Here is a 144,179-nt window from a genome sequence, read left to right on the forward strand (position 1 = left end):
GTAGATAGTACACACTGCTGCGACTGAGCTTTGGTGGGAAGGGACTGGATGCTTATGGATGCAGCGTTAATCAAGCGGGGGCTGCTTTGTCCTGGTTATGATAGATACAGTGAGATAAGGAGATGAAAAGAGAGAGATAGAGGAGAGGCAGGTTTAGAGATAAAGAGAAAGTGAGACAGATAGAGATACAAGGATAGGCAGATGGATTATTATAGAAGCAGAGAGAGAGGAAGATATATATGTGTATATCTTTCCCTTTTTATCTAAGAGAGAGGGGGACTGAGGATGTATAAGTACTGAGAGAGAGATATAGACAGAGAAAGATGAACAGATGGACACAATGACAAGTTTTGGTCGACAGAAATGCTGGGATAAACAGAGAGAGACACATATGAAGAGAGAGACAGGAACTGAGAGTTAGGAAGACTGGTGTAGCAAGTGAGTGAGAGGGATGGACAGAGAGAGAGGAAAGCAATGAGAGGGGAAAAAAGGCAAGAGGCTGCAGAGAAAGAAAATGCATACAAACCTGAGACAGAAATGAGGAGGGCGAGAGCAGTGAGGCAGAGAGAGAGAGAGAGATGAGGCATGTGGGGATGGTGAAGAGTATATATAAATGCAGCGGGGTGACTTAGAAAGGGCCGAGAGTGTCCATTAGTTTGCTACATTTCTAAAAGAATCCCTGACAAAGGACTATCCCACGATCGAAATCCAACCCCTTCCTTCGCTCACAGTTACTGGCAGGGACCAGTAGTTGCTGAACCATGGGGCTGCTCTCTCGCTCTCTCTATAATGAGAGAACTGGTGGTCATCATACCCCAGGCAAAGGCAAGAGTTGAGGAGGAGAGTTGCTGTTACCCAGTTGAATCTGGGCTGCTCGTTCCAAAGTGAGCTAATCTGAAACCCCCCCCCCACCACACCCTCCACCCCCGACCTTGGCATCCTGCTCATGGCCTTCGAAGAGTGTGGCAGGGAAGGATGGAGCCAGGTCGAACAGTCGGACGTGCTGAGGGAATGGGAGCCGAAATGGAGAAGAGCAAGATGGTATTTGATGCCAGATGGCAAGGAGGGTGTTTGGGTGTAGCGTTTTAGGCTGGGGGAGGGTGGCCAGGTAAGAAATCTGAGGATTTCCAACATTGTAGAGTCCGCTAAAACAAGCCCTGAGCCATCACCGCTGAAAGAGTGCAACTCTCCCTGATGAGAATGACTCTCAAAACTCAAACTGAGGCCCCATCCAGAGGAAACGCTAATAATTCTACATAAACACTGAAAACGTGATCGGACTTTATTGCCAACCGCTTCATGCCCCAGCTGCGTTTTGTTTTGAACTTTGCAGTTGGACTGGGCCGATGGCCTCTGCATCAGCTCCGATACCCCATTCTGAACTCTCTGTCTTTGGCCCCTGCATGCTGTAAGGGGGGTACGAGGTTCTTCAGCTGCTCTGCTGAGGACAGGCTGGGTTTCTGGGTGGTTTTGAGCCAAGGGTCAGGCTCGGATGCCCCAGACAGCTCCGTGCAGGCCTCGCCCTCCGAGCTCGAGTCACTGATGTCGGTCACTTCCAGGTCAGAGTCCGTCTCTGCCTTGACCCAGGGGACCCCTCCATCGCTGGCCCTGGGTGTCCCCCTCTCCTCAGGCCCTTCCTTTCCCGGCGGCAGCCCGGGACCCTGGGGAGAGGCCGAGGGGCCAGGCCGAAGGGCCTGGGTGGCGGGGTAGGAAGGATGGCCCTTCGGCCCAAGGCACAGCCGGGAGTAGGCCGAGCCGAGCTGAGCTGTGCTCCGGTCGCCAGAGTCAGCGGGGGGCAGCAGGGAGATCTGGGTGGGGAGGTGAGCCAGGCCACTGGACAGTGAGCCTGGGTAGTAGTGTGGGGGGTACAGGGCCGAGACCTTGGAGGCTGGCAGGCTGAAGGTGGGTGAAGAGTACGAAGGCAGGGGCCACGGGTACTCGGAGAAGTGGCTGTTCCTCGCGTAGGCTCCCATCATCGCTGGAGGCTTGGAGTAATAAGGAGGCCCTGCAAGAGGAATCAAGCACAGAGTGTGAAGGCTGGTCTCTACCCTATATCTCTACCTCACTCCTGTATCGCTCCCACATGCTCACTCTGACACTGTTTCCCCCCCAACATCCTCACCCTGGCCCTGTATCATCCCCATATCCTTACCCTGACCCCATTTCATCCCCAAGTCCTCACCCTGGTCCTGTATCTCCCATATCCTCACACTCATCCTGTATACCGCCATATACCCACCCTGACCCCGTATTATCCCAATATCCTCACCCTGATCCTGTATACCCCCCCGACATCATCACCCTGATCCTATGTCATTCCCATATCCTCACCCTGACCCCATTTCATATCCATGTCCTCACCCTGGCCCTGTATCACCCACATCCTCACCCTGATCCTGTCTACCTCCATATCCTCACCCTGACCCCGTACCATCCCCATATCCTCACCCTGGTCCTGTATCGCCCACATCCTCACCCTGATCCTGTAACACCACCCACGTCCTCACCCTGATCCTGTATCACCCCCACATCCTCACCCTGACCCTGTAACAACCCCACATCCTCACCCTGATCCTGTATCACCCACATCCTCGCCCTGACCCTGTAACACCACCCACATCCTCACCCTGATCCTGTATCGCCCCCACATCCTCACTCTGATCCTGTATCCCCCACATCTCCAGCCTGACACTGTAACGTCACCCACATCCTCACCCTGATCCTGTATGACCCCACACCCTCACCCTGGTCCTGGAACACCCCCACATCCTCACCCTGACCCTGTATCCCCCCCACATCCCCACCCTGACCCTTTATCCCACCCCCACACCCCCACCCTGACCCTGTATCACCCTCCACATCCTCACCCTGACCCTGTATCCCCCCCCACATCCCCACCCTGACCCTGAATCACCCCCCACATCCCCACCCTGACCCTGTATCTGCCCCACCCACGTCCCCACCCTGACCCTGTATCCCCCCCGCAACCCCTCCCTGACCCTGTATCCCCCCCACACCCCCACCCTGACCCTATATGAATGGGACGGAACCCTTCAGTGAGACAGTAAAGCTCACAGCGGAGCTTTGTTCAGACCTCGAATCTGTAAGAGGGCAGAATTTGCTTAAGGGGCTGAATGGCGTACTTTTGCTCCTGTTTTGTAATTATTCTGCTCGCCTCAGTCATGCCTGTATCTGTTACACTCTCCTCTCACTAGGTACATAGCTCCCTGAAAGTGGCGTCTAATGTGGACGAGGGTGTTGAAAAAGGCATTTTGCAGACTTGTTTTCATTGGGCACAGCACTGAGTACGGGATGTGGGGTGTGACATTAACATCCTCCATAACATCAATGAGGCTTCTTTTGGAGTATTGTGGTCACCTGGCTACAGGAAAGATATTGTTAAATTGGAGAGGGTGTGGAAAATATTTACAGTGATTTTACTGGGTATGGAGAGTTTGAGTTATGAGGAGAGGCTGGGACTTTTCTCGACTGGAGCATCAGAGACTGAGGGGTGACCTTACAGAGGATTATAAAATCATGAGGATGCATGGATAGGGTGAATAGACAAGGCCTTTTCCCCCCAGGGTGGGGGAGTTCAAAGGTAGACTGACACGGTGACTCAGTGCTTAGCACTGCTGCCTCACAGCACCAGGGGCACTGGTTCGATACCACCCTCGGGCAACCCTCCGTGTTTGCACATTCTCCCCGCATCTGTATGGGTTTGCTCCCACAGTCCAAAGATGTGAGGGGTAGGTAGGTTGGCCATGCTGAATTACCCCCAGCGTGCAGGCTCGGTGGATTAGCCGTGGGGGGAGAGGTGAATGTAGAGATATGGTGGTGGTGGTTCTGGATGGGATGCTGTTGGGAGAATTGGTGTGATTCCATGAGCTCAATTGGATTCGAGCGGGCACAGGTTTAAGGGGAAAGATTTAAAAGGGACCTGAGGGCCAACGTTTTCACAGAGAGGGTGGCACGTGTGTGGAATGGGCTGCCAGAGATAGTTAGACACAGGTACAGTTACAACAGTTGAAAGATATTTGGATAGTTACATGAATAGGAAAGGTTTAAAGGGAGATAGTAGGAACTGCAGATGCTGGAGAATCTGAGATAACAAGGTGTGGAGCTGAGTGAACACAGCAGGCCAGGCAGCGTCAGAGGAGCAGGAAAGCTGACGTTCGGGCCTAGAACCTTCTTCAGAAATCTGAATTTTCAGAAATTTCTGAAGAAGAAGGGTCTAGGCCCAAAACGTCAGCTTTCCAGCTCCTCTGACGCTGCCTGGCCTGCTGTGTTCATCCAGCTCCACACTTTGTTATCTAAGGTTTAGAGGTATATGGGTCGAACACAGTCAAACAGAACTAGTTTAGTGTGGAAAACTTTGGTCAGCATGGACAGGTTGAGCCGAAGGGTCTGTTTTTGTGCTGTATGACTGTATGACCTCCTCCTCTGGGCCTCCTTTTCTCAACCGTTTCCCACCCGCAACCCCTGACACCTGCCTCCGCAATCCTACTCTGCCTCCCTTACCCTGAAAGCTGACTCACCCGAACTGAAGAAAGCGAGGCCAGCCTCGATCCGGAGTTTCTCGGCGTCCGCGGTGGGAATGGGACGCTCGAACACCGGGTTCCTCAGGTCCCGACCCCCCGGCTCTGGAAGTCTGGGAGGAGTTAACAAACTCTGGATCGTCTTCAAGAGAAAAGCAAAACAGAAATCAATTCTGACTCCAGCATCTGCAGTTCTTATACACACAGGTAGGGAGTTAACAAGGTGTGGAGCTGGATGAACACAGCAGGCCAGGCAGCATCAGAGGAGCTGGAAAGCTGATGTTTCAGGCCTAGACCCTTCTTCAGAAATGGGGGAGGGGTAGGCGGCTCTGAAATAAATAGAGAGAGGGGGAGGCAGTGATAGAAGGTGGATAGAGGAGTAGTCAGGTAGAGAAAAGACAGACAGGTCACGGAGCCGTGGACGAGCTGGGCTGGTTTTGGGATGAGGTTGTGGGTGGGGAGATTTTGAAGGTTGTGAAGTCCACATTGAGACCATTGGTCCAGACCGGAATTGTCAGCTTTCCTGCTCCTCTGATGCTGTCTGGCCTGCTGTGTTCATCCAGCTCTACACTTTGGATCTAATCCCGTGCTGTCCCTACCCTGGGTGTGTATGTGTTGAGATAACAGAGGAAAGCGCCCTCTACACTGTCCCCAATCAAACAGTTCCAGGACAGGGAGTTGTTCTGGACAGGGAGTTAGTTTGGGAATACAGTGGGTGACGGGGTTGACAGTACTTGGTCAGATTTAGGATAAAGTGTAGTAGAGGTGAGAATGATCTCCAGTTTACAGAGGTACCCTGTTGGAGACAATTATTACACGGCTCTCCCAGGGTGTGCCTGAAAGTTACAATGACGGGAGCAAAGGTGAATCTGAGTCTAAGGTTGATTGTAAAGATGAGTGGGTGTGAGTGTGATAGTGAGTGTGGGAGCGAGTATGTGTATGAGTGTGCAGGTGATTGTTGGGTGGGCGGTAGTGTGGGGGTGAAGGTGCATGAGAGAGTGAGTGTGCATGTGAGGGTGAGTGAGTATGTCTGGCTGAGGGTGTGTGATGGGGAAGAGTAGTTTGAGGGTGAGTGAGTGAATGTGATGGCGAATGTGATGGTGTGAGTGGGATGGTGTGAGTGTGGGGGTGATTGTGAGGTTAAAAGTGGGCCTCAAAGTGAGTGTGATAGTTAGCATGAGGGTGAGGGTGAATGTGGGGGTGAGGGTGAGTGAGTGTGAGGGTGAGGATGAGTGTCAATGTGAGTGTGAGAGTGAGGGTGAGTGGGGCTGTCGCTGTCACTGCCTTACCTCGGGGGTGACAGGTGTGCACTCCTGGCTGTGACTGTTAGTGAATGGGTTGGAGGTGAGCAGTAACTGAGAGTGTCCCATTTCCAGCAGTGGGTAGTTCACAAGAATCACTTTGCTGAAGTTGAATTTGTAGGTGAACCGCTTTCCCTTGGTCTTATGCAGGATTCGCTTGTTGTAGTAATATCTGAAAAATATCAAAAACACACAGGATGCTACTGGGAGACACTGACAACCCAGATTAGCACAGGGACAGCAAGAGTAGCACAGGCACTCCCGGAGTGAATCAGGGATTCCCAGAGTGAGGCAGTGGCCACTCAGCGTGATATAGAGACCTCCCAGTCTGATACAGTGATCCCCACAGTGAACTCCCAGAGTTATAGTGAGAGCTCCTAAAATAATATAGTGATCTCTAGCGTGATACAGAGACTTCACAGAGAGATACAGTTACCTCCAACTGATATACAGTGACCTGCCAGAGTGATACAGTGACCTGTCAGTCATATAGTGACCTCGTAGTGCAACAGTGACCTGCTGGAGCAATACAGTGACCTGCCAGAGTGATAGTCACATCCCAGAATGATACAGTGATCCCTAGTGTGATACAGTGAACTCCCAGTGTGATAACGTGACCACCTAAAATGATACAGTGTGACACAGAGACCTTCCAGCGTGATGCAGTGATCCTTAGAGTGATACAGTGACCTCCCAGAGTGATAGTGACCGCCCAGAGTGATTAAGTGACCCCCCCCAGTGAGATACAGTGATCACTGAGAGTGATATAGTGACCTCCCAGTGTGATACAGTAACATTCCTGAGTGATAGTGGCCTCCTAGTGTGACACAGGAAGATCCCAAAGTGATACAGTGATGTGCCAGAGTGATACAGTGATGTCCCAGCGTGATACAGTGACCTCCCAGAGTGATTCTTAGTGTGATACAGTGACCGCCCAGTGTGATAAAGTGACCTGCCAGAGTGATACAGTGATCACCCAGAGCAATACAGTGACCTCCCAGAGCGATACAGTGATCTGCCAGAGAGATACACTGATGTCCCAGAGAAATGCAGAGAATGACCCACTTACCTGAGGGCCCGGCTCAGCTTGTCGTAGTTCATGTGAGGCTTGCATTTGCGGACCCCCCAGAGCTTCGCCACCTCATCAGGATCCTTGATGACAAACTCGCCGTAGTCCCCCTGCCAGGCGATGACATTGTGATATTCCTCCTTCTGAAGCAACTCCAAGATAAAGTGCCAGAGCTGGATCTGGCGGGATCCGGGGCTCGATTCCGGCTTGTAGGCCCAATCTGGGAAGGCAAACCCTGGGGAGAATACAGTAAAGAGAAGGGCAGTGCAGTTAGAGTGGGGTTCAACTTAGCAGAATCAGCTGTGCAGCTCCAAATGGGCAATTTACACTGAATCGTTCCCAATGGACCTGAACTGAAACCATTCTGAAAGAGTTAACATTGATGTTTCAATCAAGGTTAATGTATGGTGTCTCTCAATCTTATACCTGAATTACCATCTCTAAATCTTGATAGTGTTCATAATTATACCTGACAAGTCCATGTAATTTATATCTACTTGCGACAGCCTTCGAAAGAGATGTGTTCTGTGCAGACAGGTGTTACCATGGTGGCAACGGGATGCCTGTATCAGAAGCAGTGAGTAAACAGTTCTTTGCTCCCTGAGTGTTTGTCATTAATGAGGCAAGAGAAGCATGATTGGGTGGAGTCAGGCTCACACAGACCCAGCTTTGCTTTCAGTCAGAGTGGGGAGTTGGCTGTTGAAGCTGATAGATGCAGCTGCCTCTCTCTCTCTGCTGCAGTGAAATAGATTGTTCCCTCCTTCTGCTCGATTGTTTCATTGGTTGTTCCTTTCTCCTGGACTAGAGAGGAGATAGTGTGTGAGAAAAATCTGTTTTGCTGAATTTGCCTTTGGCAAGGGTGTGTTTATGGAAAGCTGTTGCACTGGAACAGTTGATACGAATAATATATTATTTTACTTAAGTATCTCAATAGAGTTAAAGTTCGGTCAATTGGTTATTTGTTTGCTTATATTTTAACTGTGTTGTAGGGAATGTGTGTTTTGCTGAAAGCCTAGAGGTGGGCCAATGGAATCACATCTGGAATGTAGCATCTTGCACTTGCCTTTAGGTAAAATAAGCCAGTAGGGTCGAGGCTATCTCATAGAATCATAGAATAGAATCATAGAATCCCGACAGTGTGGAAGCAGGCCCTTTGGCCCAACAAGTCCATGCTAAGTCTTGGAGCATCCCATCCAGACCCATCCCCTTATAACCCACCTAATCTACATCTCCCTTGTAATATTTTGAGGGGCTTCAGCCTGGTCCATAGCATCTTGACATCATGCAGTAATATTACTGCTTTTTGTAAAGTCACGTATTTCCTGCTGTTATGGTGCGAATAATTTGTCCTTTATTTCTGTTAATGAAGTAGACCCTTCAACCCAATGTGGAATTCAGGGATTGGGCACTGCACTCTAACCCCACCAGAGGTCACCAGTAGTCAGCAGAGCAATGGGCAACATGGTGATCAGCAATGGAGAATCTCTGTGTAAATACCTCAGCCACCCAGAGCCCAGTACAACACAGGAGACTGAGAATATAGAAGGCATGGTTAGTAAGTTTGTGGATGACACCAAAACTGGTGGCATTGTAGACAGTGAAGAAGGTTTTCTAAGATTGCAAAGGGATCTTGGTCAAATGGGTTAATGGACTCGAAAAAATGGCAGATGCAGTTCAGTCTGGATAAATGCAAGGTGTTGCATTTTGGAACAATAAACAATGGCAGGACCTATATAGTTAACAATAGGGTCTTGGGTCATGTTGTAGAAAAGAGGGACCTAAGGGTCCAAGTACATAATTCTCTGAAGTTTGTGTCGCAGGTAGACAGAGTAATTGAACAGGCATTTAAGCACACTGGTCTTTATTGCTTGGTGTTTGAGTTGGAAAGTCACGTACAGGACATTGGTGAGACATTCTGGAGTATTGTGTTCAGTTCAGGTCCCTCAGTTACAGGAAGGATATTATTAAACTGGAGAGGGTTCAGAAGAGATTTACCGCAAATTACTGCAGATGCTGGAATCAGTACTGAAAACAAAAAAAAATGCTGGAGATTACGATGGATCATGCAGCATCCAGGAATAGAGAGCAAGCTAACGTTTTCAATCTAGGCGACTCTTCATCAGGGCTGAAGTGATGCTGCTGGGAATGGAAGGTTTGAGTAATAAGGAGAGGCTGGGACTTTTTCACTGGAGCATAAGAGATTGAGAAGTGACCTGATAAAGGTTTATAAAATCATGATGGATTATAGGCTTAATTGTATGTTTCTTTTTCCTAGTCTTCCTCAACACTAGGGGGCACGTTGTTAAGGTGAGAGGAGAGAGATTTTAAAAATTACATGAGGGACAATTTTTTTTACACAGGAGATTGTTCACGTGTGGAATGAACTTCATAAGGAAGCAGAAGATGCCGGTATGGTTACAATATTTTGTATAGGTACATGAATAGGAAAGACTTACAGGGATATGGGTCAGGAGCAGGGCTAGTTGAGGTTGGGATTATGTTTGGTATGGACTGGTTGGACCAAAGGGTCTGATTCCATGCTGTATGACTCTATGAGACTGCTATACAGCAAGTCAGGTCATTTTAGACTATAGTAGTGCAGCACTGTTTTAATCTCTCCGCGGTCACAAACTAATCGCACAATATTTCTCCTGCTGAGTTGATCAAACTCTGGTTAGATCATGGAACACTGAACAAGTCAGAATTAAAGGCTGTATTTCAGGGTCCTTTAGAGAAATGGATGGATCAATGAAGCAGAGAGAATCACTGTCTGTTTGGAGAAGCTGGGGTCAGAAACATAGAAGACAAACAGGGCTGGAAGAACACAGCAAGCCGGGCAGCATCTGGAGGAAAGGAGCAGTCAATGTTTTAGGTACTACCCTTCTTCAGGACTCGAGGCATAGAAAACCAGAGTAGGAGCAGGCCATTCGGCCTCTTGAGCCTATACTACCATTCAATATGATCATGGCTGATCATGCAATCTCAGTATCCCAATCCCACTTTCTCTCCATACCCCTTGATCCATTGAGCCGCAAGGGCCATGACCAGCTGCCTCTTGAATAAATCTAACAGAATGGGCCCAACAGCTTCCTATAAGAGAGAATTCCACAGGCTCATAACTCACTGAGTGAAGAAATTCTTCCTCATCTCAGTCCTGAGTGGCTTACCCCTTATTTTTAGACTGTGACCCCTGGTTCTAGACTTCCCCAATGTTGAGAACATTCTTTCTACGTCTAGCCTGTCCAGTCCCATCAGGATTTTACATGCTTCCATGACATTCATCCCTCATTCTTCTAAATTCCAGTGAGTACAAGCCCAGTCGTTCCAGTCTTTCCCCATACGTCAGTCCTGCCATCCCGGGAATCAGTCTGGTGAACTTTTGCTAGACCCCCTCAATGGCAAAAATGTCCTTCCTCAGAATAGGAGATCAAACCTGCACACAATTATCAAGGTGTGGCCGCACCTAGGCCCTGTATAGCTTCATTATGACATCCCTACTCCGATAGTCAAATCGTCTCTTTATGAAAGCCAGCATGCCATTAGATTTCCTCAATGCCTGTTGCATCTGCCTGCCAACCTTCAGTGACTGCTACACTGTGACACCCAGGTCTCATTGCACCTCACCTTTAACAGAGTTAATGCTTTGGGTTCATTTCTCAAGAAGGGTGACTGGGCCCAAAACAGTAATCCTGCTTTCTCTCTCCACAGATGCTGCCAGACATGTTGAGTTCCACCAACATTTCCTGTTTTTGTTGCAGATTTGCAGCATTCGCAGTTCTTTGTTCTGTTTTAGTGGAAAAGAGAGTTTGAGCTGAAGTCAACACTTTTTATCCAAAAACAATGAAACACACCATAAGGGCCAGTTGGGAAGAGGTACAGATCTCATTTCTTTGCTTTACACCGTTACGAAAATGGTCACACGTTGGAGGTGGAATTTTGCCTACAATTACTTGAGGTGATAATATAGTAGTGATATTAGTGACCCAGGCTGATGTTCTGGGCATATGAGCAGCCATGGCAGATGGTTTAAATTGATGTCAAAAATGTCTAGAATTAAAAGCTAATGATCAGCATTAAATCAATGCCAATGATAGTAAAAACGCTGTCTGAATCACTAATGTCCTTTAGAGAAAGAAATCTACAATCTTTATCTGGTGTGACTTGCATGTTATGAATACATTCGGCAAAATAGGTTCCTTTCAAATGCCCATGGAAATAGCTTAGAAAACCACACCTTTTTTTCAAACTGCTAGAAAGCCTAAATAAAAACGAATGAAACAGGGCAAAAAAAAAACTGTATAAGACATGCCTGCAGGAGTTCCTCAGGGTAGTGCCCTAGGCCCAACCATCTTCAGCTGCTTCATCAATGACCTCCCCTCCATCGTAAAGTCAGAAGTGGGGATGTTCACTGATGATTTCACAATGTTCAGCACCATTTGTGACTCCTCAGATACTGAAGCAATCCATGTCCAAATGCAACGAGATCTGGACAATATCCAGGCTTGAGCTGACAAGTGACATTCGCACCACACAAATGCCAGGCTATGACCATCACCAGTAAGAGACAATCTAACCCCCTGAATTCAATGGTGTTACCATCACTGAATCCTCCACTATCAACATCCTGGGGGTTACTGTTGACCAGAAACTCAACTGGACTCACCACATAAACAGAGCAGTTACAAGAGCAGGTCAGAGGCTAGGAATACTGCAGCAAGTAACTCACCTCCTGACTCTCTAAATCCTATCTCTCATCTATGATGCACAAGGCAGGAGTGTGATGGAATATACCCCACTTGCCCTGGATGGGGGCAGCTCCAACAACACTCAAGAAGCTCAAAACCATCCTGCTTGATTGGCACCACATCCAGAAACATCCACTCCCTCCACCACTGACGCTCAGTAGCAGCAGTGTGTACTATCTACAAGCTGCACTGCAGAAATTCACCAAAGATTCTCAGACAGCACCTTCCAAACCCACGACCACTTCCATCTAGAAGGACAAGGGCAGCAGATACCTGGGAACATCACCTCCTGCAAGCTCCCCTTGAAGCCACTCACCATCCTGACTTGGAAATATATCACTGTGCCAGCCAGCATTGCCCACGTCCCGCAAACAAACTTATAAAAGCTAGCATTGGGCTAGGCACTGGAAACAGCAACACTGCACTGTTGACTCTGCGAAGTCCTCATTACTGACATTTAGGGGTTAGTGCCAACATTGGGAGAGCTGTCTCACAGACTAAGCAGCAGCCTGGTTTAATCATACTCACAGAATCACACCTTACAGAAAATGTCCCAGACATCACCCTCACCAGCCCTGGATAGGTCCTGTCCCACCAGCAGGACAGACCCAGCAGAGGTGGTGGAATACTGGGATACAGTTGGGAGGAGATGCCCTGGGAGTCAGGGAGCTGTACAGCACAGAAACAGATCCTTCAGTCCAACTCATCCATGCTGACCAGATAAGCTAAATTAATCTAGCCCAGTATTTGGCCCGTATCCCTTTAAATCCTTCCTATTCACGTACCCATCCTGATGCATTTTACATGTTATAATTGTACCAGCCTCCACCACTTCCTCTGGCAGCTCGTTCCACACACGCCCCACCCTCTGTGTGGAAAAAAAGGTGCCCCTTAGGTCCCTTTTAAATCTTTCTCCTCTCTCCTTAAACGTATGCCCTCCAGCTTTGGACTTCCCCACCCTGGGATAAAGACCTTGCCTATTTATCTTATTCATGCCCCTCATGATTTTATAAACCTCTATCAGGTCACCCCTCAGGCTCTGAAAAATAGTCCCAGTATATTCAGCCTTTGCCTGTAGCTCAAAGTCCCCAACCTAGAAACATCCTTGTAAATATTTTCTGAAACTTTTCAAGTTTCACAACATCCTTCCCGTAGCAGGGAGACCAGATTTGAACACAATATTCCAAAAGTGGCCCTCACCAATATCTTGTACAGCCCCAACATGACCCTCCCAACTCCCAGACTCAATGCACTGACCAATAAAGGCGAGCACACCGAATACCTTCCTCACTGCCCTGTCTACCCGCAGCTCCACTTTCAAGGAACTATGAACCTGCACGCCAAGGTCTCTTTGTTCAGCAACTCCCCCCAGGACCTTACCATTAAGTGTATAAGTCCTGCCCTGATTTGCCTTTCAAAAATGCAACACCTTAGAAGACATGGTGGCTCAGTGGTTAGCACTGCAGCCTCACAGCACCAGGGACCCGGGTTCGATTCCAGCCTCGGGCGATTGTCTGTGTGGAGTTTGCACATTCTCCCCATGTCTGCGTGGGTTTCCTCCGGGTACTCCGGTTTCCTCCCACAGTCCAAAGATGTGCAGGTTAGGTGGATTGGCTATGCTAAATTGCCCATAGTGTTCAGGAGTGTGTGGGTGTAGGGGGATGGGTCTGGGTGGGATGCTTCATGGGGCAGTGTGGACTTGTTGGGCCGAAGGGCCTGTTTCCACACTCTAGGTAATCTAATCTAAACCTCACATTTATCTAAATTAAACTCCATCTGCCACTCCTTGGCCCATTAGCCCTTCTGGTCAAGGTCCCACTGCGTTCTGAGGTAACCTTCTTTGCCGTCCACTACATCTCCAATGTGATGTGAGCCCTCACAAGTAACCTCATGGCTCCAGGTTAAACACGGACAATGGAACCTCCTGCTGACAACCACATACCGTCCTCCACCAGCTGGTGAACCAGCATTCCTCCACGTCGAACAACACGTAGAGGAGGCACTGAGGATGGCAAGAGCACACAATGTACTCTGGGTGGGGATTTCAATGTCCACTACCAACAGCGGCTTGACAGCAGTACTACAGATCAAGCTGGTTGGGTCCTAAAGGACATAGCTCCCAGACCGGGTGTGCAGCAGATGGTGAGGGAACGAACAAGTGGGAAAAAATATGCCTGACCTCATCCTTACTAATCTGCCAACTGCATTTGCATCTGTCCATGACAGTATTGGTAAGAGTGACCATCGCACAGTCCTGGTGGAGACAAAATCCTGCCTTCACATCGAGGATACCTTCCATTATTTTTTGTCATGCTATCGCCATGCTAAATAGGGCAGGTTTCGTACAGTTCTGGAAAACTTACTTTTCTTTATTCTTTCATAGGATGCGGGCAAAACCAGCATTTGTTGCCCATGCCCCCATCATGTTTGAACTGAACAACATAACAGGGCCATAAATGGTAACTCAAGACTGGTCATCCAGCAGGTGCTATGGGCCATCAACAGCATTAGAATTGTACACAACTTGCTACCTCATGGACTGGCAATATCCTCTACTCTACTGTGACAAGCAGATTAATGGAGAGTGCAAGAGGGCATGCCAGGAGAAGCACCAGGCATACCTAAAAACGAGGTGAATTTGCACCACATGACGCCTTCTGTGTCAAACAGTGAAAACAGCAAGTGATAGACAGAGCTAAGCGATCCCATGACCAACGGATCAAATCTAAGATCTGCAGTCCTGCCACATCCAGTTGCGAATGATGGTGGATGATTAAACAGCAACGTAGATATCTCCATCCTCAGAGATGGAAGAGCCCAGCGCTTCAGTGCAAAAGATAAGGCTGAAGCTTTCGCAGCAATCTTCAGCGAGAAGTGCCTATTGGATGATTCATCTCAGCCTCCTCCAGTGGTCTCAAGCATCACGGCTACCAGTCTTCAGCCAATTCCCACTCCACGTGACATCAAGAAACAGTTGGAGACATTGGATATTGCAAAGGCTATTGTTGGTTATAACAATAGTACTGAGAACCTGTGCTCCAGAACCTTCACACACCCTAATCCAAGCTGTCCCAGTACAACTATAACTCCAGCATCTAGTGGTAATGTGAAAAATTGCCCGGGTATGTCCTGTACGCAAAAGGCAGGACAAAACCAACCCTGCCCATTACTGCCCCATCAGTCTCCTCTCGATCATCAATTTGTCATCAACAGTGATATCAAGCAGCACCTGCTCAGACATAACCTGCTCAGTGACGCCCAGTTTGGGTTCCACCAGAGTCACTCAGCTCCTGACCTCATTACAGCCTTGGTTCAAGCACGGACAGAAGAGCTGAATTCCAGAGGGTGAGGTGAGAGTGACAGACCTTGATATCAAGGCTGCATTCGACCGAGTGTGGCATCAAGAAATCCCAGCAAAGTTGGGGTAAATGGGTATCAAGAGGCAAACTCTCCACTGGTTGGAATCATACCCGGCACACAGGAAGATGGTTATGGTTATTGGAGGTCAATCATCTCAGCTGCAGGGCATCTCTGCAGGAGTTCCTCATGTTAGTGTCTGAGGCCAAATCATGATCAGCTATTTCATCAATGACCTTCCCTCCATCATAAGGCCAGAGGTGGGGATGCTCGTTGATGATTGCACAATGTTCAGCACCATTCATAAATGAATCTGTCAATGTTTATATAAAGCATGACCTCGACTATTTGCAGGCTTGAGCTGAAAATTAGCAAGTGCCATTCCCACAGCAGTGAGCCAAGAGTCCAAACTCACAGGATAAAGTTGGAATGACCTGTCACACTCGAACTGATTTCCAGTTGACAGGATTGAGGCACCAAAAGGCATATATATAGTTGATAAGTTGTTCGTGTCAGACTCGTGTTCAAACTACAGTCAGTTAATAATCCTGAAATTTGCCTCTGCCAGGTGAAATTTTTACAGCTGGCTCCACTTTCAGGTTTCCTATTAATTTTCAGGAGGGTCTGAAATTTGACTTGTCTGGCTTGAACACTATACACATAGTATATTGGAAAACTACAGTCTCATGGTTATCACTAGGAACCTTCAGCACAAACTGTCTTCCAAGCCAAGTTAGCTTGCAACTAAAATCCTTCCCTTTTCTCTCTTAAAAGCTTTGCTTGCCTACACTCCTCAAAGTCATTTGAATTATTTCAAAAGTCAGTAAATGAAAAAAAAACTTGACTTTACAATTTAAAGAAGTCACAGATTAAACATTCTTCAACACAGGAACTCTCCAAATCTCTTGTGGGCTCCTTCATTTTGTTATTTTAATGGACTATGTTTTTCCAAAGTCTGGTATACACACTGTCATTGACATCGCTACAGATCTTATTTGAGAAATCCAGAGTCACACTTAGAGGTATTCTCCTAGCTACTTCAATGTGATATTTACTTGGTGTCATCAAATTGTACATATCCTGGGAGTATTCTGGAGAAGGTACTCTCTCTCCGAGAGCTGTCCATCAGGACTGAGGGTAACTTTCTGGCACCATGACAAGGCCAGTGCATAGCTTGCAGACTGTCCCATGCAGGACACTTGGAGCTTAACTGTTAATAACACTGGCTGCAGGTTCTGTGGCAGAAAATGTGCCTCATCAATATAATCCATCCATTCTACACACATCATTACAGTAATTGCCAAGAACAAGAATATTATCACCCACTGTTTTAGTCTTTCTTATTGCCACTTGTACAGACAACGTGTTCAGTTTGTGATAATCATCGTTGCAATCAATTTTACACAATGTGCAATAGAAGTCAATATTTGAGTCACTTTTATTGTAACTGATAACAGACACTGGACATTGTTATACATACTGTTCTAGTCACTGTTAAAAACCACTGTCATAGGTATTGAAATAACACTGACATAGGCACTGCTAAAGAGACAAAAATATATACTGTTATAAACACTGCTATAGATGCTGCTATAGACAACGTAATCAACCCAGACATACAAACTGACATAGACACCGACACAGATACTAATAGACACCGTTAAAGATACTATGAAGGTCACTGATATAGTGACTATTACAGATACTGTTATAGTTGCTGATACAGATAGTGTTATAGTTCGTCATATAGATATTGTTATGGATATTGCTGTTGTCACTGATATAAAAAATGACATAGACATTGATATAGACACTGTCACAGATACTGTTAGGGTCAGTAATATAGTCACTGATATAGAAAATGATATAGACGCTGATACATGCGTTAAAATAGACAGAGTTGTAGAGATTGTTACAGACACCATTATAGTCCCTAATATTGTCACTGATATAGACACTAACAGTCAATGTTATAAACACTGAAATTTGTTATGGAGACTAACATAATCGCCAAAATAGACACCACTATGTGATAGACACCGCTATATAGACATAGATAAAGAAGTAAAGCGGCTGATATAGAGACAGCGTCATAGACACTGATACAGACACTGTTGTAGAAACTTTCACAGGCATTGTTTTAGTCATAGTTATAGACAATACCGTAGGCACTAATGTAGATATTAATGTAGTCACTGATATAAATGCTGTTATAGATAGTGATATCGTCTGTAATAATGTCTATTACATGGACTATGTTATATAGAAATAGATAGAGGCAGAGTTATAGACATTGTTACAGTTACTGTTATAAGCACAGTTACAGACAATGTTACACACATTGTTATAGCCACTGATATAGATAGTGACATACGCACTGCTATACTCACTGATCTAGACACTGCTATATTCACTGGTATAGATATTGACAAAGACATTGATATAGAAAATGATATAGACACTGTTACAGATACTGTTAGAGTCTGTGCTATAGGTACTGATATAGACATGGATACAGGCACTCTTACAGTGTCTGATATAGACATTGTAACAGAAACTGTTACATTCACTATCAATGACAATTATATTGACAAATAAAACAGACTTTTGACAGCACCATTAGACATTGTTGCATATTGTTATAGTCACTGATACTGCTACAAACATTGCTACAGTCAATGCTACAGACACTGAAGTAGAGGCTAATATATTCGCTGTCATTGACACTGATATCAACACTGTTGCAGATACTGTTATGGTGACTGTTACAAACACTGCAATAGATGCTATTCGTCACTGATATAGATATTATTATAGTCAATGTTACATCACTGATATAGAAAATAATATAAACACTGTTACAGATACTTTACGGTCACAGTAACAGCCATTCATAGACAGAGAAAATGTTACAGAAACTTCTGTCATGACTGTTATAGTCATTGTTATAGAAGTTGCTCTAGTCACTGATATAGACAGTGTTATAGACACTTATAGACAGAGTTACAGTCACTGTTACAGCAATTGCTTTAGTGAATGTTAGAGGTGATGTTAGAGACACTGAAATAGAAACTGATACATTCACTGTAATAGACACTGATATAGTAACTAATATCGACTCTATCACACGTACTGTTAGAATCATTCTCATACACTCTGTAACAGACAATATTACAGGAACAATATCTTCACTGTTCTAGACATTATTAGAGACAATGTTTCAAGACAACATCAGCCACAATAATATAAAACCATCTCAAGGCAACCTCGGCAAGACGTGTCAGATCTTCAACACGGAATGACCATCACACGTGGGAAAGTGTGCATGGCTGGTACTCATGTGACTCAGCCAACATTGTCTATCTGATATGCTGCAGAGAAGGATGCCCTGAGGCATGGCATATTGGCAACACCATGTAGACGCTACAACAACAGGTGAATGGACACCATGTAACAATCACCACATTCTCTCACACACTCACACACACACACACACACACACACACACACACACACACACACAAACATGCATACACACTCAGACAAAAATACAGACACGCACAAATGCACAGATACAAACACACACACTCACAAACACCCATATACACAAACAGAGGCATGTGCACACGCATAAAAACACACACAAACACATACACACACACACACACACACACACACACACACACACACACACACACACACACACACAAACAAAAACACAGACACAAACACACACACAAACACACGCAAACACACACACAAATACAGACACAGACATAAACACACACACACCCAAAGGCACACAAACAAAAACACAGACACACACAAATGCACAGACACACACACACACAACACATGCAAACACACACTCACAAACACACACACACATGCACGCACGCACACACAACACATGCAAACACACACACACAAACACACGTGCACACAGTCACAAACACAAACACACATATACACAAATACACACGCGCACACACAAGCACGCACACACACATGCACACACACACGCATATGAATCCTCCTCTCCTTTACACGCACTGTCACTCTCTTATACACACACAGGCATGCACACAGATTCTAAACAAGGCCTTACACCTAACTTGCATTGTATGACCTAATATGTCACCCCTTCTTTACACTGATGAAACCTTTACTCCTCTCAGGACAGAAATTTGAAAGCAGTTTGTGGATTTACACGTATGTATTAATCAATTAAAACCAACAGCATTTTAGGTTTGTTTAATACATCCTCACGAATGATGTGGCCCTTTGATCTGTTACTTATAAATTCTGTGCCTGATATGCCTCTCTCATTAACACCTGAAGAAGGAGTGAAGATCTGAAAGCTTGCGTCCTCAGGTAAATCTGTTGGACTATAACCTGGTATAGTGTGATTTCTGACCTTGTCCAGCCCAGTCCAACTCTGGCACCTCCACATTAAAGTTGCAAACACTGTTAGAGTCAGTGTTACAGTCAGTCTTCTAGTCACTGCTTTAGTGACTGATATAGCAGGTTATAGTCATGCATATAGACACTGTCATAGCCACTAATGCAGAGAATGAAATAGACACTATTATAGTCATTGTTACAGTCAGCTGTTATAGGTACTGTTATACACACTGATATGGACATTGAATAGACATTGTTGTAGGGACTGTTGTGAATAGTTTTATAGTAATTGCTATTGTCACTGATATAGTCACTGTTCTTGACAATGTTAAACACTGTTACGGTCACTTTTATAGTGACTATTATAAATAATGTATTTGACAATGTAATGAATATTGTTATTTCACTGTCAAAGTCACTCGTAGCCAATGATATAGGCAATCTTATAGACACTGCTGTAGACAATGATATAGAGACTGTTTCAGAAACTGTTACATACTGTTATAGACACTGATATAGTCATTGCTATGCACACTGAAAAAGTCACTGATATAGATGTTGTTATTGGCAGGGTTATAGATAATATCATAGACAGTGTATATAGACAGATATAGAACACTATCTATATCAGCAAGTATAACAGCATTTATAACAGTGTCTATATCTATGTTTATGTAAATTGTCTATGACATTATCTATATCAGCAAGTATAACAGCATTTATAACAATGTCATAGACAATTTACATAAACATAGATATAGACACTGTTATAAATGTTGTTATACTTGTTGATACAGACACTAGTATAGATACTGTTATACTCATTGATACAGTCACTGACAGTGGCACTGAGATAGAAAATTACATAAGCTGTTATAGATAATGACGTTGAAATAGATACTTAGAGACTTTTGTAGACATCATTAAAATCACTGATACAGATAATGTTTCAGATATTGTTACATACTGTTATTGTCATTGATACAAACACTAATACATTCAATGTTACAGAGAATGGTATATTCAGTGTTACGAACATTGATATAGAGACTGAAATAGATGCTGTTACAGTCTCTGTAATACGCATTGTTATAGTCACTGATGCAGTCCTTGACATGGTCCCTGTCATAGACACCTTACAGTCACTGTTATAGCAACTGCTTTATTGACTGATACAGGATGTGTTATAATCGCAAATGTAGACACTTATAGAAACTGTTATAGTCTCTGGTACAGTCATTAATATAGTTAATGTTATACACACTAAAACATTCATAGTTATGGACACTAAAATAGTCATTGATGCAGATGTTGTTATGGACACCTGTATCCATACTGTCATAGGCCCTGTTATATATTTGTAGATATAGACAATGTTATAGTCACTAACATAGACAGTGTTGCCGTGACTCATATGGCATTGTTTTCGACAATGTTACAGATACTGTCATAGTCAATGTTGTAGGTATTATTAAGATACTAATACAGACAGTGTTATAGGTGAAGTTACAGCCACTGTTACAATCACAGTTACACTTGTTGTTATAGACAAACTGTCAGAGACTTTATTATAACCACTGTTACAGAAAATGTTATTTTCACTGCTCGAGTCACTATTATCTGTTACAGTGACTGATATAGAAGGTGTTATAGCTGCATATATCAACACTGTAATAGACACATTTATAGTTACTGAGATAGAAATGACATAGACACTGACACAGACTCTGTTATAGACATTGTTAGACTGTCATAGTCACTGAGATAGACAATGATATAGTTACAGATACTGTTATGCACACTGATACGGGCATTGAAATAGATGCTGTCATGAAGGCTATTGTAGACACCATTATAGTCACTCCTATAGATGCTGAAATTGTTTACGTTTATGCTATTATTGTTACTGATACAAATACTGTAATAGACAGTACAATAGGTAGTATTATAGTTTTATATAGTTATAAACTCTGTCATGGTCACTAATACAGATACTAACATAGGTATGGCTGTAGACATGTGTAATACTGTTACAGACTTTGAAGCAGACACATATATAGTGACAGATCATAGAATCCCTACAGGGTGGAAACAGGCCATTCAACCCATCAAGTCCATACTGCCCCTCTGAAGAGCTTCCCACCCAGAGCCCATGTCTAACTGCCTAACCTAACTATCCCTGGGCACTATGGGCAATTGAGCATAGTCAGTTCACCTATCCCACCCATCTTTGGACTGTGGGAGGAAACCGGAGCACCTGGAGGGAACCCACACAGAATGTGCAAACTCCACATAGACAGTCGCCTGAAGGTGGAATCGAACCTGGGTCCCTGGCGCTGTGAAGCAGCAGTGCTAACCACTGAGCCACCGTGCCACCCCTGTCACATGCTGTTATTGTCTCTGATACAGACACTGATTGAAACACTGTAATAAACAATGTTACAGAGAGTGATACAGACAGTGTTGCAGCCACTGCTCATGATGATGTTATTGTCACTGATATAGACTCTGTTAAAGATACTTTTACAGACACAGTTATAGTCACTGTCGTAGACACATCTATAGAGGCTTTATAGTCACTGATACAGAGACAGGTATAGACACAGTTATTCCTGATACAGACACTGAAATAGAAAATGATACAGACATTAATATAGACATTGGTACATGAAACTGTTATGATCATTGTTATAGACATAGACATTGGCACTGATATATTCACTGTGGAGGACAATGATCTAGTCACTGATACAGCTGCTGTAGTGGACCCTGTTATAGATATTGTCGTAGACATTGTTATATATGCAGAGATAAAGGGAGTGTCATTGTTACTGCTGTAGACAGCATTATTGTCAATGACATAGTCACTGTTTTAGGCGGTGATACAGACAGCATTACAGACATTATAGATACTGATAGAGAAATGACATAGACACTGACACAGACTCTGTTATAGACATTGTTAGACTGTCATAGTCACTGATATAGACAATGATATAGTCACCGTTGTAGACACTGTTACAGACATTTATGTGCACACTGTTAATCATCATTATCCAGGCACTGTTATAGTCACTGATATAGACACAGATATTGATATGGACACATAAATACTGTTACAATTAATTCAGTAGACACAGTTATAAACATTGATACAGACACTGTTCCAGACAATGTTATTTATACTGTTTAATCACTGTTTTGGACACTATTATAATCATTGATATAGGTCCTGTTTTAGCTGCTGATGTGGACGTTGAAACAGGCACTGTGACAGAAGCCATGACAGTCACTGATATAGCCATTGTTATAGTCAGTAGTGTGTTATAAATGGATGTAGAAAATGATATAGTCACTGTTGAAGGCACTGTCATAGATACTGTTACAGTCACTGATATAGGCGCTGCTAAATTTACTGATATAGACTGGCTGAATGCCAGTGAAAATGTAATGGCTAAACTTCAGGTCAAGGAGGATATTCCCCCTATTCAGCAGCGACATATACATGCTGGAAAACAGTTGAGACTGAGAGGTGGTGCCAAAAAGTGAAAGAAGTCTTACTGCACACCAAAGCAAAACCAGCAGAAGAGGAAGAAGATCAAGCTTGCTGTTCGTAAATATTACAAGCCAATGGGCATGGAAAAGTTGCTCGCCTGAGAAATGAATATCCTTCTGTAGAGTGTGGTGCAGGTGCCTTCATGGTCAGTCACTTCAATGGACAATACTGTGGCAAATCCTGTCTGACGTACCACTACAACAAGAATTAAGATGCGTAATTACACAGATGTAATAAACTATAGAAAATGATATAAGCACTGATATAGAAACTGTTACAGGTGCATTTAAAGTCACTATTATAGATTATAATATAGACATTGAAATCAATGCTGTTGTAGAGAATGCTGTGTAGACATCATTATATTCACTGAGAAAGAAACTGATATGGTCACTGTTTTATCTCTGTTACATACTATTATTGCCTCTGATATAGACACTGATTGAAACATTGTAATAGACAATGTTACAGAGAGTGGTTTAGCTACTGTTAAAACCACTGCTACAGACAATGAGATACATACTGTTTTAGACGCTGTAGCAGACATTGATGTAGTCACCGATATAGACACAATTTTAGGCACTGTTAGAGACTGATATAGTGACAGATACAAACACTGATTCATTCACTGCTATAGTTACTGACACAGACAATGTTACAGACACTGTTATAGACTCAGTAATAGTCACTGACATAGATAATGTTATAGTTGCTGATGTAGACACTGTTACAACCATTGTTACAGGCAAAATTACAGACAGTTTTATAGACATTGTAGTATGGTCACTCTTGTAGACAGTGCTACAGTCATTGTTATAAACACTGTTATATTCACTGGTATAGACAGCACTGTAGACACTTACAGTCACTGTGACAGTTGCACTTATGGACAACGCCATAGTGACTGATATAGAAAGTGTCAAAGTTGTTGATATAGAAACTGTTATGGGCACTGTTACAAACAAAGGTATCGAAAATGATGTTGTCACTGATGTATAAACTAAACCATAGAATCTGTACAGTGTGGAAGCAGGCCATCTGGCCCAGCGAGTCCACACCGACTCTCTGAAGAGTATCCTATCCAGATCCGTCTTATCCCTCTAACCTCACATTTCCCTCAGCTAACCCACCTAACCTACATATCGCTGAACACTATAAGCAATTCAACATGGCTGATCCACCCTAACATACGCATCTTTGGACTGTGGGAGGAAACCAGAACATCTGGAGGAAACCCACATAGACATGGGGTGAAGGTACAAATTTCACACATGAGGCTGGAATCAAACCTGGATCTCTTGCTCTGTACTGCAGCAGTGCTAACTACTGAACCATTATTACAGTCACTGCTACAGACACTGTTATAACCACTAATACAGGCACTGTTAGTTAGGCTTAAGTATTGACACTGCAATTGTTAATGATATAGACAGTATAATAATCGCTGATATTGACAATGTTATAGACGTTAATACTGACACAGTTGTAGATACTGTTACAGGCACCATTAAAGTCATTGATCCAGACACTGATATAGTTACTGATAAGGACATTGTTTTAGACACTGATATGCAATGTTACAGCCACTGATATAGAAAATGATACAGGCACTAAAAAGCCTATACTATAGATACTGTTATAGTCAATAACATAGGCATTGTTATGGACACGGTTAAAGATACTTTCATAGGCACTGTCCTGTAGACATAGAATCATAGAATCCCAACAGCATGGCAACAGGCCCTTTGGCCCAAGTGGTCCACACTGACACTCCAAAGGGCATCCCACCCAGACTCATCCTCCTATCCAATCCACTGCATTCCCCAAGGCCAACCCACGTAGCCTGCACACCCCTGAACACTATGTACAATTTAGCATGGCCAATCCACCCTAACCTGCATGTCTCTGGACACGGATATAGACAGTGCTACAGTCGCTCATATAGACACAGTTATAAATGCTAGAACATACAACGTTACAGAAGTTAGTGTTGTCACTGTGACAGATGCTGTAGTTCTCACTGTTATAGACAGTTGGTTGCTGATATGGACACTCTTACAGTCACTTGCATACACTGTGCGACAGACAATGCTACAGACACTATTATAGTCACTGTTATCATCACTGTTGAAGTCACTGTTATGGGCAATTCTACAGTCACAGATATAGTCATGGTATAGATCTGTTACAGTCAATAAACTAGACACTGATTCACTTGTGTAGATATTGTTACAGACATTGATATCGACATGTAAAGATACTGCCACAGACATTGTAATTGATATGGCTACTATTGTACACACTGCTGTAGCCAGTTATGTCAGTGATATAGACGAAGCATTAGACACTGCTTTACTCACTAATATAGACGCTATAATAGACCATCATCGTTATTGACAGTCCCTTGCAGATGAGGACAACATTCATCCACTCTCAGGGTGAGGCCCTATTTGTACAGACCAATGTGGCTACGCAGGCTCTGTTACACTTGGGGCAGAAAGTGGTCACATGAATGGGTGGGGCACTGGTGCAGCAATGCGCTCCTTTTGCTGCAATAATTATTACAGACAATGTTATTATCACATGCATTGTCACTGATTTAGATGCTGTTACAATTACAGATATGGTCACTGAGATTGTCACTGATTTAGATGCTGTTACAACTACTGTTATAGTCACTGAAATTGTCGCTGATTTAGACACAGTTACAAATACTGTTATAGACACTGATATTGGTCCTGATTTAGACTATGTTACAACTACTATAAAGTAACTGACATTGTCACTGATTTCGGCACTGTTATAGTCACTAATGTTGACATTGATTTAGATACTGTCACAACTACTGTTATAGTCACAGACATTGTCACTGATTAAGACACTGTTACAACTATTGTAATAGTCACTGACATTGTTACTGACTTAGACACGGTTACAATTACTGTTATAGTCACTGACATTGGAAATGATTAAGACACTGTTACAATGACTGTTATAGTAACTGAAATTGTCTGTGTTTTAGACACTGTTGTTGTCACTGACATTGTCACTGATTTAGACTCTGTTATAGTCACTGCCGTTGTCGCTGATTTAGACACTTTTACAATTACAGTTATAGTCACTGAAATTGGTCCTGATTTAGAATGTGTCACAACTACTGTTATAGTCACTGACATTGTCGCTGATTTAGTTACTGTTGCTGCTACTGTTATAGTCGCTGGTATATACACTAATAAAGACATTGATTTAGACACTATGGACCCGTTATAAAATTAATGAAAAGACACTGATATAGTCACTGTTTTAGAAAATGAAATTTACACTGATACCTTCACTATTATGGACATGGCTATAGTCACTGATATATATACGGTCTGGACCCTGCTATAGATCTCTAATAGACACAGATATAGTCACTGATATGGACAGTGTTTTATTTGATTATATAGATATTGTTATAGTTACTGATTTAGATACTGATGTATACACTGATATGAATACACTGACATAGACTGAAATGACACTGATATAGATGCTATTATGGATACTGTTATAGATACTAAAATAATCGCTGATATACACACTATCACAGCAGTGATATAAATATTGTTATGGAAACTGTTAAAGACACCATTATAGACAGTGTAAAGGTCACTGATGCAGCCTGTATTAGATATTCCTATTGCACTGATTTAGTTATTGATATAGACAGTGTTACAGACACTGATATAGACTTAAATAGACACCGCTACTGTCAAAACATCTACACTGTTATAGTCACTAATGTGTATACTGATGTATATTCTATAGAATAATATATAGACTGTCATATTTACTGACACCGATGATGTGTGGTCAATGCAGCAATCACTGATGTAGACAGTGCTGAATACGCTGCTGTAGTCAATGTTGCAAGCAATATTACAATTTTACAGACACTGATACCATCAGTGTTATTATCACTGTTGAAGACACTGTCATATTGTTATCATCACTGATATTGTCAGTGATTTACTCACTGATATAGTTATTGATACAGATATTGTCACCGACACAGCTACAGACACTGTTATAGACATTGATAGAGAGACTGTTGTAGTCACTGTTACAGACTGCCATCACCACTGATCTGGACACTGTTCATATCACTGTTAAAGTCACTGTTATAATCAATGACATAAATAATGTTATAGACAATGTAGCAGATACTGTTATAGGCACTGATACTGTTGGAGACATTGATTTGGACACTATTGCAATGACTATTATACTCAAAGATGTAAATACTGATATCGATACAGTTTTGTCACTGTCGTAAACACTGTTATCGTCACTATTACAAAACGTTGTATAGAAACTGATGTAGATACTGTTTTATGCACTGCTACAAACACTGATGTATTCACTGTTATACAGACACTGGCGCAGATATTGCAATAGGTATTTTTATAGATAGTGATGCAGACACTGTTGTAGATGCTGTTATAGACACAATTATGCACAATGTTACAGTCACTGATGTAGATACTGTTACAAACATCACTAAAAATGTTGTTACAGTCACTAATAGGTGCTATTACAGACTTTAAAATACGAACATAGAAACTGATATTAATAGTGTTAAAGGCTACTATAAACACTGATAAAGACAATGTTTTATAGACTGTAGTCACTGATATTCATTGATAGAGACACTATTATAGCTACTGATAGAGATACTGCCATAGTTATTGTCACTGATAATGTCACTGTTTTAGTCAATATAGATGCTATTGAAGATACTGTTGTAAACATTAAAATTGCTACTGATACAGACACATTTTTAGGTACTGTTTTAGACACTGGCACAGATAGTATTATAGTGACTGATATGGATATTGACACAGGTATTGTTATAGACGCTGTTGACACTGCTATAATCAGTGATGGAAATATTGCTGTAGACACTGTTATAGTTGCCATTATAGACAATGTTACAGTCACTGATATAGACATTGCTATGGGCACTGTTACAGACAGTGTTGTAGTCACCAATAGGCGCTGTTACAAACACTAGCATAAGACTATTATGGTCACTGTAAAAGACACTGATATAGGAATTTGTATAGACAATGTTGTGGACAGCATTACAGTCAGAGATGTGGACACTGTTATAGATACTGTTATAGACACAGATATAGGCATTGTTTCTGTCACTGATATAAACAGTGTTATAGTCATGGATATGGTTACTGACATAGTTATTAATACTGACTCTGCAATAGACACTGTTATAATCACTGATAGATGTTTTACACACTGCTATAGACACAGATGTAGTCACTGTTATATTCACTGATACAGACACTGACAGAAAATGTTAAATACTATTATAGTTGCTTTACAGTCAATGTTCTTGTCACTGGTATCAACACAGCTATAGTCACTATGGATACAGTAAAGACATTTATATACACAGATATAGAGTGTGTAACAGTCACTCACATAAACAGTGTTACAATTATGGATATGGCCACTGGTATAGACTCTGTCATGTACACCACGATAATGACTGATAGATGCTGTTTCAGCCATTATTACACAATTAAATAATGACACTGTAGATGTTGTTACTGAAACTGCCAGACAGCGCTACGGAAACTGCTTTAGACAATAATACAGATACTGTAAGAGATACAGATATAAATGCCAATATAGACACTTTTATAGACACAATATAAATTCTATTAAAGTGCTGTTTTTAGTCAAGTTATAACCACTGATATAGACACCATTACAAACACTGCTGCAGTCACTGTTTTAGTAACTAATGTGGACACTGTTATAGTCACTGCTACACATATTAACAAAGATACTGTTAAAGATATTGTTGTAGACCATGTTATATGTACTTTTATAGATAATATACCTAATGCTGATAGAGTAACTCCTATAAACACTGATTATAGATACTGTTATAGATATGGCTATTAATATCATAACAGTGACTGCTATAGACAATGTTAAATACACTTTTATAGGTATTGTTCCAATCACTGTTAAAAACACTGTTCTAGTTAGTGTTATAGACAATGTTAGAAGCACTGTTATAGTCACTGTGATAGACAATGTTATAGATATTATCACAATGACTGTAATGCATGCTGTTACAGCTACTGTTATAGACACTGATATAGATACGGTTATAATGAGTAAGAGTTGCTGATGTGAACACTGATGGGGTTCCTGATGCTGATATAGAGACTGATTAAGACACTGATATAGACACTGTTATAGACTCTGAAACAGACAATGTTAAAGACATTATTATCCTTACTGTTCTAGTCATTGTTATATATACTGTTCTAGTTACTGTTATAGACACTGTTATAGAGACAGAGATAGAAACTGTTCTAATTTCTGATACAGATAATGTTTTGACACTGATATCATCATTTTTATATTGTTATAGACACTGTTATAGATACAGGCACTTTTACAGACACCGTTATCAATACTGTTATAGTCACTGTTATAAAAATTGTTCTAATAACTGATACATTCACTGGAATAGACACTGTTATAATCACTGCTATAGATACTGTTATAGAGACTGTTACATTCGCTGATACAGACAATGTTACAGGCACTGTTGTAGGTACTATTGCAGACACTGTGCCACGTACTGTTAGAGATAATGTTATGGAGACTGTGCTAGAAACTACTCTGACTTCTGATACAGGTATTTTTATTAATGTTCTTTTGGCCACTGATATAATCACTATCAGAAATATGATATAATTACTTATACAGTCACTATTGATACAGACATTGATACAGAGACTCATATCGACTATTTTATAGATATATTTACAGATCCTGTTCCAGTCTGAATAAGCAGTGTCATAGTCACTGGTATAGACATTGATATAAGCACTGACATGGACACTATTATAGATACTGTAGATGTCATTATCATAGTCACTATTATAGATATTGTTATAGAAACTGAAATAGCCAATTGCCAATGATATCATCACTGTTATAGTTACTATTATAGATAATCTAATAGATATCATTACAGGTAATATTATAGCCTCTTCAAGAGACATTGTTATAATAATTAATAATGACATTGTTATACAGACTGTTTTAGATACTGATAAAACACTGTTACAGACACTGGCATATTCACTATTATAGTTATTGTTATGGACAATGTTTCACACTGCTTTAGGCACTCATTAATAATCTTATGACTACTGATATAGGCACAGATATTGACACTCTTATAGACACTGTTCAGATAATATTATAGTCAATGATATAGATCCTGTGGTAGACAATGTTATAGTCACTGATATAAATGATGTAGTAGACTCTAATAGAAACTATTATGGACACTGTCATAGCTAATGTTAAAGACACTGTTATTGATATGGTGAGAGTTTCTTTCAGCAAGACACTTTCATAGACATCGTTACGGAGTCTGTAATAAACATTTTTGTAGAGATTGTGATAAACACTGTTATCATTACTGCTATGGGTATCATCTTTTAGATGATAATACATACACTGTTATAGATGCTGAAAGAGACATTGTTATAACACTGACATAAACATTGTTATAGACATTTTAAAATACACTATTATAGTCATTGACATAGATGCAATCATAGACAATGATATAGAGACTGTTACAGATAACACTATAGATATAGTTGTAGACAGTGACAGAGACAATATTACAGTCCTGGTTTGTACACTGTCATAGTTATTACAGATACTGTTATGGGCACAAATATAGAGACTGTCTTAGTCACAGATATAGAGACTGTTATAGTCAATGTGAAAGAAATTGTTATAGATATGTTAGTGACAATGACATAGATGTTGTTTTAGACACTGTTAGAGGTATTGTTATAGTCACTATTATGCACACTTTTATAAACTGTGTTACAGTGCTAGACACTGATGTAGTTTCTGATATCAACACCCTGAGAGGCAGGTGTAGTAACTGATGTAGTAGAACCCGATAAAAACACTGTTACAGTTATTGATACCAACACTGTTATTGATGTTGCACAGTCATTAACTCTGATACAGACATTGCTTTATTCTGTGATAGCCATTGTGTTAGATACTGAAATAGTTATGGACATCAACACAGTTACAAACACTGAACTAGGTGCACTTATAGGCACAGTTAGAGACACTGTTGTCAAAACTGTCATTATCACTCTTATAGAACCTGAAACAGACACTATGAAGTTTCTAAAGAAGGGTCCCGACCTAAAACGTCAACTTTCCTGCTCATCTGATGCTGCCTGTCCTGCTGTGTTCCTCCAGCCCCACACTGTTATCCCTGAGCCCAGCATCTGCAGTTTTTGCTATCTCATACTATGAAGTTAACTGGTTTTGGCACTGCCATAGTCACTAATGTAGACACTGGTATAGACACTTATACAATCACTCATTTTGACACTGTTGAATCACTGATATACTCACAGTTATAGATAATGTTATTTTGCTGCCTGCTTTGGACGCTGATATAGATAGTGCTACAGTCAGTGACACAGACACTGAGATAGCTACTGTTGTAGACCCTGTAACAGACTATATTATAGTCACTGCTACAGAAATGTTACAAACATCGTGATAGAGACTATTAAAGTCATGAGCATAGCTGCTATCATAATCTCTGTTATTGATACTGATAGAGATACCGTTGTACTCCCTGACATTGTTGTGGACACTTTCATAGACACAGTCTAGACTCTAATCAAGAAACAGTTAAAGACACTGAAATAAAGACTTTTATCAACACTTTTACAGACATTGAGAGAGAAACTATTAGAGTCACTGACACAGACACTGGTATAACACCATTTCAATCACTGGTTTAGGGACTGTTATGGACAGTGCTCCAGACACGTTTGCAGTCACTGTTGTAGACACTCACAAAATAATGTGATAGGCTTCATTACAGGCACTGATGTAGAAACTTATGTAGAGACTGTTATAGACACTGTTATATGCACTCATATAAATGCTGCTGCAGTCACTCAGATATCATTATAAAAACTTTTATAGATACTATTGTAGGCACAGATCTTGTCCCTGTAATCAACACTGATATAATCACTGACATGGGCACTGCTATAGAGACTGATAGAGACAGTGTTATAGATAATGTTACTGTCTCTATTATCAATACTGATATAGGCACTATTATAGTCATTTATATAGACACTTATAAACTCTGATGTAGCCACTTCCATGGTCACTGCTTTGTCACAATTACAACAAACAACAGAGCAGTTCAGGAGCAGGTCCTTCAGCCCATCAAGACTGCGTTGACACATGTTGGCTTTGTAAATCAAAGCTTTTGTGTCTCTATGCAGCGCATGTCTGTTTATTCCTTGCATATCCATCTGTTAAGATGCTTCTTAAACATTGCTCTTGTATTTGCCTTTACCACCTCGGCTGGTAGTGTATTCCAGGCACTTACCATTCACTGTGTAAAAACCTCGCCTTGCAAATATTTGAACTTACCCCCTTTTACTTTAACTTAGGTCCCCTAGTAATTGACATTTCTACCCTGGGGTATTCATTCTATCCATGTCTCTCATAATTGCGTAAACTTCCATCAGGTCACCCTTCATCGGATCTCTCCCCATCACTAATAGCATCCTGGTAAACCATTTCTGTACCCTCTCCAAAGCCTCCACACCTTTCTGGCAGTGTGGTGAACAGAGTATTCCAAATTTGGCCGAACTAAAGTTCTATACAGCTGGAACATGACTTGAATACTGTATGTCCTGACCAATGAAGTCAAGCATGCCATATGTTTTCTTCACCACCTTTATCCACATATTTCCACTGTCAGGGAACTGTGGACCTATACACCTAGCTCCTTCTGTATGTTCATGTTTCTAAGGGCTGTGGCACGTATTGTATACCTTTCTCCTGCAGTTGGCCTTCAAAAATGTATCACTGTGAAAAATGTCCACTTGTCATTTCTCTGCCCAACTCTCTTGTGTATCTGTATCCTCTGGTAATCCTCCTCACTATCCGCAGCTCCTCCAATATTCGTTTTATCCACAAACTTACTAATCAGGCCACATACAATATCCTCCAAATCATTTATATATGTGTATCAGAAACACCAGGGATCTCAACACTAATCCTTGTGGAACACCACTGGTTATAAACAATCTTATAGACACTGCCATTGATACTGATATAGACAATGTTACAGACACTGTTATAGGCAATATTATAGACGCAGTTATAACCATTGATGTAGACAGTATTATAAATTCACTTACAGTCACTGATAAAGACACAATCATAAACGCTGATACAGATACAGTTAAAGACACAAATAAAGATGTTTATAGATACTGTTACAGACAATTTAGGCCCTCTGACATAGACATTGTTACAGACACTGTCATAGTCACTGTTACGGTCAGTGTTACAGGTACATCTGTAGTCACTGTTATGAGCAATATTATAATTATTGTTTAACAGCATCTGTTAAAGATATGGTAATAAAAACTCTCATAGGTACTATTATAGCCACACTTCTTTGCACTCTTATCGTTACTGTTTTAGTTACAGTTGCAGACACTGCGTTAATCATTGACATAGACCCTGCCATAGAGACTGATGGATACACTGTTACAAACACTGTTTTAGTCTCTTTTACAGACACTGATATTTACACTATTGTTCTAGACACTGTCATATACACTGCTAATTCACTGATGCAGACACTGCTATGGACACTATTAATGTCACTGTTATAGATAGTGTTAGAGACGCTGTTACAGTCACTGATGTAGAAACTGCCATGAACACATATTCACTATGAAAGACACTGCAATCAATGCTGATACAGACAATGTTATAGAATATAAACTGATACCAACACTGTTGTAGACCCCGTATAGTCAATACTACAGACCTGTTGTAGACACTGATAGAGACACTGTGTTATACTGCGATAGTCATTTTTGCTGCAGACTGAATTATGAGCAGAAATCAACACTGTTATATACACTGAAATAGGTGCTGTTAGAGACATAGTTACGTTCACTGATACAGACACCGTTTTAGATATTGTTAATATTGTTAAGATACTGTTACAGAAACCATTTGGTAATTATAGTTGTAGACACTGTCATATACATTGTTATAGTCTCTGTGATAATCTCTAATGTAGTTACTAACATGAAAATGCCATAGAAACTCTTTGAAAAAAGTTATAAATACTGTCATATACTGTGTGAGACATTGGAATAGTAACCGATAACAACAATGTTACAGATACGCCTCAAGACACCATCATGGACAGGATTGTCAACCCTATTATAGTCTCTGTAATCAACACTGCTTCAGTCATTGACACTGATATAATCAACGATATAAACACGATCGGTGACAATGTTATTGACATTGTTATAGTCACTGCTGTAGACTGCCAGACATTGATAGTCACAGATAGCTACACTGGTATAGTTATTGATATAGACATTGATGTAAACAATGTCACAGAGACTAATATAGGTACTGTTACAGACACAGCTGTAGACACTGCTACAGTCAACTATCACAGACACTGAGATAGATACTATGAAAGTCTGGTTTGGACATTGATTTGGACAGTGATACAGATTGATGTAGACACAGTTAAACACAATGAAATAAAGACTTTTATTGACATTGTAACAGACACTGATAGAGATAATGTTAGAGTCACTAACATAAACACTCTTATAGTCACTATTCTAATTGTTATATTAGGCATTGTTACTGTTATACACACTGTTATAGTCACAATCATGGATGGTGTTAGAGGCACATTTGTATTCACTTGATAGGCACTGCTACATACACTGTCATAGACAATGTTGTAGAGACTGTTATAATCACTGTCATGGGTAATGTTATTGAATGAGTTATATTAATTGATACAGACACTTTAGAATCACAGTTGCGTTCACTGATATGGTCATTGTTATCAATACTGATATAGATGCCATATAGTCACTTGTATAGACACTGTTGTAGAAAGTGATTTAGACACCATTCCATGCTAGATAGTGACTGATCCAGACATAGAAATAGCGACAGACATGAACATTGTTATGGTGAAATAGGTACTGTTATAGACGCTGATATAAACTGATAGACAAAGTTAGAGACACTGTTCTTGTCACTGTGACTGAAGCTGTGAATCAAGTTGTGAAGGGGTCAGCTATAAACACAATCACACACTGTGCTAGATACTGAGTTAGATACTGATCTCAATATTGTTACAGACATTGAAATAGAAACTGTGATAGATTCGGTTAAATTCACAGAAATAGATGCTGCTATAGATCCAAAAATATTAACTGAAATAGACACTGTTATAGAAAGAGTTACAGACACTGATACAGGCACTGATACAGAAACAGTTAGAGTCACTGATATAAGCACTGTTATAGAAACAGTTGTCGTCACTGATGGAGGCACAGTGTAGAAACAGTGACAGTCACTGATATAAGGAGTGTTATCGAAACAGTCATAGTCACTGATATCGGCACTGTTATAGAAACAGTTATCGTCATTGATGTAGGCACTGTTATAGAAACAGATATAGTCACTGATATAGACACTGTTATAGAAACAGTTATAGTCACTGATATCGGCACTGTTATAGAAACAGTTATCGTCATTGATGTAGGCACTGTTACAGAAACAGTTATAGTCACTGATATAGGCACTGTTACAGAAATAGATATAGTCACTGATATAGACACTGTTATAGAAACAGTGAAAGTCACTGATATAGACACTGTTATAGAAACAGTTATAGTCACTGATATAGACACTGTTATAGAAACAGTTATAGTCACTGATATAGACACTGTTATAGAAACAGTTATAGTCACTGATATAGACACTGTTATAGAAACAGTTGGAGACACTGATACAAACACTGTTATAGAAAAAGTTACAGTCGCTGATATAAGCTCCGATATCGAAACAGTTATAGTGACCGTTGTAGGCACTGTTATAGAAATAGTTATAGTCACTGATATAGGCACTGTTATTGAAACAGTTATAGTCACTGATATAGACACTGTTATAGAAACAGTTATAGTCAGTGATAGAGACACTGTTATCGAAACAGTTATAGTCACTGATATAGACACTGTTATAGAAACAGTTATAGTCACTGATATAGACACTGATATAGAAACAGTTATAGTCACTGATATAGACACTGTTATAGAAACAGTTATAGTCACTGATATAGACACTGTTATAGAAACAGTTATAGTCACTGATATAGACACTGTTACAGAAACAGTTATAGTCACTGATATAGACACTGTTACAGAAACAGTTATAGTCACTGATATAGGCACTGTTAGAGAAACAGTTATAGTCACTGACATAGACACTGTTATAGAAACAGTTATAGTCACTGATATAGACACTGTTATAGAAACAGTTACAGTCACTGATATAGACACTGTTATAGAAACAGTTATAGTCACTGATATAGACACTGTTATAGAAACAGTTACAGTCACTGATATAGACAGTGTTATAGAAACAGTTATAGTCACTGATATAGACACTGTTATAGAAACAGTTATAGTCACTGATATAGAAACAGGTATAGTCACTGATATAGACACTGTTATAGAAACAGTTATAGTCACTGATATAGACACTGTTATAGAAACAGTTATAGTCACTGATTTAGACACTGTTATAGAAACAGTTATAGTCACTGATATAGACACTGTGAGAGAAACAGTTATAGTCACTGATATAGACACTGTTATAGAAACAGTCATAGTCACTGATATAGACACTGTTAAAGAAACAGTTATAGTCACTGATATAGACACTGTTATAGAAACAGTTATAGTCACTGATATAGACACTGTTATAGAAACAGTTATAGTCACTGATAGAGACATTGTTATAGAAACAGTTGTAGTCACTGATATAGACACTGTTACAGAAACAGGTATAGTCACTGATATAGACACTGTTATAGAAACAGTTATAGTCACTGACATAGACACTGTTATAGAAACAGTTCTAGTCACTGATATAGACACTGTTATAGAAACAGTTGTAGTCACTGTTAGAGACACTGTTGTAGAAACAGTTACAGTCACTGATATAGACACTGTTATAGAAACAGTTACAATCACTGATATAGACACTGTTATAGAAACAGTTATAGTCACTGATATAGACACTGTCATAGAAACAGTTATAGTCACTGATATAGACACTGTTATAGAAACAGTTATAGTCACTGATATAGACACTGTTATAGAAACAGTTATAGTCACTGATATAGACACTGTGAGAGAAACAGTTATAGTCACTGATATAGACACTGTTATAGAAACAGTTACAGTCACTGATAGAGGCACTGTTACAGAAACAGTTATAGTCACTGATATAGACACTGTTATAGAAACAGTTATAGTCACTGATATAGACACTGTTATAGAAACAGTTATAGTCACTGATATAGACACTGTTATAGAAACAGTTATAGTCACTGATATAGACACTGTTATAGAAACAGTTATAGTCACTGATATAGACACTGTTATAGAAACAGTTATAGTCACTGATAGAGACACTGTTATAGAAACAGTTATAGTCACTGATATAGACACTGTTATAGAAACAGTTATAGTCACTGATATAGACACTGTTATAGAAATAGTTATAGTCACTGATATAGACACTGTTATAGAAACAGTTACAGTCTCTGATATAGACACTGTTATAGAAACGGTTACAGTCACTGATATAGACACTGTTACAGAAACAGTTATAGTCACTGATATAGACACTGTTATAGAAACAGTTATAGTCACTGATATAGACACTGTTATAGAAACAGTTATAGTCACTGATATAGACACTGTTATAGAAACAGTTATAGTCACTGATATAGACACTGTTATAGAAACAGTTATAGTCACTGATATAGACACTGTTATAGAAACAGTTATAGTCACTGATATAGACACTGTTATAGAAACAGTTATAGTCACTGATAGAGACACTGTTATAGAAACAGTTATAGTCACTGATATAGACACTGTTATAGAAACAGTTATAGTCACTGATATAGACACTGTTATAGAAACCGTTATAGTCACTGATAGAGACACTGTTATTGAAAAAGTTATAGTCAATGATATAGACACTGTTATAGAAACAGTTACAGTCACTGATATAGACACTGTTATAGAAACAGTTACAGTCACTGATATAGACACTGTTATAGAAACAGTTATAGTCACTGATATAGACACTGTTATAGAAACAGTTACATTCACTGATATAGACACTGTTATAGAAACAGTTACAGTCACTGATATAGAGAGTGTTATAGAAACAGTTATAGTCACTGATATAGACACTGTTATAGAAACAGTTATAGTCACTGATATAGACACTGTTATAGAAACAGTTATAGTCACTGATATAGACACTGTTATAGAAACAGTTACATTCACTGATATAGACACTGTTATAGAAACAGTTACAGTCACTGATATAGAGAGTGTTATAGAAACAGTTATAGTCACTGATATAGACACTGTTATAGAAACAGTTATAGTCACTGATATAGGCACTGTTATAGAAACAGGTATAGTCACTGATATAGACACTGTTATAGAAACTGTTATAGTCACTGATATAGACACTGTTATAGAAACAGTTATAGTCACTGATATAGACACTGTTATAGAAACAGTTATAGTCACTGATAGAGACACTGTGAGAGAAACAGTTATAATCACTGATATAGACACTGTGAGAGAAACAGTTATAGTCACTGATATCGACACTGTTACAGAAACAGTTATAGTCACTGATATAGACACTGTTATAGAAACAGTTATAGTCACTGATATAGACACAGATTTCGAAACAGTTATAGTCACTGATATAGACACTGTTATAGAAACAGTTATAGTCACTGATAGAGACACTGTTATAGAAACAGTTATAGTCACTGATGTAGACACTGTTACTGAAACAGTTATAGACACTGTTACAGAAACAGTTATAGTCACTGATATAGACACTGTTATAGAAACAGTTATAGTCACTGATATAGACACTGTTATAGAAACAGTTATAGTCACTGATATAGACTCTGTTACAGAAACAGTTATAGTCACTGATAGAGACACTGTTATAGAAACAGTTATAGTCACTGATATAGACACTGTTATAGAAACAGTTATAGTCACTGATATAGACACTGTTATAGAAACAGTTATAGTCACTGATATAGACACTGTTATAGAAACAGTTATAGTCACTGATTTCGACACTGTTATAGAAATAGTTATAGTCACTGATATAGACACTGTTATAGAAACAGTTACAGTCACTGATATAGACACTGTTATAGAAACAGTTATAGTCACTGATATAGACACTGTTATAGAAACAGTTATAGTCACTAATATAACCACTGGTAGAGAAACAGTTACAGTCACTGATATATACAGTGTTATAGAAACAGTTATAGTCACTGATATAGACACTGTTATAGAAACAGTTATAGTCACTGATATAGGCACTGTTATACAAACAGGTATAGTCACTGATATAGACACTGTTATAGAAACAGTTGTAGTCACTGATATAGACACTGTTACAGAAACAGTTATAGTCACTGATATAGACACTGTGAGAGAAACAGTTATAGTCACTGATATAGACACTGTTATAGAAACAGTTATAGTCACTGATATAGACACTGTGAGAGAAACAGTTATAGTCACTGATATAGACACTGTTATAGAAACAGTTATAGTCACTGATATAGACACTGTTACAGAAACAGTTATAGTCACTGATATAGACACTGTTATAGAAACAGTTATAGTCACTGATATAGACACTGTTACAGAAACAGTTATAGTCACTGATATAGACACTGTTATAGAAACAGTTATAGTCACTGATATAGACCCTGTTACAGAAACAGTTATAGTCACTGATAGAGACACTGTTATAGAAACAGTTATAGTCACTGATTTAGACACTGTTATAGAAACAGTTCTAGTCACTGATATAGACACTGTTATAGAAACAGTTATAGTCACTGATATAGACACTGTTATAGAAACAGTTATAGTCGCTGATATAGACACTGATATAGAAACAGTTATAGTCACTGATAGAGACACTGTTATTGAAAAAGTTATAGTCACTGATATAGACACTGTTATAGAAACAGTTATAGTCACTGAGAGAGACACTGTTATAGAAATAGTTATAGTCACTGATATAGACACTGTTATAGAAACAGTTACAGTCTCTGATATAGACACTGTTATAGAAACAGTTACAGTCACTGATATAGACACTGTTACAGAAACAGTTATAGTCACTGATAGAGGCACTGTTATAGAAACAGTTATAGTCACTGATATAGACACTGTGAGAGAAACAGTTATAGTCACTGATATAGACACTGTTATAGAAACAGTTATAGTCACTGATATAGACACTGTTATAGAAACAGTTATAGTCACTGATAGAGACACTGTTATTGAAAAAGTTATAGTCACTGATATAGACACTGTTATAGAAACAGTTATAGTCACTGATATAGACACTGTTATAGAAATAGTTATAGTCACTGATATAGACACTGTTATAGAAACAGTTATAGTCACTGATATAGACACTGTTATAGAAACAGTTATAGTCACTGATATAGACACTGTTATAGAAACAGTTACATTCACTGATATAGACACTGTTATAGAAACAGTTACAGTCACTGATATAGAGAGTGTTATAGAAACAGTTATAGTCACTGATATAGACACTGTTATAGAAACAGTTATAGTCACTGATATAGGCACTGTTATAGAAACAGGTATAGTCACTGATATAGACACTGTTATAGAAACTGTTATAGTCACTGATATAGACACTGTTATAGAAACAGTTATAGTCACTGATATAGACACTGTTATAGAAACAGTTATAGTCACTGATAGAGACACTGTGAGAGAAACAGTTATAATCACTGATATAGACACTGTGAGAGAAACAGTTATAGTCACTGATATCGACACTGTTACAGAAACAGTTATAGTCACTGATATAGACACTGTTATAGAAACAGTTATAGTCACTGATATAGACACAGATTTCGAAACAGTTATAGTCACTGATATAGACACTGTTATAGAAACAGTTATAGTCACTGATAGAGACACTGTTATAGAAACAGTTATAGTCACTGATGTAGACACTGTTACTGAAACAGTTATAGACACTGTTACAGAAACAGTTATAGTCACTGATATAGACACTGTTATAGAAACAGTTATAGTCACTGATATAGACACTGTTATAGAAACAGTTATAGTCACTGATATAGACTCTGTTACAGAAACAGTTATAGTCACTGATAGAGACACTGTTATAGAAACAGTTATAGTCACTGATATAGACACTGTTATAGAAACAGTTATAGTCACTGATATAGACACTGTTATAGAAACAGTTATAGTCACTGATATAGACACTGTTATAGAAACAGTTATAGTCACTGATTTCGACACTGTTATAGAAATAGTTATAGTCACTGATATAGACACTGTTATAGAAACAGTTACAGTCACTGATATAGACACTGTTATAGAAACAGTTATAGTCACTGATATAGACACTGTTATAGAAACAGTTATAGTCACTAATATAACCACTGGTAGAGAAACAGTTACAGTCACTGATATATACAGTGTTATAGAAACAGATATAGTCACTGATATAGACACTGTTATAGAAACAGTTATAGTCACTGATATAGGCACTGTTATACAAACAGGTATAGTCACTGATATAGACACTGTTATAGAAACAGTTGTAGTCACTGATATAGACACTGTTACAGAAACAGTTATAGTCACTGATATAGACACTGTGAGAGAAACAGTTATAGTCACTGATATAGACACTGTTATAGAAACAGTTATAGTCACTGATATAGACACTGTGAGAGAAACAGTTATAGTCACTGATATAGACACTGTTATAGAAACAGTTATAGTCACTGATATAGACACTGTTACAGAAACAGTTATAGTCACTGATATAGACACTGTTATAGAAACAGTTATAGTCACTGATATAGACACTGTTACAGAAACAGTTATAGTCACTGATATAGACACTGTTATAGAAACAGTTATAGTCACTGATATAGACACTGTTATAGAAACAGTTATAGTCACTGATATAGACACTGTTACAGAAACAGTTATAGTCACTGATAGAGACACTGTTATAGAAACAGTTATAGTCACTGATTTAGACACTGTTATAGAAACAGTTCTAGTCACTGATATAGACACTGTTATAGAAACAGTTATAGTCACTGATATAGACACTGTTATAGAAACAGTTATAGTCGCTGATATAGACACTGATATAGAAACAGTTATAGTCACTGATAGAGACACTGTTATTGAAAAAGTTATAGTCACTGATATAGACACTGTTATAGAAACAGTTATAGTCACTGAGAGAGACACTGTTATAGAAATAGTTATAGTCACTGATATAGACACTGTTATAGAAACAGTTACAGTCTCTGATATAGACACTGTTATAGAAACAGTTACAGTCACTGATATAGACACTGTTACAGAAACAGTTATAGTCACTGATAGAGGCACTGTTATAGAAACAGTTATAGTCACTGATATAGACACTGTGAGAGAAACAGTTATAGTCACTGATATAGACACTGTTATAGAAACAGTTATAGTCACTGATATAGACACTGTTATAGAAACAGTTATAGTCACTGATAGAGACACTGTTATTGAAAAAGTTATAGTCACTGATATAGACACTGTTATAGAAACAGTTATAGTCACTGATATAGACACTGTTATAGAAATAGTTATAGTCACTGATATAGACACTGTTATAGAAACAGTTACAGTCTCTGATATAGACACTGTTATAGAAACAGTTACAGTCACTGATATAGACACTGTCACAGAAACAGTTATAGTCACTGATATAGACACTGTTATAGAAACAGTTATAGTCACTGATATAGACACTGTAATAGAAACAGTTGTAGTCACTGATATAGACACTGTTATAGAAACAGTTATAGTCACTGATATAGACACTGTTATAGAAACAGTTATAGTCACTGATATAGGCACTGTTATAGAAACAGGTATAGTCACTGATATAGACACTGTTATAGAAACAGTTATAGTCACTGATAGAGACACTGTTCTAGAAACAGTTATAGTCACTGATATAGACACTGTTATAGAAACAGTTATAGTCACTGATATGGACACTGTTATAGAAACAGTTATAGTCACTGATATAGACACTGTTATAGAAACAGTTATAGTCACTGATAGAGACACTGTTATTGAAAAAGTTATAGTCACTGATATAGACACTGTTATATAAACAGTTACAGTCACTGATATAGACACTGTTATAGAAACAGTTACAGTCACTGATATAGACACTGTTATAGAAACAGTTATAGTCACTGATACAGACACTGTTATAGAAACAGTTACATTCACTGATATAGACACTGTTATAGAAACAGTTACAGTCACTGATATAGAGAGTGTTATAGAAACAGTTATAGTCACTGATATAGACACTGTTATAGAAACAGTTATAGTCACTGATATAGGCACTGTTATAGAAACAGGTATAGTCACTGATATAGACACTGTTATAGAAACAGTTATAGTCACTGATATAGACACTGTTATAGAAACAGTTATAGTCACTGATATAGGCACTGTTATAGAAACAGGTATAGTCACTGATATAGACACTGTTATAGAAACAGTTATGGTCACTGATATAGACACTGTTATAGAAACAGTTATAGTCACTGATATAGACACTGTTATAGAAACAGTTCCAGTCACTGATAGAGACACTGTGAGAGAAACAGTTATAATCACTGATATAGACACTGTGAGAGAAACAGTTATAGTCACTGATATCGACACTGTTACAGAAACAGTTATAGTCACTGATATAGACACTGTTATAGAAACAGTTATAGTCACTGATATAGACACTGATTTCGAAACAGTTATAGTCACTGATATAGACACTGTTATAGAAACAGTTATAGACACTGATAGAGACACTGTTATAGAAACAGTTATAGTCACTGATGTAGGCACTGTTACAGAAACAGTTATAGACACTGTTACAGAAACAGTTATAGTCACTGATATAGACACTGTTATAGAAACAGTTATAGTCACTGATATAGACACTGTTATAGAAACAGTTATAGTCACTGATATAGACTCTGTTACAGAAACAGTTATAGTCACTGATAGAGACACTGTTATAGAAACAGTTATAGTCACTGATATAGACACTGTTATAGAAACAGTTATAGTCACTGATATAGACACTGTTATAGAAACAGTTATAGTCACTGATATAGACACTGTTATAGAAACAGTTATAGTCACTGAAATAGACACTGTTATAGAAACAGTTATAGTCACTGATTTCGACACTGTTATAGAAATAGTTATAGTCACTGATATAGACACTGTTATAGAAACAGTTACAGTCACTGATATAGACACTGTTATAGAAACAGTTATAGTCACTGATATAGACACTGTTATAGAAACAGTTATAGTCACTGATATAACCACTGGTAGAGAAACAGTTACAGTCACTGATATATACAGTGTTATAGAAACAGTTATAGTCACTGATATAGACACTGTTATAGAAACAGTTATAGTCACTGATATAGGCACTGTTATACAAACAGGAATAGTGACTGATATAGACACTGTTACAGAAACAGTTGTAGTCACTGATATAGACACTGTTACAGAAACAGTTATAGTCACTGATATAGACACTGTGAGAGAAACAGTTATAGTCACTGATATAGACACTGTTATAGAAACAGTTACAGTCACTGATATATACAGTGTTATAGAAACAGTTATAGTCACTGATATAGACACTGTTATAGAAACAGTTATAGTCACTGATATAGGCACTGATATACAAACAGGTATAGTCACTGATATAGACACTGTTATAGAAACAGTTATAGTCACTGATATAGACACTGTTACAGAAACAGTTATAGTCACTGATATAGACACTGTTATAGAAACAGTTATAGTCACTGATATAGACACTGATATAGAAACAGTTATAGTCACTGATAGAGACACTGTTATTGAAAAAGTTATAGTCACTGATATAGACACTGTTATAGAAACAGTTATAGTCACTGAGAGAGACACTGTTATAGAAATAGTTATAGTCACTGATATAGACACTGTTATAGAAACAGTTACAGTCTCTGATATAGACACTGTTATAGAAACAGTTACAGTCACTGATATAGACACTGTTACAGAAACAGTTATAGTCACTGATAGAGGCACTGTTATAGAAACAGTTATAGTCACTGATATAGACACTGTGAGAGAAACAGTTATAGTCACTGATATAGACACTGTTATAGAAACAGTTATAGTCACTGATATAGACACTGTTATAGAAACAGTTATAGTCACTGATAGAGACACTGTTATTGAAAAAGTTATAGTCACTGATATAGACACTGTTATAGAAACAGTTATAGTCACTGATATAGACACTGTTATAGAAATAGTTATAGTCACTGATATAGACACTGTTATAGAAACAGTTACAGTCTCTGATATAGACACTGTTATAGAAACAGTTACAGTCACTGATATAGACACTGTTACAGAAACAGTTATAGTCACTGATATAGACACTGTTATAGAAACAGTTATAGTCACTGATATAGACACTGTTATAGAAACAGTTGTAGTCACTGATATAGACACTGTTATAGAAACAGTTATAGTCACTGATATAGACACTGTTATAGAAACAGTTATAGTCACTGATATAGGCACTGTTATAGAAACAGGTATAGTCACTGATATAGACACTGTTATAGAAACAGTTATAGTCACTGATATAGACACTGTTATAGAAACAGTTATAGTCACTGATATAGACACTGTTATAGAAACAGTTATAGTCACTGATATGGACACTGTTATAGAAACAGTTATAGTCACTGATATAGACACTGTTATAGAAACAGTTATAGTCACTGATAGAGACACTGTTATTGAAAAAGTTATAGTCACTGATATAGACACTGTTATAGAAACAGTTACAGTCACTGATATAGACACTGTTATAGAAACAGTTACAGTCACTGATATAGACACTGTTATAGAAACAGTTATAGTCACTGATACAGACACTGTTATAGAAACAGTTACATTCACTGATATAGACACTGTTATAGAAACAGTTACAGTCACTGATATAGAGAGTGTTATAGAAACAGTTATAGTCACTGATACAGACACTGTTATAGAAACAGTTATAGTCACTGATATAGGCACTGTTATAGAAACAGGTATAGTCACTGATATAGACACTGTTATAGAAACAGTTATAGTCACTGATATAGACACTGTTATAGAAACAGTTATAGTCACTGATATAGGCACTGTTATAGAAACAGGTATAGTCACTGATATAGACACTGTTATAGAAACAGTTATGGTCACTGATATAGACACTGTTATAGAAACAGTTATAGTCACTGATATAGACACTGTAATAGAAACAGTTCCAGTCACTGATAGAGACACTGTGAGAGAAACAGTTATAATCACTGATATAGACACTGTGAGAGAAACAGTTATAGTCACTGATATCGACACTGTTACAGAAACAGTTATAGTCACTGATATAGACACTGTTATAGAAACAGTTATAGTCACTGATATAGACACTGATTTCGAAACAGTTATAGTCACTGATATAGACACTGTTATAGAAACAGTTATAGACACTGATAGAGACACTGTTATAGAAACAGTTATAGTCACTGATGTAGGCACTGTTACAGAAACAGTTATAGACACTGTTACAGAAACAGTTATAGTCACTGATATAGACACTGTTATAGAAACAGTTATAGTCACTGATATAGACACTGTTATAGAAACAGTTATAGTCACTGATATAGACTCTGTTACAGAAACAGTTATAGTCACTGATAGAGACACTGTTATAGAAACAGTTATAGTCACTGATATAGACACTGTTATAGAAACAGTTATAGTCACTGATATAGACACTGTTATAGAAACAGTTATAGTCACTGATATAGACACTGTTATAGAAACAGTTATCGTCACTGAAATAGACACTGTTATAGAAACAGTTATAGTCACTGATTTCGACACTGTTATAGAAATAGTTATAGTCACTGATATAGACACTGTTATAGAAACAGTTACAGTCACTGATATATACAGTGTTATAGAAACAGTTATAGTCACTGATATAGACACTGTTATAGAAACAGTTATAGTCACTGATATAGGCACTGATATACAAACAGGTATAGTCACTGATATAGACACTGTTATAGAAACAGTTATAGTCACTGATATAGACACTGTTACAGAAACAGTTATAGTCACTGATATAGACACTGTTATAGAAACAGTTATAGTCACTGATATAGACACTGATATAGAAACAGTTATAGTCACTGATAGAGACACTGTTATTGAAAAAGTTATAGTCACTGATATAGACACTGTTATAGAAACAGTTATAGTCACTGAGAGAGACACTGTTATAGAAATAGTTATAGTCACTGATATAGACACTGTTATAGAAACAGTTACAGTCTCTGATATAGACACTGTTATAGAAACAGTTACAGTCACTGATATAGACACTGTTACAGAAACAGTTATAGTCACTGATAGAGGCACTGTTATAGAAACAGTTATAGTCACTGATATAGACACTGTGAGAGAAACAGTTATAGTCACTGATATAGACACTGTTATAGAAACAGTTATAGTCACTGATATAGACACTGTTATAGAAACAGTTATAGTCACTGATAGAGACACTGTTATTGAAAAAGTTATAGTCACTGATATAGACACTGTTATAGAAACAGTTATAGTCACTGATATAGACACTGTTATAGAAATAGTTATAGTCACTGATATAGACACTGTTATAGAAACAGTTACAGTCTCTGATATAGACACTGTTATAGAAACAGTTACAGTCACTGATATAGACACTGTTACAGAAACAGTTATAGTCACTGATATAGACACTGTTATAGAAACAGTTATAGTCACTGATATAGACACTGTTATAGAAACAGTTGTAGTCACTGATATAGACACTGTTATAGAAACAGTTATAGTCACTGATATAGACACTGTTATAGAAACAGTTATAGTCACTGATATAGGCACTGTTATAGAAACAGGTATAGTCACTGATATAGACACTGTTATAGAAACAGTTATAGTCACTGATATAGACACTGTTATAGAAACAGTTATAGTCACTGATATAGACACTGTTATAGAAACAGTTATAGTCACTGATATGGACACTGTTATAGAAACAGTTATAGTCACTGATATAGACACTGTTATAGAAACAGTTATAGTCACTGATAGAGACACTGTTATTGAAAAAGTTATAGTCACTGATATAGACACTGTTATAGAAACAGTTACAGTCACTGATATAGACACTGTTATAGAAACAGTTACAGTCACTGATATAGACACTGTTATAGAAACAGTTATAGTCACTGATACAGACACTGTTATAGAAACAGTTACATTCACTGATATAGACACTGTTATAGAAACAGTTACAGTCACTGATATAGAGAGTGTTATAGAAACAGTTATAGTCACTGATACAGACACTGTTATAGAAACAGTTATAGTCACTGATATAGGCACTGTTATAGAAACAGGTATAGTCACTGATATAGACACTGTTATAGAAACAGTTATAGTCACTGATATAGACACTGTTATAGAAACAGTTATAGTCACTGATATAGGCACTGTTATAGAAACAGGTATAGTCACTGATATAGACACTGTTATAGAAACAGTTATGGTCACTGATATAGACACTGTTATAGAAACAGTTATAGTCACTGATATAGACACTGTAATAGAAACAGTTCCAGTCACTGATAGAGACACTGTGAGAGAAACAGTTATAATCACTGATATAGACACTGTGAGAGAAACAGTTATAGTCACTGATATCGACACTGTTACAGAAACAGTTATAGTCACTGATATAGACACTGTTATAGAAACAGTTATAGTCACTGATATAGACACTGATTTCGAAACAGTTATAGTCACTGATATAGACACTGTTATAGAAACAGTTATAGACACTGATAGAGACACTGTTATAGAAACAGTTATAGTCACTGATGTAGGCACTGTTACAGAAACAGTTATAGACACTGTTACAGAAACAGTTATAGTCACTGATATAGACACTGTTATAGAAACAGTTATAGTCACTGATATAGACACTGTTATAGAAACAGTTATAGTCACTGATATAGACTCTGTTACAGAAACAGTTATAGTCACTGATAGAGACACTGTTATAGAAACAGTTATAGTCACTGATATAGACACTGTTATAGAAACAGTTATAGTCACTGATATAGACACTGTTATAGAAACAGTTATAGTCACTGATATAGACACTGTTATAGAAACAGTTATCGTCACTGAAATAGACACTGTTATAGAAACAGTTATAGTCACTGATTTCGACACTGTTATAGAAATAGTTATAGTCACTGATATAGACACTGTTATAGAAACAGTTACAGTCACTGATATAGACACTGTTATAGAAACAGTTATAGTCACTGATATAGACACTGTTATAGAAACAGTTATAGTCACTGATATAACCACTGGTAGAGAAACAGTTACAGTCACTGATATATACAGTGTTATAGAAACAGTTATAGTCACTGATATAGACACTGTTATAGAAACAGTTATAGTCACTGATATAGGCACTGTTATACAAACAGGTATAGTCACTGATATAGACACTGTTATAGAAACAGTTGTAGTCACTGATATAGACACTGTTACAGAAACAGTTATAGTCACTGATATAGACACTGTGAGAGAAACAGTTATAGTCACTGATATAGACACTGTTATAGAAACAGTTACAGTCACTGATATATACAGTGTTATAGAAACAGTTATAGTCACTGATATAGACACTGTTATAGAAACAGTTATAGTCACTGATATAGGCACTGTTATACAAACAGGTATAGTCACTGATATAGACACTGTTATAGAAACAGTTATAGTCACTGATATAGACACTGTTACAGAAACAGTTATAGTCACTGATATAGACACTGTTATAGAAACAGTTATAGTCACTGTTATAGACACTGTTACAGAAACAGTTATAGTCACTGATATAGACACTGTTACAGAAACAGTTATAGTCACTGATATAGGCACTGTTATAGAAACAGTTATAGTCACTGATATAGACACTGTTATAGAAACAGTTATAGTCACTGATATAGACACTGTTATAGAAACAGTTACAGTCACTGATATAGACACTGTTATAGAAACAGTTATAGTCACTGATATAGACACTGTTATAGAAACAGTTACAGTCACTGATATAGACACTGTTATAGAAACAGTTACAGTCACTGATATAGACAGTGTTATAGAAACAGTTATAGTCACTGATATAGACACTGTTATAGAAACAGTTATAGTCACTGATATAGAAACAGGTATAGTCACTGATATAGACACTGTTATAGAAACAGTTATAGTCACTGATATAGACACTGTTATAGAAACAGTTATAGTCACTGATTTAGACACTGTTATAGAAACAGTTATAGTCACTGATATAGACACTGTGAGAGAAACAGTTATAGTCACTGATATAGACACTGTTATAGAAACAGTCATAGTCACTGATATAGACACTGTTACAGAAACAGTTATAGTCACTGATATAGACACTGTTATAGAAACAGTTATAGTCACTGATATAGACACTGTTATAGAAACAGTTATAGTCACTGATAGAGACATTGTTATAGAAACAGTTGTAGTCACTGATATAGACACTGTTACAGAAACAGTTATAGTCACTGATATAGACACTGTGAGAGAAACAGTTATAGTCACTGATATAGACACTGTTATAGAAACAGTTATAGTCACTGATATAGACACTGTTATAGAAACAGTTATAGTCACTGATATAGACACTGTTATAGAAACAGTTATAGTCACTGATATAGGCACTGTTATAGAAACAGGTATAGTCACTGATATAGACACTGTTATAGAAACAGTTATAGTCACTGATATAGACACTGTTATAGAAACAGTTATAGTCACTGATATAGACACTGTTACAGAAACAGTTATAGTCACTTATAGAGACACTGTTATAGAAACAGTTATAGTCACTGATATAGACACTGTTATAGAAACAGTTATAGTCACTGATATAGACACTGTTACAGAAACAGTTATAGTCACTGATAGAGACACTGTTATAGAAACAGTTATAGTCACTGATTTAGACACTGTTATAGAAACAGTTATAGTCACTGATATAGACACTGATATAGAAACAGTTATAGTCACTGATAGAGGCACTGTTATAGAAACAGTTATAGTCACTGATATAGACACTGTTACAGAAACAGTTATAGTCACTGACATAGACACTGTTACAGAAACAGTTATAGTCACTGATATAGACACTGTTATAGAAACAGTTATAGTCACTGAGAGAGACACTGTTATAGAAACAGTTATAGTCACTGATATAGACACTGTTATAGAAACAGTTATAGTCACTGATATAGACACTGTTATAGAAACAGTTATAGTGACTGATATAGACACTATTATTGAAAAAGTTATAGTCACTGATATAGACACTGTTATAGAAACAGTTATAGTCACTGATATAGGCACTGTTATAGAAACAGTTATAGTCACTGATATAGACACTGTTATAGAAACAGTTATAGTCACTGATATAGGCACTGTTATAGAAACAGTTATAGTCACTGATATAGACACTGTCATAGAAACAGTTATAGTCACTGATATAGACACTGTTATAGAAATAGTTATAGTCACTGATATAGACACTGTTATAGAAACAGTTACAGTCTCTGATATAGACACTGTTATAGAAACAGTTACAGTCACTGATATAGACACTGTTACAGAAACAGTTATAGTCACTGATATAGACACTGTTATAGAAACAGTTATAGTCACTGATATAGACACTGTTATAGAAACAGTTATAGTCACTGATATAGACACTGTTATAGAAACAGTTATAGTCACTGATAGAGACACTGTTATAGAAACAGTTATAGTCACTGATATAGACACTGTTATAGAAACAGTTATAGTCACTGATATAGACACTGTTATAGAAACAGTTATAGTCACTGATATAGACACTGTTATAGAAACAGTTATAGTCACTGATAGAGACACTGTTATTGAAAAAGTTATAGTCACTGATATAGACACTGTTATAGAAACAGTTATAGTCACTGATATAGACACTGTTATAGAAATAGTTATAGTCACTGATATAGACACTTTTATAGAAACAGTTATAGTCACTGATATAGACACTGTTATAGAAACAGTTACAGTCACTGATATAGACACTGTTATAGAAACAGTTATAGTCACTGATATAGACACTGTTATAGAAACAGTTACATTCACTGATATAGACACTGTTATAGAAACAGTTACAGTCACTGATATAGAGAGTGTTATAGAAACAGTTATAGTCACTGATATAGACACTGTTATAGAAACAGTTATAGTCACTGATATAGGCACTGTTACAGAAACAGGTATAGTCACTGATATAGACACTGATATAGAAACAGTTATAGTCACTGATAGAGGCACTGTTATAGAAACAGTTATAGTCACTGATATAGACACTGTTACAGAAACAGTTATAGTCACTGACATAGACACTGTTACAGAAACAGTTATAGTCACTGATATAGACACTGTTATAGAAACAGTTATAGTCACTGAGAGAGACACTGTTATAGAAACAGTTATAGTCACTGATATAGACACTGTTATAGAAACAGTTATAGTCACTGATATAGACACTGTTATAGAAACAGTTATAGTGACTGATATAGACACTATTATTGAAAAAGTTATAGTCACTGATATAGACACTGTTATAGAAACAGTTATAGTCACTGATATAGGCACTGTTATAGAAACAGTTATAGTCACTGATATAGACACTGTTATAGAAACAGTTATAGTCACTGATATAGGCACTGTTATAGAAACAGTTATAGTCACTGATATAGACACTGTCATAGAAACAGTTATAGTCACTGATATAGACACTGTTATAGAAACAGTTATAGTCACTGATATAGACACTGTTATAGAAACAGTTACAGTCTCTGATATAGACACTGTTATAGAAACAGTTACAGTCACTGATATAGACACTGTTACAGAAACAGTTATAGTCACTGATATAGACACTGTTATAGAAACAGTTATAGTCACTGATATAGACACTGTTATAGAAACAGTTATAGTCACTGATATAGACACTGTTATAGAAACAGTTATAGTCACTGATAGAGACACTGTTATAGAAACAGTTATAGTCACTGATATAGACACTGTTATAGAAACAGTTATAGTCACTGATATAGACACTGTTATAGAAACAGTTATAGTCACTGATATAGACACTGTTATAGAAACAGTTATAGTCACTGATAGAGACACTGTTATTGAAAAAGTTATAGTCACTGATATAGACACTGTTATAGAAACAGTTATAGTCACTGATATAGACACTGTTATAGAAATAGTTATAGTCACTGATATAGACACTGTTATAGAAACAGTGAAAGTCACTGATATAGACACTGTTATAGAAACAGTTACAGTCACTGATATAGACACTGTTATAGAAACAGTTATAGTCACTGATATAGACACTGTTATAGAAACAGTTACATTCACTGATATAGACACTGTTATAGAAACAGTTACAGTCACTGATATAGAGAGTGTTATAGAAACAGTTATAGTCACTGATATAGACACTGTTATAGAAACAGTTATAGTCACTGATATAGGCACTGTTATAGAAACAGGTATAGTCACTGATATAGACACTGTTATAGAAACAGTTATAGTCACTGATATAGACACTGTTATAGAAACAGTTATAGTCACTGATATCGACACTGTTATAGAAACAGTTATAGTCACTGATATAGACACTGTGAGAGAAACAGTTATAATCACTGATATAGACACTGTGAGAGAAACAGTTATAGTCACTGATATCGACACTGTTACAGAAACAGTTATAGTCACTGATATAGACACTGTTATAGAAACAGTTATAGTCACTGATATAGACACTGATATAGAAACAGTTATAGTCACTGATATAGACACTGTTATAGAAACAGTTATAGTCACTGATATAGACACTGTTATAGAAACAGTTATAGTCACTGATATAGACACTGTTATAGAAACAGTTATAGTCACTGATGTAGACACTGTTACAGAAACAGTTATAGTCACTGATATAGACACTGTTAAAGAAACAGTTATAGTCACTGATATAGACACTGTTATAGAAACAGTTATAGTCACTGATATAGACACTGTTATAGAAACAGTTATAGTCACTGATATAGACACTGTTATAGAAACAGTTATAGTCACTGATATAGACTCTGTTACAGAAACAGTTATAATCACTGATAGAGATACTGTTATAGAAACAGTTATAGTCACTGATATAGACACTGTTATAGAAACAGTTATAGTCACTGATATAGACACTGTTATAGAAACAGTTATAGTCACTGATATAGACACTGTTATAGAAACAGCTATAGTCACTGATATAGACACTGTTATAGAAACAGTTATAGTCACTGATATAGACACTGTTATAGAAACAGTTATAGTCACTGATATAGACACTGTTATTGAAACAGTTATAGTCACTGATATAGACACTGTTATAGAAACAGTTATAGTCACTGATTTCGACACTGTTATAGAAACAGTTATAGTCACTGATATAGACACTGTTATAGAAACAGTTACAGTCACTGATATAGACACTGTTATAGAAACAGTTATAGTCACTGATATAGACACTGTTATAGAAACAGTTACAGTCACTGATATAGACACTGTTATAGAAACAGTTACAGTCACTGATATATACAGTGTTATAGAAACAGTTATAGTCACTGATATAGACACTGTTATAGAAACAGTTATAGTCACTGATATAGGCACTGTTATACAAACAGGTATAGTCACTGATATAGACACTGTTACAGAAACAGTTACAGTCACTGATATAGACACTGTTATAGAAACAGTTATAGTCACTGATATAGACACTGTTATAAAAACAGTTATAGACACTGATATAGACAGTGTTATAGAAACAGTTATAGTCACTGATATAGACACTGTTATAGAAACAGTTATAGTCACTGATATAGACACTGTTGTAGAAACAGTTATAGTCACTGATATAGACACTGTTATAGAAACAGTTATAGTCAATGATAGAGACACTGTTCTAGAAACAGTTATAGTCACTGCTTTAGACACTGTTATAGAAACAGTTATAGTCACTGATATAGACACTGTTACAGAAACAGTTATAGTCACTGATATAGACACTGTTATAGAAACAGTTACAGTCAGTGATGCAGGCACTGTTATAGAAAGAGTTATAGCCACTGATATAGACACTGTTATAGAAACAGTTATAGTCACTGATATAGACACTGTTATAGAAACAGTTATAGTCACTGATAGAGACACTGTTATAGAAACAGTTATAGTCACTGATATAGGGACAGTTATAGAAACAGTTATAGTCACTGATATAGACACTGTTATAGAAAAAGTTATAGTCACTGATATAGACACTGTTATAGAAACAGTTATTGTCACTGATATAGGCACTGTTATAGAAACAGTTATAGTCACTGATATAGGGACTGTTATAGAAACAGTTATAGACACTGATATAGACACTGTTATAGAAACAGTTATATTCACTGATACAGGCACTGTTATAGAAACAGTTATAGTCACTGATATAGACACTGTTATAGAAACAGTTATAGTCACTGATATAGACACTTTTATAGAAACAGTTATATTCACTGATACAGGCACTGTTATAGAAACAGTTATAGTCACTGATGTAGACACTGTTACAGAAACAGTTACAGTCTCTGATATAGACACTGTTATAGAAACAGTTATAGTCACTGATACAGGCACTGTTATAGAAACAGTTATAGTCACTGATATAGACACTGTCATAGAAACAGTTATAGTCACTGATATAGACACTGTTATAGAAACAGTTATAGTCACTGATATAGACACTGTCATAGAAACAGTTATAGTCACTGATATAGACACTGTTATAGAAACAGTTATAGTCACTGATATAGACACTGTTTTCGAAACAGTTATAGTCACTGATAGAGACACTGTTATAGAAACAGTTATAGTCACTGATACAGACACTGTTACAGAAACAGTTATAGTCACTGATATTGACACTGTTATAGAAACAGTTATAGCAAATGATATAGACACTGTTATAGAAACAGTTATGGTCACTGATATAGACACTGTTATAGAAACAGTTATCGTCACTGATATAAGCACTGCAATAGAAACAGTTATAGTCACTGATATAGACACTGTTATAGAAACAGTTATAGTCACTGATATAGACACTGTTATATAAACAATTTTAGTCACTGATATAGACACTGTTATAGAAACAGTTATAGTCACTGATATAGACACTGTTCTAGAAACAGTTACAGTCACTGATATAGACACTGTTATAGAAACAGTTATAGTCACTGATATAGGCACTGTTATAGAAACAGTTATAGTCACTGATATAGGGACTGTTATAGAAACAGTTATAGTCACTGATATAGACACTGTTATAGAAACAGTTACAGTCACTGATATAGACACTGTTATAGAAACAGTTATAGTCACTGATATAGACACTGTTATAGAAACAGTTATCGTCACTGATATAAGCACTGTTATAGAAACAGTTATAGTCACTGATATAGACACTGTTACAGAAACAGTTATAGTCACTGATATAGACACTGTTATAGAAACAGTTATAGTCACTGTTACAGGCAGTGATATAGAAACAGTTATAGCCACTGATATAGACACTGTTATAGAAACAGTTATAGTCACTGATATAGACACTGTTATAGAAACAGTTATCGTCACTGATATAAGCACTGTTATACAAACAGTTATAGTCACTGATACAGGCACTGTTATAGAAACAGTTATAGCCACTGATATAGACACTGTTATAGAAACAGTTATAGTCACTGATATAGACACTGTTATAGAAACAGTTATAGTCACTGATATAGACACTGTTACAGAAACAGTTGTAGTCACTGATATAGACACTGTTATAGAAACAGTTATAGTCACTGATATAGACACTGTTATAGAAACAGTTATAGTCACTGATATAGACACTGATATAGAAACAGTTATAGTCACTGATATAGGCACTGTTATAGAAACAGTTATAGTCACTGATATAGACACTGTTATAGAAACAGTTATAGTCACTGATATAGACACTGTTATAGAAACAGTTATAGTCACTGATATAGACACTGTTATAGAAACAGTTACAGTCACTGAGAGAGACACTGTTCTAGAAACAGTTATAGTCACTGATAGAGACACTGTTATAGAAACAGTTAAATTCACTGATATAGACACTGTTACAGAAACAGTTTTAGTCACTGATATAGACACTGTTATAGAAACAGTTACAGTCACTGATACAGGCACTGTTATAGAAACAGTTATAGCCACTGATATAGACACTGTTATAGAAACAGTTATAGTCACTGATATAGACACTGTTATAGAAACAGTTATAGTCACTGATAGAGACACTGTTATAGAAACAGTTATAGTCACTGATTTTGACACTGTTATAGAAACCGTTATCGTCACTGATATAAGCACTGTTATAGAAACAGTTATAGTCACTGTTATAGACACTGTTACAGAAACAGTTATAGTCACTGATATAGACACTGTTATAGAAACAGTTATAGTCACTGTTACAGGCACTGATATATAAACAGTTATAGCCACTGATATAGACACTGTTGTAGAAACAGTTATAGTCACTGATATAGACACTGTTATAGAAACAGTTATCGTCACTGATATAAGCACTGTTATACAAACAGTTATAGTCACTGATACAGGCACTGTTATAGAAACAGTTATAGTCACTCATATAGACACTGTTACAGAAACAGTTATAGTCACTGATATAGACACTGTTATAGAAACAGTTATAGTCACTGATATAGACACTGTTATAGAAACAGTTATAGTCACTGATATAGACACTGTTATAGAAACAGTTATAGTCACTGATATAGGCACTGTTATAGAAACAGTTATAGTCACTGATATAGACACTGTTATAGAAACAGTTATAGTCACTGATATAGACAGTGTTATAGAAACAGTTATAGTCACTGATATAGACACTGTTACAGAAACAGTTACAGTCACTGATATAGGGACTGTTATAGAAACAGTTATAGTCACTGATATAGACACTGATATAGAAACAGTTATAGTCACTGATATAGGCACTGCTATAGAAACAGTTATAGTCACTGATATAGACACAGTTATAGAAACAGTTATAGTCACTGATATAGACACTGTTGTAGAAACAGTTATAGTCACTGATATAGACACTGTTATAGAAACAGTTATAGTCAATGATAGAGACACTGTTCTAGAAACAGTTATAGTCACTGATATAGACACTGTTATAGAAACAGTTATAGTCACTGATATAGACACTGTTATAGAAACAGTTATAGTCACTGATATAGACACTGTTACAGAAACAGTTATAGACACTGTTACAGAAACAGTTATAGTCACTGATATAGACACTGTTATAGAAACAGTTACAGTCACTGATACAGGCACTGTTATAGAAACAGTTATAGTCACTGATATAGACACTGTTATAGAAACAGTTATAGTCACTGATATAGACACTGTTATAGAAACAGTTATAGTCACTGATATAGACACTGTGATAGAAAGAGTTATAGCCACTGATATAGACACTGTTATAGAAACAGTTATAGTCACTGATATAGACACTGTTATAGAAACAGTTATAGTCACTGATAGAGACACTGTTATAGAAACAGTTATAGTCACTGATATAGGGACTGTTATAGAAACAGTTATAGTCACTGATATAGACACTGTTATAGAAAAAGTTATAGTCACTGATATAGACACTGTTATTGAAACAGTTATTGTCACTGATATAGGCACTGTTATAGAAACAGTTATAGTCACTGATATAGGGACTGTTATAGAAACAGTTATAGTCACTGATACAGGCACTGTTATAGAAACAGTTATAGTCACTGATATAGACACTGTTATAGAAACAGTTATAGTCACTGATATAGACACTGTTATAGAAACAGTTATAGTCTCTGTTACAGGCACTGATATAGAAACAGTTATAGCCACTGATATAGACACTGTTATAGAAACAGTTATAGTCACTGATATAGACACTGTTATAGAAACAGTTATCGTCACTGATATAAGCACTGTTATACAAACAGTTATAGTCACTGATACAGGCACTGTTATAGAAACAGTTATAGTCACTCATATAGACACTGTTACAGAAACAGGTATAGTCACTGATATAGACACTGTTATAGAAACAGTTGTAGTCACTGATATCGACACTGTTATAGAAACAGTTATAGTCACTGATATAGACACTGTTATAGAAACAGTTATAGTCACTGATATAGGCACTGTTATAGAAACAGTTATAGTCACTGATATAGACACTGTTATAGAAACAGTTATAGTCACTGATATAGACAGTGTTATAGAAACAGTTATAGTCACTGATATAGACACTGTTACAGAAACAGTTACAGTTACTGATATAGGGACTGTTATAGAAACAGTTATAGTCACTGAGATAGACACTGTTATAGAAACAGTTATAGTCACTGATATAGACACTGATATAGAAACAGTTATAGTCACTGATATAGGCACTGTTATAGAAACAGTTATAGTCACTGATATAGACACAGTTATAGAAACAGTTATAGTCACTGATATAGACACTGTTGTAGAAACAGTTTTAGTCACTGATATAGACACTGTTATAGAAACAGTTATAGTCAATGATAGAGACACTGTTCTAGAAACAGTTATAGTCACTGATATAGACACTGTTATAGAAACAGTTATAGTCACTGATATAGACACTGTTATAGAAACAGTTATAGTCACTGATATAGACACTGTTACAGAAACAGTTATAGTCACTGATATAGACACTGTTATAGAAACAGTTACAGTCACTGATACAGGCACTGTGATAGAAAGAGTTATAGCCACTGATATAGCCACTGTTATAGAAACAGTTATAGTCACTGATATAGACACTGTTATAGAAACAGTTATAGTCACTGATAGAGACACTGTTATAGAAACAGTTCTCGTCACTGATACAGGGACTGTTATAGAAACAGTTATAGTCACTGATATAGACACTGTTATAGAAACAGTTATTGTCACTGATATAGGCACTGTTATAGAAACAGTTATAGTCACTGATATAGGGACTGTTATAGAAACAGTTATAGTCACTGATATAGACACTGTGAAAGAAACAGTTATAGTCACTGATATAGACACTGTTCTAGAAACAGTTATAGTCACTGATATCGACACTGTTATAGAAACAGTTATAGTCACTGATATAGACACTGTTATAGAAACAGTTATAGCCACTGAGAGAGACACTGTTATAGAAACAGTTATAGTCACTGATATAGACACTGTTATAGAAACAGTTATAGTCACTGATAGAGACACTGTTATAGAAACAGTTATAGTCACTGATTTAGACACTGTTATAGAAATAGTTATCGTCACTGATATAAGCACTGTTATAGAAACAGTTATAGTCACTGATATAGACACTGTTACAGAAACAGTTATAGTCACTGATATAGACACTGTTATAGAAACAGTTATAGTCACTGTTACAGGCACTGATATAGAAACAGTTATAGCCACTGATATAGACACTGTCATAGAAACAGTTATAGTCAGTGATATAGACACTGTTATAGAAACAGTTATCGTCACTGATATAAGCACTGTTATACAAACAGTTATAGTCACTGCTACAGGCACTGTTATAGAAACAGTTATAGCCACTGATATAGACACTGTTATAGAAACAGTTATAGTCACTGATATAGACACTGTTATAGAAACAGTTATAGTCACTGATATAGACACTGTTATAGAAACAGTTGTAATCACTGATAGAGACACTGTTATAGAAACAGTTATAGTCACTGATACAGACACAGTTACAGAAACAGTTATAGTCACTGATATTGACACTGTTATACAAACAGTTATAGTCACTGATACAGGCACTGTTATAGAAACAGTTATAGCCACTGATATAGACACTGTTATAGAAACAGTTATAGTCACTGATATCGACACTGTTAGAGAAACAGTTATAGTCACTGATATCGACACTGTTATAGAAACAGTTATCGTCACTGATATAAGCACTGCTATAGAAACAGTTATAGTCACTGATATAGACACTGTTATAGAAACAGTTATAGTCACTGATATAAACAGTTAAAGAAACAGTTATAGTCACTGATATGGACACTGTTATAGAAACAGTTATAGTCACTGATATAGACACTGTTACAGAAACAGTTATAGTCACTGATATAGACACTGTTATAGAAACAGTTATAGTCATTGATAGAGACACTGTTATAGAAACAGTTATAGTCACTGATATAGACACTGATATAGAAACAGTTATAGTCACTGATATAGACACTGTTATAGAAACAGTTATAGTCACTGATATAGACACTGTTATATAAACAATTTTAGTCACTGATATAGACACTGTTATAGAAACAGTTATAGTCACTGATATAGACACTGTTATAGAAACAGTTACAGTCACTGATATAGACACTGTTATAGAAACAGTTACAGTCACTGATATAGACACTGTTATAGAAACAGTTATAGTCACTGATATAGACACTGTTATAGAAATAGTTATAGTCACTGATATAGACACTGTTATAGAAACAGTTATAGTCACTGATATAGGCACTGTGATAGAAACAGTTATAGTCACTGATATAGACACTGTTATAGAAACAGTTATAGTCACTGATAGAGACACTGTTATAGAAACAGTTATAGTCACTGATTTTGACACTGTTATAGAAACCGTTATCGTCACTGATATAAGCACTGTTATAGAAACAGTTATAGTCACTGTTATAGACACTGTTACAGAAACAGTTATAGTCACTGATATAGACACTGTTATAGAAACAGTTATAGTCACTGTTACAGGCACTGATATATAAACAGTTATAGCCACTGATATAGACACTGTTGTAGAAACAGTTATAGTCACTGATATAGACACTGTTATAGAAACAGTTATCGTCACTGATATAAGCACTGTTATACAAACAGTTATAGTCACTGATACAGGCACTGTTATAGAAACAGTTATAGTCACTCATATAGACACTGTTACAGAAACAGTTATAGTCACTGATATAGACACTGTTATAGAAACAGTTATAGTCACTGATATAGACACTGTTATAGAAACAGTTATAGTCACTGATATAGACACTGTTATAGAAACAGTTATAGTCACTGATATAGGCACTGTTATAGAAACAGTTATAGTCACTGATATAGACACTGTTATAGAAACAGTTATAGTCACTGATATAGACAGTGTTATAGAAACAGTTATAGTCACTGATATAGACACTGTTACCGAAACAGTTACAGTCACTGATATAGGGACTGTTATAGAAACAGTTATAGTCACTGATATAGACACTGATATAGAAACAGTTATAGTCACTGATATAGGCACTGCTATAGAAACAGTTATAGTCACTGATATAGACACAGTTATAGAAACAGTTATAGTCACTGATATAGACACTGTTGTAGAAACAGTTATAGTCACTGATATAGACACTGTTATAGAAACAGTTATAGTCAATGATAGAGACACTGTTCTAGAAACAGTTATAGTCACTGATATAGACACTGTTATAGAAACAGTTATAGTCACTGATATAGACACTGTTATAGAAACAGTTATAGTCACTGATATAGACACTGTTACAGAAACAGTTATAGACACTGTTACAGAAACAGTTATAGTCACTGATATAGACACTGTTATAGAAACAGTTACAGTCACTGATACAGGCACTGTTATAGAAACAGTTATAGTCACTGATATAGACACTGTTATAGAAACAGTTATAGTCACTGATATAGACACTGTTATAGAAACAGTTATAGTCACTGATATAGACACTGTGATAGAAAGAGTTATAGCCACTGATATAGACACTGTTATAGAAACAGTTATAGTCACTGATATAGACACTGTTATAGAAACAGTTATAGTCACTGATAGAGACACTGTTATAGAAACAGTTATAGTCACTGATATAGGGACTGTTATAGAAACAGTTATAGTCACTGATATAGACACTGTTATAGAAAAAGTTATAGTCACTGATATAGACACTGTTATAGAAACAGTTATTGTCACTGATATAGGCACTGTTATAGAAACAGTTATAGTCACTGATATAGGGACTGTTATAGAAACAGTTATAGTCACTGATACAGGCACTGTTATAGAAACAGTTATAGTCACTGATATAGACACTGTTATAGAAACAGTTATAGTCACTGATATAGACACTGTTATAGAAACAGTTATAGTCTCTGTTACAGGCACTGATATAGAAACAGTTATAGCCACTGATATAGACACTGTTATAGAAACAGTTATAGTCACTGATATAGACACTGTTATAGAAACAGTTATCGTCACTGATATAAGCACTGTTATACAAACAGTTATAGTCACTGATACAGGCACTGTTATAGAAACAGTTATAGTCACTCATATAGACACTGTTACAGAAACAGGTATAGTCACTGATATAGACACTGTTATAGAAACAGTTGTAGTCACTGATATCGACACTGTTATAGAAACAGTTATAGTCACTGATATAGACACTGTTATAGAAACAGTTATAGTCACTGATATAGGCACTGTTATAGAAACAGTTATAGTCACTGATATAGACACTGTTATAGAAACAGTTATAGTCACTGATATAGACAGTGTTATAGAAACAGTTATAGTCACTGATATAGACACTGTTACAGAAACAGTTACAGTTACTGATATAGGGACTGTTATAGAAACAGTTATAGTCACTGAGATAGACACTGTTATAGAAACAGTTATAGTCACTGATATAGACACTGATATAGAAACAGTTATAGTCACTGATATAGGCACTGTTATAGAAACAGTTATAGTCACTGATATAGACACAGTTATAGAAACAGTTATAGTCACTGATATAGACACTGTTGTAGAAACAGTTTTAGTCACTGATATAGACACTGTTATAGAAACAGTTATAGTCAATGATAGAGACACTGTTCTAGAAACAGTTATAGTCACTGATATAGACACTGTTATAGAAACAGTTATAGTCACTGATATAGACACTGTTATAGAAACAGTTATAGTCACTGATATAGACACTGTTACAGAAACAGTTATAGTCACTGATATAGACACTGTTATAGAAACAGTTACAGTCACTGATACAGGCACTGTGATAGAAAGAGTTATAGCCACTGATATAGCCACTGTTATAGAAACAGTTATAGTCACTGATATAGACACTGTTATAGAAACAGTTATAGTCACTGATAGAGACACTGTTATAGAAACAGTTCTCGTCACTGATATAGGGACTGTTATAGAAACAGTTATAGTCACTGATATAGACACTGTTATAGAAACAGTTATTGTCACTGATATAGGCACTGTTATAGAAACAGTTATAGTCACTGATATAGGGACTGTTATAGAAACAGTTATAGTCACTGATATAGACACTGTTATAGAAACAGTTATAGTCACTGATATAGACACTGTTCTAGAAACAGTTATAGTCACTGATATCGACACTGTTATAGAAACAGTTATAGTCACTGATATAGACACTGTTATAGAAACAGTTATAGCCACTGAGAGAGACACTGTTATAGAAACAGTTATAGTCACTGATATAGACACTGTTATAGAAACAGTTATAGTCACTGATAGAGACACTGTTATAGAAACAGTTATAGTCACTGATTTAGACACTGTTATAGAAATAGTTATCGTCACTGATATAAGCACTGTTATAGAAACAGTTATAGTCACTGATATAGACACTGTTACAGAAACAGTTATAGTCACTGATATAGACACTGATATAGAAACAGTTATAGCCACTGATATAGACACTGTCATAGAAACAGTTATAGTCAGTGATATAGACACTGTTATAGAAACAGTTATCGTCACTGATATAAGCACTGTTATACAAACAGTTATAGTCACTGCTACAGGCACTGTTATAGAAACAGTTATAGCCACTGATATAGACACTGTTATAGAAACAGTTATAGTCACTGATATAGACACTGTTATAGAAACAGTTATAGTCACTGATATAGACACTGTTATAGAAACAGTTGTAATCACTGATAGAGACACTGTTATAGAAACAGTTATAGTCACTGATACAGACACAGTTACAGAAACAGTTATAGTCACTGATATTGACACTGTTATACAAACAGTTATAGTCACTGATACAGGCACTGTTATAGAAACAGTTATAGCCACTGATATAGACACTGTTATAGAAACAGTTATAGTCACTGATATCGACACTGTTAGAGAAACAGTTATAGTCACTGATATCGACACTGTTATAGAAACAGTTATCGTCACTGATATAAGCACTGCTATAGAAACAGTTATAGTCACTGATATAGACACTGTTATAGAAACAGTTATAGTCACTGATATAAACAGTTAAAGAAACAGTTATAGTCACTGATATGGACACTGTTATAGAAACAGTTATAGTCACTGATATAGACACTGTTACAGAAACAGTTATAGTCACTGATATAGACACTGTTATAGAAACAGTTATAGTCATTGATAGAGACACTGTTATAGAAACAGTTATAGTCACTGATATAGACACTGATATAGAAACAGTTATAGTCACTGATATAGACACTGTTATAGAAACAGTTATAGTCACTGATATAGACACTGTTATATAAACAATTTTAGTCACTGATATAGACACTGTTATAGAAACAGTTATAGTCACTGATATAGACACTGTTATAGAAACAGTTACAGTCACTGATATAGACACTGTTATAGAAACAGTTACAGTCACTGATATAGACACTGTTATAGAAACAGTTATAGTCACTGATATAGACACTGTTATAGAAATAGTTATAGTCACTGATATAGACACTGTTATAGAAACAGTTATAGTCACTGATATAGGCACTGTGATAGAAACAGTTATAGTCACTGATATAGACACTGTTATAGAAACAGTTATAGTCACTGAAGTAGACACTGTTACAGAAACAGTTATAGTCACTGATATAGGCACTGTTATAGAAAAAGTTATAGTCACTGATATAGGCACTGTTATAGAAACAGTTATAGTCACTGATATAGACACTGTTATATAAACAGTTTTAGTCACTGATATAGACACTGTTATAGAAACAGTTATAGTCACTGATATAGACACTGTTATAGAAACAGTTATCGTCACTGATACAAGCACTGTTATACAAACAGTTATAGTCACTGATACAGGCACTGTTACAGAAACAGTTATAGTCACTCATATAGACACTGTTACAGAAACAGTTATAGTCACTGATATAGACACTGTTATAGAAACAGTTATAGTCACTGATATAGACACTGTTATAGAAACAGTTATAGTCACTGATATAGACACTGTTATAGAAACAGTTATAGTCACTGATATAGGCACTGTTATAGAAACAGTTATAGTCACTGATATAGACACTGTTATAGAAACAGTTATAGTCACTGATATAGACAGTGTTATAGAAACAGTTATAGTCACTGATATAGACACTGTTACAGAAACAGTTACAGTTACTGATATAGGGACTGTTATAGAAACAGTTATAGTCACTGAGATAGACACTGTTATAGAAACAGTTATAGTCACTGATATAGACACTGATATAGAAACAGTTATAGTCACTGATATAGGCACTGTTATAGAAACAGTTATAGTCACTGATATAGACACAGTTATAGAAACAGTTATAGTCACTGATATAGACACTGTTGTAGAAACAGTTTTAGTCACTGATATAGACACTGTTATAGAAACAGTTATAGTCAATGATAGAGACACTGTTCTAGAAACAGTTATAGTCACTGATATAGACACTGTTATAGAAACAGTTATAGTCACTGATATAGACACTGTTACAGAAACAGTTATAGTCACTGATATAGACACTGTTATAGAAACAGTTACAGTCACTGATACAGGCACTGTGATAGAAAGAGTTATAGCCACTGATATAGACACTGTTATAGAAACAGTTATAGTCACTGATATAGACACTGTTATAGAAACAGTTATAGTCACTGATAGAGACACTGTTATAGAAACAGTTCTCGTCACTGATATAGGGACTGTTATAGAAACAGTTATAGTCACTGATATAGACACTGTTATAGAAACAGTTATTGTCACTGATATAGGCACTGTTATAGAAACAGTTATAGTCACTGATATAGGGACTGTTATAGAAACAGTTATAGTCACTGATATAGACACTGTTATAGAAACAGTTATAGTCACTGATATAGACACTGTTCTAGAAACAGTTATAGTCACTGATATCGACACTGTTATAGAAACAGTTATAGTCACTGATATAGACACTGTTATAGAAACAGTTATAGCCACTGAGAGAGACACTGTTATAGAAACAGAAAAAGTCACTGATATAGACACTGTTATAGAAACAGTTATAGTCACTGATAGAGACACTGTTATAGAAACAGTTATAGTCACTGATTTAGACACTGTTATAGAAATAGTTATCGTCACTGATATAAGCACTGTTATAGAAACAGTTATAGTCACTGATATAGACACTGTTACAGAAACAGTTATAGTCACTGATATAGACACTGTTATAGAAACAGTTATAGTCACTGTTACAGGCACTGATATAGAAACAGTTATAGCCACTGATATAGACACTGTCATAGAAACAGTTATAGTCAGTGATATAGACACTGTTATAGAAACAGTTATCGTCACTGATATAAGCACTGTTATACAAACAGTTATGGTCACTGCTACAGGCACTGTTATAGAAACAGTTATAGCCACTGATATAGACACTGTTATAGAAACAGTTATAGTCACTGATATAGACACTGTTATAGAAACAGTTATAGTCACTGATATAGACACTGTTATAGAAACAGTTGTAATCACTGATAGAGACACTGTTATAGAAACAGTTATAGTCACTGATACAGACACAGTTACAGAAACAGTTATAGTCACTGATATTGACACTGTTATACAAACAGTTATAGTCACTGATACAGGCACTGTTATAGAAACAGTTATAGCCACTGATATAGACACTGTTATAGAAACAGTTATAGTCACTGATATAGACACTGTTAGAGAAACAGTTATAGTCACTGATATCGACACTGTTATAGAAACAGTTATCGTCACTGATATAAGCACTGCTATAGAAACAGTTATAGTCACTGATATAGACACTGTTATAGAAACAGTTATAGTCACTGATATAAACAGTTAAAGAAACAGTTATAGTCACTGATATGGACACTGTTATAGAAACAGTTATAGTCACTGATATAGACACTGTTACAGAAACAGTTATAGTCACTGATATAGACACTGTTATAGAAACAGTTATAGTCATTGATAGAGACACTGTTATAGAAACAGTTATAGTCACTGATATAGACACTGATATAGAAACAGTTATAGTCACTGATATAGACACTGTTATAGAAACAGTTATAGTCACTGATATAGACACTGTTATATAAACAATTTTAGTCACTGATATAGACACTGTTATAGAAACAGTTATAGTCACTGATATAGACACTGTCATAGAAACAGTTACAGTCACTGATATAGACACTGTTATAGAAACAGTTACAGTCACTGATATAGACACTGTTATAGAAACAGTTATAGTCACTGATATAGACACTGTTATAGAAATAGTTATAGTCACTGATATAGACACTGTTATAGAAACAGTTATAGTCACTGATATAGGCACTGTTATAGAAACAGTTATAGTCACTGATATAGACACTGTTATAGAAACAGTTATAGTCACTGAAGTAGACACTGTTACAGAAACAGTTATAGTCACTGATATAGGCACTGTTATAGAAAAAGTTATAGTCACTGATATAGGCACTGTTATAGAAACAGTTATAGTCACTGATATAGACACTGGTATATAAACAGTTTTAGTCACTGATATAGACACTGTTATAGAAACAGTTATAGTCACTGATATAGACACTGTTATAGAAACAGTTACAGTCACTGATATAGACACTGTTATAGAAACAGTTATAGTCACTGATAGAGACACTGTTATAGAATAAGTTATAGTCACTGATATAGACACTGTTATAGAAACAGTTATAGTCACTGATATAGACACTGTTATAGAAACAGTTATAGTCACTGATATAGGCACTGTTATAGAAACAGTTATAGTCACTGATATAGACACTGTTATAGAAACAGTCATAGTCACTGAAGTAGACAATGTTACAGAAACAGTTATAGTCACTGATATAGACACTGTTATAGAAACAGTTATAGTCACTGATATAGACACTGTTATAGAAACAGTTATAGTCACTGATAGAGACACTGTTATAGAAACAGTTATAGTCACTGATAGAGACACTGTTATAGAAACAGTTATAGTCACTGATTTAGACACTGTTATAGAAACAGTTATAGTCACTGATATAGGTACTGTTATAGAAACAGTTATAGTCACTGATATAGACACTGTTATAGAAACAGTTATAGTCACTGATATAGACACTGTTCTAGAAACAGTTATAGTCACTGATATCGACACTGTTATAGAAACAGTTATAGTCACTGATATAGACACTGTTATAGAAACAGTTATAGCCACTGAGAGAGACACTGTTATAGAAACAGTTATAGTCACTGATATAGACACTGTTATAGAAACAGTTATAGTCACTGATAGAGACACTGTTATAGAAACAGTTATAGTCACTGATTTAGACACTGTTATAGAAATAGTTATCGTCACTGATATAAGCACTGTTATAGAAACAGTTATAGTCACTGATATAGACACTGTTACAGAAACAGTTATAGTCACTGATATAGACACTGTTATAGAAACAGTTATAGTCACTGTTACAGGCACTGATATAGAAACAGTTATAGCCACTGATATAGACACTGTCATAGAAACAGTTATAGTCAGTGATATAGACACTGTTATAGAAACAGTTATCGTCACTGATATAAGCACTGTTATACAAACAGTTATAGTCACTGCTACAGGCACTGTTATAGAAACAGTTATAGCCACTGATATAGACACTGTTATAGAAACAGTTATAGTCACTGATATAGACACTGTTATAGAAACAGTTATAGTCACTGATATAGACACTGTTATAGAAACAGTTGTAATCACTGATAGAGACACTGTTATAGAAACAGTTATAGTCACTGATACAGACACAGTTACAGAAACAGTTATAGTCACTGATATTGACACTGTTATACAAACAGTTATAGTCACTGATACAGGCACTGTTATAGAAACAGTTATAGCCACTGATATAGACACTGTTATAGAAACAGTTATAGTCACTGATATCGACACTGTTAGAGAAACAGTTATAGTCACTGATATCGACACTGTTATAGAAACAGTTATCGTCACTGATATAAGCACTGCTATAGAAACAGTTATAGTCACTGATATAGACACTGTTATAGAAACAGTTCTCGTCACTGATATAAACAGTTAAAGAAACAGTTATAGTCACTGATATGGACACTGTTATAGAAACAGTTATAGTCACTGATATAGACACTGTTACAGAAACAGTTATAGTCACTGATATAGACACTGTTATAGAAACAGTTATAGTCATTGATAGAGACACTGTTATAGAAACAGTTATAGTCACTGATATAGACACTGATATAGAAACAGTTATAGTCACTGATATAGACACTGTTATAGAAACAGTTATAGTCACTGATATAGACACTGTTATATAAACAATTTTAGTCACTGATATAGACACTGTTATAGAAACAGTTATAGTCACTGATATAGACACTGTTATAGAAACAGTTACAGTCACTGATATAGACACTGTTATAGAAACAGTTACAGTCACTGATATAGACACTGTTATAGAAACAGTTATAGTCACTGATATAGACACTGTTATAGAAATAGTTATAGTCACTGATATAGACACTGTTATAGAAACAGTTATAGTCACTGATATAGGCACTGTTATAAAAACAGTTATAGTCACTGATATAGACACTGTTATAGAAACAGTTATAGTCACTGAAGTAGACACTGTTACAGAAACAGTTATAGTCACTGATATAGGCACTGTTATAGAAAAAGTTATAGTCACTGATATAGGCACTGTTATAGAAACAGTTATAGTCACTGATATAGACACTGTTATATAAACAGTTTTAGTCACTGATATAGACACTGTTATAGAAACAGTTATAGTCACTGATATAGACACTGTTATAGAAACAGTTACAGTCACTGATATAGACACTGTTATAGAAACAGTTATAGTCACTGATAGAGACACTGTTATAGAATAAGTTATAGTCACTGATATAGACACTGTTATAGAAACAGTTATAGTCACTGATATAGACACTGTTATAGAAACAGTTATAGTCACTGATATAGGCACTGTTATAGAAACAGTTATAGTCACTGATATAGACACTGTTATAGAAACAGTTATAGTCACTGAAGTAGACACTGTTACAGAAACAGTTATAGTCACTGATATAGACACTGTTATAGAAACAGTTATAGTCACTGATATAGACACTGTTATAGAAACAGTTATAGTCACTGATAGAGACACTGTTATAGAAACAGTTATAGTCACTGAAGTAGACACTGTTACAGAAACAGTTATAGTCACTGATATAGACACTGTTATAGAAACAGTTATAGTCACTGATATAGACACTGTTATAGAAACAGTTATAGTCACTGATATAGACACTGTTATAGAAACAGTTATAGTCACTGATATAGACACTGTTATAGAAACAGTTATAGTCACTGATATAGACACTGTTATAGAAACAGTTATAGTCACTGATATAGACACTGTTATAGAAACAGTTATAGTCACTGATATAGACACTGATATAGAAACAGTTATAGTCACTGATATAGACACTGTTATAGAAACAGTTATAGTCACTGATATAGACGCTGTTATAGAAACAGTTATAGTCACTGATATAGGGACTGTTATAGAAACAGTTATAGTCACTGATATAGGCACTGTTATAGAAAAAGTTATAGTCACTGATATAGGCACTGTTATAGAAACAGTTATAGTCACTGATATCGACACTGATATAGAAACAGTTATAGTCACTGATATAGGCACTGTTATAGAAACAGTTATAGTCACTGATATAGACACTGTTATAGAAACAGTTATAGTCACTGAAATAGACACTGTTATAGAATCAGTTATAGTCACTGATATAGACAATGTTATAGAAACAGTTATAGTCACTGATAGAGACACTGTTCTAGAAACAGTTATAGTCACTGATATAGACACTGTTATAGAAACAGTTATAGTCACTGATATAGACACTGTTCTCGAAACAGATATAGTCACTGATATAGACACTGTTATAGAAACAGTTATAGTCACTGATATAGACGCTGTTATAGAAACAGTTATAGTCACTGATATAGACACTGTTACAGAAACAGTTACAGTCACTGATATAGACACTGTTATAGAAACAGTTATAGTCACTGAAATAGACACTGTTATAGAAACAGTTATAGTCACTGATATAGACACTGTTATAGAAACAGTTATAGTCACTGATATAGACACTGTTATAGAAACAGTTATAGTCACTGATATAGACACTGTTATAGAAACAGTTATAGTCACTGATATCGGCACTGTTATAGAAACAGTTATAGTCACTGATATAGACACTGTTATAGAAACAGTTATAGTCACTGAAGTAGACACTGTTACAGAAACAGTTATAGTCACTGATATAGACACTGTTATAGAAACAGTTATAGTCACTGATATAGACACTGTTATAGAAACAGTTATAGTCACTGATAGAGACACTGTTATAGAAACAGTTATAGTCACTGAAGTAGACACTGTTACAGAAACAGTTATAGTCACTGATATAGACACTGTTATAGAAACAGTTATAGTCACTGATATAGACACTGTTATAGAAACAGTTATAGTCACTGATATAGACACTGTTATAGAAACAGTTATAGTCACTGATATAGACACTGTTATAGAAACAGTTATAGTCACTGATATAGACGCTGTTATAGAAACAGTTATAGTCACTGATATAGACACTGTTATAGAAACAGTTATAGTCACTGATATAGACACTGTTATAGAAACAGTTATAGTCACTGATATAGACGCTGTTATAGAAACAGTTATAGTCACTGATATAGGGACTGTTATAGAAACAGTTATAGTCACTGATATAGGCACTGTTATAGAAAAAGTTATAGTCACTGATATAGGCACTGTTATAGAAACAGTTATAGTCACTGATATCGACACTGATATAGAAACAGTTATAGTCACTGATATAGACACTGTTATAGAAACAGTTATAGTCACTGATATAGACACTGTTATAGAAACAGTTATAGTCACTGAAATAGACACTGTTATAGAATCAGTTATAGTCACTGATATAGACACTGTTATAGAAACAGTTATAGTCACTGATAGAGACACTGTTCTAGAAACAGTTATAGTCACTGATATAGACACTGTTATAGAAACAGTTATAGTCACTGATATAGACACTGTTCTCGAAACAGATATAGTCACTGATATAGACACTGTTATAGAAACAGTTATAGTCACTGATATAGACGCTGTTATAGAAACAGTTATAGTCACTGATATAGACACTGTTACAGAAACAGTTACAGTCACTGATATAGACACTGTTATAGAAACAGTTATAGTCACTGATATAGACACTGTTATAGAAACAGTTATAGTCACTGACAGACAGTGTTATAGAAACAGTTATAGTCACTGATATAGACACTGTTATAGAAACATTTATAGTCACTGATATAGGGACTGTTATAGAAACAGTTATAGTCACTGATATAGACACTGTTATAGAAACAGTTATAGTCACTGATATAGACACTGATATAGAAACAGTTATAGTCACAGATATAGGCACTGTTATAGAAACAGTTATAGTCACTGATATAGACACAGTTATAGAAACAGTTATAGTCACTGATATAGACACTGTTGTAGAAACAGTTATAGTCACTGATATAGACACTGTTATAGAAACAGTTATAGTCAATGATAGAGACACTGTTCTAGAAACAGTTATAGTCACTGATATAGACACTGTTATAGAAACAGTTATAGTCACTGATATAGACACTGTTATAGAAACAGTTATAGTCACTGATATAGACACTGTTACAGAAACAGTTATAGTCACTGATATAGACACTGTTATAGAAACAGGTACAGTCACTGATACAGGCACTGTTATCGAAACAGTTATAGTCACTGATATAGACACTGTTATAGAAACAGTTATAGTCACTGATATAGACACTGTTATAGAAACAGTGAGAGTCACTGATAGAGACACTGTTATAGAAACAGTTATAGTCACTGATATAGGGACTGTTATAGAAACAGTTATAGTCACTGATATAGACACTGTTATAGAAAAAGTTATAGTCACTGATATAGACACTGATATAGAAACAGTTATAGTCACTGATATAGGCACTGTTATAGAAACAGTTATAGTCACTGATATAGGGACTGTTATAGAAACAGTTATAGTCACTGATATAGACACTGTTATAGAAACAGTTATAGTCACTGATACAGACACTGTTATAGAAACAGTTATAGTCACTGATAGAGACACTGTTCTAGAAACAGTTATAGTCACTGATATAGACACTGTTATAGAAACAGTTATAGTCACTGATACAGACACTGTTATAGAAACAGTTATAGTCACTGATATAGACACTGTTACAGAAACAGTTATAGTCACTGATATAGACACTGTTATAGAAACAGTTACAGTCACTGATACAGGCACTGTTATAGAAAAAGTTATAGCCACTGATATAGACACTGTTATAGAAACAGTTATAGTCACTGATATAGACACTATTATAGAAACAGTTATAGTCACTGATATATACACTGTTATAGAAACAGTTATAGTCACTGATAGAGACTCTGTTATAGAAACAGTTATAGTCACTGATATAGACACTGTTATAGAAACAGTTATAGTCACTGATATAGACACTGTTATAGAAACAGTTATAGTCACTGATATAGACACTGTTATAGAAACAGTTATAGTCACTGATATAGACACTGTTATAGAAACAGTTATAGTCACTGTTAGAGACACTGTTCTAGAAACAGTTATAGTCACTGATATAGACACTGTTATAGAAACAGTTATAGTCACTGATATAGACACTGTTACAGAAACAGTTATAGTCACTGATATAGACACTGTTATAGAAACAGTTACAGTCACTGATACAGGCACTGTTATAGAAACAGTTATAGCCACTGATATAGACACTGTTATAGAAACAGTTATAGTCACTGATATAGACACTGTTATAGAAACAGTTATAGTCACTGATAGAGACACTGTTATTTAATAGTTATAGTCACTGATATAGACACTGTTATAGAAACAGTTATAGTCACTGATAGAGACACTGTTCAAGAAACAGTTATAGTCACTGATATAGACACTGTTATAGAAACAGTTATTGTCGCTGATATCGACACTGTTATAGAAACAGTTATAGTCACTGATATAGACACTGTTACAGAAACAGTTATAGTCACTGATATAGACACTGTTATTGAAACAGTTACAGTCACTGATACAGGCACTGTTATAGAAACAGTTATAGCCACTGATATAGACACTGTTATAGAAACAGTTATAGTCACTGATATAGACACTGTTATAGAAACAGTTATAGTCACTGATATAGACACTGTTATAGAAACAGTTATAGTCACTGATAGAGACACTGGTATAGAGACAGTTATAGTCACTGATATAGGGACTGTTATAGAAACAGTTATAGTAACTGATATAGACACTGTTATAGAAAAAGTTATAGTCACTGATATAGACACTGATATTGAAACAGTTATAGTCACTGATATAGGCAATGTTATAGAAACAGTTATAGTCACTGATATAGGGACTGTTATAGAAACAGTTATAGTCACTGATATAGACACTGTTATAGAAACAGTTATAGTCACTGATATAGACACTGTTATAGAAACAGTTATAGTCACTGAAGTAGACACTGTTACAGAAACAGTTATAGTCACTGATATAGACACTGTTATAGAAACAGTTATAGTCACTGATATAGACACTGTTATAGAAACAGTTATAGTCACTGATAGAGACACTGTTATAGAAACAGTTATAGTCACTGAAGTAGACACTGTTACAGAAACAGTTATAGTCACTGATATAGACACTGTTATAGAAACAGTTATAGTCACTGATATAGACACTGTTATAGAAACAGTTATAGTCACTGATATAGACACTGTTATAGAAACAGTTATAGTCACTGATATAGACACTGTTATAGAAACAGTTATAGTCACTGATATAGACACTGTTATAGAAACAGTTATAGTCACTGATATAGACACTGTTATAGAAACAGTTATAGTCACTGATATAGACACTGATATAGAAACAGTTATAGTCACTGATATAGACACTGTTATAGAAACAGTTATAGTCACTGATATAGACGCTGTTATAGAAACAGTTATAGTCACTGATATAGGGACTGTTATAGAAACAGTTATAGTCACTGATATAGGCACTGTTATAGAAAAAGTTATAGTCACTGATATAGGCACTGTTATAGAAACAGTTATAGTCACTGATATCGACACTGATATAGAAACAGTTATAGTCACTGATATAGGCACTGTTATAGAAACAGTTATAGTCACTGATATAGACACTGTTATAGAAACAGTTATAGTCACTGAAATAGACACTGTTATAGAATCAGTTATAGTCACTGATATAGACAATGTTATAGAAACAGTTATAGTCACTGATAGAGACACTGTTCTAGAAACAGTTATAGTCACTGATATAGACACTGTTATAGAAACAGTTATAGTCACTGATATAGACACTGTTCTCGAAACAGATATAGTCACTGATATAGACACTGTTATAGAAACAGTTATAGTCACTGATATAGACGCTGTTATAGAAACAGTTATAGTCACTGATATAGACACTGTTACAGAAACAGTTACAGTCACTGATATAGACACTGTTATAGAAACAGTTATAGTCACTGAAATAGACACTGTTATAGAAACAGTTATAGTCACTGATATAGACACTGTTATAGAAACAGTTATAGTCACTGATATAGACACTGTTATAGAAACAGTTATAGTCACTGATATAGACACTGTTATAGAAACAGTTATAGTCACTGATATCGGCACTGTTATAGAAACAGTTATAGTCACTGATATAGACACTGTTATAGAAACAGTTATAGTCACTGAAGTAGACACTGTTACAGAAACAGTTATAGTCACTGATATAGACACTGTTATAGAAACAGTTATAGTCACTGATATAGACACTGTTATAGAAACAGTTATAGTCACTGATAGAGACACTGTTATAGAAACAGTTATAGTCACTGAAGTAGACACTGTTACAGAAACAGTTATAGTCACTGATATAGACACTGTTATAGAAACAGTTATAGTCACTGATATAGACACTGTTATAGAAACAGTTATAGTCACTGATATAGACACTGTTATAGAAACAGTTATAGTCACTGATATAGACACTGTTATAGAAACAGTTATAGTCACTGATATAGACGCTGTTATAGAAACAGTTATAGTCACTGATATAGACACTGTTATAGAAACAGTTATAGTCACTGATATAGACACTGTTATAGAAACAGTTATAGTCACTGATATAGACGCTGTTATAGAAACAGTTATAGTCACTGATATAGGGACTGTTATAGAAACAGTTATAGTCACTGATATAGGCACTGTTATAGAAAAAGTTATAGTCACTGATATAGGCACTGTTATAGAAACAGTTATAGTCACTGATATCGACACTGATATAGAAACAGTTATAGTCACTGATATAGACACTGTTATAGAAACAGTTATAGTCACTGATATAGACACTGTTATAGAAACAGTTATAGTCACTGAAATAGACACTGTTATAGAATCAGTTATAGTCACTGATATAGACACTGTTATAGAAACAGTTATAGTCACTGATAGAGACACTGTTCTAGAAACAATTATAATCACTGATATAGACACTGTTATAGAAACAGTTATAGTCACTGATATAGACACTGTTCTCGAAACAGATATAGTCACTGATATAGACACTGTTATAGAAACAGTTATAGTCACTGATATAGACGCTGTTATAGAAACAGTTATAGTCACTGATATAGACACTGTTACAGAAACAGTTACAGTCACTGATATAGACACTGTTATAGAAACAGTTATAGTCACTGATATAGACACTGTTATAGAAACAGTTATAGTCACTGACAGACAGTGTTATAGAAACAGTTATAGTCACTGATATAGACACTGTTATAGAAACATTTATAGTCACTGATATAGGGACTGTTATAGAAACAGTTATAGTCACTGATATAGACACTGTTATAGAAACAGTTATAGTCACTGATATAGACACTGATATAGAAACAGTTATAGTCACAGATATAGGCACTGTTATAGAAACAGTTATAGTCACTGATATAGACACAGTTATAGAAACAGTTATAGTCACTGATATAGACACTGTTGTAGAAACAGTTATAGTCACTGATATAGACACTGTTATAGAAACAGTTATAGTCAATGATAGAGACACTGTTCTAGAAACAGTTATAGTCACTGATATAGACACTGTTATAGAAACAGTTATAGTCACTGATATAGACACTGTTATAGAAACAGTTATAGTCACTGATATAGACACTGTTACAGAAACAGTTATAGTCACTGATATAGACACTGTTATAGAAACAGGTACAGTCACTGATACAGGCACTGTTATAGAAACAGTTATAGTCACTGATATAGACACTGTTATAGAAACAGTTATAGTCACTGATATAGACACTGTTATAGAAACAGTGAGAGTCACTGATAGAGACACTGTTATAGAAACAGTTATAGTCACTGATATAGGGACTGTTATAGAAACAGTTATAGTCACTGATATAGACACTGTTATAGAAAAAGTTATAGTCACTGATATAGACACTGATATAGAAACAGTTATAGTCACTGATATAGGCACTGTTATAGAAACAGTTATAGTCACTGATATAGGGACTGTTATAGAAACAGTTATAGTCACTGATATAGACACTGTTATAGAAACAGTTATAGTCACTGATACAGACACTGTTATAGAAACAGTTATAGTCACTGATAGAGACACTGTTCTAGAAACAGTTATAGTCACTGATATAGACACTGTTATAGAAACAGTAATAGTCACTGATATAGACACTGTTACAGAAACAGTTATAGTCACTGATATAGACACTGTTATAGAAACAGTTACAGTCACTGATACAGGCACTGTTATAGAAAAAGTTATAGCCACTGATATAGACACTGTTATAGAAACAGTTATAGTCACTGATATAGACACTATTATAGAAACAGTTATAGTCACTGATATATACACTGTTATAGAAACAGTTATAGTCACTGATAGAGACTCTGTTATAGAAACAGTTATAGTCACTGATATAGACACTGTTATAGAAACAGTTATAGTCACTGATATAGACACTGTTATAGAAACAGTTATAGTCACTGATATAGACACTGTTATAGAAACAGTTATAGTCACTGATATAGACACTGTTATAGAAACAGTTATAGTCACTGTTAGAGACACTGTTCTAGAAACAGTTATAGTCACTGATATAGACACTGTTATAGAAACAGTTATAGTCACTGATATAGACACTGTTACAGAAACAGTTATAGTCACTGATATAGACACTGTTATAGAAACAGTTACAGTCACTGATACAGGCACTGTTATAGAAACAGTTATAGCCACTGATATAGACACTGTTATAGAAACAGTTATAGTCACTGATATAGACACTGTTATAGAAACAGTTATAGTCACTGATAGAGACACTGTTATTTAATAGTTATAGTCACTGATATAGACACTGTTATAGAAACAGTTATAGTCACTGATAGAGACACTGTTCAAGAAACAGTTATAGTCACTGATATAGACACTGTTATAGAAACAGTTATTGTCGCTGATATCGACACTGTTATAGAAACAGTTATAGTCACTGATATAGACACTGTTACAGAAACAGTTATAGTCACTGATATAGACACTGTTATTGAAACAGTTACAGTCACTGATACAGGCACTGTTATAGAAACAGTTATAGCCACTGATATAGACACTGTTATAGAAACAGTTATAGTCACTGATATAGACACTGTTATAGAAACAGTTATAGTCACTGATATAGACACTGTTATAGAAACAGTTATAGTCACTGATAGAGACACTGGTATAGAGACAGTTATAGTCACTGATATAGGGACTGTTATAGAAACAGTTATAGTAACTGATATAGACACTGTTATAGAAAAAGTTATAGTCACTGATATAGACACTGATATTGAAACAGTTATAGTCACTGATATAGGCACTGTTATAGAAACAGTTATAGTCACTGATATAGACACTGATATAGAAACAGTTATAGTCACTGATATAGACACTGTTATAGAAACAGCTATAGTCACTGATATAGACACTGTTATAGAAACAGTTATAGTCACTGATAGAGACACTGTTCTAGAAACAGTTATAGTCACTGATATAGACACTGTTATAGAAACAGTTATAGTCACTGATATAGACACTGTTACAGAAACAGTTATAGTCACTGATATAGACGCTGTTATAGAAACAGTTATAGTCACTGATATAGGGACTGTTATAGAAACAGTTATACTCACTGATATAGACACTGTTATAGAAACAGTTATAGTCACTGATATAGACACTGATATAGAAACAGTTATAGTCACTGATATAGGCACTGTTATAGAAACAGTTATAGTCACTGATATAGACACTGTTATAGAAACAGTTATAGTCACTGATATAGACACTGTTATAGAAACAGTTATAGTCACTGATATAGACACTGTTATAGAAACAGTTATAGTCACTGATAGAGACACTGTTCTAGAAACAGTTATAGTCACTGATATAGACACTGTTATAGAAACAGTTATAGTCACTGATATAGACACTGTTATAGAAACAGTTATAGTCACTGATATAGACACTGTTACAGAAACAGTTTTAGTCACTGATATAGACACTGTTATAGAAACAGTTACAGTCACTGATACAGGCACTGTTATAGAAACAGTTATAGCCACTGATATAGACACTGTTATAGAAACAGTTATAGTCACTGATATAGACACTGTTATAGAAACAGTTATAGTCACTGATATAGACACTGTTATAGAAACAGTTATAGTCACTGATTTAGACACTGTTATAGAAACAGTTAGTTTCACTGATATAAGCACTGTTATAGAAACAGTTATAGTCACTGATATAGACACTGTTACAGAAACAGTTATAGTCACTGATATAGACACTGTTTTCGAAACAGTTATAGTCACTGTTACAGGCACTGATATAGAAACAGTTATAGCCACTGATATAGACACTGTTATAGAAACAGTTAGAGTCACTGATATAGACACTGTTATAGAAACAGTTATCGTCACTGATATAAGCACTATTATACAAACAGTTATAGTCACTGATACAGGCACTGTTATAGAAACAGTTATAGCCACTGATATAGACACTGTTATAGAAACAGTTATCGTCACTGATATAGACACTGTTATAGAAACAGTTATAGTCACTGATATAGACACTGTTATAGAAACAGTTATAGTCACTGATATAGACACTGTTATTGAAACATTTGTAGTCACTGATATAGACACTGTTATAGAAACAGTTATAGTCACTGATATAGACACTGTTATAGAAACAGTTATAGTCACTGATATAGACACTGATATAGAAACAGTTATAGTCACTGATATAGACACTTTTACAGAAACAGTTATATTCACTGATACAGGCACTGTTATAGAAACAGTTGTAGTCACTGATATAGACACTGTTACAGAAACAGTTACAGTCACTGATATAGACACTGTCATAGAAACAGTTATAGTCACTGATACAGGCACTGTTATAGAAACAGTTATAGTCACTGATATAGACACTGTTATAGAAACAGTTATAGTCACTGATATAGACACTGTTATAGAAACAGTTATAGTCACTGATATAGACACTGTTATAGAAACAGTTATCGTCACTGATATAGACACTGTTATAGAAACAGTCATAGTCACTGATAGAGACACTGTTATAGAAACAGTTATAGTCACTGATATAGACACTGTTACAGAAACAGTTATAGTCACTGATATAGACACTGTTATAGAAACAGTTATAGCCACTGATATAGACACTGTTACAGAAACAGTTATAGTCACTGATATAGACACTGCTTTAGAAACGGTTATCGTCACTGATGTAAGCACTGTTATACAAACAGTTATAGTCACTGATACAGGCACTGTTATAGAAACAGTTATAGCCACTGATATAGACACTGTTATAGAAACAGTTATAGTCACTGATATAGACACTGTTATAGAAACAGTTATAGTCACTGATATAGACACTGTTATAGAAACAGTTATCGTCACTGATATAAGCACTGCTATAAAAACAGTTATAGTCACTGATATAGACACTGTTATAGAAACAGTTATAGTCACTGATATAAACAGTTAAAGAAACAGTTATAGTCACTGATATGGACACTGTTATAGAAACAGTTATAGTCGCTGATATAGACACTGTTACAGAAACAGTTATAGTCACTGATATAGACACTGTTATAGAAACAGTTATCGTCATTGATAGAGACACTGTTATAGAAACAGTTATAGTCACTGATATAGACACTGATATAGAAACAGTTATAGTCACTGATTTAGGCACTGTTATAGAAACAGTTATAGTCACTGATATAGACACTGTTATATAAACAGTTTTAGTCACTGATATAGACACTGTTATAGAAACAGTTATAGTCACTGATATAGACACTGTTATAGAAACAGTTATAGTCACTGATATAGACACTGTTATAGAAACAGTTACAGTCACTGATATAGACACTGTTATAGAAACAGTTATAGTCACTGATAGAGACACTGTTATAGAAACAGTTATAGTCACTGATATAGACACTGTTATAGACACAGTTATAGTCACTGATATAGACACTGTTATAGAAATAGTTATAGTCACTGATATAGACACTGTTATAGAAACAGTTATAGTCACTGATATAGGCACTGTTATAGAAACAGTTATAGTCACTGATAGAGACACTGTTATAGAAACAGTTATAGTCACTGATATAGACACTGTTATAGAAACAGTTATAGTCACTGATATAGACACTGTTACAGAAAAAGTTATAGTCACTGATATAGACACTGATATAGAAACAGTTATAGTCACTGATATAGGCACTGTTATAGAAACAGTTATAGTCACTGATATAGGGACTGTTATAGAAACAGTTATAGTCACTGATAGAGACACTGTTATACAAACAGTTATAGTCACTGATATAGACACTGTTATAGAAACAGTTATAGTCACTGATATAGACACTGTTATAGAAACAGTTATAGTCACTGATATAGACACTGTTACAGAAACAGTTATAGTCACTGATATAGACACTGTTATAGAAACAGTTACAGTCTCTGATACAGGCACTGTTATAGAAAAAGTTAATGCCACTGATATAGTCACTGTTATAGAAACAGTTATAGTCACTGGTATAGACACTGTTATAGAAACAGTTATAGTCACTGATATATACACTGTTATAGAAACAGTTATAGTCACTGATAGAGACACTGTTATAGAAACAGTTATAGTCGCTGATATAGACACTGTTATAGAAACAGTTATAGTCACTGATATAAGCACTGTTAGAGAAACAGTTCTCGTCACTGATATAGACACTGTTACAGAAACAGTTATAGTCACTGATATAGACACTGTTATAGATACAGTTATAGTCACTGTTATAGGCACTGATATAGAAACAGTTATAGCCACTGATATAGACACTGTTATAGAAACAGTTATAGTCACTGATATAGACACTGTTATAGAAACAGTTACAGTCACTGATAGAGACACTGTTATAGAAACAGTTACAGTCACTGATATAGACACTGTTATAGAAACAGTTATAGTCACTGATATAGACACTGTTATAGAAACAGTTATCGTCACTGATATAAGCACTGTTATAGAAACAGTTATAGCCACTGATATAGACACTGTTATAGAAACAGTTATAGTCACTGATATAGGCACTGTTATACAAACAGTTATAGTCACTGATACAGGCACTGTTATAGAAACAGTTATAGCCACTGATATAGACACTGTTATAGAAACAGTTATCGTCACTGATATAGACACTGTTATAGAAACAGTTATAGTCACTGATATAGACACTGTTATAGAAACAGTTATAGTCACTGATATAGACACTGTTATTGAAACATTTGTAGTCACTGATATAGACACTGTTATAGAAACAGTTATAGTCACTGATATAGACACTGTTATAGAAACAGTTATAGTCACTGATATAGACACTGATATAGAAACAGTTATAGTCACTGATATAGACACTGTTACAGAAACAGTTATATTCACTGATACAGGCACTGTTATAGAAACAGTTGTAGTCACTGATATAGACACTGTTACAGAAACAGTTACAGTCACTGATATAGACACTGTCATAGAAACAGTTATAGTCACTGATACAGGCACTGTTATAGAAACAGTTATAGTCACTGATATAGACACTGTTATAGAAACAGTTATAGTCACTGATATAGACACTGTTATAGAAACAGTTATAGTCACTGATATAGACACTGTTATAGAAACAGTTATCGTCACTGATATAGACACTGTTATAGAAACAGTCATAGTCACTGATAGAGACACTGTTATAGAAACAGTTATAGTCACTGATATAGACACTGTTACAGAAACAGTTATAGTCACTGATATAGACACTGTTATAGAAACAGTTATAGCCACTGATATAGACACTGTTACAGAAACAGTTATAGTCACTGATATAGACACTGCTTTAGAAACGGTTATCGTCACTGATATAAGCACTGTTATACAAACAGTTATAGTCACTGATACAGGCACTGTTATAGAAACAGTTATAGCCACTGATATAGACACTGTTATAGAAACAGTTATAGTCACTGATATAGACACTGTTATAGAAACAGTTATAGTCACTGATATAGACACTGTTACAGAAACAGTTATAGTCACTGATATAGACACTGTTATAGAAACAGTTACAGTCACTGATATAGACACTGTTATAGAAACAGTTATAGTCACTGATATAGACACTGTTATAGAAAAAGTTATAGTCACTGATATAGACACTGATATAGAAACAGTTATAGTCACTGATATAGGCACTGTTATAGAAACAGTTATAGTCACTGATATAGGGACTGTTATAGAAACAGTTATAGTCACTGATAGAGACACTGTTATACAAACAGTTATAGTCACTGATATAGACACTGTTATAGAAACAGTTATAGTCACTGATATAGACACTGTTATAGAAACAGTTATAGTCACTGATATAGACACTGTTACAGAAACAGTTATAGTCACTGATATAGACACTGTTATAGAAACAGTTACAGTCTCTGATACAGGCACTGTTATAGAAAAAGTTAATGCCACTGATATAGTCACTGTTATAGAAACAGTTATAGTCACTGGTATAGACACTGTTATAGAAACAGTTATAGTCACTGATATATACACTGTTATAGAAACAGTTATAGTCACTGATAGAGACACTGTTATAGAAACAGTTATAGTCACTGATATAGACACTGTTATAGAAACAGTTATAGTCACTGATATAAGCACTGTTAGAGAAACAGTTCTCGTCACTGATATAGACACTGTTACAGAAACAGTTATAGTCACTGATATAGACACTGTTATAGATACAGTTATAGTCACTGTTATAGGCACTGATATAGAAACAGTTATAGCCACTGATATAGACACTGTTATAGAAACAGTTATAGTCACTGATATAGACACTGTTATAGAAACAGTTACAGTCACTGATAGAGACACTGTTATAGAAACAGTTACAGTCACTGATATAGACACTGTTATAGAAACAGTTATAGTCACTGATATAGACACTGTTATAGAAACAGTTATCGTCACTGATATAAGCACTGTTATAGAAACAGTTATAGCCACTGATATAGACACTGTTATAGAAACAGTTATAGTCACTGATATAGGCACTGTTATACAAACAGTTATAGTCACTGATACAGGCACTGTTATAGAAACAGTTATAGCCACTGATATAGACACTGTTATAGAAACAGTTATCGTCACTGATATAGACACTGTTATAGAAACAGTTATAGTCACTGATATAGACACTGTTATAGAAACAGTTATAGTCACTGATATAGACACTGTTATTGAAACATTTGTAGTCACTGATATAGACACTGTTATAGAAACAGTTATAGTCACTGATATAGACACTGTTATAGAAACAGTTATAGTCACTGATATAGACACTGATATAGAAACAGTTATAGTCACTGATATAGACACTGTTACAGAAACAGTTATATTCACTGATACAGGCACTGTTATAGAAACAGTTGTAGTCACTGATATAGACACTGTTACAGAAACAGTTACAGTCACTGATATAGACACTGTCATAGAAACAGTTATAGTCACTGATACAGGCACTGTTATAGAAACAGTTATAGTCACTGATATAGACACTGTTATAGAAACAGTTATAGTCACTGATATAGACACTGTTATAGAAACAGTTATAGTCACTGATATAGACACTGTTATAGAAACAGTTATCGTCACTGATATAGACACTGTTATAGAAACAGTCATAGTCACTGATAGAGACACTGTTATAGAAACAGTTATAGTCACTGATATAGACACTGTTACAGAAACAGTTATAGTCACTGATATAGACACTGTTATAGAAACAGTTATAGCCACTGATATAGACACTGTTACAGAAACAGTTATAGTCACTGATATAGACACTGCTTTAGAAACGGTTATCGTCACTGATATAAGCACTGTTATACAAACAGTTATAGTCACTGATACAGGCACTGTTATAGAAACAGTTATAGCCACTGATATAGACACTGTTATAGAAACAGTTATAGTCACTGATATAGACACTGTTATAGAAACAGTTATAGTCACTGATATAGACACTGTTATAGAAACAGTTATCGTCACTGATATAAGCACTGCTATAAAAACAGTTATAGTCACTGATATAGACACTGTTATAGAAACAGTTATAGTCACTGATATAAACAGTTAAAGAAACAGTTATAGTCACTGATATGGACACTGTTATAGAAACAGTTATAGTCGCTGATATAGACACTGTTACAGAAACAGTTATAGTCACTGATATAGACACTGTTATAGAAACAGTTATAGTCATTGATAGAGACACTGTTATAGAAACAGTTATAGTCACTGATATAGACACTGATATAGAAACAGTTATAGTCACTGATATAGACACTGTTATAGAAACAGTTATAGTCACTGATATAGACACTGTTATATAAACAGTTTTAGTCACTGATATAGACACTGTTATAGAAACAGTTATAGTCACTGATATAGACACTGTTATAGAAACAGTTATAGTCACTGATATAGACACTGTTATAGAAACAGTTACAGTCACTGATATAGACACTGTTATAGAAACAGTTATAGTCACTGATAGAGACACTGTTATAGAAACAGTTATAGTCACTGATATAGACACTGTTATAGACACAGTTATAGTCACTGATATAGACACTGTTATAGAAATAGTTATAGTCACTGATATAGACACTGTTATAGAAACAGTTATAGTCACTGATATAGACACTGTTATAGAAACAGTTATAGTCACTGATAGAGACACTGTTATAGAAACAGTTATAGTCACTGATATAGACACTGTTATAGAAAAAGTTATAGTCACTGATATAGACACTGATATAGAAACAGTTATAGTCACTGATATAGGCACTGTTATAGAAACAGTTATAGTCACTGATATAGGGACTGTTATAGAAACAGTTATAGTCACTGATAGAGACACTGTTATACAAACAGTTATAGTCACTGATATAGACACTGTTATAGAAACAGTTATAGTCACTGATATAGACACTGTTATAGAAACAGTTATAGTCACTGATATAGACACTGTTACAGAAACAGTTATAGTCACTGATATAGACACTGTTATAGAAACAGTTACAGTCTCTGATACAGGCACTGTTATAGAAAAAGTTAATGCCACTGATATAGTCACTGTTATAGAAACAGTTATAGTCACTGGTATAGAAACTGTTATAGAAACAGTTATAGTCACTGATATATACACTGTTATAGAAACAGTTATAGTCACTGATAGAGACACTGTTATAGAAACAGTTATAGTCACTGATATAGACACTGTTATAGAAACAGTTATAGTCACTGATATAAGCACTGTTAGAGAAACAGTTCTCGTCACTGATATAGACACTGTTACAGAAACAGTTATAGTCACTGATATAGACACTGTTATAGATACAGTTATAGTCACTGTTATAGGCACTGATATAGAAACAGTTATAGCCACTGATATAGACACTGTTATAGAAACAGTTATAGTCACTGATATAGACACTGTTATAGAAACAGTTATCGTCACTGATATAAGCACTGTTATAGAAACAGTTATAGTCATTGATACAGGCACTGTTATAGAAACAGTTATAGCCACTGATATAGACACTGTTATAGAAACAGTTATAGTCACTGATAGAGACACTGTTATAGAAACAGTTATAGTCACTGATATAGACACTGTTATAGAAACAGTTATAGTCACTGATATAGACACTGTTATAGAAACAGTTATAGTCACTGATATAGACACTGTTATAGAAACAGTTACAGTCACTGATAGAGACACTGTTATAGAAACAGTTATAGTCACTGATATAGACACTGTTATAGAAACAGTTATAGTCACTGATATAGACACTGTTATAGAAACAGTTATCGTCACTGATATAAGCACTGTTATAGAAAAAGTTATAGCCACTGATATAGACACTGTTATAGAAACAGTTATAGTCACTGATATAGGCACTGTTACAGAAACAGTTATAGTCACTGATAGAGGCACTGTTATAGAAACAGTTATAGTCACTGATATAGACACTGTTATAGAAACAGTTATAGTCACTGATATAGACACTGTTACAGAAACAGTTATAGTCACTGATAGAGGCACTGTTATAGAAACAGTTATAGTCACTGATATAGACACTGTTATAGAAACAGTTATAGTCACTGATATAGACACTGTTATAGAAACAGTTATAGTCACTGATATAGGCACTGTTATAGAAACAGTTACAGTCACTGATATAGACACTGTTATAGAAACAGTTATAGTCACTGATAGAGACACTGTTATAGAAACAGTTATAGTCACTGATATGGACACTGTTATAGAAACAGTTATAGTCACTGATATAGACACTGTTACAGAAACAGTTATAGTCACTGATATAGACACTGTTATAGAAACAGTTATAGTCACTGATATAGACACTGTTATAGAAACAGTTATAGTCACTGATATAGACACTGTTATAGAAACAGTTATAGTCACTGATATAGACACTGTTATAGAAACAGTTATAGTCACTGATATAGGGACTGTTATAGAAACAGTTGTAGTCACTGATATAGACACTGTTATAGAAACAGTTATAGTCACTGATATAGACACTGTTACAGAAACAGTTATAGTACCTGATATAGACACTGTTATAGAAACAGTTATAGTCACTGATACAGACACTGTTATAGAAACAGTTATAGTCACTGATACAGACACTGTTATAGAAACAGTTATAGTCACTGATATAGGCACTGTTATAGAAACAGTTATAGTGACTGATACAGACACTGTTATAGAAACAGTTATAGTCACTGATATAGACACTGTTATAGAAACAGTTATAGTCACTGATATAGACACTGTTATAGAAACAGTTATAGTCACTGATAGAGGCACTGTTACAGAAACAGTTATAGTCACTGATACAGGCACTGATATAGAAACAGTTATAGTCACTGATATAGACACTGTTATAGAAACAGTTATATTCCCTGATATAGACACTGTTACAGAAACAGTTATAGTCACTGATATAGACACTGTTATAGAAACAGTTATAGTCACTGATATAGACACTGTTATAGAAACAGTTATAGTCACTGATATAGACACTGTTATAGAAACAGTTATAGTCCCTGATAGAGACACTGTTATAGAAACAGTTATAGTCAATGATATAGACACTGTTATAGAAACAGTTATAGTCACTGATATAGACACTGTTATAGAAACAGTTATAGTCACTGATATAGACACTGATATAGAAACAGTTATAGTCACTGATATAGACACTGTTACAGAAACAGTTATAGTCACTGATACAGGCACTGTTATAGAAACAGTTATAGTCACTGATACAGGCACTGTTACAGAAACATTTATAGTCACTGATACAGGCACTGTTACAGAAACAGTTATAGTCACTGATACAGGCACTGTTACAGAAACAGTTATAGTCACTGATACAGGCACTGTTACAGAAACAGTTATAGTCACTGATACAGGCACTGTTACAGAAACAGTTACAGTCACTGATATAGACACTGTTATAGAAACAGTTATAGTCACTGATATAGACACTGTTATAGAAACAGTTATTGTCACTGATATAGACACTGTTACAGAAACAGTTACAGTCACTGATATAGACACTGTTATAGAAACAGTTATAGTCACTGATACAGGCACTGTTATAGAAACAGTTATAGTCACTGATATAGACACTGGTATAGAAACAGTTATAGTCACTGATACAGACACTGTTATAGAAACAGTTATAGTCACTGATATAGACACTGTTATAGAAACAGTTACAGTCACTGATATAGACACTGTTATAGAAACAGTTATAGTCACTGATACAGGCACTGTTATAGAAACAGTTATAGTCACTGATTTAGACACTGTTATAGAAACAGTTATAGTCACTGATATAGACACTGATATAGAAACAGTTATAGTCTCTGATATAGACACTGTTATAGAAACAGTTATAGTCACTGATATAGACACTGTTATAGAAACAGTTATAGTCACTGATATAGACACTGTTATAGAAACAGTTATAGTCACTGATACAGGCACTGTTACAGAAACAGTTATAGTCACTGATACAGGCACTGTTACAGGAACAGTTATAGTCACTGATACAGGCACTGTTACAGAAACAGTTATAGTCACTGATACAGGCACTGTTACAGAAACAGTTATAGTCATTGATATAGACACTGTTATAGAAACAGTTATAGTCACTGATGGAGACACTGTTATAGAAACAGTTATAGTCACTGATATAGACACTGTTATAGAAACAGTTATAGTCACTGATATAGACACTGATATAGAAACAGTTATAGTCACTGATATAGACACTGTTATTGAAACAGTTATAGTCACTGATACAGGCACTGTTATAGAAACAGTTATAGTCACTGATACAGGCACTGTTATAGAAACAGGTATAGAAACCGATAGAGGAACTGATATAGAAACAGTTATAATCACTGATATAAGCACTGTTAGGTTTGCAGATGCTGGAGAATTTGTGATAACAAAGTGTGGAGTTGGATGAACACAGCAGGCCAAGCAGCATCTCAGAGCACAAAAGCTGACGTTTCAGGCTTTGATCCTTCATCAGCAAGGAAGGGTCTAGGCCTGAAACGTCAGCTTTTGTGCTCCTGAGATGCTGCTTGACCTACTGTGTTCATCCAGCTCCACACTTTGTTATCTTCTAATTAGTGATATAGTCACCGTGGTAGATGCTGTTAAACATAATGTTATACGTTGTGACTGTCACAGTGTTAGATACTGTTACATATCTTGTTATAGTCGCTGATATGGAAAATTTTATTATACCATGATTGAGATATTAATCGTCACCATTGTAGATATTGACATAGTCATTGTTCTAGATACTGATATAGACATTGTAGTAGGAACTGTTACAGACACTGATATAGACAATGATATGGATGCTGATCTAGACAATGTTATAGATAATGTATATTCACTGCTGTAGACATTGGTACTGTAAAATTGCTGTCTCACTGATACAGACACCATTTTTGTTATTGAAGGAGGTATTGTTATTAACACGATTTTAGTCACTGTTATCATAAACATATATTTACTGTTGCAGATATAGATACCATTATAGTCACTCTTATGGGTCATGTTATAGGCTATTATAAGAACAATGTTTTGAATACTGTTATAAACATTAATATAGACAATGGAATAGACATTTTAATAGTCACTGATTTGGACTTGTAAATAAAATTGATATGTAACTCATTATAGATACTAATGTCCTCAATGATTCATGTACTGTTATAGACACTGTTACGGACACTGTTACAGGCCCTTTTATAGTCAAGGATGATAACCCTGTTATAGATCTTGTTGGAGACATCGTTATAAACTCTGATATGGTCTTCGTTATAAACATTTTATCAGACATTGACAAAGACACTGTCATAAATGCTAATATAGTCAGTGACATAGACAATGAAATAGACACTGTTAAAATATTGATACAAACAATGTTACAATCTCAATTACGAACACCACTAAAGACGCTACTATAAACGCTGATATAAACACTCACTTAGACACTGTTGTCATCAATGATAGAGACACTGTTGTATAGACGGGTATATTCATTGTGACAGACTCAGATATAGACACCATTATAGTCACTGCTTTACTAGTACACAAACCTTTATACATAATGCTTTATCAACATTGATATAGCCACTGCTATATCAGTTGTATTGGGACTTTGATACTCACTGATATAGACACTGATGGAACCACTGATAAAGGCACTCTTACAATCCCTAATATAGACATTGTTATGAGCTAAAACAGACTGTATTATAGATGCATTAATAATCACTGATCATGTCACAGTTACAGATGTGATTATGGACACTGATATTGGCAGTTTTATAGTCAATGACATAGACAGTGAAGTAAACACTATTACAGATCACAGAATCCCTACAGTGTGGAAACTGGCCCTTCAACCCAACAAGTCCATTCCGACCCTCGGAGCATCTAACCCAGGCCCATCCCCCCAATAATCCACCTAATCTACACATCCCTGAACACTATAGGCAATTTAGCATGGGCAAGCAGACACAGATACAGACACAGATATAGATACTGTTTTCGACACTGTTATAGACACTGGCAGAGTCACTTACTTAGACTTTGGTATAAACACTCTTGTAGTCACCAATTAAGCCACTGTTAAACACACTGCCACAGACACTGATGTAAACACTGTTATAGACACTGTAATGGACATTCATAGACTTTGTTGTGTTCACTGGGATAGATACTGTTAAAGCCACTGATATAGACACTGTTGTAGTTACTGATTACAGATACTGTTAAGTGACAGTTATAAACACCAATATCAATACTGTTATCAACATTGTTATAAACAATATTGCACATACTTTTATAGTCACAACTGCAAACACTGTCATAGACCCTGATATTGATAGTAGAAGAAAGGTTATTGTTACTTTGACAGCCACTGATAAATACTCTGTTATAGGTGCTGATATTGACAGTGTTATAGTTGCTGGCATTCCCACTATTATCGTTACTGATATAGACACTGTTACATTTGCTGATATTGTCAATGCTTTAGATAATGTTAAAATCTCTGTTACAGTCACTGTCAGAGACAATGTTTAGTCACTGTAGCAGATACTTTTATAGTCACTGATACTGACACTGTTATTCTTATTGCTATAGGTACTGTTACTGATGCTGTTTTGGTCAGTGATACCATAACTCTTATGTTAAAGAGACCCCTATAGCTATCATTATAGTCAATCTGACTAGTATTGTTATGGTCTCTTATGTAAACAAGGTTACAGATATTATTATAGAATCTTATATAGATAGTGATATCAAATATGTTATGAAAATTGATATAGTCACCCTTTCAGACATTATTCTAATTACTCTTAAAGCATTGATAGATACTATTATTGGCTCTGATATGGATAGTAACATAAACGAAGGTACGGAGACAGGTTGAGATAATGTTATACACACAATTATTATCCCTGTTATAGACACTGTCCAAGACACTGATTTGGATGCTAATATAATCACTGTTACAGTACACTGTTACAATAGTAGAAACTATTATAGACACTTATAGACACTGTTGTGCTCACTGTTATAGTCACTCTTGTGGACTCTGGCTTGCCAAAGTTATAGAGACTGAAATCAACATTGTTATAATGTTCTAGATACTTTTATAGTCATTGTATATACACTATTATAGATACTAATACTGATCACTGTTACAGTCACTGTGATAGACACTGGTATAGAGACACTGATGACATTATGACACTGATTTAGCAACTGACATAGACACTGCTGTAGTCACTGTCGTACACACTGATACAGAACCTGTCATGATCTCCGTAATGATCACTGGTATTGGCACTAGTAGAAACATTTATATATATATAGTGCAAAGGCATTCATATAGATTGTATTATTGTCACTGATATCAACACTGTTAAGTCTCTGTCTTAAACACTGATATAGATATTGTTATTGACATTAATTACAACAATATTCTAGATACTTTTATAGTTATAGACACTGGCATAGAGATTGTTATAGTCACTCATACATACAGTATTACAGACAATGTTATAGTCCCTGCTATAGTCACAGACACTGTTTTTGTCATTGTTTCAAACACCTTTATAGTTACTGATACATATGCCACTACTGTTCTTGATTCAGGTACTGTTATTGGTGCTGCTTTTGTCACTGATATCTTAATTGTTATAGTTGCAGCCACTGGTACCCTGATAGATGCTATTATAGTCTCTCTTATAGGTCTTGTTATAGTCTCTTATATAAACAATGTTATAGATATTGTTATAGAATCTCATATAGGAAATGGTATCAAAAATGTTATAGAGACTAATACAATGTTACAGATACTATTAAAATTGCTGTTACATGCACTGTTATAGTCACTGATATACTCGTGGTTTTAGAAACTGAGATAGACACTTACTAACACTGATACAGAAACTGATATCGGCACTATATTTATGCACTGTCTTATATTCTGTTCTAGGCTCTGTTACATGCAGTGTTATACTCACTCTTCTATAAATGCTACAGACAGTGTTATGGGCACTGATACAGACATGGCTATAGACAATATTCTAAACGATTTGATAGACAATGTTAAAATCTAACACATAAACACTGGCATTGACACTTCTATAGGTCTGCTACATTCACTGATAGAAGCATTGTTATTGTCACTGTTGTAAGGCGCAGTTATAGACACTGTTATACACCCTGATACAGACTTTGATATACACACTTCTAATGTCACCAAAATAGACACTGTTATAGATGCTGATATAGACAATTATATAAACAATAAAATAAATGCTGAAATAGACAATATAACAAGCATTTATGGTAAAAGTGCTGATATAGACAGTTATATAAAAACAGGTACAGACAATGATATAGACTGATATAGACATTGACATAGACAATGTTATAGACACTTATTGAAACTGGTATATACACTGATACAGTCATTGATACAGTAGTGTTATAGTCTTCTAGAGACTGTTAGAGACTTTAAATGCTGTTAAGTACAATATAATAGGCACTACTACAGATGACTATAGAAACTGATATATTCACAGATGCAGACACCATTTTATTCTCTGTTATAGACACTGTCATAGACATCTTTGCAGTTACTGTTATAGACACTATTATGAACACTGATATGGACCCTATTGTAGACAGTGACATAGACACTGATATAGACATAGTTGTGGACAATGTTATAATCACTGTGGAAAACACTGTTACAGACATTGATATAACAACTGTTATCAACACTTACCAACACTATATAGACACCATTCTGAAACAGATATAGCCACAATTATCAATACTGTTATAGGTACTGTTATAAATGTTGTTATAGGCACTGTTAAAGTCACTGATATAGATACTATTATGTTCACTGTTCTAATCAGAAACATAGATGTGTTGTACTCATGTTGTAGGTACTGTCATAGAGATTGTTACAATTATTGTTACTGTCACTGATATAAATGCTATAATGGACACTGATATAGACAGGACAGTAGATACTGTTATAGACATTCTGTTGTACCATTATAGTCACTGGCAGACACTATTATAGTCACTCTTATAGGCATTAAAGAGGCACTGTTATAGTCACTGATATAGATGTTATTATAGACACTGACATAGAAGCGGATGTTGTCACTGTGGGACACACTCTTATAGCCATTGTGAGAGAAACTGCTAACAACACTGTTACAGATCATGTTATAAATGCTTCACTGGGTACTGTTATAGACACTGACATAGACACTGTGATAGCCACTGTGGAAGACACTGTTATAGACACTGATACAGAGGACGATATACAGAGGATAGATACTGTTATAGTCACTGATTTAAACACTGGCATGAACAGTGTTATAAACATATTTACAGACAATGTCATAGATATTAGAGTAGTCACTGTTACAGACACTGTGATACTCACTGATATAGACATGGTCAGAAACACTGATACAGATATTATTATAGATGCTGTCATATTCAATGATACAGATATTGATATAGACACTGTTGTTGATTCTGTTATAGACAATGCTACAGGTATACGTTATTTTTTCTATTTATTTTATAAATTGTGGGCTGTGGGCATCGGTGGCTGGCCAGTATGTCTCGGCCATCCCTAATTGCTCTTGAGAAGGTGGTGGTGAGATGCCTTCTTGAACTGTTGCATTCCTCCTGCTGTGGCTTGATCCACATTTCTGTTAGGGAGGGAATTCCAGAATTATGACCCAGCAACAGTGAAGGAACAGTGATAAATTTCCAAGTCAGGATGGTGAGTGGCTTAGAGTTACATACACAGTTATAGTCACTTACATAAATACGACGCTAGACGCAATTATATGCACATAGAAACTACAAAAGAGACTATTATAGATATGAGATTACAAAGTGTGGAGCTGGATGAACACAGCAGGCCAAGCAGCACCTTTCCTGTTCCTAAGACGCTGCTTGGCCTGCTGTGTTCATCCAGCTCCACACTTTGTTATCCTGGATTCTCCAGCATCTGCAGTTCCCATTATCCCTATTATGGATACTGTTAGTCACTGTTATAAACACAATTATGTACACTGACAAAGACACTATTATGGACACTGATATAGACAATAGCATAGACACTGAAGTAAACACATTATAGACTTATTGACTGTTGTAGTCAATGTGGGAGAGTGCTGTAGTCACTGACATACACATTAATATAGACACTATTGTATTCATTATATAGATACTGATATAGACACAGTTATAGACTGTCATAGAAAACATTAAAGACGCAGCTATAGATATTGTAAGTACACAGTCATTGATATAGACAATGTTATAAAGACAAATATAGGCAACTATTATAGTCACTGTTGTAGACATTATTATAGCCGCTGTTATAGGTACTATTTGAGCACTGGTATAGCTAGTGTAATGGACACTTGTATAGACAGTATTTTAGATGCTTCAAAGTTGTTGTTATAGCCACTGATGTAGACGCTGTTGATATATACTGTTTTGGAAACTGATATAGACACTGTAATATTCACACACAAACATTGTTCTGGACTCAGTCATAAACAATGTTACAGGTACAGTTATGGAGACATATACAGTCACTGCTGTAGTTACTGTTATTGTGACTAATGCATACACTATTATAGACACTGTTATAGCTATTGTCATAGAAACAGTTATACTACTAGTGTAGACACGTTGGAAACACAGACATATATGCTGTTACATTTTCTGTGAAAGATGCTGTTACAGTCACAAATATAGACACTATTACAGGCACTGATAAGGACACTATTGGAAACACATACTCACTGCTACAGGCACTGTTGCAGACTGTCATATGACAGGCATAGTCATTGAAAATTCTTTGGTCACTCATATAGACATTGTGCCAGATACTATCTTTGGCCCTGTTATAGGCACTGATATAGACGCTGTCACACACACTGATGTCAATGTTGAGACAACACTATTGTATTCATTGGTACAGGTACTGATGCAATCACAGGTATAAATGCTGTTATTTTCTGTTATAGACATTGATATGGTACATACAGACTATTATGTACATTGTTATAGGTACTGACTGTTACAAACAGTCACTGAAATAAATCATTACTGGCACTGATATACATACTGCTATCAACAATTTTATACACATAGTTACAACCATTGTTATAGATACCGATAGAGTCACTGATGCAGATACTGATATAGATACATTATACACACTACATCACATTGCAGAAATCATTGTACGCACTTAGAGACCCTGTTAGAGACAATGTTATAGATATGGTTAGGCAATGATATAGTCACTTTGGGACACACCGTTATACGCAGCTATATAGATACTGTTATAGGGACTGTTATAAACATTGTTTACACATTTGATATTGGCAGTGTTCTTGGCACTGAAGTAAATGTTGATATACACACTGCTACTGCTTCATTTTCCAATATAGGCATTGTGATAAACACTGCTATATTCATTGATATTGACGTTGTCATTGTATAGTCATACGACATTTCTCCTTCTCAATCATTCTCACTTGTTCTTATTTGCTCTTTTCTCCTTGTCACTGCTCTCTCCCTCTCTTTTCCCTCTCAATTCTTTCTTTCTCCCTCTCGCACTTTCTCGTTCGCGCTCTTCCTTCTTTTCACTCACTCTCTCTTACTCTTCCCCCACCCCCGCAGAGATTCGTTCACTCTTGCTCTCTCCCGCACTGCCCTGCCTTCACTCTCAATTCTCCACCCTCTGACTCCTTCCCTCTCTTTCTCCTTCTCACACCTCAGCAGCACCCCCATTTGTTGTTCCCCCTCCCCCTTGCTCTCTAACTTTCTCTCTCAGTTCCTCTATCTCTCACTGATTTCACTCTCTACTTCCTCTGTTGCTCCCTCCTTCACATTCCTTACGCGCGCTCTTTCTTCCTCACTCTGTTTTCCCCTCTGCCTCGCTTGCTTTCCGCACTCTCTCCCTCCAGCTATCTTTCGCCCTCGCACCTTCTCTCTTCGCACAGTCTCCTTCCCATTTCAGTCTCTTTCTCCCTCTGTCTGACCCCATTGAAATGTTTCCTCCTTCACTCCTTAGATCTGGTTTAGAAGGCAGATGCTAAATAAACAGGCAGGGAGAAACTATTCTCTTGCGATCAGAGCCTGGTCCGGCAGTACCTATTGCAAACATTGCCTTGATTTTAAAATCGGAAGAAAGTCAGTTTCTCTTGCTGGGAGGGTAGTCAATACCTGGGGTCCAGAGAGTAGGCAGAGGAGGGGCAAGTAGCAAATCAGAGACACAGTTACAATCCATGGCGAAAGGCGAGTGGCAACCTACAGAGAGAAATAGAGAGGTAATCAATAATGCAAACCAGCAAATATATTCACCAAAAAATGCATTTCGAATCCAGTTACTGCTTTTCGGATTACGCCAAATCAATCGACTTGAAATTGAAAGGTGTAATGGTGCACGAGAATCTAATATCTGCATTTTAAATCTGGTTAGGGTGAAAAGATTTGTAATCTTGACGAAAAAGACTTTGATAAATATCGTGACATTTCTCAAACATAAAATACCAATTTTTGACCAAAACGTTTGTAGAGGGCTTTTGAAATAGCATGCACAGACAAAAGTTAGCCTCTTATCGACTTTTAGACGAGATACATCTATAAAAGTTAGATGCATTTCACACGTACAAAAATGTGATTCATTTACTGTGAAACAGTGTCTCTAAATACAGTTAAACAATCATATGCAGAAGCAAAAATGTTTGCAAAACGGGAAATAAAATACATCAGGCCATATATAAAAGTGAAATACATCTGTCAGAAATGTAAGTGTATTTGTGAAGTATTTTTCCTGTTTACAGCTAAATAACGCATATAGATGCATATATATTTATCACAAATGTGTGCATATAAATTATTTCCTATTTTGAAGGTAAATACAAATAAAGTTAGTTATTTATAACAAACTTGTATATTTACAATATATACATACAATATTGAATGGTAAATGTGTTGTATACATGTATGAATTTTTATCACAACTGTATTTGTACTTTTAAATATTACACATATTAATGTAAACAACAATATAAAGTAAAATCATTTAGAACAGATGTGAGCATATTTATTAACTAATGCTCCATATATGAAAGTTGCAAAATTTAAGGCAAAATGTGTGTGTTTATGATGTAATGTTCCATCTTTTCATGTAAACATTATATTTAAAAGTAACAAAATTTAGAGTGTGTGTTTATAAAATAATGTCCATTCTTTAATGCAATCATATATTAACGTTAAAATAATTCAAACAAATGTCAGTGCTAATAAATAATGTTCCATGTTTTAATGTAGCATCATACTTAAAAATGACAACATTTAAAGCTAATGTTCAGATACTTTAAAAATAATTTCCATATTTCGGTATAAACGTCACTTAAAATGTTCAATATTTAGTGCAAATGTGTGTACATTTATAAAACAAGTTTCCATGATTTAGTATATTTTTGGTGCTCCATGCTTTAACGTGAAAATGCAAGATAAAATATTTTGAGCAAATGAGTATGCTTATAAAATAACGTTCTGTTTCAATGTAAGCACGGTGTATAAAGGTTACAAAATTTAGAGCAAATGTATATATGTGCATTTGTAAAATAATGCCCATGCTTCAATGTAAACATCACATATAAAAATTACATATTTACAGGAAATGTGGGTATATATTAAACAATGCTCCATGCTTTAAAACTCACATATCAAAACTAAAATATTTACTGCAAATGTGTGTGTATTTATAATGTTCCATGCATTAATGTAAACATCATATTTAAACTTTACAATATTTAGAGCAATGCTTGTGTATTTATAATTCATGTTCCATACATTAATTTAAACACATTTAAAAGTTATACTATTTAGTGCAAATGCATGTGCTTCTGCAAAATATCTTGATGTAAAATGCATAGATTAAATTTACAATATGTAGAGCAAATGTGGGTGTATTTATAAATAATGCTCCATTTTCTGTGTAAACTTCAGATATAAAAGTCACAATATTTTGAGCTAATGTTTGGATATTTCATGTAAATATATGTATGTATAAATATGTCTATTTAGAGCAAAGAAATGTTTATTTATAAAATAATTTCCATGCTTTAATTTAAAATCACAAATCCAGATTTAAAAAATTAGAGCAAATATATATGTATTGAAAAAAATAATATTCATGTTTTATTGTAAACATTTTTAAAAGTTACAAAATTTAAAGCAAATGCATGTGTTTATAAAATAATTTCCATCACTTAATGTAAACATTACAAATAAAAGTTAAATATTCAGAGCAAAAGTGTACATATTTATAGAATAATGTTTCATGCCTCAATGTAAACATCATATGAATGTTATAATATTTGGAGCAAATGTATGCACATCTATAACAAACAGTTCCATTATTTAATGTTAACAAATATGTAAGTTTAAATATTTAGATCAAATATGTGTGCATTTATAAATAACCATGTTCTAATATAACCGACATAATTAAAGGTAAAATATTTAGAGCAAATGTATTTGTTTTTATAAAATAATGTCCATGTTTTAATATAAACATCATATAAACGTTATAGCATTTAATGCAAATATCTGCAGTTATAGAAGTCATGCTATAATGCAAACATCATGTATAAGGGCTAAAATGTTTAGCGCGAAAATATACATGTTTATAAAATAGTGTTCAATTCTTAATGTAAGCATCATATATATGGAACATTATTTGGACCAAATGTGTGTGTGCATTTGTAAATAATGTCCACGCTCTAATGTAAACATTATGTATAAAAGATACGACATTTTGAGCAAATGTATGAATATTTGTAAGGTATTTTTAAAAACAATATTTGTAGAAAGAAGTCAGAACATGCACTTAACATTAAAACTTGCGACTTATAAAATAAATTATATATGTTCTCAGATTATATTGGCACGCAAAACGTTCAAAATGATGTACAGTTAAAAATGTAAACGGTCTATATCGCGTAAAAAAGAATTGTTTTGTGTAGGTAAGGGATAATAAATAACACAAACTTTGTGTGGAGATTGGGCGTTTTACCCGAGGAACAGTGCCAGATGAATGTGGATATGGAGCAATTGGGAGGATATGAAAATGCTGAGTTCCGTTCAGACCCGGCAGGTCCCGGGGTTCGGTTGACAGTTACCTCCAAGCGAATCGTCTCGTTGCAGCCACTAGACTCTCTCTTCACCCACCCTCCAATTCCCCTTTCACTGTTTGAATAAAAGAAAACACCGCCCCCCCACACACCCTCCCACCACAACCAGTAGCCCTCCCCTCTTCCACTAAGAACAGGGTCTAATTTACAATTACATGGGCAAAATCCCACAGCGACTAAAGACAAAAACAAACCCTTTCACCTGTCTGAATGTATCCTTCGAACTGAGTTCAGGAGATTGTTGGAAGAGGAAGGGGACATGAATTTCCAGGTTCGAATATTAAATAAAAAACAAACACACACACACACACACACACACACACACACACGCAAAGGTCTAGTTGACATCAACAAAAAAGAAAATCAAGCAACGAAAAGTTTCTCTCCAGACTTGAGTTGCGGGGAACTGCTGGGACGGGGGGCCGCGCCTGAGTGCTCTGTCTCCGGCTGCAGCAGAGCTCTCTGAACGCGAGCCGAATTCAATGCCAGCTAACAAGCCCACTCGAGTGTCTCAACTCTGCAAGATTGGAGCCCAAGGGCCAATTTTACCCGAGTGACAGGCATTGCCATCCGTCATCATTTATTTAGTTACCTTCCAGAGTCGTCTGTACAAAACCCTTTTCCTTTTGTTTTTTTTTCTTTCTCTCCCTTTCTGGCTCTCTTAAGTTCAAATCTCTCTGGGGCAGAAACACTTGAAGCTGTTTGAATCTAAAAAAGATCAGGATTGAAGGAAAGATGAGTTAAGCTAATAACTAAAGGCCAGAAACCTGGAGTGTGGGCAGCAGTTAGATTCCATTCAAATTAAAAATTGCTGCGGCGCTCAACTTAATGTCTGGAGACTGTGTATGCTTTACAGAGCACAGCCAGAGATTGCGAATACTTCACAGAACACAGGCAGGGACTGTGTACACTTCACAGAACACAGCCAGGGACTGCATATACTTCACAGAACACTGCCAGGGACTGTGTACACTTCACAGAACACAGCCAGGGACTGCATATACTTCACAGAACACAGCCAGAGGCTGTGTACACTTCACAGAACACAGCCAGAGATTATGTAAACTACAGAGAACCTAAGTAGAGGTCGTATATCAACAGACACACACAGGCTCTATAAACTGTATGAGGTATATCAACACATGCACACAAACAGGCTCTGTAAACTGAATCAGATGTATCAACATACCGACACACACACACACACACACACACATACATAGGCACACACACACAAGCATACTCACACATACGCACACAGACACACGCATACATAGGCACACACACACAAGGACACTCACACATAAATAGGCATACACACACAAGCACACTCACACATACACACACAGACACACACATACATAGGCACACACACACATACACACACACACGCGCGCGCGCACGCGTGCACACACACAGAGACACAGACATATACACACACACGTGCGCGCGCGCATACACACACACAGACACACACGCACGCACACACACAAGCACACACACACAGCGACATCACTGTTGGGTTTCCCTGACCTCAGAAGCCCTGGCAGTGTGAACTGAACTAAGATAGACTTTGTCTTAACATTTTCTTTTTAAAAAAGGATATAATTTGTTATTAAAATGACACCAGACTATGGCAACATAAACACTTTTCACTGCTTTTTTTGTGAAAAATGCAAGTGACAATCAAATACTATGCTTCTATTCTGTTCAACACACCGGCTCTGTAAATTGTATCAAATAAATCAGAGCACAATGGAGAATGCATCAGCTACATGAGTACACTGTGACTGGGGTGTCTGGAATACTGATCACTCTGAATACATATACTACATCCATTAGCAGCAAATCCATAACTATCCAGACATTCTATTCACTGGGTCACCCACTATGAACATCATGGGGGTTACCATTGACCAAAAACTCAACTGTGACAGCAATATGAACAACTTGCCTGCAAGAGCAGATCAGAATTGGGCAGCGAGTATTTCACTTCCTGACTCCTCAAAGCCTGTCCCACCAGCTACAAGGCATAGGTCAGGAGTGTGATGGGATACTCCCCATTTGCCCTGGGTGAGTGCAGCCCCAACAACACTCAAGAAACTTGCCGCCATCCAGGGCAAAGAAGCCCCTGTTTGATTGGCATCACATCCACAAACATCCCACTCTCTCCATCACTGACACTCAGTAGCTGCAGAGTGTACCATCTATGAGATGCCCTGCAGACATTCACCAAAGATCCTTAGACAGCACCTTCCAAACCCATGACTAATCCAAAGCAGGACAAGGGCAACAGATACATGACAACACCACCCTCTGTAAGTTCCTCTCCTAGCCACTCACTACCCTGACTTGGAAATATATCTGCCATTCCTTCATTGTTGCTGGGTCAAAATACTGGAACAAAATACTGGAACTACCGCCCCCCCCCCCAAGTGCATTGTGGGTCAACCCACATGGCATGGAATGCAGCGGTTCAAGAAGGCAGCTCACCCCCACCTTCTCAAGGGGCAATTAGGGATGGGGCTTAAATGCTGGCCCAGTTAGTCACACATCCCATGAAGGAATCAGAAGTGAATATACAAACAGTCAACTAAATATGCCAGAATTACTCTGAAAATTAGCCCTTCTTAGAGTTATATGATTAAGAAGTGTGTCACTTTCCATCTCTGTTTTTCTCCACTCTTTCCCCTACTAGCCTATATGTCTAAGTATTTCCTTTAATTATGTACCTATTAACTATCTAGTTAATATCTAGTTATCTGTCTTCCTATTCCCTCTCCTTACCTTGCGATGTCTCTCTCTCGCCCATTCTCCTTCCTCTGTGTCATTTGCTCTCTATCTCTGTCTACCTTCCTTCACTACTCCATCTCTCTTCATTTTTGCCCACTTTCTCTCATTTCCATCTCTGCCCAGCCTCATTTCTAGTTTACTTTCCCCCTCTGGATTGCTCACCATAGCTTGATGGTTGCTGCTGTTTCACTCTCGGAATCCCACACTGTCTCTCTGTCTGTCACCGTCTCTGTCTATTTCACTGTCTTCTTCATTCACTTTTACATCTAGTCTCTGTCTCCTTCTATCTGTATCACTCCATCTCTCTGTCTTTCTGCAATCTTTTATCTCTCCACTACATCTGACTCTCACTCTCTGTTCACAATGTCTTTCTCTCTCTCTCTTACCCTGTTTCTCTTTGTCTCCCTCAGGCACACAATCAATCAATCATTCATTTTGTCTCTGTTTTCTCTCTGTCTCTGTGAGCTTTTATCGCTTCACACCTGGCTTGGTCCATCTCACTCTCCGCTCGCTATGTCTCTCTCACCCCATTTATCTTTCTCTTCCTCACACACAATCTGCCACTCATTCTGTCACTGTTTTCTCTGTTGCTCTCCGTGAACCTGTATCTCTCTACACCTGTCGTTTCGGGCCTAGACCCTTCATCCTCTCTGATGAAGGGTCTAGGCCCGAAACGTCAGCTTTTGTGCTCCTGAGATGCTGCTTGGCCTGCTGTGTTCATCCAGCCTCACATTTTACTATCTTGGAATCTCCAGCATCTGCAGTTCCCATTATCTCTCTCTCTACACCTGGCTTGCTCCATCTCACCCTAATCATTTTGCCTTTCTATACAGCTCCTGGACGGGGGGTGAAGGTGGTCTTTGGTATGCTTGCCTTCATTGGTCAGTGAAGTGAGTATAGGAGTTGGGAGAGTCATATTGCAGCTGTACAGGTCATTGATCAGGCAACTTTTGGAATATTGTGTTCAATTCTGGTCTCCTTGGCATAGAAATAATGACGTTAAACTTAAAAAGATTTAGAAAAGATTTACAAGGATGTTGCCAGGATTGGAGGTTTGAGCTACAGGGAGGGGCTGAATAGGCTGGGGCTATTTTTCCCAGAGCATCAGAAGCTGAGGGGTGGCCCTACAGAGGTTTATAAAATCATGAGGGGGATGACTAGGGTAGATAGACAAGGTCTTTCCCCCAGGGTGGGGCAAGTCCAAAACTAGAGGGGCATAGGTTTAACATAAGAGGGGAAAGGTTTAAAAGGGACCTGAGGGGGCAATTTTTTCACACAGAGGGTGGTGTGTGTATGGAATGAGCTGCCAGAGTAAGTGGTGGGGGCTGGTACAGTTACAGCATTTAAAAGGCATCTGGATGGGTATATGAATAGGAAGGGTTTAGAGTGATGTGGGCCAAATGCTGGGAAATGGGGCTAGATTAATTTAGAGATAGTAGGAACTGCAGATGCTGGAGAATCTGAGATAACAAGGAGGATGAACACAGCAGACCAAGCAGTATCAGAGGAGCAAGAAGGCTGACGTTTCGGGCCTAGGCCCTTCTTCAGAAATTTAGGATATCTGGTCAGCACAAGGAACTGGGTCTGTTTCCATGCTGTACAACTCTATGACTCTATCTCTCTCACCCTGATTCTCTTGCCCTCCTCTCTTTCACATATGCACACTCTATCACACATGTTGTCTCTGTTTTCTCCATCTGTCTCTCTCTCTCTCTGTTGCTCTGTCACTTTGTTTGCTTTTCTGTCTGCCCCTCACTATCTGCCTCTCTTTATCTCTGCCTGTAGAGTACTTCACATCAAAGACAGCAACTTCCTTTTCACTTATTTGTCTGTTCCTTTAAATCGCAAGAAAGTGGAGGCACCATCATCCGACATTTTAACCAGGAGGGCGAGGAGGTTCTTGGGGTGGGGGGGAGGGGGTTCAGATGTTATACGATGTGTTTCATGCTCAAACATGCTTTTTTTTTAATATGGAACCAAAGCTGCAAAATCATTTTTTGTATGTGTTTTTATCAGTCAGGAATCCTACTGTTTGAAGTGATTCTTACATATAGCCTCAGGATATGTACTCCGCTTGTCTCTGATATGTGAATGAATATTTTAGGCTTTCTTTTCTCGGAGATGAAAGAGTTAAGATAGCGTTCTCAGTTAAAGAAGGAATACAGAGCGGGAGAAACTGGGGGAAGAGTGGGAGAGCATGTTCGAATAGCAGCAATGTGAAGAATTATGGGGTGATCAGACTATGTTAACCCATCCTGGCTCTCCATAGCTGATTCATTTCACATAACCTTGGCTTATTGGCCACTTCAATGCCTTTTGTTTTAGATCTTAACAATCTCCACCGTAAACGCAGTCAAAGACTGAGCCTCCACAAGCCCTCTGCAGTCGAAAATTTCAACGATTCACCACCCACTGATTAGAAAATTTCTTTTCATCTCTGACTTGAGTGACATCCCACTTATTTTTAAATTTTTCCCCCAGTTCCACCAACCAGAGGAAACATCTCACCCGCATCTGCTCTGTCTAACCATATAAGTGCTTTTGTAGGCTTCAGTGAGATCGCCTCTCATTCTTCAAAGCTCATGGAGAATACAGCTTAGTTCTTTTCTCTTTCGGACAGTCTCACCATCCCACTGTACTCTCTATGGCAAGAATGTTTCTCCTGAGAACAAAAGAACAAACTGCACTCCAGGATCATCTAACCAAACCTCCTGCTCAATAGAGACAGGACCTCATTATCCCAGGACTCAAACCTTCTGGCAACAAAAGCCAAATCCTCATAGTTTGCTACTCTGGTCTGGTAACCTTCTGTGAATTATCATCAAAGACACTGAGGTGCATTTGTACACTTCCAACCTCTTACCATTTTACAAATACTCTGGTCATCTGATTCTCCTGCCCAAAGTGGATCGCATCACACTTTTCCACATTAAATTCCACCTGCCCCATACTTTTACATTCACTAATTTTCAAGCTACTTAATATCTTCCCCATGCCACACACATACCCCCACTTAGCTTTGGATCATCTACAAATTTGGAAATATAACATTTGGACCCACGCCCAAATCATGGGTAGACATTGTGAACTGTTGGGGATCAAGTACTCATGATTGCGGGCCCCCACTAGTCACGACCTGCCAATGTAAGAATGACCCATTTTATTTCCACTGTCTGTTTTAGGTCACTTAGTCATTCATCAATCCATACCAGTACATTGCCTCTAAGCCTATTTATTTTAGTTTTATAAAAACAATCTCCTCAGTGGGATCATAACAAAATCCTTCTGAAAATCTGAATATATTCTACCCATTGACTACCCTACGTGTACTTTGTTAGCCACAAGTAGTTTATTAAACATGATTTCCCACTTGCAAATCCATTCTGACAATACCCAGTCATTATCATCTAAATTTTCCTGTTTTATGAAAGGTTTTACCATTTTCTTCCAGCTGATATATGATATATAGATATACAGCTCTCTGCCTTGTTTTACGTTACTGTTGTCCCTTTCTCCAATACTGCAGTGTCACATACAAGATTCCAATCTGCAGGAATCATTGTAGAATCTTTGGAATTTTGCAAAATATTAACCAATGCATTGATTATCTTTTGAGCCGTCTCCGTCTCCACTTTTGATACACACGTCATCAGATCCTAGGGACTTGCCAACTTTCTGTCCCACAAATTTCTCCAGCATAATCTCCTTCCTGATGTTAATTTCTTCAAGCTTCTTTCTCCTGAGTCATTTGCAATTCTAACTCTGAGAGACTTCTTAAACTTTCCTCAGTGAAAATATGTACACATTTAGATTAGATTCCCTACAGTGTGGAAACAGGCCCTTCCGCCCAACAAGTCCACACCGCCCCTTGCAGCATCCCACCTAGATCCATCCCCCTACAAATCACACACCCCTGAACACTACGGGAAATTTAGCATGGCTGATCCACCTAGTCTGCACATCTTTGGACTATGGGAGGAAACCGGAGCACGCGGAGAAAACCCATGCAGACATGGGGAGAATGTGCAAGCTCCACACAGACAGTCACCCGAGGCTGGAATTGAACCTGGGTCCCTGCTGCTGTGAGGCTGCAGTGCCATCCACTGAGTCACCGTGCCGCCCCCAACTTCTCCACCATTTCTCTGTTCTCTGTTATAAATTCTCCTGACTCTTCCTACGGTGTACCCAAATTCAACCTAGCAAACATTTCCTTTTTCAACATACCTGTAGAAGCTCTTTCTATCTATTTTCCAGTCCTCAGATTTATTACTATTTCTGGCCATTTTGTAAACCCTTTGTAATTCCATGCTCAGGGGTAGTCAACATTGAGGGGAAACTGGCAAGAAAGAAAAAGAGATGGCAAGGGACTGATGATACAAGATGGGTGCAGAGCCTTGACAAGGATGATATCAGAATGGAAGAACAAGGAATTGTATTTGTTTGGATAGATCTAAGAAACAGCATGAGGCATCAGATGTTGGAGTTATTTAAAAGCCAACCTTACGTCTGTGACACCACCCACACCCTCCACCTCCTCCAGGACTGCCAGTTCCCTGGCCCCCAACACCTCATTTTCACCATGGACGTCCAGTCCCTATACACCTGTATTCCTCATGCAGATGGCCTCAAGACCCTCCACTTCTTCCTGTCCCGCAGGCCCGACCTATCCCCCTCCACTGACACCCTCATCCACCTAGCCGAACTCGTCCTCACCCTCAACAACTTCTCTTTCGATTCCTCCCACTTCCAACAGACAAAGGGGGTGGCCATGGGTACCCGCATGGGCCCAAGCTATGCCTGTCTCTTTGTAGGTTACGTGGAACAGTCCCTCTTTCGCACCTACGCAGGCCCCAAGCCTCACCTCTTCCTCCGTTACATTGATGACTGCATTGGCACCGCTTCTTGCTCCCCAGAGGAGCTTGAACAGTTCATCCACTTCACCAACACCTTCCACCCCAACCTCAAGTTCACCTGGGCCATCTCCAACACATCCCTCACCTTCCTGGACCTCTCAGTCTCCATCTCAGGTAACCAGCTAGAAACAGATGTCCATTTCAAGCCCACTGACTCCCACAGTTACCTAGAATACACCTCCTCCCACCTACCCTCCTGCAAAAATTCCATCCCCTATTCCCAATTCCTCTGCCTCCGCCGCATCTGCTCCCAGGATGAGGCATTCCACTCCCGCACATCCGAGATGTCCACGTTCTTCAAGGACCGCAACTTTCCCCCCGCAGTGGTCGAGAACACCATTGACCGCGTCTCCCGCATTTCCCGCAACACATCCCTCACACCCCGCCCCCACCATAACAGCCCCCAGAGGATCCCCCTCGTTCTCACATACCTACCTCCAGATACAACGTATCATCCTCCGATACTTCTGCCATCTACAATCCGACCCCACCACCCAAGCTATTTTTCCATCCCTAGCCTTGTCTGCCTTCCAGAGAGACCACTCTCTCCGCGACTCCCTTGTCTGCTCCACACTCCCCTCCAACCCCACCACACCCGGCACCTTCCCCTGCAACCGCAGGAAGTGCTACACTTGCCCCCACACCTCCTCCCTCACCCCCATCCCAGGCCGCAGGATGACCTTCCACATCAAGCAGATGTTCACCTGCACATCTGCCAATGTGGTATATTGTATCCATTGCACCCGGTGTGGCTTCCTCTACATTGGAGAAACCAAGCGGAGGCTTGGGGACCGCTTTGCAGAACACCTCTGCTCGGTTCGCAATAAACAACTGCACCTCCCAGTCGCGAACCATTTCAACTCCCCCTCCCATTCCTCAGACAACATGTCTATCATGGGCCTCCTGCAGTGCCACAATGATGCCACCCGAAGGTTGCAGGAACAGCAACTCATATTCCGCTTGGGAACCCTGCAGCCCAATGGTATCAATGTGGACTTCACAAGCTTCAAAATCTCCCCTTCCCCCACCACATCCCAAAACCAGCCCAGTTCTTCCCTTCCACCCACTGCATCACAAAACCAGCCCAGCCTGTCTCTGTTTCCTTAACCTGTTCTTCCTCTCACCCATCCCTTCCTCCCACCTCAAGCCGCACCTCCATTTCCTACCACCTCATCCCACCTCCTTGACCTGTCAATCTTCCCTGGACTGACCTATCCCCTCCCTACCTCCACACCTATACTCTCCTCTCTACCTATCTTGTTTTCTCTCCATCTTCGGTCCGCCTCCCCCTCTCTCCCTATTTATTCCAGTTCCCTCTCCCCATTCCCCCTCTCTGGTGAATGGTCTAGGCCCGAAACGTCAGCTTTTGTGCTCCTGAGATGCTGCTTGGCCTGCTGTGTTCATCCAGCTCCACACTTTATTATCCTGGTGGTGTGGGGTCTGGTATAAATCTGGAGATGGGAGAACCGTGTAGCATGAGCTACATGACTTCAATCTGCATAGTGACTGGGAAAACCAACTGAGCTGTACAGCTGTTCAGAATGGGTTTAGGGATGGTGAGCATCATGAGGAGTGAGATAGAGGACAAGTTACTATGGATCTAGTTTTATGAAATGACAAAGGACTTTGTCCAATAAAAGACAGAGGAAAATCATATTGTTTGAGGAAATTTACAAGATGAATGGCCACAATTTTGCAATATTTTTCATACTGAAACAGTTGAGTCTGCAGCAAGGGTGTTAAATTTGCACAAGGTGATTTATGAAAGCATGAAGCACAACTTGCTGAGTGAGATTGGGGAAATACATGGAATGGCATGTCTGTACATAGGCAATGGGCAGTCATTAATAGCTATTACATGGCCTATGGGAACTAAACATTCTGTCAATGTGCAAAAACTCAAAAGAACAGTCACTATACCATGATGGGCAAAGGAAGTTCTCGGTTGCATTCAGTCCCAGTCCTGGTCACGTTGCAACCATTACTCTCTAATGCTTAGGTCAGACCCATGTCTATCTATTTCAGCCTTTAGATCATCTGGGTGTGAGTGCTTCATGCATTCAGTCAGGGTGCCATAACATTGTCTTTATGATAACTTATTTTCCCACTGGAGGCATGCTAAGAATCATAGGATCCCTACAGTACAGGGACAGTCCATTGGGCCCATCAAGTCACCATTGACCCTCTGAAGAGCATCACGCCCGGAACCAGCCCCCACCCTATCCCTGTATCACCTCTGGCTAACCCACCTAGCTTGCACGTCCCTGGACACCATGGGGCAATTTAGCATGGTCAATCCACCCTACCCTGCACATCTTTGGACTGTGGGAGGAAACTGGAGCAACTGGAGGAAACTCACCCAGACCTATCGTCCTGTGATTACAGCTCTCGAGATCCCGCTATTTAATTTAATTTCCTTCCTAACTCTCTCAATTCTGCTCTTAGGACCTCATCCTACTATGTCGTCAGTAAAAATATGGCTCAGTTTATGTCAGAATCCCCACCAAGAGGATGCCCTGCAGTCATTCTGTAATATCCCTGATACTGACAATGGGGTGACAACATTACAGCATCCTGGAGTCATGTTTCATGCTTATCTGATCCCAGAGTACGGAGTCCCTTCTCACTATTGCCCTATACATTCTTCTTTTTATCCCCCACCCTTCCCATACATTTCAACTACCCTTGGTGTCTCTGACTGCACTCCCCTAAAGAGCCATCATCTACGTGTTCCCGAAATGGAAAACGGATTGACAAGTTCAATTGACTTGGGGAGCTCCTGCACTATCTGCCTGGTTTTCTTAGTCCTGCTGGCTCTCACCCATTTCTTCTCTGCCTGTAGCCTTCCAATCTGGGAAGTGACCATCTCCCTGTGACATGCTATCTGCAGAATCCTGGTGCCTCAGGACAGTGACTCTGGCCACTGCTCAAGGCCCAAAACCCGGAACACAAGAACTTTGTGGGTGGAAATGCTTCCAGCAGTTGTGTTTACCTGGAGCACATGGTAACACATGACTTCAATCACCCTGCAGGGTACACACTCCACTTGGCCCAGGTGGCCTGCCATCCCAAAACTCTGAAAACTATTTCTTACACTTTGAGTGAATATTAACATATGAAGTAATGTTAGTTTCCTTCATCATTTTATTTCATATTGTCTTTTACCTTCCTTTCCCTGGTGGTCTTTTCTGAAATCGAAGCATGTGCTCTTATGTGATTTTATTGTAGCTAATTCAGACTCAGTCCCAAACAGCAAGAACTCAGCAACCAACAGACATATAGATTTCCAAAGCCATTATTCCTTCCGTTGTAACTTCTTTTAAGACCTTAGGATGACACTCAGCTTTCTCAGTATCAATTCCCTTGTGGTTATAATTCTGAGTTTCTATCTTCCCTAATCCTGCTGATTTATGGCTATCCCTGGTCTGTTTTCATCGCTGAAAAGCTGCATCTCTGTATTGATGTGAATTCTGTCTCTCAGTACCTATGTTGTCACTTGACTTGCAGACCAGTAATGGCATTTATTTGTGCCTCGTCTCTATTTCATCGCTGATGTGAGGTCTGTACACCAGCCCTGCATCGATGACTGCCTCTGTACTTGAACCTATTGCAAATGGACTTAGGGCACAGATAGAAGGAAATGTGTGCAATTTGGTATCCATTATAGAGACATGAGCTACAACTTAACAAACATCTTCAAGGTGGCATGATGTTTAAGAAGGGCAGGGAAAAGGAGGAGGGGGAGCTCTGCCCAGTTAAGGGTTGGGCCAGTGCAGATAACTCTGAAGATCAGGTTGCAATACCAGTTAAGTTGAGACGGAAATTAGTACTGATGAGAAGTCAATTGTAGGAATGGTTTACAGAGTCCCTAACAGCAACACACTGTAGGACAGTCAGTTTATTCTGATATGGAGACTTCTGAGGCAGAAATGGTGATAGCCATGGGAGATTTTAATCACATAGGGGAGTGGACAAATCCAATTGGCAAGAGGAGCCTGCAAGATGAGTTCATGGTGTTCTCAGGACTGTTTCTTAGAGCAGGCTGTTCGAGAACCAACCACAGATCGAGCTCAATCTACGAGATCTGATCATGTGATCAGGATTGTTCATTGACCACAATGTAAAAGCACCGCTAGGTAATAGTGATCATAATATGATTGAAGTTCACATTCAGTTTGAGGGGGAAAAGACTGGATCGAAGACCAGTGTTTTAACCTTAAATGAGGGCAATTACTAAGGACAGAGCTGGGTATTGGTGAGGCCCAACATCTGAAACACTTTGTTCTCCTTAGAGAAGGAGGGATCTAAATTTATTTGAAGCAGATCATAGAGGATTCACTTAGTTGATACCTGAGTTGGGGAGTGGGAGCTAATTAGTTTATCAAGACAGATTAAACTTAATTGGAATTTAGGAGAACACGAGGCGACCTTTTTGAAGAACATAAGGTGAGGGGACTTCACAAAATGGATGCTTGATGAAGGTTTCTGCTCTTGGGAGAGGCACCGTTTAACCATAAGCGGGGGGCGGCTACTTCAGACTTAGCTGAGAGGGAATTCTTTCCTCAAAGAGAGATTTCAGTCTGCAAAATGTTCTTTCCCAGATGATAGTGGAAATGGGGCAGAGGTGGACAGATTCTTAATGTGGAACAGAGAGAAGGGAAATTGGTGGGGGGGTGGGGAAAAATTTGGATTGAGATCCCAATCAGATCAGCCTTGAGATTACTGACTGGTGGAGCAGAACCGAGGGGCTGAATGGCCTATTCCTATTAGGATTTCATTTGTTTTTATGTCTGAGTCTCGATATTGATAAAACATTTAGCGTCACTCTCTGTTTATCAATCTCATGTTTAGGCATCCGTCTGTGTTACTGGTATGTAGCCTGTTTCTGTTTCAGAACTGGCGGGTGGAGGGCCAAAATATCAGACTGCTTATTGCTTTGGCCTCTGATGTGATTCTCTGTGTTGATTCGGGATTTGAGTATCAGCCTTTATATAAATATATATGTGCTGCTCTAGATCCTTCATATCTTGATGTCTCATACATTGAACTGTCTGGTGATATGTGGATGGGGGCATTCACAGTTCCTGCGGTTATATACATGGGCCAGTGTATCAGTCTGTGTGTAGGGTCTGTACATCAGTCTCTGTTCAGGGTCTGTGTATTAGCCTGTGCGTGGTCTGTTTATCAGTCTGGGTAGAGTTTGTGTATCAGTTTCTGTATGGTGTCTATGAGATTTATTTGTCAGTCTATATGGGGCTTGTGACTCAGTCTCAGTATGGGCTCTCTGTATCAGTATCTGTTTGGGGTCTGCGAATGAAACTGTGTGGGGTTTGTGTATGAGGCTCTCTACAGGGCCTATGTTTCAGACGCTGTATGAGGTCTGTGTTTCATACTGTGGGTGGAGTCTGTGTATAATCTCATTATGGGGTCTGTGTACTATTCCCTGCATTGGGTCTTTCTATCAGTACGTACGGGGTCTATGTATCACTCTGCGAATGAGCTCTGTGTATTGGATTGTGTATACACACTGTATATCAGTTGTGTATGGTCACTGTGTGACAGGTTCAATAGGGGGCCTGTGTATCAGTCTGTATGGTGCCTGTGTATCGGTCTGTATGGATGTCTGTGTATCAGTCTGTATGGGGTCTGTGTATCAGTCTGTATGTGGGTTCTGTGTATCAGTCTGTATGGGGTCTGTGTATCAGTCTGTATGGGGGTCTGTGTATCAGTTTGTATGGGGCCTGTGTGTCAGACCATGGGGGTTCTGTGTATCAGTCTGTATGGGGGTCTGTGTATCAGCCTGTATTGGTGACTGTGTATCAGTCTGTATGGGGTCTGTGTATTTCACTGTATAGGTGTTTGTGTATCAGTTTGTATGGGGCCTGTGTATCAGTCTGTATGGGTGTCTGTGTATCAGTCTGTATGGGGGTCTGTGTATCAGTCTGTATGGGGTCTGTGTATCAGTCTGTATGGGGCCTGTGTATCAGTCTGTATGAGGGTCTATGTATCAGTCTGTATGGGTGTCTGTGTATCAGTTTGTATGGGTGTCTGTGTATCAGTTTGTATGGGGTCTGTGTATCAGTCTGTATGGGGGCCTGTGTATCAGTCTGTATGGGGCCTGTGTGTCAGACCATGTGGGTTCTGTGTATCAGTCTGTATGGGGGACTGTGTATCAGTCTGTATGGTGCCTGGGTATCAGTCTGTATGTGTGTCTGTGTATCAGGCTGTAAGGGTGACTGTGTACCAGTCTGTATGAGGGTCTATGTATCAGTCTGTATGGGTGTCTGTGTATCAGTCTGTATGGGTGTCTGTGTATCAGTTTGTATGGGTGTCTGTGTATCAGTTTGTATGGGGTCTGTGTATCAGTCTGTACGGGTGTTTGTGTATCAGTTTGTATGGGGCCTGTGTATCAGTCTGTATGGATGTCTGTGTATCAGTCTGTATGGGTGTCTATGTATCAGTCTGTATGGGTGTCTGTGTATCAGTCTGTATGGGTGTCTGTGTATCAGTTTGTATGGGTGTCTGTGTATCAGTTTGTATGGGGTCTGTGTATCAGTCTGTACGGGTGTTTGTGTGTCAGTTTGTATGGGGCCTGTGTATCAGTCTGTATGGATGTCTGTGTATCAGTCTGTATGGGTGTCTATGTATCAGTCTGTATGGGGCCTGTGTATCAGTCTGTATGGGTGTCTGTGTATCAGTCTGTATGGGTGTCTATGTATCAGTCTGTATGGGATCTGTGTATCAGTCTGTATGGGTGTCTGTATATCAGTCTGTATGAGGGTCTATGTATCAGTCTGTATGGGTGTCTGTGTATCAGTCTGTATGGGGCCTGTGTGTCAGACCATGTGGGTTCTGTGTATCAGTCTGTATGGGTGTTTGTGTATCAGTCTGTATGAGGGTCTATGTATCACTCTGTATGGGTGTCTGTGTATCAGTCTGTATGGGGGTCTGTGTATCAGTCTGTATGGGTGTCTGTGTATCAGTCTGTATGAGGGTCTATGTATCACTCTGTATGGATGTCTGTGTATCAGTCTGTATGGGTGTCTATGTATCGGTCTGTATGGGGTCTGTGTATCAGTCTTAATGGGTGTCTGTGTATCAGTCTGTATGAGGGTCTATGTATCAGTCTGTATGGGTGTCTGTGTATCAGTCTGTATGGGTGTCTGTGTATCAATCTGTATGGGTGTTTGTGTATCAGTTTGTATGGGGCCTGTGTATCAAGTCTGTATGGGTGTCTGTGTATCAGTCTGTATGGGGGTCTGTGCATCAATCTGTATGGGGGTCTGTGCATCAATGTGTATGGTGCCTTGGTATCAGTCTGTATGGGGGTCTGTGTATTAGTCTGTATGGTGCCTGCGTGTCAGTATCTATGAGGTCTGTATGCCAGTCTCTGTATTTTGTGTATATATCAGTCTGTTTCTCTTTAACTCTCTAAAATTTGTCTCATTCCCTTTATCTACCTACGTATCTTTCTATCTCTATCTGTCCTCTCTCTCTATCCCTCTATCCCTATCCATCTACCTGCCTCTATCTCTATCCCTATACATCTATTTCTCTCTCTCTCCATCCCAAACCATCTATCTGCCTACTTCTCTTTTCGCGGCTAGAGCCCTCTCTTTCCAGATGCTGAGTCCCTGTCTTTCACCTCCCCCTCCTTCCTCACCAACCCCATAGCTCTCTCCAATACCACCCCCTCCCTTCTGATTTGCACTAATCCTCTGTTTGATTTCGGGAGATAATGTATTTTATATGTTTTATTTTGAAAGAAATCAAAGCGGAAGCGTAGATAAAAGCCCCGTGGGTCGCCCGGAGCTGGATTGGGGAGATGTGTCAGAGAGCGGGGGGGCGGGGGGCGTGGAAGCGTGTGTACTTTGTGGAGGGGGCTTGAGGCGGGGGTAGTTCTATGTTGTTAGTTTTGCGTTCCAGTTAGTCAAAGCTTTCAAACAGACGGATCTCCCGGAGTAACGTTATAACAAGTAGCTCAGGGACTTAGTCAGTGTTCACAAAAGCCAGGCCCGGACACAGGACTCTCAACGAAATCAGGAGAAAAGATTTGGGGGCATCTTTCGTTTGCTGTCTGTCGCAGCTCGCTGAGCTTCAGAGGGCATTTTTTGGCCAACCTTTTTCTCCCTCTCTTTCTCTCTCGATGGGGTTTTTAAGTAAAATACACGCGCACCTTTGTGTGTGTGTGTGTGTGCGCTCCTGCAATGATCGATAAGCTTAAATTATTCAGTGTCATTAATTATCGATTTGCGGAGTTCGCAGGCGGTACGTTTCTGTAGTTCAAACATCGCCACCATTTCAAATCGCTCTCATTGTTACATAACCGCAGGCTAAAAGAAGCTGGAGTGTAACAGAATACCAGAACACAGGCAGAAGGCATGTTTGGGGAAATCACTTTGTAATCGATCGCTGATCAATCACCGACTCCCAGCTATCTGCACATCCAGCCTTTTGATGTGGGAGTGCAGGAGCCACAGTGAGGAGACTGTTCATTTCACCCTGTTTCAAATATTCCATTTATATCTAACACATCTCGAGTTCAGAGAGAGAGAGAGGAGGCTGGGGGTGTCCGGGTAGGTTGGAGTGTCTAATGGATCATTACAATTTGCTGCAAGGGATTTTTTATGTGAGGGAAGGAGGAGAGTGAGAGAGCAGGCTGAAATACTGTCACAGAGAGAAAGGGTGTGAGAGAGAGAGAGAGAGAGAAGGCTGGGGGTGTCCGGGTAGAGTGGAGTGTCAAACTGATCACTAGAAGTTTGCTGGAAGGGTTTTGGTGGAAAGAGGGAAGTGAGTGAGAGAGTTGGCTGAAATATTATCTCTCACACGCACAGAGAGGAAGTTTTTTTTTAGGAATAGGTGGAAAGCGGGATTAGGGACTTGGTAATAATTCCTACATCCCAGTGGGGTGGAAGGCTGTTACAGAGGGTAAAAATTGAAAGGACTGCAGATGCTGGGAATAGGAGACAAAAACAGAAATTGCTGGAAAAGCTCAGCAGGTCTTGGCAGGATTTGTGGAGAGAAATCAGAGTTAGCGTTTCGGGTCGAGCGACCCTTCCTCAGAACCCTTACAAACCGACACACAGACCCCAAAAAGACAGATATACAGAACACAGGGACTGATACACAGACCCAAGTAGGCAGATCCCATGCTGAGACAGTATGGTTGAATATACAGAGTCTCACGCAGACTGATCCACAGGCCCTATACAGTGTCTGATGGACAAATGCCACAGCAGACCCATCACACACTGATACACAAATGCCATATAGAGATGGGCACAATTCTGAGGGAAGGTCGCTTGAGCTGAAACATTAACTCTGATTTCTCTCCACAAATGCTGCCAGACCTGCTGAGCTTTTCCAGCAATTTCTGATTTTGCTACAGAGGGCAGTTAGTCTGGAATCATATTTCCTTATTCATGAGGTGCGTCACTGGTCAGGCAGCATTTATTTCCCATCTTGAATTGCCCCGGAGGGCAGTTAAGAGTCAACCACATCGCTGCAGGTCTGGAGTCACATGTAGGCCAGACCAGGTAAGGATGGCAGTTTCCTTCCCTCAAGGACATTAGTGAACCAGGTGGATTTTTTCCAACAATCAGCAATGGATTCATGGTCATTGTTAGGCTCTTAATTCCAGATATTTTACTGAATTCAAATTCTACCATCTGTCGTGGTGGGATTTGAACCCAGGTCCCCAGAACATTACCTGGGCCTCTGGATTAACAGTCCTAGTGGCCGTTGCCTCCCTGAGGCCAGACCTGGTAACAATGGCAAATTTGCCCCTCCCAAAGGGACAGTGATAACCCTGATGGGCTTTGTGTTCCCTCTCCTGACAATGGTGCCATGGTCTCTATTACACACTTAATTCCAAACAGGAGAGGAAGTGGTCGGTTAGCATGGGTAGCTGGTTTGTGATGTACAGTGACTCCAAGATCATGGGCTCAATTCCTGCACTAGCTGAAATTACCCTTCAACCTGTCCCCTCATCTGAGGCCTAGTGGCCCTCAGGTTAAAATCACCACCTCATCTCTCTCTCTGTCTCTCAGGACGGCTGGAGTGATTTACCAAATTCTAGATTTTTTCAAAATTGAATTCAAATTTTACCCATTTGAAGGATTCAAACCCAGGTCCCCAGAATGTTATCTAGGTTTTTAGATTAACAGCCTAGAGATAATAGTGCTAGACTGTCACCTTTCCCCTATTAGGGAGTTATTCGGATGGAAAATGAGACTGAGGGAGGTCAATAGGTCAGGGGTTAGATGCCAGAGCCAATATGATACATTCTACCATGTGGCATGCATGTGACTGAGACATTTTATCCCTCATTACCCTTCACCAATAAGGTTCATCACTATCCCTCATTGCCAATTGGCAGAGTGTCTTTCTAGATCATTTCAATGGTCATTTAAGGGTCAACCTCTTTGCTGTGGGGCTGGAGTCACATGTAACCCCAGACCAGGTAAGGACAGCAGATTTCCCTCCCTGAACCATAGAGACCTTGCAGTGTGGCAGGAAGACATTTGGCCCATCAAGTCCACACTGACCCTGCAAACAGCATCCTACCCAAACGCGCCCCCCCCCCATCCTAACCCCACATTTCCCACGGCTATCCCATCTAGCCGATATATCCCTGGGCATTATGGGACAATTTAGCATGGCCTAACTACCTAGCCTGCACATCTTTGGACTGTGGGAGGAAACCGGAGCACCCGGACGAAACCCGCAGACATGGGGAGAATGTGCAAACTCCACACAGACAGTCGCCCGAGGGTGGAATCGGACCTGGGTCCCTGGCGCTGTGAGGCAGCAGCGCGAACCACTGAGCCACCAAAGGACATCAGTGAACCAGATGGGTTTCGATGACAGTTTTACAGCTTGTGAGATTAGTTTTCCATTCTAGATTACTTTCAGATTCCACCAGCAGCTGTGCGGGATTTTGAACCTATTCTCCATAAAGCAGTAGTCAGGTCCATAGGACCAAACATCCAGTGATATCAGCTCCCAACCAGGTAAATTTTTTTTAGATTAGATTAGATTCCCTACAGTGTGGAAACAGACCCTTCGGCCCAACAAGTCCACACTGTCCCTTGGAGCATCCCACCCAGACCATCCCCGTCCCCATCCCCATCCCCCTATAACCCACACACCCCTGAACACTACGGGAAATTTAGCATGGCCGATCGACCGAGCCTGCACATCTTTGGACTGTGGGGGGAAACCGGAGCCCCCGGAGGAAACCCACGCAGACACGGGGAGAACGTGCAAACTCCACACAGACAGTTACCCAAGGCTGGAATCGAACCCGGGTCCCTGGTGCTGTGAGGCTGCAGTGTTAACCACTGAGCCACCCAATGGATGGAGAAAGAGGGTGAGCCAAATAGAGCGAACCTGACCGTGAGAGAGAGGTACACAGGGAGAGATAATTGGCTAGCAAACACCAAGCACACTCAACACATTCTCTGATTAATGTGAGTGCACTTACTGAGCTGCCTGCTCTAACAGTTCTGTCTGGGTGAAGGGAACTGAAATTACACTTTGATGCTCATTCATTTTCCAACCTCATCATCACTGAGAAGTCTTTCTGATATAAAAGATGGAAAGTTCATTCATTGTAAAAATCTGTCATTGTCAGGTCTTGCAATACTGAACCCATCTCTCACTCCCAGGGTCAGCACAGGGTTAGATACAGAGTAAAGCTCCCTCTACATTGCCCCACATCAAACACTGCCAGGACAGGGACAGCATGGGGTTAGATACAGAGTAAAGCTCTCTCTACACTGTCCCACCCATCAAACACTCCCAGGGACAGGGATAGCGACAGCACCAAGTCAGATACAGAGTAAAGCTCCCTCTACACTGTTCCCCCATTCAAACACTCCCAGGGACAGGAACAGCATGGGGTTAGGAACAGAGTAAAGCTCCCTCTACACTGTCCCCCCATCAAACACTCCCAGGGACAGGGACAGCACGGGGTTAGACACAGGGTAAAGATTTCTCTGACAAAGGGGACAATGAGAGACTAGGGGCCTCTAGGACTGAGTTAAGGTGAAAATCTCTTCACTCTGAATCTTTGGAATTCTCTCCCTGAGTTAGTGGTGGAATGTTCCGTTCATGAAAAATGTTGTCGATTGAAACATTTCAGGCATTTGACTGCCGTATCTAAGGAAGGACGTGCTGGCATTGGTGAGGATCCAGAGGAGGTTCACAGGAATGACCCAGGGATGAAGGGCTTGTTATATTGGAAGTGGTTGAGGTGTCCACTCAATGAAGGGAGTGTCTGAGTGAAAATTATAGGATACTGAGAGGCCTGGATAAAGTGGATGCGGAGAAGATGTTTCCACCAGTGGGAGTGACTAAGACGTGAAGGCACAGCCTTGGAGTGAAGGGATGACTCTTTGGAACTGAGATGAAGAGGAATTTCTTCAGCCAGATGGCGGTGAATGTATGGAACTTATGACCGACATTTATTAATTACTCAGAGGGCAGTTAAGAGTCAACAACATTTGCTGTGGGCCTAGAGTCACATATGGGCCAGACCAGGTAAGGATGGCAGTTTCCTTCCCTAAAGGACATTAATGAACAAGATGGGTTTTTCCCAACAATTGACAATGGCTTAATTCATCATTAGATTCTTAATTCCAGATATTTATTGAATTCCAATTCTGCCATCTGCTGTGGCAGGATTTGAACCAAGGTCCCAGAATGTTGTCTGGGTCTCTGGATTAACAGCCCAGCGATAATACCACTAGGCCATTGTTCCCCCCATGTGTGATTGTATATGTGTGCAATTGTGTCTGTGTTCAGGATTGACTGTGACTGTACAGGGTGTGTGTGTGTGTGTGTGTGTGTGTATGTGTGTGTGTGTGTGTGTGTGTGTGTGTGTGTGTGTGTGTGTGTGTCTGTGCCTATGTGTGTGTGTCTATGTGTTGTGTGTATGTGTGAGAGAGAGAGATTGTATAGGTGTGTGATTATCTGTGTGTGTGTGTGTGTGTGTGTGTGTGTGTGTGTATGTGTGTGCGAGAGAGAGATTGTATAGGTGTGTGATTATCTGTGTGTGTGAGAGAGAGAGATTGTATAGGTGTGTGATTATCTGTGTGTGTGTGTGTGTGTGTGTGTGTGTGTGTGTGTATGTGTGTGCGAGAGAGAGATTGTATAGGTGTGTGATTATCTGTGTGTGTGAGAGAGAGAGATTGTATAGGTGTGTGATTATCTGTGTGTGTGTGTGTGTGTGTGTGTGTGTGTGTGTGTGAGAGAGAGAGATTGTATAGGTGTGTGATTATCTATGTGTGTGTGTGAGAGAGAGAGAGATTGTATAGGTGTGTGATTATCTGTGTGTGTGTGTGAGAGAGAGAGAGATTGTATAGGTGTGTGATTATCTATGTGTGTGTGTGAGAGAGAGAGATTGTATAGGTGTGTGATTATCTATGTGTGTGTGTGTGAGAGAGAGATTGTATAGGTGTGTGATTATCTGTGTGTGTGTGTGAGAGAGAGAGATTGTATAGGTGTGTGATTATCTGTGTGTGTGAGAGAGAGAGATTGTATAGGTGTGTGATTATCTGTGTGTGTGTGTGTGTGTGTGTGTGTGTGTGTGTGTGTATGTGTCTGCGAGAGAGAGATTGTATAGGTGTGTGATTATCTGTGTGTGTGAGAGAGAGAGATTGTATAGGTGTGTGATTATCTGTGTGTGTGTGTGTGTGTGAGAGAGAGAGATTGTATAGGTGTGTGATTATCTATGTGTGTGTGTGAGAGAGAGAGATTGTATAGGTGTGTGATTATCTGTGTGTTTGTGTGTGAGAGAGAGAGATTGTATAGGTGTGTGATTATCTATGTGTGTGTGTGAGAGAGAGAGATTGTATAGGTGTGTGATTATCTATGTGTGTGTGTGTGAGAGAGAGATTGTATAGGTGTGTGATTATCTGTGTGTGTGTGTGTGTGAGAGAGAGATTGTATAGGTGTGTGATTATCTGTGTGTGTGAGAGAGAGAGATTGTATAGGTGTGTGATTATCTCTGTGTGTGTGTGTGTGTGAGAGAGAGAGATTGTATAGGTGTGTGATTATCTATGTGTGTGTGTGAGAGAGAGATTGTATAGGTGTGTGTGTGTGATTGTATATGTGTAAGTAAATGTGAATGTTTGAAGGTGTGTGATTGTGTATGGCAGGAGGGTGACATGTTGAGCGATATTGACTGGTGATCTCAACGCAGACCCCACATCAATGCGTGTTGATTTATCACAGGGAAGGAAATCAGTCTGGGCCCTTCACAATGATGGGATAATAATTAAACTTGTAAGGTCAGTTACACCAATGAACTACTTAATGTCAGTGTTAACACATTTCTCTTTGATTGATCCTTCACACAAATGCACACTCGTCCAAACTTACACCATCAACTTATACATCTGTCCATGGAAACTCACTCAGTGTGTTTCATTCTGGCACTTTGTTACACAGGAACAGGGGGCCATTCAGCCCCTCTCCCCGAGCCTGTTACACAGGAACAGGAGGCCATTCAGCCCCCCTCCCCGAGCCTGTTACACAGGAACAGGAGGCCATTCAGCCCCCCTCCCCGAGCCTGTTACACAGGAACAGGAGGCCATTCAGCCCCCCTCCCCGAGCCTGTTACACAGGGACAGGAGGCCATTCAGCCCCCCTCCCCGAGCCTGTTACACAGGAACAGGAGGCCATTCAGACCCCTCCCCGAGCCTGTTACACAGGAACAGGAGGCCATTCAGACCCCCTCCCCGAGCCTGTTACACAGGGACAGGAGGCCATTCAGACCCCCTCCCCGAGCCTGTTACACAGGGACAGGAGGCCATCCAGCCCCCCTCCCCGAGCCTGTTACACAGGGACAGGAGGCCATCCAGCCCCCCTCCCCGAGCCTGTTACAAAGGAACAGGAAGCCATTCAGCCCCCTCTCCCTGAGGCTGTTACAAAGGAACAGGAAGCCATTCAGCCCCTCTCCCCGAGGCTGTTACACAGGAACAGAAGGCCATTCAGCCCCCTCTCCCCGAGGCTGTTACACAGGAACAGGTGGCCATTCAGCCCCCCTCCCCAAGCCTGTTACACAGGAACAGGATGCCATTCAGCCCCTCTCCCCGAGCCTGTTACACAGGGACAGGAGACCATTCAGCGTCCCCTCCCCAAGGATGTTACACAGAAACAGGAGGCCATTCAGCCCCTCTCCCCGAGCCTGTTACACAGGAACAGGCGGAAGCCATTCAGCCCCCCTCCCTGAGGCTGTTACACAAGGACAGGACGCCATTCAGCCCCTCTCCCTGAGGCTGTTACACAGGGACAGGAGGCCATTCAGCGCCTCTCTCCCGAGCCTGTTACACAGGAACAGGGGGCCTTTCAGCCCCCTCCCCAAGCCTGTTACACAGGGACAGGAGGCCATTCAGCGTCCCCTCCCTGAGCCTGTTACACAGGAACAGGTGGAGGCCATTCAGCCCCTCTCCCTGAGGCTGTTACACAGGGACAGGAGGCCATTCAGCCCCTCTCCCTGAGGCTGTTACACAGGGACAGGAGGCCATTCAGCCCCTCTCCCCGAGCCTACTCCACAGGAACAGGGGGCCATTCAGCCCCTCTCCCCGAGGCTGTTACACAAGGACAGGAGGTCATTCAGTCCCTCTCCCTGAGCCTGTTACACAGGAACAGGGGGCCATTCAGACCCCTCCACAAACCTGGACAGAGGAACAGGGCCTCAGACCGCACTCCCTACCACTTGGACCCCCACCCCAACTCCAACTCCATGCCAACCCGGAGACAGTATCTCCCCACATTTGAACACTGCAAGCGCAACAGTTATTGCAACAACGCACAGAAATGGTGAAAATCGCAAGGACTGAGCTTGCGGTAGAGTGATTGCGATAGCACCCTTCCCAACCGTGGGATAGTTTTACAGCTCAGTACCATCAGAGAGGAGTTACTGGAGCGATGGAGGGGAAGTGTGCCAGAATCAATGGGATTCTCATCTCACAGTAGCAGAATAAGCCACTGAGACAATATATTCCCCGAAACTGACTCCTCTCAATTGTGGAAATAATAATTACTAATTGACGACTCCCTGCGGCTAAATCCTCAGTCTTCCAGGCTGCGAGCTTTCGTAATCTGCTTTCGTAATGAACAGAAACTCTAGGGATATCCTAAAGGGTCCAGACCCGAAACGCCAGCTTTCCTGCTCCTGAGATGCTGCTTGGCCTGCTGTGTTCATCCAGCTCCACACTTTGTTATCTCGGATTCTCCAGCATCTGCAGTTCCCATTATCCCTGATTCAGTCCAAGATGGAGCAGGCCTGACTTAAAGCCGACCCTCCTGGCTGACCAGTTGGGACACTACTGTGGCACCACAAGAAATTTGATAAAATCCACTGCCAACCCAACACTGTGTCAGCTCCCCGTTCTGAGAAAACGCCCCCATTACCCCACCCCCCGATGATTTCTGAGCATAACCCTCATGCCCCCAGCAGCCGAGCCCCTCCACAGTGCAATGCTGTTCGGGAGGTTGCTTATAGGAACTTGCTGTCTGCAAATTAACTGCTGCACTTCTTGTAATATTATGGCAGTGACTCACCTTTCAGATGGACTTGTCTCTCATGGCTTGGCCCACCAAGGTTCTGCCTCAGACACACCGGCAGCTTTCCATCAGGAAACACCAGTGGAAGTTTGCGCATTGTCATCAGAGGATGTTTCTAGGCTTCGATTCTTACTGCTCGGCTCCTGGGCCACAAACCAGCAACCACCTCTGATGTGAAGATGTGTACAAATAAGTGGAGGGTAATTCAGCAATGAGGGAGGCCGGAGTGGGCCTTGTGAGGCAAAGGATGACGAAGGGGCCTGTGGAGGAACAGACTCCTTATTTCAGGGCTGGCCCTGGAGAAAGCGTCTCCAAATTGGGGAGGTGGTTGTGGGAAATGACAAGGCTGCAGATAAGCTGCAGAGCTGGGCTGAGAGATGGCAAATGGAGTTTAATGCAGACAAGTGTGAGGTGATGCACTTCGGTAGGTGTAACCGGAAGGCAAAGTACTGGGCTAATGGTAAGATTCTTAGCAGTGTAGATGAGCAGAGAGATCTCGGTGTCCATGTACACAGATCCTTGAAAGTTGCCACCCAGGTTGACAGGGCTGTTAAGAAGGCATACAGTGTTTTAGCTTTTATTAATAGAGGGATCGAGTTCTGGAACCAAGAGGTTATGCTGCAGCTGTACAAAACTCTGGTGCGGCCGGACTTGGAGTATTGTGTACAGTCTGGTCACCGCATTATAAGAAGGATGTGGAAGCTTTGGAAAGGGTGCAGAGGAGATTTACTAGGATGTTGCCTGGTATGGAGGGAAGGTCTTACGAGGTAAGGCTGAGGGCCTTGAGGCTGTTTTCATTAGAGAGAAGAAGGTTGAGAGGTGACTTAATTGAAACATATAAAATAATCAGAGGGTTAGATAGGGTGGATAGGGAAAGCCTTTTTCCTAGGATGGTGACGGCGAGCACGAGGGGACATAGCTTTAAATTGAGGAGTGAAAGATATAGGACAGATGTCAGAGGTAGTTTCTTTACTCAGAGAGTAGTAAGGGAATGGAACGCTTTGCCTGCAACGGTAGTAGATTCGCCAACTTTAGGTACATTTGAGTCGTCATTGGATAAGCATATGGACGTACATGGAATAGTGTAGGTTAGATGGGCTTGAGATTGGTATGACAGGTCGGCACAACATCGAGGGCTGAAGGGCCTGTACTGTGCTGTAATGTTCTATGTTCTATGTTCTATGTTCTCTCCTCCCTATGTGGGCGCTATGCTTACAACAACTTATATTCGAGGTGGGCACCTGGAGTTAGTGATGGGGAAATGGGAGTGAGGGAGAATGCGAGTGAGGGATAGAGGGAGTGAGGGAGAATGCGAGCGAGGGAGAATGGGAGCGAGAGACAGGGAGTGAAGCCGTGTCAAGGAGAGAGTGAGGGAGATCGTGTGTGAGTGAATGAGTGAATTAGTGAGTGACACAGGATAGGAGAGCGTGAATGAGTGACCATAAGTAAACTTGTGCGAAGGAGGGAGGGATTGAGGGAGTGAGTGTGTGTGTGTGTTCTGAATGTGTGAGTGAGATTGTGTGAGGGAAGAGTGAGTGAGCAAGGGTGAGTGGGTGAATAAGTGAATGAGATTGTGTGAAGGAGGGAGTGAATGAGTGAGGGTGAATGAGGATGTGGAATTTATAGAGACGGTGCAAAAGAGGTTTACCAGGATGCTGCCTGGCTGAGAGGTCATAAGCTATAGGAAGATGCTAGAAAAACTCAGTTGTTTTGTCTGGAGCAGTGGAGGTACAGGGAAGACTCAGTAGAAATCTATTAAATTATGAGATGCATAGGTAGTGCTAATGGTCAGAATCTTCTTCCTAGAGTTGAAATGTCTATTAGAAGGGGGCATGCATTTTAGGTGAGAAGGGGGAAAATTCATAGAGATGTGAGGGGCAAATTTTTCACACAGAGAATGATAGAAGCCTGGAACACACTGCCAGGGGTAATGGTGGAGGCAGGTACAATAGGCGTGTTTAAGGGCTTTTAGATAAGCACACAAATATGCAAGGAACGGAGGGATATAGAGCAAGGTCAGGCAGAAAGGATGAGTTTAATTTGGCATTATGTTAGGTACAACATTGTGGGCTGAAGGGCCTGTTCCTGCACTGTCCTGGTCTATTTACCATGAGAGTTAATGTGTTAGGGGTAGTCAGTCATAGCCAGTGAGGGGCTAGTGCCAAGTTAGTGCCTGACACAGCAACAAAGATTACCTGGTGTTTTCATAGAATATAACGTGGGGAAATGTGAGGTAATGTACTTTGGCAGGAAGAGTAGAGGAGCTGGATACTATTTAAATGGAGAAAGACTGCAGAAAGCTATGGAACAGAGGAATTTGGGACTCCTCATTCCTGAATCACAAAAACCAGCATCTGAGTTCAGTGGGTCATAGAGGAAAGATGTACTGTCATCAGAGGTAGCCCAGAGAAAGTTCACTTAGCTGATCGCGGGTATGGAGGGACTGTCTTATGAGGAGATGTGAGTAGCTTGGGCTTGTATTTATTAGGAATTAGAAGAATCATATAAGACCTTTTGGATGTTTGACAGGGTAGATATGGAGAGTTTGTTTCCCCTGTGGGAGAGTCTAGGGCTAGAGGATATAATCTGAGAGTAAGGGGTCGCAAATTTAAGACAGAGATGAGGAGGAATTTCTTCTTTCAGAAGGGAGTACATCTGTGGGATTCCTTAGCACAGAGGGGGCTGGCCAGGCTGGGTCATTCGGTATTTTCAAGGCTGAAATAGAGAGATTTTTAATCAGTCAGGAAGGAATCAGGGGTTACGGGGAAAAGGTGCAGTTGACGATGATCAAATCAACCACGATCTCAGTGAATAGCAGCACAGACACAATGGGCTGAATGGCCTACTTTGCGACTATGTTTTATGGGTCTCGAATATTGAGGAGGGCACAGCCAATGAGGAGGAAGAATTAGGGGGTGACAGAGGGGATGTGAGAAAGACTGAGGTGGACTGTGTGGATGAGCAAGGGGCCTCTGTGAGAGATGGAGTGTCAGGGTGTCAATGACGGAGGATGAGTTTGTATTTGAGTGAGGAAAGGAGGGAATGAGGAAGGGATAATGAGTGTGTGATTGAGCAAGGGATGGACAGTGTAACAGTGATGAATGAGTGAGGGAGTGTGAGGACATTGTACACGAGAGAGGGAGAGGGAGAGAGTGTGAGTGAGAGACGGAAAAGGAGAGAGTGTGCGTGAGGGTGGGAGAAGGAGAGAATGTGAGTTGGCGAGGGAGAAAGAGAGAGTGTGATTGGAGAGGGGGAGGGAGAGAACATAGTGAGGGAGGGATTGGGAGATAATGAGGGTGGGAAAGGGAGACAGTGTGAGTGTGAAAGAGAGAAGGAGAGAGCATGTGTGAGAGGGAGAAGGAGACAGGGTGAGAGGGAAAGGGAGAAGGTGAGTGCGAGTGCGAGAGGGAGACAGTTGGAGAGGGAGGGAATGAGAGTGGGAGAGGGAAAGAGTAAGAGTGAGAGAGGGAGACAGTAGGAAAGGGAGGAGAGAGTGTGAAATGGAGAGGGAGAAGTAGAGAATGAGAGTGGGAGAGAGAGGGAGTACGAGTGGGAGTGGGAGAGGGAGAGTATGAGAGTGAGTGGGAGAGGAAAAGGAGAGATTGTGAGTGGGAAGGGAGTTCGAATGGGAGGGAGAGAGTGTGAGAGTGAGTGGGAGAGGGAAAGGAGAGATTGTGAGTGGGAAGGGAGTACGAGTGGGAGGGAGAGAGTATGAGAGTGAGTGGGAGAGGGAAAGGAGAGATTGTGAGTGGGAAGGGAGTTCGAGTGGGAGAGGGAGAGTATGAGAATGAGTGGGAGAGGGAAAGGAGAGATTGTGAGTGGGAAGGGAGTTCGAGTGGGAGGGAGAGAGTGTGAGAGTGAGTGGGAGAGGGAAAGGAGAGATTGTGAGTGGGAAGGGAGTTCGAGTGGGAGGGGGAGAGTGTGAGAGTGAGTGGGAGAGGGAAAGGAGAGATTGTGAGTGGGAAGGGAGTTCGAGTGGGAGGGGGAGAGTGTGAGAGTGAGTGGGAGAGGGAAAGGAGAGATTGTGAGTGGGAAGGGAGTTCGAATGGGAGGGAGAGAGTGTGAGAGTGAGTGGGAGAGGGAAAGGAGAGATTGTGAGTGGGAAGGGAGTTCGAGTGGGAGGGAGAGAGTGTGAGAGTGAGTGGGAGAGGGAAAGGAGAGATTGTGAGTGGGAAGGGAGTTCGAGTGGGAGGGGGAGAGTGTGAGAGTGAGTGGGAGAGGGAAAGGAGAGATTGTGAGTGGGAAGGGAGTTCGAGTGGGAGGGAGAGAGTGTGAGAGTGAGTGGGAGAGGGAAAGGAGAGATTGTGAGTGGGAAGGGAGTTCGAGTGGGAGGGAGAGAGTGTGAGAGTGAGTGGGAGAGGGAAAGGAGAGATTGTGAGTGGGAAGGGAGTTCGAGTGGGAGGGGGAGAGTGTGAGAGTGAGTGGGAGAGGGAAAGGAGAGATTGTGAGTGGGAAGGGAGTACGAGTGGGAGGGAGAGAGTATGAGAGTGAGTGGGAGAGGGAAAGGAGAGATTGTGAGTGGGAAGGGAGTTCGAGTGGGAGGGGGAGAGTGTGAGAGTGAGTGGGAGAGGGAAAGGAGAGATTGTGAGTGGGAAGGGAGTTCGAGTGGGAGGGGGAGAGTGTGAGAGTGAGTGGGAGAGGGAAAGGAGAGATTGTGAGTGGGAAGGGAGTTCGAGTGGGAGGGAGAGAGTGTGAGAGTGAGTGGGAGAGGGAAAGGAGAGATTGTGAGTGGGAAGGGAGTTCGAGTGGGAGGGGGAGAGTGAGTGGGAGAGGGAAAGGAGAGATTGTGAGTGGGCGAGCGAGTACGAGTGAGAGAGGGAGAGTGTGAGAGTGAGTGGGAGAGGGAAAGGAGAGATCGTAAGTGGGAGAGGGAGTATGAGTGGGACGGGGCAAGAGAGTCTGTGAACTGTGAGGTTGCGAGTGGGGCTGTGATCTCCGCCCCGATCCTCCCCTCCTCAGAAACATGCTGCCTTTAGCAGGCAGTCAGAGAGAGCCAGAGAGAGAGGGAGACATCAGGCTGAGAGACACCTATCACTTAATAGGGTGCATTCCTCACAGCCTGCATCCCAGAGGCACACATACACCCTCAGTATCAGTAAACCTCACTCCTTAGCAAAGCCTCAGCTCCCCCTCCAACTCTCTGGATGTGGTGCTGAGTGCATCTCTTTCTAGCTTTGCTTCCTGTCATTGAAAAGCTTAATTTTAAAAAAATAAATAAAAATTTATTCGTTAGCTGCTTGAATTTTAATTCATTACAAAAGTGGCTATTGAAATCATTGCTTTGGACTAGGTTGTGAATTTTATTGTTGTGCAAAAATGTATCACCCTGAAATTTGTTCAAAATCTGAGAGAAAGTGAATCGTGTCAACTTCATCCTTATGAAAAGGATGTGCAAACATAACTTTCAGCTGGTCATCACTGGTTGTGAAGTGTATTTAGAGATCATGGAACAGTATGAATTGTAGGTGGCATTCAGTTTTGGCTGTATTGTCTCTTTTAAAGCAGTCAAAAGAGAAAGTGAACACGTTGTTCCTAATGCCGAATACATTCTCCAGCGCTGATCCTATTAAGAGCTGACAAATCAATGGGAGGCTCTATGTTCATCCGACTGCACTGTAAAACCAGATCAAGGGCAAAGTGATCTGAGGATTTAGCGAGATGTTGCAGCCTCTCTGTTCAAAGACTCAGAAACTTTTTCATGATATTTGCTGGAATATCAATCGGCAGGATATCAAAGTGATGAGGGGCAAGAGGGGATAGCCGGGGACGTTGCTGGTGCTGGATCATTCACCTGGCCAAGGGAGAGAAACCAGCCAGAGGATGATGAACATACAAATTAGGGGCAGGAACACACTATTCAGGACATGCCTTCTGAAGTGAGGAAGAACTGGATTTGGAACACCACATTTCTAACGGATTGTTTCGTGTTACGAAAAGCAAGACACCCACAGCAAGCTTCATAAATAGCTGTTGGAATAAGCAAAAATTCTAGTGGCAGACTGGAGTGGCAAGAAATAGTTAATTGGGCTATGGACTAGTGACCAATTATCGATGATAAATCCCAACAACTGGGTGATTAGTTCTCAGGCAACTGGGCAGCTAAGGACTGGGAACAATACAGGGAGAAATGTTTTGATCTCTTACCGGCTAAGTAATCGTCTCTCTGTTCTCTGCAGTCAAAGTCAGCTTACAACCTGAAGGAAACCAATTCATCTTTCCTACATCAGTTGTCATAAGCCATGGCTACCAACTGATAGGTCCAGCTACTTTTTGGAAGTGAACGAGCCACCTGTCTTAAAAACCATTGAGAGCATGTGGAAAAAAACAACTAAAAAAATTCCAAGTTCAGATCAGCATAAGAATTATAAGGATCACGTCAGCAAGCTATGATTAGGAACTACCTTCCTCTGATCCTGCCTGTTTGTCTCTCTCTGCTTGAGGCGGAGTTTATAAGGGCATTAGAGTTTTAATTAGTAGAGTCACACACTGGCCACTTCTAACTGTTTATCTGAAGCTACAGACTACCTCTAATAAATAGTAGTTCCTGTTCAGTATAGAAACATGGCTCATTTTTGATCTGTCAACCTGGGTCTGTAAATTAAGTTCATTGGGAATCTTACAGACTTATTTTAACATCTTCAACTCTCTTGACAACCCTGGGAAAAAAACTGAACTTACTTTCCAGTATGTTACCTCAGTTGTGACGTCTTTCCCTGAGCTTGTCATTCTGATTGTAAGCTCAGATCCACAATGCTGCCCACTCCTTATCATGTCTCACTATCTCATACTTAGCAAGAAACTGTTCACCTCTGCTGCAAGCACATTCAAAAATTTGGCCTCTGCAAACTTTCACATTGGAACTAGGAGCAGGGGTAGGCCATTCAGCCCCTCGATGCCTCTCCCCTGTTCAATCTGGGCATGGTTGATAGAGGGTGGCACGGTGGCTCAGTGGTTGGCACTGCTGCCTCACAGTGCCAGGGACCCGGGTTCGATTCCAGCCTCGGGCGACTGTCTGTGTGGAGTTTGCCCATTCTCCCCGTGTCTGCGTGGGTTTCCTCCGGGTGCTCCGGTTTCCTCCCACAGTCCAAAGATGTGCAGGTGGATGGGCCATGCCACATTGCCCCATCATGTCCAGGGACATGCAGGATAGATGGATTTTCTGTGGGAAATGTAGGGTTACAGGGAATGGGGTATGTGCAGGTGGGATACGCTTTGGAGGGTCGATGCATACCCAATGGGTTGAATAGCCTCTTTCATTTTGTGATGCATCGTGGCCTCAACTCCATTCTCCTGTCCCTTCCATTCAACCCCGTTGCTAATTAAAAATCTATCTCCTCCTTAAGTCTACTCAACATCCCAGAATCCAGTGCACTGCAGGCTGTGAATTCCGCAGATTCACAACCTCTCGAGAGAGGTCATTTCCCCTCACCTCCCACCCGAAAGCTACAACCTCTCGTTCTAGATTGCTCGTGCATCAACGTTGATTGCATCTGGAACAGATCTCCTGTTGTACTTCTAAACATCAGCGGGTATAGGCCTAAACGCTTCAGTTTCTCTTTGTAAGACAAGCCCTCCATCTCTGGGATTAATCGTGCGAACCTCCTATGAACTGCTTCCAATGTAGTAATCTCCCTCCTTGAGTAAGTGGGCCAAGTGGAGCCATCAATTTCTTGTACAATTGCTACAATACTCCTCAACATCAACACCCCTTTCCTTTTGCAATAAATGCAAAAATTCCATTTGCCTTTCTTGTAACCCACCATGCATTGCAAACTTGGTTTCAGTCAGTTTCAGCCTCTGTTCCAATTGGTTTCGCAAGGTACTGGGGAGGCGTGGACACAGCTGGGTGGGGCTGGGGGGGGGGGCGGATCTGCAACAGAGAAGGGCCCCCACTGTGTAGTGTTCAGCAATGCCGACACACCTTTTATTGCACCAATATGTCCCAAGGTGCGAGACCTCACCAAAGTGAAGTAGGCGCCCAGGATGGGAAATGGTATCATGAAGATGAGTGACCGATAGCTTGGCCAAGGATGGAAACTTAAAGACGGAGCAGAGGTATTTATAGATGGACTTCTGCAGGACTTAAATAGGTTGAGCTACATGTAGAATAAGGCTCCCTCTACACTGTCCCCCCATCGAACACTGCCAGGGCAGGGACAGCACGGGGTTAGATACAGAGTAAAGTTCCTTCTACACTGTCTCCTATCAAACACTCCCAGGACAGAGACAGTACAGGGTTAGGTACAGAGTAAAGCTTCCTCCACACTGTCCCCCATCAAACACTCCCAGGAACAGGGACAGCACGGGGTTAGATACAGAGTAAAGTTCCTTCTACACTGTCTCCTATCAAACACTGCCAGGACAGAGACAGTACAGGGTTAGATACAGAGTAAAGCTCCCTCTACACTGTCCACCCCATCAAACACTCCCAGAACAGGGACAGCATGGGGTTAGATACAGAGTAAAGCTCCCTCTATACTGTCCCCCTATCAAACACTCCCAGGACAGGGACAGCATGGATTTACAGAGTAAAGGCAGATGAGATTAACTGACCTGCTGGTGGTTATTTAGATGAATTTGTGGAGAGGATTGATGAAGAGAACCTGGCCGATGTGGTTAATCTGGACTTCTCAAGGTCCCTCCTGACTTGGAAAGATAATCTTTTCTGTAGTGTCGTTAAGTTAAAATCCTGGTAGGACTGTGCGTGTTCTATCGCCTAAAAATGTAGCAGTTCAAGAAGATGGTTCAGGACCATCTCCTCCAGGGCTGATTAGAGATTGGCATGGAATTCTAGCTTACCCAGCGATGCCCATATCCTGTGAACTTTTTATCCAGAAAGCGTGGTTGATGAAGTGTCTCAAAACAGGGTTCTTAGCAAGTCTAAAGCCACTGGAATGGAGGGGACAGTAACAGCTGAGGGATAAAGTGTCAGGAATGCTGTGTTTTGAGATGAGGGGACTTGGAGGCAGATTTGATTTCCATAAAAGTGGCAAGAAGGCAGGAGAATGGAGTTTTTAAGTCTTATTAGCCATGGGACAGCAGACTGAATGGGCCGAATGGCTTCATTCTGCTCCTATATCCTGTGGCCAGATCTTGCAGAAAGCATTGGATGGCCACCTAAAGTTAAGGTGGCTCAGTGGTTAGCACTGCAGCCTCACAGCACCAGGGACCCAGGTTCGATTCCAGCCTTGGCCGACCGTCTGTACGGAGTTTGAACATTCTCTCTGTGTCGGCGTGGGTTTCCCCCAGGTGCTCCAGTTTCTACCCACAGCCCAAAGATTTCCAGGTTAGGCGGATTGGCCGTGGGAAATTGACTGTAATGTCCAGAGATGTGGAAAATGCAGGGTTACAGGATAGGGGGATAGGCCTGGATGGGATGCTCTTTGAAGGGTCAGTGTGGAGATGATGGGCTGAATGGCCCTGCTTCCACACCATACAGATTCTATAATTTGATGATAAGGAGATATTTGAAGGATGCAAAAGGCATGACTGTGAGAGTCACTGAGCAACTTTTGCAGAGCACTAGCACGGTATTACAGGGCTGACTGAATCCCTACTGTGTGGAAACAGGCCCTTCGGCCCTACAAGTCCACACCGACCCTTGCAGCATCCCTCCCAGACCCATCCCCCTATAACCCACCCACCCCTGAACACTATTGGCAATTTTAGCACGGCCAATCCACCTAGCCTGCATATCTTTGGACTGTGGGAAGACACACATGCAGACATGGGGAGAATGTGCAAACTCCACACAGACAGTCACCTGAGGGTGGAATCAAACCCTGGTCCCTGGACCTGTGAGACTGCAGAGCTAACCACTGTGCTGCCCTAAACTGGCCAGTTTCTTTGTGGTAACCATTCTATTTTGACAGATGACAAACAGTTCCATGACTAGAATCACTCAGAAGGTACCTGATACATTACTATGTGAGTGACTGTTAAGCCAAAGTTGAATTCCACAGATCCGAAGAGTTGGAGGCCATTCAGGGCATCAGATAGGGAGAAATCAGGAGGGTTAAAATGTGTGCAACGCATAATTCTGAATAAAAGAGCTAAGGTGTTACAGAGATAATGGGAACTGCAGATGCTGGAGATTCCAAGATAATAAAATGTGAGGCTGGATGAACACAGCAGGCCAAGCACCATCTCAGGAGCACAAAAGCTGACGTTTCGGGCCTAGACCCTTCATCAGAGAGGGGGATGGGGGGAGGGACCTGGAATAAATAGGGAGAGAGGGGGAGGCGGACCGAAGATGGAGAGTAAAGAAGATAGGTGGAGAGGGTGTAGGTGGGGAGGTAGGGAGGGGATAGGTCAGTCCAGGGAAGACGGACAGGTCAAGGAGGTGGGATGAGGTTAGTAGGTAGCTGGGGGTGCGGCTTGGGGTGGGAGGAAGGGATGGGTGAGAGGAAGAAACGGTTAGGGAGGCAGAGACAGGTTGGACTGGTTTTGGGATGCAGTGGGTGGGGGGGAAGAGCTGGGCTGGTTGTGTGGTGCAGTGGGGGGAGGGGATGAACTGGGCTGGTTTAGGGATGCAGTGGGGGAAGGGGAGATTTTGAAACTGGTGAAGTCCACATTGATACCATATGGCTGCAGGGTTCCCAGGCGGAATATGAGTTGCTGTTCCTGCAACCTTCGGGTGGCATCATTGTGGCAGTGCAGGAGGCCCATGATGGACATGTCATCAAGAGAATGGGAGGGGGAGTGGAAATGGTTCGCGACTGGGAGGTGCAGTTGTTTGTTGCGAACTGAGCGGAGGTGTTCTGCAAAGCGGTCCCCAAGCCTCCGCTTGGTTTCCCCAATGTAGAGAAAGCCGCACCGGGTACAGTGGATGCCACTTCCCCCCCACGGTGATTGAGAACGCCCTTGACCGCGTCTCCCGCATTTCCCGCGACACATCCCTCACACCCCGCCCCCGCCACAACCGCCCCAAGAGGATCCCCCTCGTTCTCACACACCACCCCACCAACCTCCGGATACAACGCATTATCCTCCGACACTTCCGCCATTTACAATCCGACCCCACCACCCAAGACATTTTTCCATCCCCACCCCTGTCTGCTTTCCGGAGAGACCACTCTCTCCGTGACTCCCTTGTTCGCTCCACACTGCCCTCCAACCCCACCACACCCGGCACCTTCCCCTGCAACCGCAGGAAATGCTACACTTGTCCCCACACCTCCTCCCTCACCCCCATCCCAGGCCCCAAGATGACATTCCACATTAAGCAGAGGTTCACCTGCACATCTGCCAATGTGGTATACTGCATCCACTGTACCCGGTGCGGCTTTCTCTACATTGGGGAAACCAAGCGGAGGCTTGGGGACCGCTTTGCAGAACACCTCCGCTCAGTTCGCAACAAACAACTGCACCTCCCAGTCGCGAACCATTTCCACTCCCCCTCCCATTCTCTTGATGACATGTCCATCATGGGCCTCCTGCACTGCCACAATGATGCCACCCGAAGGTTGCAGGAACAGCAACTCATATTCCGCCTGGGAACCCTGCAGCCATATGGTATCAATGTGGACTTCACCAGTTTCAAAATCTCCCCTTCCCCCACTGCATCCCAAAACCAGCCCAGTTCATCCCCTCCCCCCACTGCACCACACAACCAGCCCAGCTCTTCCCCCCCACCCACTGCATCCCAAAACCAGTCCAACCTGTCTCTGCCTCCCTAACCGGTTCTTCCTCTCACCCATCCCTTCCTCCCACCCCAAGCCGCACCCCCAGCTACCTACCAACCTCATCCCACCTCCTTGACCTGTCCGTCTTCCCTGGACTGACCTATCCCCTCCCTACCTCCCCACCTACACCCTCTCCACCTATCTTCTTTACTCTCCATCTTCGGTCCGCCTCCCCCTCTCTCCCTATTTATTCCAGTTCCCTCCCCCCATCCCCCTCTCTGATGAAGGGTCTAGGCCCGAAACGTCAGCTTTTGTGCTCCTGAGATGCTGCTTGGCCTGCTGTGTTCATCCAGCCTCACATTTTATTAAGGTGTTACAGAGGATGTCTTGGATTGTACCGGGAAAGTACCAGGCAGATGAGAAGCATTTTGTTGAGAATTGAGCGCAGAATGTGATGGAAACTGGAAAGAGATGAAGTGAAGGACATCAGATGACCATTTATTGAATGCACTCTTAAAGAATTTCACTGTAATGTCATTTAAGGGGCTACAAATATTTAAGGGAAATGTTTAATTAAAGAGACAGATTCAGAAGGCAAGTGAGTTGCTTTAAATCATTATATTAGGTTTGTAATAAAATGTAAACTGGCATGAACAAGAGATTAGGATAAATAAACTGATTGCTGTGATAATGTTAGCTAAAAGGACTCATACTAAACCGAACTGATGCTCACAATTTGGTTCTGAATACAAATCAGCACACATTATTAATAATTAATTGCTGTATTCTATATAACAGATGCCGAGAGATGTTGAAAATGGAGAGTGAGTGTCAGACCTATTTATTTGGCAAACATCAGGACCATACTGCAAGAATGCCAAATCTCAGCAGCAATTTACACCATGGAGGGCTGTGGGCTAATGGGTGGACAATGCCGAATCAGGTGAGAATTGCGCCTCGAGAGCATAGCCAGGTTAGCACCCACCTTCTGAACACACTCCTGCCACCATTTACACAGTCTCAGTGAGAGGGATAATCCGGCAGATTCCTAAGGGAGGGCGACACTATGATCATGTAGGAACTTTCGGGAGACTGAGGAGAGAGGAAGAGGCTGAAGGATCACGAGGCGACAGCAATGATGGACAAACAGTGTACCGGGAAGAGAGGGAGGAAAAACACACAGCTCAATGTTAAAATGCCATCTAATTACATTAACATTCCAGCTGAAAGTACATCAGCTCCCCGGTACACGGCACTCACTGCGATTACCCATACTCTCTCCAATCAGGAGAGAATACACTCCCCTCCCTAAAACTGTAACCTCCCCCAGCTCATAGGCACCCTCCCTAACTCGGTAACCCCCTCCAGCCGCACCACCCCCTCCCTATCTCTGTAACCCCCTCCAGCCGCACCACACACTCCCTATCTCTGTAAACCCCTCCAGGCCCTACACCCACTCCCTATCTCTGTAAACCCCTCCAGGCCCTACACCCACTCCCTATCTCTGTAAACCCCTCCAGGCCCTACACCCACTCCCTATCTCTGTAAACCCCTCCAAACCCTACACCCCCTCCCTCTCGCTGTAACCCCCTCCAAACCCTACACCCCCTCCCTATCTCTGTAACCCCCTCCAAACCCTACACCCCCTCCCTCTCGCTGTAACCCCCTCCAAACCCTACACCCCCTCCCTATCTCTGTAACCCCCTCCAACTTCTACACCCCCTCCCTCTCGCTGTAACCCCCTCCAGCCCATACACACCCTCCCTATCTCTGTAACCCCCTCCAGCCCATACACACCCTCCCTATCTCTGTTACCTCATCCAGCCCCTACACCCCCTCCCTATCTCACTAACCACCTCCAGCCCCTACACCCCCTCCCTATCTCAGTAACCCCCACAGCACCTACACCCCGTCCCTATCTCTGTAACCCCCTCCAGACCCAAAAACCCCTGACTATCTCTGTAACCCCCTCCAGCCCCTACACTCCCTCCCTATCTCTGTAACCCCCACAGCACCTACAAGCTGTCCCTATCTCTGTAACCCCCTCAAGCCCCTGCACTCCCTCCCTATCTCTGTAACCCCCTCCAGCTCCTACACCCCCTCCCTATCTCTGTAACCCCCTCCAGATCCAAAACCCCCTCCCTATCTCTGTAACCCCCTCCAACCCTACACCCACTCCCTATCTCCATAACCACCTCCAGACCCTACATTCCCTCCCTATCTCTGTAACCTCCTCCAGACCCCAAACACCCTCCCTATCTCTGTAAACCCCTCCAGACCCTACACCCACTCCCTATCTCTGTAACACCCTCCAGACCCTTCAACCCCCACCATCTCTGTAACCCCCTGCAGCCCCTACACTCCCTCCCTACCTCTGTAACCCCCACAGCACCTACAAGCCATCCCTATCTCTGTAACCCCCTCCAGCCCTGATACTTCCTCCCTATCTCTGTAACCCCCTCCAGCCCCTACACCCCCACCATATCTCTGAAACCCCTTCAAGCCCCTACACTCCCTCCCTATCTCTGTAACCCCCTCCAGCCCCTACACCCCTGCCTATCTCTTAACCCCCTCCAGCTCCTACACCCACTCCCTATCTCTGTAACCCCCTCCAGACCCAAAACCCCCACCCTATCTCTGTAACCCCCTCCAGCCCCTACAGCCCCTCCCTATCTTGGTAACCACCTTCAGCCCTTACACCCCCTCCCTATCTCTGTAACCCCCTCCAGCCCCCACACACCCTCCTTATCTCTGTTACCCCCTCCAGCCCATTCACCCCCTCCCTATCTCAGTTAACCCCTCCAGCCCCGACACCCACTCCCTATCTCTGAAACCCTCTCCAGCCCCTACACCCCCTCCCTATCTCAGTAACCCTCTCCAGCCCCAACAACCCCTCCCTATTCTGTAAACCCCTCCAGCACCTACACCCCCTCACTATCTCTGCAACCCCATCCGGCCCCTACACCCCCTCCCTATCTCTGTAACACCCTCCAGACCCTATCCCCCCTCCCTATGTGTAGCCTCCTCCAGTCCATACAACCCCTCCCTATCTCTGGAACACCCTCCAGCCCCTACACCCCCTCCCTATCTCTGTAACACCCTCCAGCCCCTACACACCTGACCCTGTCTCTGTAACCCCCACCAGCACCTACACCCCCTCCCCATCTCTGTAACCACCTCCAGCCCCTACACTCCCTCCCTTTGTCTTTAACCCCCCGAGCACCATCACCCCCTCCCTATCTCTGTAACCCTCTGAAGCCCCTACACCCCCACCCTATCTCTGTAACCCCCTCCAGCCCCTACACTCCCTTGCTATCTCTGTAACCCCCTCCAGCCCCTACAACCCCTCCCTATCTCTGTAAACCCCTCCAGCCCCGACATCCCTTCCCTATCTCTGAAAACCCCTCCAGCCCCTACACCCCCTCGCTATCTCTGCAACCCCATCCAGCCCCTACACGGCCTCCAAATCTCTGTAACCCCCTCCAGACCCTACACCCCCTCCCTATCTGTGTAACCTCCTCCAGTCCCTACAACCCCTCCCTATCTCTGTAACCCGCTCCAGCCCCGCCACCCCCACCCTTGCTCTGAAACCCCCTCCAGCCCCTACACACCGTCGCTATCTCTCTAAACTCCTCCAGCCCCTACACCCCGTCTCTATCTCTGTAACCCCCAACAGCCCCTGCACCCCCTCGCTTATCTCTGCAACCACCTTCAGCCCCTATAATCCCTCCCTATCTCTGTAATCCCCTCCAGACTCTACACCCCTTCCCTATCTCTGTAACCTCCTCCAGTCCCTACTGCCCCTCCCTCTCTCTGAAATTCCCTCCAGCTACTACACCCCCACCCTATCTCTGTAACCCCCTCCACACCCTACACCCCCTCACTATCTCTGTAAACTCCTGCAGTCCCTAGATCCCCTCCCTCTCTCTGTTACACCCTCCCGCCCCTACACCCCCTCCTTATCTGTAACCCCCTACATCCCCGAGGCCAACACCCTATCTCTGTAAACCCTTCCCGCTCCCTTCACTCCCTCCCTCTCTCTGTAACCCCCTCCAGCCACTGCACCCCCTCCCTATCTCTGTAACCCCCACCAGCCCCTACACCCTCTTCCTATCTCTGTAATCCCCACCAGCACCTACAGCCCCTCCCTTCTCTGTAACCCCCTCCAGACCCTACACCCCCACCCTATCTCTGTAACCCCCTCCAGCCCCTACACCCCCACCCTATCTCTGTAACCCCCTCCAGCCCCTACACTCCCTCACTATCTCTGTAACCCCCTCCAGCTCCTACATCCACTCCTTATCTCTGTAACCCCCTCCAGATCCTACACCCCCTCGCTATCTCTGTAACCCCCTCCAGCACCTACACCCCGTCCTTATTACTGTAACCCCCCAGCCCCTACACCCCCTCCCTAACGTTGTAACCCCCTCCAGCACCTACACCCCCTCCTTATTACTGTAACCCCCTCCAGTCCCTACACCCCCTCGCTATCTCTGTAACACCCTCCAGCCCCTAAACTCCCTCCCTATCTCTGTAACCCCCACAGCACCTACACCCCCTCCCTTTTTCTGTAACCCCCTCCAGCTCCAACACCCCCTCTCTATCTCTGTAACCCCTTCCAGCCCGTACAGCCCCTCCCTATCTCTGTAACCTCTTTCAGCCCCTACACCCCCTCCCAATCTCTGTAACCCCC

At 39.3% G+C, this 144,179-nt stretch overlaps 1 protein-coding gene across 1 annotated transcript; it reads right to left on the reverse strand.

The window, feature by feature from the left end:
• Positions 1 to 1,358: 1,358 nt before the first annotated feature.
• erfl1 (Ets2 repressor factor like 1) lies at positions 1,359 to 103,522 on the reverse strand. Its single transcript, XM_059641412.1, has 6 exons — positions 103,464 to 103,522; positions 100,601 to 100,684; positions 6,909 to 7,143; positions 5,828 to 6,011; positions 4,539 to 4,680; positions 1,359 to 2,005 (listed from the first exon to the last, which is right to left on the reverse strand). Exons 2-6 carry the CDS (start codon positions 100,662 to 100,664, stop codon positions 1,359 to 1,361), a joined length of 1,272 nt encoding a protein of 423 aa, XP_059497395.1. The 5' UTR covers positions 100,665 to 100,684; positions 103,464 to 103,522.
• Between the last annotated feature and the right edge of the window lie 40,657 nt (positions 103,523 to 144,179).

This window comes from Stegostoma tigrinum, chromosome 41, assembly GCF_030684315.1.
Source record: "Stegostoma tigrinum isolate sSteTig4 chromosome 41, sSteTig4.hap1, whole genome shotgun sequence".
NCBI classification, from domain to species: domain Eukaryota; kingdom Metazoa; phylum Chordata; class Chondrichthyes; order Orectolobiformes; family Stegostomatidae; genus Stegostoma; species Stegostoma tigrinum.

Excerpts from the sequence above, each read along its gene's own strand:
- erfl1 (XM_059641412.1), bottom strand. The coding sequence starts at position 100,664 with ATGGATTGTAACTGTGTCTCTGATTTGCTACTTGCCCCTCCTCTGCCT. Across the intron at positions 6,012-6,908 it reads AAGCTGAGCCGGGCCCTCAG|ATATTACTACAACAAGCGAA; the intron begins GTAAGTGGGTCA and ends GATATTTTTCAG. Across the intron at positions 4,681-5,827 it reads GCACACCTGTCACCCCCGAG|ACGATCCAGAGTTTGTTAAC; the intron begins GTAAGGCAGTGA and ends TTTCTCTTGAAG.